At 39.0% G+C, this 141,000-nt stretch overlaps 12 protein-coding genes and 1 pseudogene across 22 annotated transcripts in view; 10 read left to right on the forward strand and 3 right to left on the reverse strand.

The window, feature by feature from the left end:
• The first annotated feature begins 1,921 nt into the window (after positions 1-1,921).
• On the forward strand, positions 1,922-7,268 carry LOC103715125 (protein NUCLEAR FUSION DEFECTIVE 6, mitochondrial). The gene is made up of 3 exons (XM_008802656.4): positions 1,922-2,160; positions 2,931-3,049; positions 6,867-7,268. Exons 1-3 carry the CDS (start codon positions 2,009-2,011, stop codon positions 6,884-6,886), a joined length of 291 nt encoding a protein of 96 aa, XP_008800878.1. The 5' UTR covers positions 1,922-2,008; the 3' UTR covers positions 6,887-7,268.
• A 3,127-nt stretch (positions 7,269-10,395) lies between these two features.
• Positions 10,396-14,559, forward strand: LOC103715126. Of its 3 annotated transcripts, XM_039131703.1 has the most exons (6): positions 10,397-10,814; positions 11,475-11,870; positions 11,970-12,241; positions 13,285-13,449; positions 13,524-13,615; positions 13,715-14,559. In XM_039131703.1, the coding sequence occupies exons 2-6, from the start codon at positions 11,480-11,482 to the stop codon at positions 14,391-14,393; spliced, it is 1,599 nt and encodes a 532-aa protein (XP_038987631.1). In that variant the 5' UTR covers positions 10,397-10,814; positions 11,475-11,479; the 3' UTR covers positions 14,394-14,559. The 3 variants fall into 3 exon arrangements, with proteins under 3 accessions (XP_038987630.1, XP_038987631.1, XP_008800879.2); XM_039131702.1 differs by having other exon boundaries at positions 10,396-10,814; positions 11,475-12,241; positions 13,539-13,615; XM_008802657.4 differs by having other exon boundaries at positions 10,398-10,814; positions 11,475-12,241.
• LOC103715128 (peptidyl-prolyl cis-trans isomerase CYP38, chloroplastic-like) lies at positions 14,482-24,338 on the reverse strand. Of its 4 annotated transcripts, XM_039131704.1 has the most exons (9): positions 24,080-24,324; positions 22,369-22,659; positions 20,867-21,066; positions 19,364-19,599; positions 18,954-19,096; positions 17,172-17,243; positions 16,862-17,085; positions 16,556-16,637; positions 14,482-15,783 (listed from the first exon to the last, which is right to left on the reverse strand). In XM_039131704.1, exons 1-8 carry the CDS (start codon positions 24,248-24,250, stop codon positions 16,586-16,588), a joined length of 1,389 nt encoding a protein of 462 aa, XP_038987632.1. In that variant the 5' UTR covers positions 24,251-24,324; the 3' UTR covers positions 14,482-15,783; positions 16,556-16,585. The 4 variants fall into 4 exon arrangements, with proteins under 4 accessions (XP_038987632.1, XP_008800882.2, XP_026663500.1 ...); XM_008802660.4 differs by lacking the exon at positions 14,482-15,783 and having other exon boundaries at positions 16,386-16,637; positions 24,086-24,338; XM_026807699.2 differs by lacking the exon at positions 14,482-15,783 and having other exon boundaries at positions 16,386-16,637.
• Positions 24,339-26,023: 1,685 nt separating this feature from the next.
• Positions 26,024-28,192, reverse strand: LOC103715171 (bidirectional sugar transporter SWEET5-like). The gene is made up of 6 exons (XM_008802712.2): positions 28,083-28,192; positions 27,531-27,567; positions 27,208-27,424; positions 26,951-27,112; positions 26,377-26,496; positions 26,024-26,288 (listed from the first exon to the last, which is right to left on the reverse strand). Exons 1-6 carry the CDS (start codon positions 28,123-28,125, stop codon positions 26,112-26,114), a joined length of 756 nt encoding a protein of 251 aa, XP_008800934.2. The 5' UTR covers positions 28,126-28,192; the 3' UTR covers positions 26,024-26,111.
• Positions 28,193-33,295: 5,103 nt separating this feature from the next.
• LOC103715129 (5'-deoxynucleotidase HDDC2) lies at positions 33,296-43,299 on the forward strand. Of its 2 annotated transcripts, XM_008802661.4 has the most exons (8): positions 33,298-33,775; positions 35,250-35,374; positions 37,057-37,094; positions 37,311-37,421; positions 37,521-37,600; positions 41,153-41,189; positions 42,649-42,690; positions 42,785-43,299. In XM_008802661.4, the coding sequence occupies exons 1-8, from the start codon at positions 33,485-33,487 to the stop codon at positions 42,898-42,900; spliced, it is 840 nt and encodes a 279-aa protein (XP_008800883.1). In that variant the 5' UTR covers positions 33,298-33,484; the 3' UTR covers positions 42,901-43,299. The 2 variants fall into 2 exon arrangements, with proteins under 2 accessions (XP_026663503.1, XP_008800883.1); XM_026807702.2 differs by lacking the exon at positions 42,785-43,299 and having other exon boundaries at positions 33,296-33,775; positions 42,588-42,672.
• A 3,157-nt stretch (positions 43,300-46,456) lies between these two features.
• On the forward strand, positions 46,457-63,261 carry LOC103715131 (transmembrane protein 33 homolog). Of its 2 annotated transcripts, none has more exons than XM_026807703.2 (9): positions 46,457-46,662; positions 53,464-53,581; positions 53,696-53,787; positions 59,910-60,035; positions 60,149-60,269; positions 60,364-60,448; positions 62,148-62,261; positions 62,351-62,390; positions 62,837-63,261. In XM_026807703.2, the coding sequence occupies exons 2-9, from the start codon at positions 53,488-53,490 to the stop codon at positions 62,987-62,989; spliced, it is 825 nt and encodes a 274-aa protein (XP_026663504.2). In that variant the 5' UTR covers positions 46,457-46,662; positions 53,464-53,487; the 3' UTR covers positions 62,990-63,261. The 2 variants fall into 2 exon arrangements, with proteins under 2 accessions (XP_026663504.2, XP_008800886.2); XM_008802664.4 differs by lacking the exon at positions 46,457-46,662 and adding an exon at positions 50,387-50,792.
• A 305-nt stretch (positions 63,262-63,566) lies between these two features.
• On the reverse strand, positions 63,567-64,809 carry LOC103715132 (probable calcium-binding protein CML14). Its single transcript, XM_008802665.3, has one exon. It carries the CDS (start codon positions 64,286-64,288, stop codon positions 63,803-63,805), a length of 486 nt encoding a protein of 161 aa, XP_008800887.1. The 5' UTR covers positions 64,289-64,809; the 3' UTR covers positions 63,567-63,802.
• A 5,704-nt stretch (positions 64,810-70,513) lies between these two features.
• On the forward strand, positions 70,514-74,800 carry LOC103715133 (60S ribosomal protein L35a-1-like). Its single transcript, XM_008802666.4, has 4 exons — positions 70,514-70,713; positions 70,814-70,849; positions 70,932-71,203; positions 74,560-74,800. The coding sequence occupies exons 1-3, from the start codon at positions 70,682-70,684 to the stop codon at positions 71,200-71,202; spliced, it is 339 nt and encodes a 112-aa protein (XP_008800888.1). The 5' UTR covers positions 70,514-70,681; the 3' UTR covers position 71,203; positions 74,560-74,800.
• Positions 74,801-78,720: 3,920 nt separating this feature from the next.
• Positions 78,721-84,214, forward strand: LOC103715134 (paired amphipathic helix protein Sin3-like 3). Its single transcript, XM_039131707.1, has 4 exons — positions 78,721-78,794; positions 81,836-81,977; positions 83,806-83,883; positions 83,969-84,214. Exons 2-4 carry the CDS (start codon positions 81,837-81,839, stop codon positions 84,167-84,169), a joined length of 420 nt encoding a protein of 139 aa, XP_038987635.1. The 5' UTR covers positions 78,721-78,794; position 81,836; the 3' UTR covers positions 84,170-84,214.
• A 5,258-nt stretch (positions 84,215-89,472) lies between these two features.
• On the forward strand, positions 89,473-93,962 carry LOC103715136 (probable ubiquitin-conjugating enzyme E2 37). 4 transcript variants are annotated; one of them, XM_026807720.2, is made up of 7 exons: positions 89,473-89,557; positions 91,914-92,080; positions 92,223-92,292; positions 92,435-92,540; positions 92,693-92,791; positions 92,875-92,988; positions 93,273-93,962. In XM_026807720.2, exons 2-7 carry the CDS (start codon positions 91,939-91,941, stop codon positions 93,672-93,674), a joined length of 933 nt encoding a protein of 310 aa, XP_026663521.2. In that variant the 5' UTR covers positions 89,473-89,557; positions 91,914-91,938; the 3' UTR covers positions 93,675-93,962. The 4 variants fall into 4 exon arrangements, with proteins under 4 accessions (XP_026663521.2, XP_038987636.1, XP_026663522.2 ...); XM_026807721.2 differs by lacking the exon at positions 89,473-89,557 and adding an exon at positions 90,085-90,289 and having other exon boundaries at positions 91,917-92,080; XM_008802670.4 differs by lacking the exon at positions 89,473-89,557 and adding an exon at positions 90,086-90,289.
• Positions 93,963-102,691: 8,729 nt separating this feature from the next.
• LOC103715135 lies at positions 102,692-104,221 on the forward strand (annotated as a pseudogene).
• Positions 104,222-112,029: 7,808 nt separating this feature from the next.
• Positions 112,030-119,234, forward strand: LOC103715137 (GDSL esterase/lipase CPRD49-like). The gene is made up of 6 exons (XM_008802672.4): positions 112,030-112,188; positions 115,446-115,523; positions 117,788-117,928; positions 118,004-118,080; positions 118,157-118,306; positions 118,697-119,234. Exons 1-6 carry the CDS (start codon positions 112,078-112,080, stop codon positions 118,908-118,910), a joined length of 771 nt encoding a protein of 256 aa, XP_008800894.2. The 5' UTR covers positions 112,030-112,077; the 3' UTR covers positions 118,911-119,234.
• A 10,625-nt stretch (positions 119,235-129,859) lies between these two features.
• Positions 129,860-141,000, forward strand: part of LOC103715138 (pentatricopeptide repeat-containing protein At1g60770-like) — an 11,474-nt gene continuing 333 nt past the window's right edge. The window contains 4 exon segments of the mRNA XM_008802673.4: positions 129,860-129,996; positions 129,999-130,120; positions 130,122-130,178; positions 139,875-141,000. The exon segment at positions 139,875-141,000 is cut by the window's right edge and continues 333 nt beyond it. Of these exon segments, the coding sequence (XP_008800895.2) occupies positions 129,963-129,996; positions 129,999-130,120; positions 130,122-130,178; positions 139,875-141,000 (1,339 nt within the window). The 5' untranslated portion in view covers positions 129,860-129,962.

The following is a 141,000-nucleotide window of genomic DNA, read 5'->3' on the forward strand; positions in this document are numbered from 1 at the left end:
GTCAACTACACCAAAAATCCCACACGAGATTTTTTAATATTTACTAAACAATGATGGAAAAATACACACACAATAACCTCTACAAAGGTTGAATTGATGCTGTTGAAGCTCAAGTTTGATTGCTATGAAAATTGAGATCTCAGTGAGTAGAGTTCAGCTTTTTTTGTTTTTCTTTCTTGCTTGTTCTTGATCTTGTGATGGAATTCAATGATTGGTAGTTGAAGCTCTCTCTATGGATATTTGGAAGCTCACTCTAATGTTTGAGGAGACTTTAAATGATCACTTCTTAGATTGATCCTGAAGTTGAAGCTTAAAAAGTAGTGTTCACTTATATTTCTTTTCTTTTACCTTATCCACTCAATTTTCTTAATCCATCTTCTTCTCCAATTCAATTGGTAAGCATTATAGCTTAAAAAGATCTTTGAGAGCCGTTTTTAGCTGTTGGAGAGAAGAAAATAGCAATTGGAAGCTGTTGTGTATTTTTTATGCTCGCAAAAAACTAGCCATTAAAGCGGTCACGCGTAGAGGAGCTAGCTCCTGAAGTGCTGAGGCCGGTTCATGAAATCCTGGGGTCAGCTCTTGACGTCTTGAGCTTGACTTTTAAAGTGTCTGAAAATGGTTGTCTGATGTTTTTGACTAGTGGCTTTCTGAAGTCGACTCTTGGGGTTTTGGAGTTGACTCGTCCACTACAAAAGCTTTCGAAACACTTCAAATACTTCTCCAAATTTGAGATTTGTTTTTTTAGGCTTTTTCATGCTTCTCTGATATTTCAAACTCACTGAACTGCCTATAAAATAAATTGACTACTTCACAAAATCATTAGTATCATACTCAAATATTTTGTACTCATCAAAATCAATCTATTGGGTCAAAAGTTAATATTGCATGGTACATTAGTATATATTCTCGGTGCACCTCAGAAGAGCCAACTTGCTTCCAATCAACCCGATAGGGAGCTAAGCATACCCGACTTGATCACATATAGACTTGGGCACTGGGTCGGGCCGCCCATGGCCCAGCACGGCCCGGCACGAAGCGGGTCGTGCCTGGCACGGCCCGCTTGCTACAGTACCGGGCCGTGCCAGGCACGGCCCATTCAAGGGGGCCGTGCTGGGTCACGGTTTTCTGGCCCGCGGGCCGAGCCCGGCATGGCCCATTAGGGCCTGGGCTGGCACGGCCCGCTTCTTGGCCCGCGGGCCAAGCACGGCACGGCCCGCGGGCCAGCCCGGCACGGCCCATAAGGGCCTGGGCCGGGCACGGCCCGCGAGCCAGGCCCGGTTCAGGCCCTTATGGGCCTGAACCGGGCCCGGGCCGTGCCTGTCTCCATTAAAATACCCAAAATACCCCTCAATTTAGCCCAAAATACCCCTCAATTTAGCTGTTTTTGGACTGTTGGGAGGGGCATTTTTGGAAAAATCCCAAAATAGCCGTTGGAAACGGCTATTTTCTCCCCCCCTCTCCAGACGGGCCGTGCCAGGCACGGCCCGTTTGCGCCCGAGACGGGCCGTGCCAGGCACGGCCCGTCTCGTGCCGTGCCGGGCCCGGCCCGCCAATCGACGGGCCTGGGGCCGGGCCGGGCTTCGGTTTTCTGCTGAGCGGGCCGGGCCAGGCACGGCCCGTTTAGACCCCTGGCCCGGATCTAATCACATATAACTTAACCGTCAGAACTAACAAATACAAGTTTAAAAATTAAGAAAACTTTAGACATAGCTCTTACATTTACCTAGTGAAAAGTATAGAGAAGCCCAAGTCCAACCGGCCTAGGAGGTTGGAGCCCAGCTACGAAGTTTTGCTCGTGCCCTAGGGCCTGTCTTCAAAAGTCCTGTATACTGCTCTCTAGGATACCTCAAACTAAACTGTTCTTGCGGTATTAATCCCATCATATCATTGCCAAGGAGTCGTCTCCATCGAGCGGGTTATTTTGGATAATTTGCTCCCCCACGGACTAGCGTAACGGGGCTCAAGGGCAAGGGTTCCGAAGGGAGTACTCGAAGGTGAGGGCGAAACAATGGCCGCCATGGGCGGTGCACGAAGAACTCTTCTGACCTTCCGCTCTTCTTCTCCGGGCCTCTTCACCGGTTTCAATAGGTCACCCTCTTCTTCTCCGGCTTCGGCCTTTGCTCGCTTCTCTCGCCGCAGGCTTCCCTTAGCGATTGCCAGGTATTCCCCGCATCTTCCCCGGCTTTTTTTTTTTTTGTCTTTATTCTTTTCCTTCTTCTTCCTATTGGTTTCTTTCCTTTTTGCGGTTTAAAATGTTGTTTTTCCACGAGAAATCTGTAAAAGGTTATTTTTTTATTTGTATCTATGCTTCTTTTGTGGGGTGCCTTCCTTTTTGTTGTTGGATTCATTGGTTTTGTTCTTGAGTGCTGTTCCTTTATTCGATTTTTTTTTTGCAGTTCGTTCCTTTTTCTTTCCGTAATAATTGTTGTTCTTAGATATTCATGAGAAAAATTTCGTTTTTGCTTAAAACTTTATGCTTCCACTAGTTCTTTTTCTTGAATGTTGTTCCTTTATTTGATTTTTTATGTGTTCGTTCCTTGTCCCGTTGATACTTATTTTTCTTCCTGTTTTCCCATTTAATATTTCCATTTTCTCCACGACTATCTACTTCTATTACGTGGTAAACTTGTTATATGTGGTTCGGTTTACGAGCCTTTGGTATCAAACCCGTCGCCCTTCTTCTTATAATCATTCTTACTGTAAAGTAAATAGTAGCTTCTGATTTCAGACTTTTATTATCTCTATCAATTAAAGGGGGATGGCCATTCTTTGTGTATTTCATGGCCTGTTTGTATTCCTAAGAAATGAGGTTCTGCTATCTTTTTATTGAATTTCTTTCTGTTACGCTTCTTTTCATCATATAATATCATCCCGAGACACTTTCAATATCCATTATGGATTTTACTTACTTTCTCTGTTGGTATTTATAGGCTTCCGGTGGAGTTGGGTTGTGCGCAGTCTTTGATGCCACTGCACAGCATTACTGCTTCTGCACTGCTCACTTCAATGCTGTCTTTAAAGCCTGGAAACTGGGCATGGCTCTCAGAAGGTAATTCCTTGTTGTTCCTCGCATCCTGCATTTTGCACTTTGGGTTTCTGTAGAATCATTGTGTGAAATGTAGTGTATAGATTTACTTGATTTTAGCGGTATATATGATATCAAATGCCGGTACAGCTTTCGCTTTCTATGAAGGTTTTACTTGATTTATACTTTTGCTTGGAATGGTCCAATTTAAACAACTCTAATGCAGTAAATTTAGGTGTTTCAACTGTGGCCCTAAGTTAGAGGACTATGGTTGCCTGGAGCTTTAGCTTTACGACAACCGACAACTCTTCCAATATGCATGAGTGGCAGAATTTCTTGCAATCCTGGGCAAACTTCAGCTTAGGCATACAAAATTGTACAAGGATATATGGTGAATGAATTACAATAGTTAAATTCTTTCCTCAACTGCATGAGTTCTTCCTAATATGTTCCATTTTAAAACAATATTGTTTGTATGAGACTTTGTAGCAAACACATTAATATTCTAATATTGAAAAAGGTTGGGGATTTTTTTCTTGATCAAAAGATCCTTCCATACCATGCTTGCACCATTCCTGACATGAATCTGAATATGCTTTGATTGAAAGAATCCGAATGGTGAATATATCTGCCACCAGAGACTTGATAACTTCCAATAGCTGCATCCTACAATTCTTTCCCTTCTTCTTTTACCTGCTTCTGCTACATGTAATTAATCGTTCAACAAACACCATTGGCTTTGATACCATATCTAAACAGTCATTTGCTGAAGTGGGAGTTTCTTTTTCTTTGTGTCTTGCAAATCGCTTCTAATAGCATGTACTTGCATCTTTCTTTTTCTTTGTCATTTTCCCCCACCCTTGCTAACCGTGAATAATCTTTTTGTGAATATTATTGATTTTGATTTCATATCTATGTGCAAAAGTTCTCTTTGAGCCTTACCTGCCTGTCCCACCTTTTGCATAGGATTTCAACTTTTTTTTTCCAGCAAGAACGTGAATCCCTCTTAACCATGATCCTCCGCACCAGATGGATTTGTTCGCATGATCTGTCCCCTTAAGGAATTCAAAAGTAGATAATTTGTTGTTATTGATCATTAAACAAGACAATTTAGAACATGGTGATGTGGTAGGTGCAATTGTTGTATAAGGTCTGGTTACACGAAATAAGATAGCCAGTAGATAAGACAACTTGCGCCTCTAACTGGCAACCTTTCTACTTAGTAGGTATTTTCTTTCTACCCATTATCATTGTCACGTTACATTGATTTCCATCAAAATATTCTAGGCGTGAATGTAATGTTTGTTGCCTAAGGTGTTAAGTCTTGTCCAAAATCGATCGGTTTTGGCTAAGACTGACATGAAATTGACTAGTTTGTGAGTTTTAGCGGTCTTGGCTAGTTTCGACTGGTTTCAATGGTTTTGATCAAAACCAGCCGAAACTACTGGTTCTTTTTCCTTTGTGGTAGGACTTGCAAATATAATGCCTCTCTGTTCTCTAAACATCCTGCTAATCTGATTATGAGTAGGTTTTGAACAAATTATATTCAAAAAAGTTCTTTACTTATATTATACATTGACAATTTCCAATCTATCTTGCTGATCTAACACAGCAGTAATTATGTTATTTCATGTCTACATAGGATTTTACTTCCCCAATTTTTATATATCAGTTCCTAAAACAATAAAAATGTTAATATATTTGATTAAAGGAGGTTGATATAACTTTTATGGTTAGGCACTTGAAGTATCCAATGCTTTGACATTATAATGGAGTCTGGTATTGGACAAACTTGTGTCATAGTTATACCTAAAGGAGATACCACATCACTTTATTTCTTGTGACTCATCAATCATGCTCTAAGGGGCATGGTTCCATCAATACCATGCTCAAGAATGAGTGGAATTCCAAATTTTTATCTGAGAAGCCTCTAAATATTCTCTTCATTGTCTCCCCTTGGAATTATTGGAAAATGGAAAAGGGTCTTGCAAAAGTCTATCTTCTATTCCATTTATATCTAATAATTTTAGGCGCATGTATTTTAATGTGATACTATTGAATAGATGAAGTGTTTAGAAGGATGGCCCTTGATCATTCAAACTATATGAATTCTGATCCTAGATAGCTAAAAATTCAAGAGTAAAATGAAATTAACTTACCTTAATCTTTTTTTAAAATTTTTTTTTTGAATTTTATTCTGACTTTTTTGGCCAAAACTATCCGAAAACCAAAACTCTACCTAGGGAATTAACAAATTTCAAAACATTGATCTTGCCTCAATTACACATGGTAGCGACATTTTTTTTGTGCCGTAGCTTTGAGGCAATTATCTGTTAAGTCAAAATGCGCTAGTGCTTCATGTGATGCTAGTGTTTTCTTATGGATGATTTTGCTAGCTAATAGGTCAAATAAAATTTATGCAACAAAAAGGTATTTTACAAATCAAAATGTAAAATTGCTCCATGTTGCTAGTATTCTCTCATTCATGATTTTGGTCAAACAGCATAGTTGCAGTTTATATACTCTTTGTTTTCTGTCAAAATACATTTTTTTTCTTTAACAAATCCCACTGATGGTAAACAAGAGAAAATTCATATTCACTACAGAAAGGATTGATAACCTTGTTTCTTGATAATATTTGTGTTGGACATCATTTTGTCACATCAGTAAATGAATACACATCTTTAATAGACTAGGTCTAGGTGCTGATATTTCTTTTCCCATTCATGGTTATTACTTCAATAATAATATAGATGCTACTGTTTTTCCTAATTTCAGTGATTGGTGAGCATATAATATTTGAGATAACTATTGTTAATCTAGGAACCATTTTATTTATCATCTTGAGTTAGTGTCTTCGTTCTGGTAGATTCACAATTTTAATTAAGCAAATATTTGTGAAGAAAAGAGGAGAAAGTTAATTTTCACAACAGAAAGGACTTTTTTTGATGTTTTGCCTCAACAATTTTTCTGTTGGAGATTTTTTTTTCAGGATTTTTTGCATGTTAGTCTGTACAATCTTTCATATTTGCATATTAATCTCCGCCATCCTACAATTTTTGGCATACAAGCCCCTTGGGTTTACCTAACCACACCTGGACGAAATATTCCTGATTTATTCCTCCAATGATATTAGTTTGCTAAGGCTTTCCATTTTAGACTATTGTCACCCTTAAAAATGAGGGAGGGAGGGGAAGGGGGAAGGGGGAAAGATGCGAGGTTGTGAGGTGGGCTAAGAAATATGAGAGGAGGGAGGCACAGAGAAAAGAGAGGGGGGAGGCTCAGCGAAAAAAAAAAAAAAAACTGTCCCTGATCTCTAACTTCAGCGCACTCCAAGGAATATTCAGTCTTTTTCCAGCTCTAGTAACCCTTAACTATAATTTGGTTAAGGAACATTAGTGGAAGGACTCTTGACAATTGGTGAGCTTGTCATGCCTTCTCCGACCATTTCTTTGAACAGTTTTTTTGCTTAACTGGAGTTATTATCTTTTTCCTGGTATCTTAACTCGCATCATAACTCATTGGCTACTACAATCACCATCTGCTTCCTTTTTCATCTCGACAATTCCTTAATATTCAAGGGCAAAGCTGTCATCTTTCTGTGTTTAATTTATGCAATTGATGGTGCATACCTTCACTGTTAATTTACTTGCTCAGAATAACACAATGCTTCAATTGGTTGGTTGTCAAATCATGCAGAAGTGTTTTTATGCTCTCCTTTACAATTTTATCATTGTGAACCATCTGCCAACCAAAATATTACTCTGTTGTGGTCTTTAATTCTTAAATACTGGCTGAAATTTCCACTAACCTTATCCTTGATTTTGGTGGCATGCTGTAGGATTTGCAACGCCTCTATAGCAGGACAGATGAACTGGGAAAAAAGCAGGGACATTCTGCTGTTCAGAGCATATTCAGTTACCTTCTTGTTTCAAAAAGTATTTCCTTCAAATATTAGAGAACCCCACTGGCGTTTCAATGGCCAATTTCTGAGTGGTTTTTGGCCAAAACTTTTCATCGTTTCATGCAAGAGCTAAGTCGAGTTCACTTTAATACTTTTCTGATGTTTATGTATCTCTAAACTTGAGAAGATCAGCAATATGGCCGGCCTATAAATTTTGATGATATCTTAGTCAAGTTGATTTTTCGGTTATTTAGTTCTGAATCTTTTTAGGGATTTATGACATTATGCATGCTGGTACTGCTTATGTTTAGTGCATTTGAGGGAGGTTTCTCTATGAATTGTGTTTCAGTGAGGTTTCCCTATGCATTTTGAGCATGCTATTCCATTACTCACATCAGAACTGCAGAATACCTAGGAGAACCTTAGGAAAAACCAAAAAGTTGATGAACTGTTCATATGTTTTTTTTACTTTAAAAGTTATAATAAGATGGCAGGATTTATAAATATTATGTTTGTAGAGATTTTGTAAAATTAAATGTTCCTACCGCAGAAAGAAATGTATTTAAGAAGTATATATTTCATAATTTTCTGAAAGTTAAACCGTTTCAGTACATTCTAAAAAAATATATTTGGAGATTATCAAGAAAAAGGATAAGATAGCATGTTTCAAGACATGGATTTTCTGTTCTTCATTCACTTGGTATCCATAACTTACTGCTTGGTTTCTGAGAAAATAATATACCATCGAAGTATAGGACCTCCAATGTAAGATCTCTTCCCGGGGCCACTGGTGAGAGTATCCATAAACTGCCCAAGGATTGAGGGTGGTTGGTTATTCCAAAGAAAAGCATGGAGACCAAGGTGTGCCTAAGCAAAGCCTTTTGTCTTGCTGAGTTGCAGGGGTGGAGGAAGGCTTGAAGGGGGTCATTAATTCTGGATATAGATTTATCTAGGGAGCATAGCTTTCATTCAAAATATATGTTGGTATGAACTCCATGCAGGAGGAAAGGAGTTGTGACAGTATATTATCATGCGATAATTCGAACATTAGGCAACTTTTCATCAACTTGGTATATGTTAAAGCAGACTACCATGATAGAATGGGAGTCTCTTAGACACAGAGAAATAGGTGCAATTTTTCACAAAATGATTGAGGCTTCTGGAACGATGCATGCAGACTTAGTGATTTCATTTATGTTGGACAAACAAAGCCTCCATCTGTGAGTCTCATTTATGTTGTTTATTTTGTTTATCGTGATTTCCGTAATAAAATACGCAGGGATTAGAATTCAAATGGTTTGGACTGTGCAGAGCAAATTGCATGCAGTGCTACCAAATGTTTCGACCGCACGAAGCAAGTGTGAGGAAGGATTTCGATGATGCTGGTCATAGTGATTGGTATGGATCATTGGTTTTGAATGGTTCCCAATATAGATTCCACAAGAAGGGCATAGCTGCATGATCAAGTTAGAAATGCATGCCAAGGGAGGTAGACATTTCTAAAACCTTAGAAATATACAAGCAGAAATATCAGCGTTTGTATAGAAAGCAGTTGAGGAGGTGCCGGTTCTACTTTGCCGAGCTAAAATTCTTGTATCAATTCTGTCAATGCCGTGATGTGGATTGCTTCCCTCCTGGGCACTGTACATCGAACGCTGTGCATCATAACTTGCTTAAGCCTAAACTCTGTGATTATTTTACTTTAAAAAGTTTCATGGAGAATTGCACCTCTGTATTGTAGGACGTTGGAGAATTTGGGAGGAGGAAAAAAATGCGGACTTCTCTGCGTAAGTTTAAGGGTTCTTCACATCCCTGTCCGGCTTTTTTTTTTCTTCTAATTTTTGCTAAGCGCTTAGCGTTAATTAACGCCTAGTCCTTTCTTTTCCTTAATTTCTTCTCTCTCTTTTCAGCTCTTTTAATAGATCTTGGATCACCGTCCCTCTATATTAAAGAACGAGTACTTCTCCGCGTACCCCACCAGCTCATAACCAAAAATGAGTGGTAAATCAGGTTTTCAGTGTCATGCATATTGATATGTAATCAAAAAATGGGGAAAAAAATGCTACAGAGTTGAAAAGTGTGTCAACTTGTATTTTTTTTTTTTAAAAAAAAAAGGATTGTAAGTATGTTAGACTCGTTATTAGTAACAAGGTAATTTATGGGAGGAACCTTCAAGATTTAGTTTTGTACCCTCCAAGAGGCTCTTGTTGGTCTTTAAACTTTGTTTATAAGCATAAGCAAGGTTTTTATTAGTAAAACAAAGGGAAAAGGAAGATACAATAACAAAAACGAGTGACATAAGCTTGCCTCTTTTTTTTTTCAATAGCTTATCTATAAAGAAGTGGGATGAAACAAACCTCTGACCTCTTATATAATGCATGAAGATGCTATTACTATAGCTTAATCGGCACCAATGAATGCTTGACATGTTGGCCACTTTAGATTTATCTCCTAAATATTTTTCTTGCATTCCACCAATGAGTACTTTAATCTAAATGGAATGGCCAGAAAAAAAAATTGAGGAGACAAATCTAAACGTGGCACTATCTAATCCCTCCTCCAAACATGAACACAAAATGTAAACACGGGCACATATGCATGCATAAAGCATGCGCGTGCAAGAGAGAAAGATATAGAGGATATTTCATATCATTCTTAATGATGGATATCATGGTGATAAAGTGGGAGAAAGAAGACCTAATTCATCATTAACATGAGTCTCTAATGTTACCCTTTTGTCTTTTGGAAACATTACAAATGGGAGAATGAGTGCTTCCTTCCATTTTACACTACATATCCATCATCCTTGTGGCGGGCCACATTAAGATTTTAAGAATGGAGCATACCTTTCAAGATACTTAACCACATCATGCAATTTAAGCCTTCTCCTTAAAAATAAAAAAATTAAAAGAAAAAGGAAAATAGAATGTGTTCGACTCTGGTAAGCATGGATCAATGTTTTTATATCTGAATCAGACAGTGAAGCAAGCTGTTATCGACCGAGGTTGTAATCCAAACGGAGAGATAAACCACACATGAAAGATCAGCTGCAGTTGATAATGTAAATAGTAGCAGGTTGTTATCTTGCCTCAGATGGTGAATAAAAGCATCTCTCTCTCTATGGAGTGTAAATGTGGAAGGCTTCACCATATAAATGCTGAGAGGATATTGTCATGGACTATGTTCTAAATGTTTGAATCTATTATTACAATCCAGATGATCATATATCTTGTTCCATCATAAAATTGAAGTAATGAACCCATCACCCATTGGCTAAGATCTCAGCTATCAAGTAAAATTTGACAACACTCATTATTTGCTTTTCTCAAGTTCATGGCCCTCACGATGAATTGGATAGGGTCGACATTAAAAAAATAATTAAAAAATTAAAAAAAGAAAGAAAATTGGATAGGGTTAGACATTATTTTACTCAACAAATTTGGTTAGAATACGTAAGAATCATCCCCCTCGGACAGGAATGCCTCCCCTCTACCTCTCTACTGAGAACAGGAAGGAGGGTCTTTTGGCCATTTCGCCCTTTCCATTCAAAGAATCCGAGAGGGAGGAGGACTACGACCGTTCCAAGTCCCAACCATCTCAGAATCCCTCCGATGAACGCCACTGGTTATCTCTTTCTTCATTCCCATCCCCACCTCTTGCTAGTGTCAATCTTTTCTGATGCCCAAGATCGAAACTTTGGAACAAATTCAATTATTCTGAGGCCTTTTGTTTATAGTATTCTGGGTCCTTGATTGATGTTCTTATTTTTTTGCCTCCTTGATCGCTACTTAATCTTGGCGTAGGTCAGGGGATTCGTTGGTCGATTTTCCGACTTCGGTTTATCTACTTTTGGATCAGAAATACGAGAATTTTGGTGCTCTTGAGGTAAAGATGGGACTTTTAAGGTTTTCGTTTCCTATAATTTAATTGCTCGGTTACGTAAGCATGTGATCTTCTTTCTTACATGAATGAAAACAGGAGTCCCCATTAATTTTCTGATGATTTTGTCTGTTGTTTTTCTACTGAAATCTATTTTCCCTTGGATCGTGCTAACGCAAAGCTAATTTTAGGTGAATTCTTGATAGGTGGTTAAAAATTACATTTTCTGTGGGTTAAAGCAGTATTATCATCACCTGTTTGATAAATGTTCTTGATGAGTCTTCATCTATGATACTTTTTGCGATATGTTCTTATGTGACTTGACAAAACTGATTCGTATTCTAAAAGATTTGGAGTTGGATTTCTTCATAAGTTTTCTCTGAATTCACTATTCTTGCTTTACACTGCTTGTAATTTTCTGAATTATCTCTCGCGCTTTTAACCAAGAATTTATATAACAATTTGCTTTTCTAGTGATATTTCATGATGACATATGTTTATTGAACAATTTATAGGAGTTTAGTTAAGATTTGCATTATCGCAGCTAAATTGTGAGGATTAGCTATTTTATGTTGATGATTATTACAGATTTCAATATATAATCAGGCCAATTTCTTACACTTTGTACTTTGGCATTTTGCTCTGTTGCTTCCCCTTACTTTAAAGATAAGATGCCAACATTGACTCCGGGGACTCTACTGAAACTCCTTGATGGCATGAAGGTGGGTGCTGCCAAACCGATCGGCGAGCACCGGAGTGCGCTCTTGCAAGTGTCTGACATCTTGCCAATAGATGTCGATGAAAAGGATCTCTGGCCAACGCGTGGGTTTTACATTAAGGTGTCTGATTCTTCCTATTTTATGTATGCTAGCCTACCATTTGAACAAAATGACCTTGTTCTTAGCAACAAGATGCAGCTTGGGCAGTTCATGTATGTAGATAGATTAGAGCCGGGCTTGCCTGTTCCGGTTGTCAAGGGAGCAAGGCCATTGCCTGGAAGACACCCATTGGTGGGCAGGCCGCAACCTATTGTGCCAATGATAGAGAATGGAGAAAGATTAGGTACAATTCTTACTAATTGTGCAGTCGCTTCGCCTCGTAGAAGAAGCTTATGGGGACTGAACATGATCCCAATGAATGGTGTTTCTTCACCTAAGCTAGGGAAGTCAGCCATGTTGGATTTTGGAGAGAGAAAGCCAGTCAAGGAAAGAACACAGACTTGCCTGATTTCTCCACTGATAAATGGGAGATTGCCCAAGGAAGCATCAGAGATGGCTTTTGGATCACCAAGGACTGGGAATATTCTGTCTAAGATAACACATTGGAAGGGAGAAATTGCCACTAAAATAAGGGAAAGCAGCATCACTTCAAAATTTCGCAGGAACAAAAGCTTGGGCAATGAAGGACTTGGAATCCCAAGGACTCCCTCCACTGTATGCACCCTTCTCATCTTTCCTTTCATCTATTGAATTAGTAGTTTTATATTATCCAGCACCTATTATAGTATTGAAAAAAGTTACCAGACAAAGGTCACTTGCAATAGCTAAAAATCATGTGCAAGTCATTCTCTGAGCTTACCAATCTGCTAAAGATAATCCAAATGTCTGACAAGAAGTACAACTCTTGGTTTAAGTAATTGGGCAAACATGAATGCTTTTACCAAAACTAGAATAGACGTTTCAGTTACATAATTTTGTATCCATATATAAATTTTATCCTTGAGCTCCTTTTCACCAAAAGTAAAGAGAACTCTATAAACTGTAATCTAAGCACATATCAATTGGCTTCTGTTTAATTTGGTGTGCTAAGATAGGTCGCAAACCCTTACATGGCTGATTTAATCTAAAGATCAATTCATGGATCAATTATCTCATAAACTGGATTGTCTTCATCAATGGCTATGTGCTCAGATTACATGCATTGCTACTTATATATCCATGAAAAGGAATGTTACAAATGAAATACTAAAACTTTTTATTTTTTTTGAGCAATTCTATGTCTTCGCAGCAGTTAAATTTGAGCAACCACCCTCCCCCAACCAAAAACAAAAAAAGGAAAAGAAAAGAAAAGAAAGCAGCCCATGCTCTTTGCACTAGCACTTACTAAACATCATAGATTTCTACATTTGAAATTCACACACCACCTCTTATAGGGTCTCTTACCATATAATTTGTTAATTATGTCAATGGATATCTGCCTTGCTTTCTGTGTACAATGGTGTCCTGATCAGAAGGTCTGGGGAACTGGCATGGGTAGGTTGTATTTTTTCCTTTTTTATATAAGAAAAAATAATTGGAGGAGTGGGGTTAGATGAAAAGAATAAAAACATCTAGGGTGATTCGAATGAAGATAGAACAAAGAGATATTTTAACCTCATGTTCTGCCAGGCACAATTAAGATACAGAAAAAGGAAGTTCCCTAAATGATGCAGATTGCCATTTGCTTATTTTTTTTAGCTTATTCTTTTTATTTACAGGAGAACTCAACTACTGCCCCTCCCAGTATTCAAAGTGTAAGAAGGGCATTCTCCTCTCATGCATTTGATGAAAAATGTAAATCAAGCAAACCTCACCAATTGCAAGGTACTCCAGAAAACTCCATTTTTCTCACATTACCTGGAAAGCTCAGTGATCTAGGAAAGGTATGATATCTTATTTTCTACTTCTATTTCTTTAATTGGACCTACGAGAAAATATGCTGATAATGAACTGTCAGGAGGCTATACGTCAGAGCGCAGCAGCAAGAAACACAGCTCTTCAAGCACTAAGAGATGCTTCCGCGACAGAAACTTTAGTTCAGGTTCTCAAGTAAGATAATCTATATACTTTGCATATCATAAATTCTAAAAGAATTAAGATCTTGCATAGGTCTCAGGTAAGATAATCTATGTACTTGACTGTTTGCAGGATGTTTTCGGACTTGAGCACATCTGCAAGACTAGATGCTCCAGCTGTTTGTTTCGATCAGTTTCTAACCTTTCACAATGAGATTGCAAACATAGTGAACAATATGGAGGCAATACAAACTTCCACTGCTGTGACAAGTGATAAAGAACACATCATCAACAAACTAAACAACGAGGAATATTTGCGTTTATTGAATGAAATAGTAGATAACTTGACTAGCCGATATGAGCTTGCTAATGTTCAAGCAAGAGCAGAAGCATTTTCCAAATTGGATTCATTCATGCCTGACAAAATGAAAGCAAACCTTGGTAAAAGTTCAAGATTAGATGTAAACAAGAATAGATTCCTGGCTAGAAAACGCCCTGGTTCTGCGGTTACTGATGTAAACAAAGATCAAAATTCTAGCTTGTTCAGATTGATTAAATTGGCTAAGCAGATACAAACCGAGGCTGAAAATTGGTTTATGGATTTCTTGGAGGCAGCATTGGAAGCAGGTCTGAAGAAGACAAAGGAATCATCAGCTGTTGATGATGAGAAGCCAGACTGCTGCCCTCGGTCATTAATTATCAAAGTCATCAACTGGGTAGAGGTGGAGCAGAGTGACAGCAGCAAGAGACCAGTTCATCTTAGAGCAGCAGAGGTGGCAAGAAAGTTGAGGATAGAAGTACAGAACCCTTAAATTGGATTCTGCGACCGCATGCATTGTGTCATCCGATATGTCCATGGTATACAAAAATTTTCTCTTTTCTCCTCAAAATGATCAAGGATAGAAGTAAAGAATCCTTAAATTGGATTGTTTCTTGTGTATATCCTAAAGATGAATACATGGAATTTTTTTTATTTTATGATTGATGAGATAAAAGCTTTTCTAGTAGAACCACAGATTGCAACAGAGTCATGATTTCAAAAAAAAATAAAGCACGAAACTAGAGAAAGCAAGAGACGGGCGGTCGCCTAAGGCTCCGGAGTCCGTAGAGCTACAGTGAAAGCTAGTAAGCCACGCCGCTCCGGCGTACAAGACGTGGGAAAGAAGACGTCCGCAGGGCTACAAGACGTGAAAGCTACTTGCCTGCTTCGCTGTTGCCTGTGGGAAATCGCTTCAGCCTTCATGATGACGAGACGTGGGAAAGAAGTCCCAAATCCCAATACGATCGCTGTAAAGCTGCTAAGCGCAGCACAGTAGCATTATTCTTCCTTCGCACTGAGTTCGCACGCAGCAACCGTTCCCAAAGCCGGTCCCAAACCCCATCTTCCCCATTGCTTCTCTAGTTCTCTTCTCGGCGTTCTCGAATTCTCGTAGTCGCAGACTCGCTCAGCCGGCCGCCGGCGGCAGTCAGGCTTCTCATAGAGTCACGGCCTCATAGGCGAGGCGGCGACAACCTCCTCGGCGAGAAGGTGAGACCAGATGGCCTCTCTCTTCTCTCTAATGTGTACCGAGCCGGGCTGGAAGGGAGGGATGTAGGAATCGTAGTTCTCTCTCATCCTTCCTCTCATGTAGGGGTCGCAGGAGTCTAGTTGGCAAAAAAAACTAGTACAGGAAATTGCAGATTCTTCTTCACTGTTTTAAATCTAATCTCAGATGCTACGCTTTAGATAGATTTTTCAAGACATTTGGTGATCAAAGACTAGCTGATGACTTGATGCATAACTTTCCATAATAAACATGTGCATGCAGTCATGATGAATGATATGATCAGATGTATTACTTCGTCAAATAATCTTAGGTGAGGCACTTGACAAGGCTAAGCAAGCATTTCCATGCTTGCCAAATTGGCGAAGGTCTCTTATATTGGATCTCAATTTCACTTTGGTATTTGCCCGAGCTTCCAACTGTCCTAGTTCTAAAGAAGGAATGATAAGTGTGTGTATGTGTATTTGTGTTCTTCTTCGTTTTTTTTTTAATAAGAAAACACATAAATACAAGGTTTTAATTGGGATGGGGCCGTCCTGGTTTTTTAATGAAAAACCAAACCCTGACGCCGAAAATGGTGAATATCTCATCCGGCCCATTTGCCGACTCCAGGGCAAAGAAAATATTACCTTCTTTCAGTGGAGCACCAACAACTGCCCTGCACTTTGGTCAATGATTTCAGAAATCCGATAATAGGTTGTATATCTATTAACATCATTCCAGGGCAAAGTTAAAAATGATGTAAAGTTAGAGCTAATGCGAAAAGAACCCACTGTTTAGAATTTAGTAAAATGTATAAACATAGAAGGGCCCCTATTCAGGATCAGATCTTTTTTCTTTTACAAAGCAGTCCACTCAATTGAGTACGAAATTAAATATGGATAATTAATTAATTAATGCTGTTAAGAAGATCAAACGAACGTACAGAATAATTCAAATGAATTGACTGCACTTGAGAAGAAAAATATTTACCCTATCCTGTCACTTCCCCCTGCGGAGGAAATCTACCTAGAAGTGAGTTCTGAAGTGTCTAGGGAATAATTTTCCATCTTCCAAATGAAAAAACTCCACAATCTGATATATTTGGAAAGACCTTCGAGCTTGTCTGCTTAAGCTGCAGAACTGTTGCAAATGGACTCTGAACAGAAAAAATTTGCTCCCCGTAATGGTGCACGGGGACTTGGCTAGTTATAAAGTTAAAATCTCAGAGCATACTGCTGCAGGCCTTTATAAAGTCATAAACTAACAAAAAACCACCACTAAAACGAATATTTTATGGTTGTCTCTGTATGGCAGTTTTTGGAAAAACATAAAAAAAAACAAATCTAACATCCATCTTTGGGCCACAATGTAAACCATGTGAATAATAATAATAATACAATAGATTAGGCTAATGTATGACATAAATAATATCTCCTCATACAGCTTACCTCATATGGCTGAAATGCTACAACCTCCTACTACAAATTCTGGTTTAACCTGCTTCCAGTTATCGTAGGTTCAATAGATCTCCTAAACAGACAAAATACAAGCAACCGTTCATTACAGCAGCACTTACATGCAGGGTTCAATAAATTTCTAAGATTTGAATCAACAGCACAGAAGTCATGTTTTTATATATTCAAAGGAATATGAGGGTCTATAGTGCATGTCCAGCATATAAGTGCTCCATAGCATACATGGATGCTGAGAGAACCAAACAGAAAATAGGCCCTCTAGTACATAAAGAAGTTTACCCTACAATCTTGTAACTTGGGTTGACAAGGTTATCAAGACCTGCAACAACTTGGATTGATTCAATGACATCTCCCACCTTGAGATCTGCTAAATAATCCTCATTCTCAGTAACATATCCAAACACACTATACCGCCCATCCAATATATTCGCATTACTAGGTGTCAGTTCACTTTCTTTTAAAAGCCAGAAGACCTGGCTGGAAGCAGAATTGTTGTCATATTCCTGTTTCAAGTTCAGCAATGCAGAAATGAAGTCAGGGCTGATGGTATAAAACTTTTTATCGATAAGGGGATCTTTGTATGACTTACATCTCTAGCCATTGCCAAGGTTCCAAATGCATTAAATGGAAGTCGGGTTTGAGCTTTATATCGTCCAAGTTCCTAAGAAGATAGTGTAGAATCAGGATATGCACCATGGAGTTAAACACACAGCAATTATATGGAAATTCACCACGCAGCAATGATCATGCTGAAAGAGTAATTCTATAAATCCATTATTAGTTTATCACTTACCAGATATAAGATTTTTCAAATGCATATAAGGATTGTTAGAAAACAGATAACATGAATTTTACATTTAACCTCTATGTAGATGTTCAGACTCTTCGAACCTACGTTACAAAACATGCTAGGCACCAATAACCAGCATGTTACAACGTACAGCAGTTTCAAGAATTGGTTGATGTTGTTAATGTGAGTGAAAATGCAGAAAAATCATTTAAACAGTCTAAGCAAGATATGTTTGGCAGGGCATAAGCTCCCAGGGGTGATTATCACATACTAGGATTAAGCGCATACGATGACAACATGAGCAAGTCAAGAGATAGCTGGAGTTAAGATCTTTTTCATCAATTGATGAAATGGTCAGTTATTACTGCTGTACTTGGATTGCTATGACCCATCAACTAACGTTTGGTACTAGCATTCCTGCCACGAGGCTGTACTAAATGGTGGGGGCGCACACATCAGCTAAAGTTTGGTACTAGTTTTCCTGCCACAAAGCTTTTTTTAATCGGGTGTGTGTTAGGTACTAGTTTTCCTGCCATGAAGCTTTCTTCAATTGTGTGCATGTGCACAATCTATGCATGCATGCACGTGAGTGCATGTGTTGTGCTCGGCCTTGGAGCATGTGGTGATTGGCAGGGCTTAACTTGATCTCCATGGTTGCAGCACAGAGATTGTACCATCCTGACACTTGGATGGATTGATTGTTGGCATCCTGCAGATTCACCGAGACACCTTTCTTCTGTTTTTTTGTTTTTCTAATGTTTTCATGGCTGTTTAGAGGGTTTTCAGTGTGGGTTTCTCATAATTTGGGATTAAGGGAGGTTTGTGAGCCCATGATTAGGTTTCTTATGTGGGTATCAATACTGATATCAATTTGGTATTCGGTTTATGGTGCACATGATCCTTCTTCCTCTCTTTCTCACTTTTCTTGTTATGTTGTGGCTTGTATTTGGAGGATGTACTGTCATAGGACCTCTCCTTAAGGGTTGAGTCCAAACACTCAAAAATATCCCTAGTCCTAAATTATGATATAAATAAATATCAAACAAGCCTTTAAAAAACCATCCCGGTAACTGTCCTGGTTCATCCCGGCAAATGCCAACCGGAACAACCAGACTTTCAGGGTTCCCAGAACCATCCCAAGACTCAACATCTCACCATTCTGAATGGCTGGGACAGACTGCTATTTCAATTCTTGCAGGCATCAACCAATGTTTGGGATCATAGTTCCTACCAAGGGGACTCTCTTTAGTTTAATCAGTAACATTCACTCCCAATATTGGCTGACAACCTCCTCTTATTTCTCTCCATAATGCATATAATTGGAGCTCTTAACTGGTGTATTCAATAATGAAGAGAATGTATTTCCTAGCCATAAGCCTTAAGAGATCATGCAAAAATATCCAGCCAATGCTGGCAACCTCACATTATATGCAGTATAGTTATTTTTTTTCATTTATCCAGGCAAATCAAAGATGCCATCACTAAGAAAATGCTAGCATTAAAGGCTTTGAAACGTCAAAGATATAGTCTACCCAGGTTATTTAAGAAGATGAATTAGAATTCCTTCATAAATCAACTTACTTCTAATGTCACACCATAGACCGGCATTTTGTCACTAGTAGCCGTGATTTCTAGAGGTATTGTTCGGATTTTTTCTGTACTTGGATCAATAAAACCTTCTGCAGGTCCCTCAGGATCTCCAGTTTGAACAACAAAGCCATCGGCTGCAGCAGTACCATGTAAACTTTGAGTAGCTACATACTTGAACAAGAAATAAGACAAGCACCCAGCCATCATGAATTAAAAATACAGACTCCCGAGTGAGAAAATGAGACACATGCACGCATAGCTCAAGTTCTTAACATAAAAAGCTGATGATATTTGCAATATTGCAGATAACCCCAGATTTTGCATGGTTGGATAATATCATTGATGAATCAGATGTAAGCATTTGCCTTTAACAATTTTAACAATATGAGACAAGGATCTACCTCTTTGGATTTCCATTCCATCATAGAAGTGCCTTTCCACTAGATCCAAGAAATTCCCAGCTGTCACAGGGGCATTGTATCCATCAAGAACTATGCGAAATACACACTCCTGTATGTTGGGATTGTCCTTAACTTTCACCTTCATATCAACAGTTGCCCTCCCCTTTAAAAGAGGCATACTACGGTATTCCTCTGGCACTTCATATGGGAAACCATCCACCATATCCTCTTCAACACTGCAGAAATCCAATGTCGCAGGAATATCTCAGCTGCAGTCAATGACAAGGGTATAATGAGAACTGTGCCTTTTAAGAAGGCTTATGTAAGTGTTCTTGTGTCAGATATTTCTCACCCAAAAAACCAAGCATAGTTAAACATCAGATTGATGTCTTATAAGCAAGTAGAAAACAGTTCAGTGCTTTTAGTAACTATCAAATAGAAAATGGTAATAAGAATACCGCATGAATTTTCAGTGCAAAAAAAAAAAAAACAAGCGCACCTATTATATCTATAAGGAAACATGTCATGTTGGGAAGAAAACAAAAAGACATTCAACAGATTCAAGAGGAATGGTAAGGCTAAAAAGAAACATCTATATTGCCCAGCTTTCAGAAGCCATAACACCATGTGGAATTGCAAAAATGTGAGCCTTAAGTTCATGCATAAATCCAAAAAATGACATTATCCTTGGTATAAAGCACAACACCTCCACAGTTACTGCTCTAAATAAAAGAGCAGATAATATCAGGTCCTGCAGCTATTGTAGAAACATAAAACCACATACATGACTAACATAGTAGTAGATGGAATTTTCTACCTTAGGTGCCACAGCCACTTCAGAATCTCATTCTCACACCTGCTTCCTGAGTGCCTCCTTTAAATTTGTTTGAAATCTCAGCTTCCCCACTCTAGCATCCAATGATACTCCAGCACCCATTCACAATTCATGTAAATAAGGTAGGAAGTAATTAAGCAAAAGTAAGGCCCTTTATTAATTTCCTTTTTATGCTTTTTAGAAGTGACACCCTGGCTTTAATTTAGTTATCTCATTGCAAATTCTATGGTTGAATTGGGGCCTTTAGGCTCTAATCCACAATTGATACTAATTTGTTGGATGATCTGATACTCCAGGAGAAAAATTATGTGTATGTGTACAGCATTTGCAAATTATGCACAACTGCTGCTAATATATACTTCACTACTACCTTTTGTTTGAAGTCTGTATTTTCCTTTTATGTGACACTAGAACCAAATCTTGCTCTTTTAAATCACCGAACACATGTTCAAAGTTTGGCATCTTGCTCCCTATTTGTCATTGTTGAATAGGTTTTAAAATGCAGTAAACTAGAAATGAAAAAATATAAGAAAACTATGTAACAGATTAGAAAAAAATCAAAATGCAAGATCAGGACATATTTAGGTTAGTGTTGTTGATATTGGAATGCAAATGAAATAATTGCACTATACTAAACACGAGCATTGTACATGATAAAAATATCTTACGCTCCAACATATTGCAGAAGCTCCTTTTGTTTTGCTGCAACTGCATCCCTATCCCGTTCCTCTACAATACGCTGGAGCTCTTCCATTCCAGTGGCCAACTTGTCAACCAACTCTTGTCCATGTTCTTTTTTTGATTCAGCCACACTCGACAGAATCAAAGTTCTCCCCTGATTGAGAGCACGAGATGCATGCCTCACATTCTACAATTCAAAGCAGAAAACTTTGTTATTGATTTAATTTTCTTGATTCTGTAATTGCACAATCTATCAACCAAAACAATCCAGTTTAACAAGGCATCACCTAGCTAAAATAAATATTGCAAAGCTTCTAAATAGCATATGCAACTGTTTCTAAGTTTGGAAGTAATGAATAACGGGTGGCAGATAAGATAGCTAGAATCATTAGATTATTACATTTGGGTTGTGACCACTTGGAGTATGAACCATCCAAGAGATGATCCATTAGAGCAAGAATATCAACATCTGGCCAACAAAGCAGCAGGGCGTTAACCAGCTCATTGGCACTATGAAAGATAGGGTGGAATATCGTTGTCAAACAAACAAGCTGTTCATGATATGCCTGTATTCGGCTTAAACTCAGCTCAGTAAGAGACTGCTTCATCAGATTTAATACTCGAAAACCTTGGCTCAGGAAGTGTTCTACTTTCGTGGGTGTGGAGGTGGTGTTGGGTTTATCTCTTTTTTTGTGGGGGGGGGGGGGGTGGGGGGGGGGGGGGGGGGGGGGGAGATTTAGGCTACAAGATGGTTGAGTTAAGCTGAAGCTCAGCCTGTTTACAATATAAGCCAATGTCGAACATGACTTGACTTGCCTAAGCTCCATTCATTTACACCCATAGGATGGAGGTCAGGATTGAGTTCATTAGACTTAAGTTTGCATTTGCCTAATTCATTTGCAGCTCCATTACCCCTGCTCCTAAGTGAGGGAAACCCATTACATTAATGAAACATAATGTGCTCCACACAAGCGTGGACCAAAAACTGGTTTTTCTAGCATCTTCCAGAAGCATCTTTTACTTTTTAACTTTATGAATTCCAATAACATACTTGCTAATTTTACTTTGAGATTTATTAGTTATAAGTAATTTAAGAACCACATACTCAAAGAAATTATGGAAAAATGACTTACACATGATTTAATATGTAAACAACATAATCAAATTGGATCTTGTGCTCCAAAGGAATGTATAGTCCATCATATGGATCTAAATCTTGTGATCCTAAACTGATCAGACCGAAGAATGGGATCTGAATCATTTAGGGGCATTGAAAAATTCAGATAGTGAATCATAAGATTTTAACAACAATGATGCCAAACATGACCGTTATGTACTTATTTTAAGAACATGGGTTTGGTATGACATTATGTAACATGCATAATACAGTGTAATTATAAAACACAAACCACTTAAATGATTGAAGAAATTGTAAGTAAAGGAACAGCAAATAAGATCTCAGAATGAGATTTTTGCTAGCTATGCTTACTCTCTCAACCAAATCCAATGCTCTGACCCCAGAGACCTTGAGACTGCCGGTTATATCCTCCAGAGGCCTTTGAACCTCCCAAATAGCTTTGCTATTAATAGGCAATGCATACCTCAACAAGGCACCAGGATCTTTAATAGGTGGTCCAGAGATTAAAACTGAGAGATCAGGCAGCACGGGGCCTGAAGGGGATGCATGTGCAGGCCAGTCTAGTGTGGGAACACCAGTGACCAATCCAATTGCCAATGCTATGGAAACTGAACATTCCTTCAGATGAAATGAGTTCTTCTTCTGCCCAGAAATTCAAAATATACACAAACAGCTCTCAGCATTTACCATAATAAACTGTTGTAGTTTTAATAAGAGAACACAAAAGAGTGACTGCAATATAGAATGGTATTGTATTGTACAGAACTAATCCAATTCTTTCCAGCAAGACAAAGAAAGAATTTCAAATTACACTTATCGTTTAACTTTCAAATTTAAATTCATTTTTTCTAGCAACATGATGGCCCTAAATATCACGAAAGAATCCATGTCAACACCAAGAACGCAAGCTGATCTAAAGGAACTAAAATGTAAATGGAAGTAGTTTGAAAATCTGAATACTTCAAGGAACCGTTCTGATAAGAATTTGATTATGAAAAGTTAAGTTCCATAAGAGCAAAATGGCACAAACTAACCAATACTCTCTGGCAAGAGAAGAATGAAAACCAACTGGATTATTCATCTGACCCATGAAGAATTTCTCTCTCAAATATTTTCATCTTCTTAAAACGAAATATGAACATATTGATATACGATTCGTATTATACATAACATGTGAAAAGGAGATCTGATATTATGAATCCAAAAAAAAGAAGAAAAAAAATAAAGGGAAATGCTCTTAAAGTCTCAGCATTCTTACCAAAGGAAACTATCTTAATATATACAGTTAACTTTACAAAGAAGGAAATCGGAATTGTGCGACTAATTCAACCATCCCCGGCAGAAAAGTAGACAATTTTCATCTAGCCCATCAAGAATTTGCCATTCTCTTTAAAAATTTCCAATTTCTTGATCAAAAAGAACTATGCAATGCTGCAGAAACCATATCAAACACAAAGAGGGAAATCTAATCTAGAGGAGATAAGAAAGTCATGATAAGTGGTCTAAGAATCTCAGGCTTCTTTCTAAAAGGAACTATTTGAATAATGATAAAAGAAAAAAGGTGATTTTCATAGATAACATAATAAAATTAACCAAAAGTAAGCCCATTTCCTCCTTTTTTTTGGTACAGAAATATCTTTAATTGTCCATCTAATAGATAGAAAAATCGTCTTTATTTAAACATTACGCTACTTACTTGAAAATAAAGTAGCTCTATATGGCTCGAGAATCTTTACACAGAAGAAATTGTGATGTAATAGAATTAAACAAGAAGTGGACGTATTTGCTCTCACATCGTCAGCATTCTTACCGGAAGGAACACATTTCACAAGAGTTAATTTTGTGTCTTCTACGAAGCACAAAATGCAAGTGTAACTGAACCCACTCAATGCCATGCAAAAAGCAAACTTTAATTGAATCACTCATCAAATACGCAAAAATCACGACAGGTGCCCACTTTCTTGGTGGGAATTAGCTCTACATTGCTTTCCATTTTTAAAACTAGAAACATATAGTGGGAAATGATCTAAAAAAGTCCGCATTGGAGGAGAACTGGACCAACCGCTACCTCTACCCTTAAGGATTCGAGTTTGGGAAACCTCGAAGAAGAAGACGAGGAGCAACGGAACCAGAGGGTTCTCCGGTGCCCATCGAAGCAGCTCCGCTTGGCCGAGACGGAGGATCTCGGGCCAGTGGCGGAGAGGCGGCAGTGGGAGGAGAGGAGGGCAGCCATTGGAGCCAGCGTTTCGAGAGGAAAGAGATCGGGGAAGGTAGGGTTTTGGAGAGGAGCGGAGAAAGCGAAGATAAATTGATGGTGGAGATCCGCACGGTGCGGATAAGGCTGTCGTAAAAGACGATGAGTATTAGGATTTTTTTATTTTTTTTTCGGCTGGTTCCAGGCCAAGTAAAAAGCTCTCCGCCTTCGGATTTTGCCCCTGTTTGATGAGGTTTGGGCGAGACCTCTTTATAGATAATATACTTCTAAATAAAATAAGATATTATTTCATATGGTCTTAAGCTGAAAGAAACTAAGTAGGACTTTGAGGATAGGTTTATGCCGAATATTGATACTTTAGCATTACAAGGTGTGAGGTTCTTCCATTGCAGAAGGCAATATTTCATTAGCATCTCCATATCTATTCTATGTTAAATGAGTATGCTGGGATCTTTGTGTTCATTAAATTTCCTCCAAGATGGAAAATTAAATAACTTATTTATTAAAATTTTATATTATGTAAAATATGTATGAAAAATTTGAAAAAAAAATGTATAGTTTTCTCATTAGATAAAAAATTCATTCAAGTTTAAATATAAGTCCATTTCTCTCGTTAACTACTCTCCAAAGATTGCCCGATCCGGCTGACCCTATTTAGTTCGCATTTAGGTCAAATTTGATGGTTTAGGTAGGGTCTATTAGAGATTGAGTCTTATAAAGTAGACTAGGTTGGGGTTCAAATGGATAGCCTGAAATTACTTTTCAGTGGGTATGGTCAAGAGCTCTTGACCCAAACTCTGAATGGTTGTGATCAAAGTTTTGTATATTATTATCCTTACTTTGACTTCACCTAACTCAAGATAGTGGTACTCCTATTAATTATCCAACATACTATTCTAACTTCACAATAGGTACTAGATATTACACATAAAAGTAAAATAAATTTATTTTAATATATTTTAAGACAAATTTGTATTACATATCTTATCTTTAATAAAAAAATTGATCTATCATTTATATAAATTTATACAATAGAGAATAATAAAAATAAATAATATTAAACTTTTGAAGTATTGATTGGAGAGAGAGGATTAGACACTGAAGGTTGGGATACCACTATGGAGATTGAGGGAAACAAGGTTAGTAGAGTGGGATAAGTTTGTTAGATAGAGAAAAAATAATTAAGTTATAAATAAAAGGAATTGGTAGGCATCAAGATCAGGACGAGATAGAGAGGATCGAAATTAGTCATGTACATTTTTTTTCCCTAGAAACCACTCATGTTAATAGCTATTATACTAAAATTTATTCGTGAAAGTGTACACTAGGGTGGAAAGCATGATTGGTTGCTTTGTGCTCAAAATTCAGGAACCTTTTAAATTTGCACTAGGTTAAAGATATATACCTATTGTTGATTTCCTATTTCCCTTGTTTCTCTCCTGCCAACTTGTTTAGTATGAAGGGCTGGGGGGTGGGGAGAGAGAGAGAGAGAGAGAGAGAGAGAGAGAGAGAGAGAGATAAGCGTGAATTCAGTAAAAAACCCAACCGGAGTCTGGCATTATAAAGTAGCAGCGACATGCTATGACTGCAAGAAATTAAGAAGAAAATTTTGAGATGCTCATCAAGTAGTCCCCGCCCATGCTTCAGTAATCTGTAGTCTCCATCGGCATATATACATAGGCTCTTCAGATACCAGAGAAGTACAGTCGCATTCAAACAAAACATTTGCCCGAACAATTGCGCCATCATTCATCAACACAGGAGTCGAAATCCATTTCAGAGGACAGAAAAGAAAGAAATAGAGTCAAGACTACTCTCCACTCAATCCCTTCTCCTTCTTTTTTCTTTATTGAAAAAGAAAAAAAAACTAAACCTAAGATCATCTCTGCACGCTCACGCCATTCTTTGGCTCCTTGTGACCAGCGCTTGGAGCCATGGAAGCCGACACCGGCAACTGAAGCTCCCCCTTGGTCTCCTCTTGGGGTGTCGAGCGGTAGTAACAGAAGTAGAGCAATAGCTGCATGGCACCTAACAATGCCCCTAGCCCATTCGGAATCTGCATGCGAGAAGCAAGAAAACTAATTGATGCTGCATCTATGGAGTGATCGAAGAGATGCAAAAGAGGAGGATGGAAGGTTGCTTACCACGACAAAGATATCGAACTTGAGGAACGCATACACAGTCCAGCACACGCCATTAAGAAATGCCGTAAGGGAAAGGAAGAAGGGCATGTACTTGACGCTCTTAGTCCGGATAACCAGTCTCTGAAATAATATCACCATGATGGTTATGTTTTAGCGTCCTCAAACAAGCTAGTGATGCCGAAATGTCGAGGAATCCTTGCTAACCATAATCTCGCATTGTGATTTGTAACAAATAACACTTAGAAAGCAATCTTATGAATATTTTACACCTTAATATTTTACAATTTGTGACCATTATATAGCATGAACAAAGGACATAGACCATTGATTCATATAAATCATGAAAGAAGCCAAGAAATCAATTTAGCATAACCAGTGAGAAATGTATTATATCAACTCAGTCAGAGTTTGAATTTGGATCCTCTAGTTCGATGGAACTACCTAGAACTTATGTTTTAGAAAATCCTATTCAATCAGCTATCAATGACTAGTTGAACAGAAAGAAAGAACTAGGAAGAGATTTAGTGTAACTATCCCTGTTATTGGCAAGTGGACGGCGAAAGAGAACGCTTACCATGACCGATAGGGGAGAGGCATACATGCAGGAGCCGAAGATGACGCAAAAAATTCCAACAATGAAAGTTCTCTTCTTATAAGTGTGCTCCCCTGCAATGACGCCTGCGACCACAGATCCCATAAACACCAGCTCCACGGCCAATATCTTCAAAACCTTCAACTGAGTTTTGGGGGAAAAAGTTAGAATTCAAGTAAGATAATGGAACAGAGGAGAAAGCTGAGGAATAATCGAAGCAGACGATTGCGAGACAGTACGCGAGAGCGGTTGGGGGCGTAGATGAAGAAGATGGTGAGGTAGATGGCTTCGAGGACGAAGCCGATGCCATTGATGGTGACGATTAGGATGCTGTTTGGGTGCACCACGGGGAGCCCGTAGAACACCCACAGCATGCAGTTGAGGAACGTTGCCAGGTACGGAATCGGCGAGAAGTCCTCCACTGCCTTCCGCTTCCAAATCTTCACAAATGTCGGCCTGTGCGCGCATTTAATTAATCTCAAGTAAACGAATCGAACTAAAAAAAAAAAGATGATCATCTCAGTATTTTTTTTTCTCATCTTGGGAAAAAGAAAGAGCTTACACTGGAGAGAGAAATAAGGCGAAAGATAGCACATTCCCTGAAACAAAGAAATAAGATAAAGAAATTTCAACAGATTGATATATGGAACGGCAGGGAAAGAGAAGAACGACGTGCTAAAAAAACTTTGTGAAACCCTTCTTTTTCTTTTTAGGAAAAAAAGAAAGAAAATAACACGAGAGATCAGAGACAGATTGGATGCTAAAGATTAAAGGGGGAAAAAAGCAAACTAAATAATATATTTTCGTTGTTATATGAAAAAGGATTAGAGAGAACAAATATGCAAAGATCTGAGGCAAGGTTAGGATTGCGCTTCAGTCCAGAAAGAGAGAAGAGATGCAACATAAAGGAAGAATTAAATCCTTACAAAAGAAAGAGAAAAAAAAGTGACAATCAAAAATAGAAAATCCTCGAAAAAGAAAAAAAAATAACACTGCTATTAGAACTAAACAGTAACAAATCTAAGTAAAAAAAAACAAAAGAAAGAACATGCGGAGAGAAAAAAAGAGAGGGATCGATCAAGTAAAAGATGGAGGTTAGATTTTCTTCAGATACCGATTATTCCAACAATATTGCGAATTGCGTTCGTGCTCAACATCTTCACCTTTAACCACCAAACCTACAAACTAAAAGCTATAAGAGAGAGATGATAAAAAGAGGGAGAGTGGAATAGATGGGGAAGACGAGGGGGAAGGGAAAGCAGGGTTAATGGAGGATTTTATACCGGGTTATTAATGAGCTGTCCAGACTCCAGAGAAAACAAAATAGGAATTGGCTGAAGATTTGGATATCGTTATCCTTAAATATGATTAACTCGAAAATCAAAAAAAGAAAGATTTGATTTCGAGTTTATCCATTCGGGGAAAATCTGGCGAAACGCGAGTGGCCAAATATATCTCTCTCTTCCTTCTTTTACTCCGCCTGCGCGCATGCATGGCAGAAGAACTCCCCCAACGAGTTCCACGTATATATATTCTATGCCGATGAAACATCCGCCGTCCATTCTTCCTCAGATCACATCGTGTGGCTTCTTCAGACCGATGCATATATATTGACCGCATGTCCGTGAAATTGAATTGATCTTGCTTTTAGGGATCCGGCTTACCCAGTAACCGCTCGAATTTGTTGACCGAGTTTAAATTTTAAGGTCTAGATTTAAATTTAAACGAGACCATGATTGATGAATTGCATATTTTGGTGCACCAAGAAGACATAGAAGCAATGATGGGTTTAAATTGCAACGAGCACATTGGATTAGGTTCGCTTGAACAAATTAGTGAATGACCGTATTTTTTTTTAAGTATTTTGTGGGACCGTTGTAAATTAGGAAACAAACTTAGCCTTATCCACATTGCTCTAATTGATTTATTGTTTCTATCCAATAAATCCATTCGAATGATATAATTTTAATAACTTATCCATTCAACCTTTAAATCCAGTATTTAATATGTTGCACCAGAAACAAAAACAATGTTCTATTCATCAAAAAAAAGATAAACATAGACGAGATCTCGAACTAGAAAACCAGCTCCAGCACAACTGAAACATGACAGCCGCCTCATTTTATCTGAGATCTCTCTAGCTAGGGGATATTGAAACAAAATCATGAGGATGGAGTAAAATTCTATCAACCAACACCTCTTCCAGTAAACTTTCCTACAAAAACATAGAACTGGGGAGCAATTTTAGTTTTCCAGATTCATGAAGCATTAACTGGTGGCAAGGTGGGAGACTGATGCCCAGCGGCCAATATGTCATAAACTTCTTTCGCAGTAATTGTAGTTTTGATATTTTTACCCCAATTCTATCATAATTCTGTGACATTGCCGTTGCTGATATTTGGGAAACAAGATCATTAGAGAATAAAGCAGTCAACTTCTGCATATCTCACACATTACCCGTCACGCCTCGAACCTAGCACCTGGTCTAGTATGCGATACGGCCGCATAAGCTAGTGCCCTAAAGATCAACCTTTATCCTAGAAAAATTTCAAACATTTTCAAATAGATAGATTAACAATGTTAGAGCTAGGAGTAGGGGATTTATGTTAAAATATTACATGTCTAAGCCCAACCAAGGAATCATCAATCTTTTAACCCTAAATTTAAAATGTCCAAGATTCTCCCAAGAATTGTCGATAATAGAAGAACCCACTACTGAAAATTACATAATTACCTCCAGATTATCCATAAAATCAACAACATTCTCCTCTACTAGAAAATTAACTCAAATCTTCCATTATAATACCTTTCGAATAAAAGTATTATGATTTCTAACCAGTTTCAAACAATTCAATTCACCACGTCTCCGCTGCGCACTTTGATCTAACTCATCAAATTCTCTAAGGCTGTTAAATGATTTCTGATCAAAGTATCACTCTGCATTGGGATTAAGAAAATCCAAATTTCAAAATTTCAAATAGAACTAAAGCAGAACCTTTAAATCTCTTTGTCATCAATTTATGTAGAGTGTACTTACGATAACTAGCACCTCAAGCCATTAGTCAAGTCTAAGGTCACTACATGATCTCTACAACCATTTTGGAATCCAAAATATCTAAGTTTAATTTAAAAGGAATAACCCCTGAATTCCCTCAGCAATTCGATTAGACAATCTATATTGATCTTTCTTCCAGAAGAATTTACTCCAAATTTAATGGGTTAGAAGTCTTTGAGTCAATATCAGTATGAGTAGAATTAGCTCCATACCTCCAAATCTTTCTTCACCAAGATTATCTATCATGAACACTATATGTGATAATGCATGTAAGCATCTTATGATCGAAGTCCCTAGACAATATGACATTTTACTAGTAACTTCATCAATAATGACAACAGATCCCTACTCAAATCTTAGACCTAGACTTGAGTTTCATTTGATACATCCAATAGTCTCCAACAATTATGAGAAAGATCTAGTAGCCCAATCCAAACATAAAAATTCTCCTAACTAGAATTCCTCCATCAATATGCATACTCTATAGTCTCAAAATAAAATCAAATAAATCAATAGGAAATAGACTTATTTATAGTATCCGAAACTTTCAATTCCAAATGTGATCCACATACGGATTTAAATTCGAAGAACATTCCTTTATAATACTATGAAAAATCTTTCTTAGTTCACTCCAATACTATGATAGATCCATGCACAAACTCCACTCTAATAATTAGCAACAAAACCAAAAGTGCGATTACAACTAAACGCATATCAAGTTTGAACTTCCAAGTTATTTAAACAACATTAGGACTAATAAATACGATACGGTATAACCAACTAATACAATATGCTATAGTTAACCTTCTTACACTTATCTTAGGTCAAACCTCCCTTATCATAATCAAAGACAAGTTATCCAATCCTTCCATACTCATCGAATACCAAACTCAATATATATGTTGTATCATAATGCTTAGTGATCTTCACCTAAATATTGAATTTAATTCTGCTACTTTTATCATGTCTTAAGTGACAATAACCTCAAGATCTGATATATTTCTGGAACAATTCTTAGTGATCTTAAACCTATGCTCTAATTCCATTTTTGTCACAATTTTCAATGATTTTAGACCTCAAACTCTGATGTCACTTATGCCACAGTCCCTAGTGGTCTTAACCCATAAGCTCTGATATTATTCCTGTCACAATTCCAAGTGATCTTAAACCTAAGCTCTATTAGTTCTTTTTCGGTCATGATCCCCAATGATCTTAAACCTAGGCTCCGATAGTTTTTCTATCACAATCTCCAATGATCTTAACATAAGCTTTAATACCACTTTGTCACGCCCCGAACCCAGCACCCTCTACTGATCCGCTAAAGGAGTCCACCATCATGTAGCAATCAAGGACTATCGAGCGTCCCTCACAACCAATGATCTCTCCGGATCAATCTAGAGAGAGAAAGTACTCATAGAAAGAGAGAGAACTAGAGTACAAGATCTTGTTGGGCTTCTTCCTGCTCAAGGGCCGCCCAAGACTGTCGTCCCGGGGGTTGGGCCACCTTGGCTAGCCCCCCTAATCCGAGAAGAGGAAGGGGAGAACGATTCTTTCCTATTTTGAGAAGAACAAGAGTCTTCTCTCCCTTCTCTCTCTTCTCTCTCATTTTTCTTAATTTCTCTCTCCTCTCTCTAGTTTTTCTGCTGGTGCTTGCTCTCTCTTGATTTTCTCTCTCTATACTGAACTTTCTCTCTCTACTTGGATTATTTCTCTCTCTTCGCATAGATCTATGAACCTAGAAGGAGGGTCCTAGTTGTTTTTTATTGTAGACCCAGGTTGAACTCCAGTAGAGGATTCTGACAGTACCGCTGCGGCCACCCATCATGTTAGCTTTACCCTGACCATCGATGAGCACTATTGGACTCTATCATTATGAATCTCTATTGTGTTATATGTACTGTGGTCTGGTTTTTGTTTCACGATTTGATTAGTTGGACTGGCCAGAGTAGACTGACTTAGATCGTCGGATGCTGTTACCTTGTCGACCCTGTCCATTCTGACCGATTCGAATAATTGAGCATTGTCATCTAGCTTGCCTTGTATATCTTTCTATATGAATCTATTTTCACAGTCAAACCTGTTTGTATAGGGCTATAATTATCGGGGCAGAAAAAAATCCAACGAGATCTTGTACTCTAGTTTCTCTCTCTTTCTACTAGTACTTTCTCCATCTAGCTCGATCCGGAGAGATCATTAGTTGTGAGGGCCGATGGATAATTCTGAGTTGCTATGTGATGGTGGACCCTTTAATGGATCAGTAAAGAGTGTGGGGTTCAGGGTGTGACATTACTATTCAAAACTTGAGATTAAAAGAAAAAAGCCCATTCAAACTTAAATCACTTTACCTTTGTAGGTTCGAAGTGCATCTCCACATTAACTGGAGCCAGCCACTTGCAAATAGTAATATTAGATGTCCATGGCCGAGACATGGCATCATTAGCTCGACCCAATCCAATGGCCCATTGAAATCAGCCATCAACGACATAAGCTTCCAGAGATTGATACTAAAAATTATGGGGCATTTCATCCACACTTGTATTCACTGCGTACTAGTGGTGGACTCTTGAACATCCATTGTATTCAAAGGGCTGAGATTTAGATAAGTTCATATTTTGGCTGGACTACAGATAGTGATCTATTTGTTCAATCAATTACCTTTCGAATGGTTGCCCTTCCCTCCTTGATGGCTGTATTAAAAGATCTAGACAGTATATCTTCACGCAAGATAAAAAGAAGATGATACAAAGGATAGCCTTGCCATCAATGCCTTGATCTTTAGGAGCTTTCCAATGTAAGAATCTAACCTCAACAAAATAATAGCTATAATATTTTAATTTTCTCCATTTTTTAATTTTACAATCGGGTTAAAAATCAATGGCCCGTGCATTTCATAATAAGTTGCGATTTTTTTTTATTTTGAATTGCTGTAATTGCGCAAATATGTTCAAAATCTATCCAATTTATAAGTAGAAACTCAAAAAAATTATTTGTAAGCATGCAATTGTTGTAATATGTGCATCAAAACAGCAGGTAAATGAGTCATTATTATATATAATTGCTATAATTTAATATATAATTACTATAATATATGCAATAAAACAGCAGCTAGAGTTGGAATATGCTATTATTGTTGCATGTAATTACTTTGAGCCATGAACGATATTGGGTGGATTTTGGACTAATCTGAGCAATTTAAAATGCCGAGGGGTATAGCAGCATCGAGGGTGTTTATTTTTTAACCCATTATAATTTATTTGATTTCTTTTTAATTTTTCACGTGTTCTCCGGTTCCAGATGTAGGCAGGCGCCGAGGGAGACACGCCTTTCGCCGCCCACCCGCCAACCATATGGAATAACCCTATAAATTCGGAAGTTTCGGAGCTGCCGCGTACTCCGCCACGAAACGTACCGCTGCTCCTCCTTCCCTCCTTCCCCCTTTCCCTTCCTCCCCGGAGACGCCCATGGCGGTAAAATCGCCGCTCTCCTCCGCTTCTTTGCTTCAAATTCACCGCCACTCCGTCCCCCGATCCCTACGCTCCCGATCTCTTCTCTCTCCGAGGTCTTTGAAACTCGGGATCTCGAGCGATGCGCCGAGGCCTCTTGCTGTCCGCGCTTGCGCCGCTAGCTCGAGCTCCGACGGGGCTGCTTCGAACGGCTCGGTGGAGATGGCGGACGGAGCTGCTGCGTTGTCGATCTCGTCTTCTTCTGCTTCCTCCGCCATCGATTTCCTCACGCTGTGTCATCGCCTCAAGGTTGAGAACCGATCGATCAGTTTCTTTGCGGAATGATTTTTTAATTTTGTCGCTTTGTGGATCCAGAAGTTTATTTTTAGATTGCTTATGTTAGTGGTTATTTCTTTTGTGGTTTGCGTTTGGTTGCAAAATTAGACTCATTTGGGGACTATTCCGGTTAAAAATGGATTTGCAAGCTGATCTTATTGGTATTTTGATCGATTGGATTCAAGCAGATTAGACGTGTCAGAGGTTCCTTGCAAGGGCTTAAATTTGACATTCGAAAGGAGGAACCTCTTGGGCGGTTTTGGTATTGATTACTTTCAAATGCTCATGGTTTGAATTAGGAAACATCACAAAAGAAGAGACAATTCGGCAAACTAATGATGTGCATTTTAAAATGATAAGAATAGAGGACAATCTGTTTGCCAATATTCAACATTTAAGGGAAAAAAATGCTTTGTAGAAATAATGATGAACCGTATCCATGATAAACAATAATTAAACCGAGATGGTTCGTATTTGGTCTTTCATTCGTATTAGTACTCATATTTTTTGCCATGTGAAGCATCTTAAAGTATTCTTTTTCTCCACTTGCAATGTAGTAAATTTAGGTCCCCTACTGCTCCTTCATTATAAGGATAGGAAGCACAAGGAAATAAGGATGGTAGTAGCAGGTTAGCTAGAGTAGGAACTAATGCAATCCCAGTTTCATTTGTAGACTCTTAGACCATCTTCCAGTCCTGATATTTTGTTGGTTTCTCTTATTTGTGATAGATGTGCTTGCATACTGGAATCTAACTTCCATGGCTACATGCATAATGTCAGAAATGTGAGCATACACAAACAACTATGCCTATTGATTTGAAAAGTAGATTGATGAAGGAGAAAAAGACCCTAACTAGACCAGATATCTTGCTGGAATGATCCATGTTCCTCCACTTCTCAGGGTGATGTTCCTCCTCTTTCTAATCACCCTCGTGGCATTTCGTGAGGTGGTACTGTCCCTCCTTACAGTGGATCACTTAAAGATAGTAAGGAGTCAGATGGAGAATGTGCATGAGAGGGAATTGCGCTCTTGAACTTTGTTGTAATTCTTCCTGAATCTTCAAGTCTTGAAGACAATATGGCCTTTACTCTGGATCACCCACAAGGGTTGATGGTGACTCAGACATCCCAACCAGGTCCATCCGTGAAGGATAAAATTTTGGCAAACGGTCCTTCTATAGTGCAATTTTGGCACATGATTCACCTTTTCATTTTTTCATATGTGATTGCAGAACAAAGCCCTTCTTTTCTATATGTTCTGCAATGCATCGATCATGCCATGTTTGTTAATTTTGTAAGGTGCATGATACTGTGTTTCAATTTGTCAGTTTCACCTGGTTGGTGCCCATCAAAGGTGTTCTTTATTTTATTATTGATTGAGATGCTCTACTATGTGAGATATCACTTTGGTGTTCGTTAGTATTTCAATGAATACCTTTTTATGCAGGCTACAAAGAGAAAGGGATGGATCAACCATGGTATAAAGGGTCCTGAGTCTATTGCTGATCACATGTACCGCATGGCGTTGATGGCTCTGATTGCTGGTGACCTTCCTGGTGTAAACAGGGAAAGGTAGGGTATAGTTACAATATTTTCATTTTTCCTTTTTCTAGTGAATTATTTTACTTTTGTTAATACATCTTAACTATTCAATTATATTTTTGTTTTTTATTCTTATTTTATTTTTTGATATCTCTAAAAAATTTTCTTAATGACACTGGTAATGCTTCTTAGTCTCATGAGAATAACAGCCATATTGCTTAACTTCCCAAAGTCACTGTTAGAGATCAAGCAATCTATCTTATATCTATTTCATCGATCTCTTTTTTTCCTCATGTTCAAATATGATAGTTCACTCTAATGCTCTTTGCAATTTTTTTTGATTCTCTGTTCAATCTACTTCAGCTTAAGCTAGACCGAGCTATGTACAAGTTACAACCCTTTCCTGATGTAGTTTACTATTTTATTTTGAACATATTGTTTCTATTATCCCCATCATTCCAATGAAAAAGCAGATAAACCAGTAGAAAGCATTCCAGATGTTGTTGGTTTTTGGCAGCTAATACCCATATACCCTCTGCCATTTTGCATTTTTCTAGACTGTATCTTTTGCCCCTTTTTACCCAATTACCTAATTCTATATTACTAGTAGTTTTGTTTTCCATCTTTCATCCTGGGTCACAACTACCTTAGGAGGGATAATGTGCACCAAGGAAATGTAAGGAGGCAACTCATGTAGTGCAAGGGTGAGTAACCATGAAGATCACACATATTGGTCAAAGGGGTGCATCGAGATATTTGTGTGTGCATAAGGCCCATACTTGGCACCAAAATCTGCTGAGAAACTCAACGCATCAGTTAGTTGAAGATTAGGCTTAGATTGTCTAAGCAATCCATGGTCTGTTAGGTGTTGGTTCAATGCTTAATAGCAGGGATCTTTCACTTAGGGTCATGCATCCACTTGGGAATCTCTCCCAAAGCTCATCCTTGCACCTGCTTCTTAAAAATTCCGTGGTTCAAAAATTTAAGAGATGGCTTCTTACCAGCACTTGAATCTGCTCCTGCACCAACACCCGCTTCTTGTAACTAAGGTGCAGAGAGAGGGTCCAAGGATGAGGGTCTGTGAGAGTTTAATGAATTGGAGAATTATGTTCGGCTAACAGAGAGTATAATTGATAACTTAAGTAAGGTATTAAAATGATAGCAATAAGGCCTGCAATGTTGTATGACTTCTGAACTTTCAAGAAACAACGGCCCTAGCAGATGGATATGATGAATGCGAGAACCTGAGATGGTTGTGTGAAGAAGTATGAAGGACAAATTAAGGAATGATATACTAGATGACTAAGAGGAGGTGTACAAATTGCACAATTTAGGGGCAAAGTGATGGAAAGTTGTTCAATTGCCACGGCATGTAAATCTAAAATTTTCTGACAGTAGATAATCTAGAATCTTCGTTTGAGAGTTATGAAAGATGAAGGATGACCTACGCTGACATGCACTCCAGTCGTGAGATAGGATTCGGGTAACTTGCAGTCACCTGAGGTAGCTTATGGCAAGGTTTTGATTATAAGAAAATATAACAGACCACAAAACTTTGGGACACAGCTTGACGGTTTTGGGTATGGTTATCTTATTCACAAAACCAAACTAATTATATCCGTATATATGTTATTCTTGTTCTTGTAGTATTATCAATTTTTTCTTGTCCTAATTGTGATTGGCTGACTGTGGCTCTTTCTTTTTCAAATTAGGTCTATTAAGATTGCAATTGTGCACAATATTGCTGAAGGTAATTGGCCTTTACTTTGTCTCCTTGGATGATTTTTATTTAATGATAATTGTAGTTTTATCTTCAAGATTGGGCATTTGTCTAACATAAGCTTTAGCCTTATTCGCGAGTCAACTAAATTCTCATTTTTATATTATAGTTCTTGCTTGCATCATGATTGTTTAAATTTCATATATCAGCTTATTCAAACTTGAAATGGACATCTGGTTTTGACAGCTATTGTTGGTGATATCACACCGTCTGATGGTGTGCCTAAAGCAGAAAAGAGTAGGCGTGAACAGAAAGCTTTAAATGAAATGTGTGAAATCCTTGGTGGAGGATTGAGGGGTATGTATCAGTATTATGACCTTGAATAACCATAATTACATTAGTAAAGTTGTTAAAGGAATCACTTAGCAAGATTTGTGCTTACTTTGCTATTTGCAGCTGATGAGATAAAGGAACTTTGGGCAGAGTATGAGAACAATGCGTCCATTGAAGCAAGACTTGTGAAGGATTTTGATAAAGTATTTTCTACCTTGCATTTGTCCAAACCTCTGCATTTTGTCTTAACATAGTGGAAACTCAATTTTGAAAGGAATTTATCTTGCCTCTAAAACCGATTGATTTGAATGTTGTCTAACAAAATTATTCCATTTTTTTTAATAATGACTTCTTATTTCGCATCCATCATTGCAAGATCCTGTGATGGAAGAACAATTGTCCCTTTCCTAATTCTTGCATGAAATTATCTTTTGACATTAATATGTTTTCATGATATTTACTAGATCTAAATTGCATATGTTAATTGGCTAAATCTAATGGTTATGACTGTTAAGAGGGATGAACAGTCACAAGAGCAGAAAGGAACTGTAAGCAGAGACAATGAAAAATCTCTGATTGTTGTTCTTGATCCTTATTATGTTCTCCAAATCATGGATTTAAAAAGTACATAAAAATTTGAAGAATATAAATGTTCTTTGAGAAGGATAACTATAATATCAGTTAGATCAATCTATTTGTCTATTAGTTACAATTCTGTAATTTTATCTTTTCTTTTTTGAGCAACTTTGATTTTATCTTTTGTTTGAAGGGGATTGTACATGTAGCTCCTACAAGATTAGCATAACAAAGTAGCACTTGGTTGTTTGATGTTGTCATTAAAAAATGTTTAGAAACTTGTATTTGTGCTTAAGAGTATTTATCTTGAGTTGCATGGTGGTAATGTGCTATAACCACGGTTTGAGCCTTGGACCTCCCCCCTTAGGAGATTGGTGCCAACCATCTGAGTTGACGGCTATTGGCTTATTCAGGAGACATATTTTATGTTTCCCATTGACATATTATAAAAAGGTACATGAAAGACATGCCCTTACATAGCAAAATTATAGACAGCATGTCAAGGATCACTGAGTTACTTGATAGTTTTATGACATGCAACCCAAGAAAGTGGTCCAAATTCAGATCATGAATTGGATTCTTTCAAATTGGAGAGGTTTTAAGAATAAAAAATTTCAGTGCAAATTTCCATTCTTTGCTGCTGTTTTCTGCTTATTACTTCTCTGCCTGAGTAGTACCCTTTTTTCCAATTACAGTTCTGATGAACACCTTTTTATTGCTAGCTTTAAACCTTTTCCTACATATAATTAATCATACGATGTTTTTTAATTGATTACTATCGAATCCTGAAACCCATGTATTGCACAAACTAGATCCTTTTGTTGTGGTGAATTGTAAATTCGTGAACTTATTAGCAACATAGAAAGAGAACTAACTCTATAACAACTTTTTTCTTCCCTATTTCTAACAAAATATTTGACTAGAATAAGAAGAGGAGTTAATACATCAAGATTGAGCAGTATCTGAAATAATTAGTAAAACTTAATTATTTTTTTTGTTCCCTTTTAGTGGCAATATATCTAATGCTGATCGCTATGTGACTATCCTCTATGGTTGAACCCTCCTTTTCACAAAAGATTATTTTGTCAGAGTTATTCTTAGCTATCATTTTTCTTGGGGGAAAAATAGAAAACTTCTCTTGGTTTTCTTGAAGAAGCATTATGTCAGTAAAGTATCCTGCTTCACACCCTCTAATACAAAGTGAACCAGATAGAAATAGTTTGACAACACATAGTTTGTTTCTATCAAGATTCAAATTCTTGGATTTTGTATTGTGTTCTCATAAAAACACCTTTCAAGGTGCTCTCCAGGATGTTCAATAACTTGTTATCCATTTGCAAATCCCAAATTCTATAAGCTTTCCTTCACTTTGTAGAAAAGTTAATACACTGACATACATGTGTCTTTTTTTGATGTGATTTGTGATGTTATACAAGATTCTAAGTTTTGATGCTAATGGGTGTGCCAGCCACCAGCTAGCAGATGTGTCATATCTTGCTGAAATAAAGAAAAGAAGATTTGGTACCCCTTTTTAAAATTATTAGAGTGATAAGTTAACAAGTGCCATGTCAACTAGTACCAGGTGCTGGTGCATCCATGCTGGCATGGAGTGGTACAGGACAGCACTTTAGACCTTGATGTTATTCATACTCTCTTTACATTCAAACAGAGAAGACAAAAGATGGGTTTATAGAATAAAGAGGGAGACTATGGTAGGAAAAAATTGTGTAATACCCTCAAAAGAAGCTTTATTGCTTGCGGAGCTTCTGGAGAAGCAATGAAGGGTAAATGGTTGTTTAGGGCCAGAGTTCAGCAATTAAACAGCCTAAAGACAAATATGCAATTTTGGTCCCATATCTAAGCCAGAGGCAAGTCTGGGCTGAATTTTGGGCCAAAAATCAGATCCTACAGCAAATATTACTTGCTTTCTTTCAGAGCATGCAGCAGATTAGCAATTAGAGAGTCTCAGAGGCATTTTTAGGGAAGTGCTGGAGAGTCCTTACGAGTCAACATCAAGTCATTCTTTGATCTGTGTTCCTTCTCTTTGTTATTTTCTTGCTCGGAAAGGTTTTAGGCCTTTTTTTTCAATTTAAGAGTCCTAGATGGACTTAAAGGGAAATTTTATGGTGGTTAAGTTTACAAAAGGGTCTTGATGATATTGGGAAAAAAAAGAAACTCTTTGTGAGTATGATTGGTGTGTATAAGTTCTGTTTTGGTGTACATTGAATTGGGAAGTCTTCAAGTCATAAAGATTCAAGTTTGAAACTTTTAGGTGTTTCTTTGTAGGGGGTTAAATCTTTCTATGCATGGAATCCTCATTGGAACCAATAAGTAGCAATACCCCAAACATGCGACCATCCAACAGGCTATTATCCCCTCATGTATGGTGTGTCTACTATTCATGTTATAAAACTGTATAAGCAACTATACCATAGAACTATTTCTAACATCATGTTTTTTTTTTAACATAATTTATATTATGCACTAACCATAAGGATCAACTTATGGTACCGCTATTGAGGGGTTGCTTTTCCTTGATTCTTCTTTTTGACCAAAAAAAAAAAATCCCTCAATTACTGTCTTATGTTATGACTTATTAATTGTAGTTTTTATTGCTAACAATCCTTTGTTACATGAGTTAAAAAAGCATATAGAGATCCATTGTCATAGTCTGGCTATCACAACCTTATTGGTTATTTTTTACTGGCCCTTCTTGTCTCAATGATTCTACCAATTTATTCACACAACAAACTTACAATTCTAGCCACCTTAAGCTTGAGGGAATATTATTTGTATATGTACCTTTTCTTTTTCATACATATATTGTCCTTGTACATGTCCCTATGCATTATGTCGCGTTAGGATACGCATATATTAAACACCCTACTTTAATATATGTTTATATAGTTGGTTGTTGTGATGGTTGAATTTAACATTCAATCCTTATAAACTTAGCTCTAAAACACAGGAGTGTTAAACTTAACTGTCAAAAGGTTCATGTACATAGACTGCTGGTTGTGTAGCTACTCATTTTAGTCTGTGCTTCAAGTTCTCTGACAAATGCAGTAGTAATTTTATTGAAGATGAAATGTCATGTAATTGTTTTACTGATTCCTACAATGTTTCTTCTTTCTATCCTTAATTTGTGAAAACTCTTACCGGCGACCATTTAAACTCAGGTGGAAATGATTCTCCAGGCTTTGGAATATGAAATGGGTAAGTGGAGTTCTTTTTTTTTTGTGTGCATAGTCTATATGCACGTAAGCACATATGCATGAATACGTGCACACACATGTATACTTGTATGCATTCATGGATCCTTGTGTTTTTCTTATCTATTGTAACATGAGATGTGTTGCAATAACCACAGTGAACTACCTTTTTTGTTTTTTTGAAGTGAATCATGCATTTTAGTTTGCTCTATGTCAGGTGCATATCTCAGTGTATTGACATGTGTACAGTTAGATCCTCTGTGCACTTAATCTATCTGTTTGTATAGCTTTGCAATTAATGGTGTATATAGTAAGTCAAATATATGATTTAGCCCTGTAAAGTAGTGCATTGTGTAAAAATAACAGAAAATGACTGTTACAAATATTTGAAGTTTTGAGCACTTAAAAAACAAATACCTAAATCCCCTGCAGTATTTGAACTTTGAAATGAACAGTTCTTTCTTGAAAGCTGTTTTCACTTGGTTTTAGCAGATATATGTTTGTTTCAGTGCTTGTTTCATACATTCTTGGGAACAAGCACTATATTCCCTAAGGACTATTTATGTCATGCCTGGACTATTTACACTGCCTGTATGTTTATTTCCTGTTACTAAAGTTGTGTTATTTTACCACAAACTCCAGATAAATCTTGAAAACTGACTGGAAGTTCATAAATGTCTTGCTCGATTATGTTTCTGTCCAGGTTACAGATGAGAGGTGTGCTATCCTGCCACATTCTTAATCAAATTGTAATGTTGGTCATTCCAAAGTGAACTGTGAAAAAACCTTTGTTGCTGCAAACTTCAAGCCTGCTGGAAGCGTCATGTAGCATATCACATTTAGCTGTTCTCTGACCTATATGATATATAATGCCATGTCTTGACTTGTCTGTCTTAACCGAGGTTCACAGCCTTGGTACTAGACCCTATATTGGTACCATGTTTATAGTGTCGGTACACTAGGTATGAGTGTTGGTTCAGCATTTCAGCACTCAATATGCCTTTTGTACTGAGTATCGATTTGGTGCCGGTACATATGCTCTGTATGGGGTGGTATACACTGATACTACGAACCTTAGTCTCAACAATATTTTTCGGAATTGAAGCTATCAACTCTTCCAGTATCTGAACTATATTTTGTCATATTGTTCACTCTGCCTCTTTCACAACAATTACTAGAATAACTTTGCAGAATTGATGACTCTTATGTTAAACAACTAAGCTGTTTAAATCTGCTAACCATGGAAGACAATACTTCTGAAAGATAAAATGCTGCTGGCAGTTTCTTAGTGCATCTGCACATCTATGTGCTACTTTTCTTTTCTTTTTCTTATTACTTTTTTTTGGCTCTTGTAAACACGTTAGTAATCTAGTTTAGTTTTTTTTTTCTTCCCTTCAATCAGATAGCTGTCATTCCTCCATCTGATCTGTTCTCTTGCCTCCCCTATCTTATATTTCTCGCAGAACATGGGAAGGTCTTGGATGAGTTCTTTCTTTCCACGGCAGGTAAGACTAGTGTGGTGATAATGGTTATCCTGATGACAAGATTTTTTTTATTTATTATTATTCTGAGAAACGCTTAACATCCTCCACCTTGCAGGCAAATTTCAAACAGATGTTGGGAAAAGTTGGGCAGCTGAAGTGATACTGAGGAGAAATAAGAGGCTAGGAAAACAGGCTAATTCCTCAAGCACAGATGATTGTCAAGGAAACTAAGCTTCCAAGTCTTGCATTCTGGTAGCTCATCCACCAAAGAAGAATAATACAGTCCATTGGTCGTGCACCAAACTGCAAGCTGTATATGGCCAGCCCAGATGCCACTCATACCAGACTGCTGAAAGGAATGTTGCTATCTTTGGGAAAATCAAAACTTATACCAAGCACAGGGACCAGATATAGGGAGGACATCTTGATATGCCCGTAGCTGATTTATTTTTTTTCATTTCTCAATTGATCATCAGTTTTGTCGTTTTAGGTTCCGGAAGAATAGTATATTCACAAAATGTCTGTCGCTTGTGAGTGGTAGGAAAAAGAAGTCCCAATATAAATTCTTTGCTATACTTTTGTTCCAAGCTATGCATCTCTGACTCAATATTGACCTTGGTATTTATTTTATTATTAGTGTCATTCTTCTAGTATCTGAAAACAAGCAGGTAATCTAGATCATCTTTTTATAAAAAGGTAAATATCACTTGCATGTCTAAAAGCAAAATATCTCGGTAACAACCCAATCTTCCTATATATGAATTGTAATCTATTTAATGTAAATGAAATTTGATCTGGGGATCTGGCCTTTTATTTTGAGGTTCATCATTTCTTTAAATGGGCATTTATCAAGTTTGATTCTACTTTTGTGATCCATAAAGAAATTACAAATATATTTGGGTGTCTAAGAATGTGTTGCGTGAGTTTGCATGATACAGAAAAGACTTTTAGATATATTTTATAAAATATATAATAGTGTGCATTGAGAGACTCCAACAAATTATACACAAAATAAGGCATCTTTGACTACATTCGGTAGGTGGAAGAAATTTAGAAGAGATGGTGAAACTTATCTGCATAAATTTGGACTTATCAGGAGATGGAAGCTTGTGCTTTTGGTTTGAAGGGATAAGTTCATGGGGTATCTCCTGCTATGTTGTTTGGGATTCCTGGGGACATTTTGAAGGGATGGATAGAATATTTGGCTGTTGAGATTAAAATTTGATAGAACACCAATTTTTCTGGTGTCAATACCAATTTTACGATTTGATCTTTGATGGGCTTCTTTGTAAGTGTGCTTGGAGAAGGATATTTGTTGAAAAGTTGTTTCAAGATGTTTAACATTGTGATATAACACGCGAAGAAGAAAACAAGCTAAAGGTGCCATCGATTATGCTTTGAAATTTTTCACGCTGTGAGGATATTTCTTGTCATAGCAGCCTTCCGAAATTACAATCATACATAATTAAGCTGGTTTAAAGTCCTGCTCGTTAGCAGGAGGTTGTGTATTTGGGTTTCGGATACAAATTAAATTGAACCAGCACCAAAGCTAGTACAGTTTTCGATTTAATTTAGTGATTGAAACCCAACTTAATAACCATTGGGCTTATACTTCAGGTCCAAACCCCAACTTTCAGATTGGGTTTGGAAGGCCTGTGGATTATACCTTTAAGATTTGCTCAGGCTTATCATCTAGCAACCATTTTCATAGGCTTCTTCGGGAATCCCAAACGCCTCTCTCTCTCTCTCTCTCTCTCTCTCGGAGGCGATTTCCTCTTCATAGTTTTTGGTTTGGAGTGAGATGGTTTTAGAATCTACAGAAGGCGACTTGGTCTAAACTTTACCTTTGACTATTTTTGGACTTCAGCTGCAGCTCAAAGCCTTTGATTAATTCATGTTGTGAGAATTGTATAAAATATTGTAGAGGTTCCAATATGGAAACAATTTTTTTGATGCTTTCGGACAGTCTTTTGTTTCATTTGATTTTTTTTCAGAATCAGCAGCCAATTACTTGGTTCATTTACATTGGGCATGGGCAATATTTTTGATGCTTTTGTTTGTTGCCACTCAGGCCTCAAAATACATGTCATGATCGAGTACTTTTTGAGGTTTTACGATAGAATTTTTCTTTCGTAATTTCGCAGGCAATTTCTATTAAATGTAATATTTTAATAGAGTTTTGATACTTTTGGCCGGTAGTATCATCTCTTTTTCAGGTCTATCCAGTATGATTTCCACGATTATGCAATTAAAATAATGCTTTGATTCAATCATATGAACTGCTTATCATTGTCTTGGAAGCCTTCGGCTAATGAACTCTAAAACGATTCAAATATAGAAACTGCTTATAAATAATAATAATAATAAAAGAGTAGTTTATATTTATTGTGCATGACCCAATCTATGGATCAAGATGTGATCGGAAATAGGGAGCTGTTTGACCATATTTTTTTTGTGCGTATGTTAACATGTCAGCTTTGTGAACGGTCGTGCACTCGAAACTCATGTTATGTGTATAGATGCTTAGCAGCATTCGGTTCACGAATAAAACAGGCATAGAAGCTTCGGAGATGTCTCATGTTTACCCAATAATTTTCCAGCAATAGATGCAAGCATAAATTAGTTACATCCCTCTTTTGTTTTTACGAGAACCAGATATAACATATGATACATCTATTCATTCCAATGTATTCCACTTTCTATTATGCTTGCACCAAATATAGGTTTGAAGTTAACTTAGTCTAATTAAAATTTTAAGAATATTTGTTTTTGCACGTCTATTAGGCTTGCTAACTTGTTAAATTACAACTTGAAGGAGAGTTCAGAAATTTAGTACAAGGTTTTAAATATGTGGGATAGAAGTATCTTGGTTTTTTATAGAATGGAATGTCCTGTTGTCCTACTTCATCTTGGCGATAGTCTTTGTCATGCACGTTGGTAGATATGCTCCATCTCTCTCCTTTTTTTTTCTTTTTTTTTTTAATTCTACTTTTATTTCTTCCCCTTTTTTTTCTCATCCTTATTGCTTCCTTTTTTTTTTTTTCCCCTTTTTGCATCTTCTTTCTATTTCATTTCTTTTTTCATTCTTTTCTTTCATTTCTTTTCTTTTTTCCTTTATTTCTTTTCTTTCTTTCTCCTCTTCATCTTATCTCTATTTTTTCTTTACATCTTTCCTTTTTTTTTCTTTCTTTCCTCTTTTCCTTTACTCACTTTGTAGATAGATTTTGGAGTCCGATCTTATCCAAATCCCATTTTATCATAGAAATGGAATAGGATGGCGGGGACGCTCCCCATCCTATTAAAACTTAAAATTTTAATCTAATACTTGATCATGCACGATAAGTCTAGAAAACGACACTTTTTAAATGCGAGATTTTAGAATTTAATTTATCCAAGCAATGCGATCGAAGAATATTTCGACGTCGTACGATATAATAGCTAAAAATATTAGAGTTTGTTTGGATGATTAGGTCTTTATTGAATTCGTGAATTAGGCTAGTATTTATGTATATAGGTTTTCAGATACCTATGAATATGAATTTATTTCAGCCTATGATTTTATAATATTACTGGTTATATTGGCCTGACCTACAAATTTAATAGCAATTTCAGCCCAAACAACCAACCAGATTTTTTTAGTGAGCTTTTAAGAATCATTGTGGAGGCGATGTGACATCGTGTGGTTTCGATGTGCCGCACTTGTAAGGTACAGTCACGTGGACCTGGGGATCCGCGTCCAAGCCTATCCGGTCCCGATCCCCATCCCCTTCCTCTTCGAATATTTCTCCGGAGAGCCCTGGTATAAAATGGGCCGAGGGACATCGTTGTTGAAGAATCGATGGCTGCGGTGATCGAATATCCCCATCCCCCACCACAAGGCCTCCCGATCCGACGTCGTCGACCCCTTCGAGCGCAAGTTCTACCAGCGCGTCATCGTAGCTTTTCTTCTAATCCCCGATCCTTTCATCTCCCCTCTTCCGATTCCTTTCTCTGGTATTAAAAAAAAATATTGCCCTTTTTTAATGTTTTTCGATCCACATCTGATGGGTTTCAAGTGTCTTGTTTCTCCGATACGGATTTTGTTACGGTTATGGTTATTATTATTTCTGTTCTGATTCGTGTTTTCTTGATTCCATTAGTTTTTACTGATGGGATTGGTTCGATAATAGAAGAAGAGAAGAGATTAGAGCTCTTTCTCGGTGTTTTCTATTTGTTTATTACTGTCATCATCATCATCATTATTTTTTGCTTTTTTTATACTAATCATTATTTTTTGCTTGAATCGATGTGTTTTAGACGTATCATCACATTTAATCCTCGAAATTAATACGAGTGGTTTATATAGATTATGCCTCAACATTATTTTGGATGTCTTTGGTTTGGGATCCCTAAGACCGGTAAGAATATTGATGAGCTACAAATATAGAAACTGCTCATAGAAGGAAATGAGCTGTTTACATTATTTGTATCTCATCAATATTTTATTGTCTAAGATGATCCTTGAAGCCTAACGTTCGTTATCTATAAGCCTAGTTAGGATATTGTTGAACTTTAAATGCCATGTAAGATATTGTTGAGATTTGATGATACAATTTTCTTGTAATTTAACAAGTAATTTGTATTAAATATATTTTAATAGATTTTTGGTACTTATGATAGTTTCATTCTCAAGTCCTTCTAGTATATTCATGATTATTGATGTATTTAAGATACTTTTTAGGTTCACTCATACAAACTACTTATCAGATAAATGAGTTGTTTATTGATTTGGGATCCCTAAGACCAATTAAAATATTGATGAGGTACAAATATAGAAATTGCTTATAGAAGGAAATGAGCTGTTTATGTTATTTGTAACTCATCAATATTTTATTATCTTGGATGATGCTTAAAGACTAACATTCATCATCTATAAGACTAGTCAGTATATTGTTGGACTTTAAATTCGATGTAAGATATTATTGAGATTCGTCGATGCCATTTTCTTGTAATTCAACAAGCAATTTATATTAAACATAATTTAAGAGATTTTTGATACTTATGGTAGTTTCATTATCAAGCCCATCTCGTATATTCATGATTATAGATGTGTTTAAGATCACTTTTAGGTTCAGTCATACAAACTACTTATAAGATAAATGAGTAGTTTATATTGGTTATGCTTCAAGTTACGCCTCAACATTATCTTGGATGTCTTTGGTTTCCGATCCTCAAGACCGGTTAGAATGTTGATGGGGTACAAATATAGAAACTGCTTATAGAAGGCAATGAGCAGTTTACATTATTTGTACCTCATCAATATTTTATTGTCTTTGGATGATCCTTGATGCCAAATGTTCATCATCTGCAAGCCTAATTAGTATATTGTTGAACTATAAATACCATGCAAGATATTATGGAGATCCGATGATACAATTTTGTTGTAATTTAACAAGCAATTTATATTATTTAACAGATTTTCAATACTTATGAGTAGGTTCATTCTCAAGCAGATCTAGTATATTCATGATTATTGATGTATTTAAGATAATTTCAATCATACGAAATGCTTATAAATTAACGAGCCGTTTATATTGATTATGCCTCAGCAGTGCCTTGGAAGTCTTTGGTTCAGGATCCCAAAGACCAGTTAGAAGGTTGATAAGGTACAAATATAGAAGCTACTTATAGAAAAAGATGAGCAGTTTATGTTATTTGCATCTCATCAATATTTTTTTGTCTTTTGATGATCCTTGAGGCCTGACAATCATTAAGCTTTAGTAGTATATTGAAACACAAAGTCCAGCTTTCAAGAACCAAGAGAGTTTGTTGCCTAATTGCGTTGGAAGAAATGGCTTCAAATCGGAAGAGATTAGAGAAGAGCTCGGATTAGTTATGAGAAGCAGATTGGATTTGGGTCGGATCCCAACGAGATCTAAGCAGGTTCTAGGTTTTTCTTCTCAGGTTTGGATATTGATTTGAGGTTAGGATCACAAACATCTAAGAGTTTATTAGTTTGTAATAAAACCATTTATTAGGACATTTATTAGCTTGTAAACACTTATAACAAGCGCCCGAAACCTAGCATGTTTTTAGGATCATGTATGGAAACCTATCAAACCATCCAAAAATGATTTGTAAGTGGATGGAATGGTCTCCAACCAGGTGAGTTCTTGAACCCTATTCTCTCTCATTCATCTCTGCCCTCTCGTTGCCCTGATCCCCTCCTTCAGTAAATATTTGTTGTTGCCATGGTTACCAATTTCTTATTTTATGCACAATCTATTTTAGATATATATTCACTCTTTCATTTTAATCTTTTGAAAATAGTTAAAATAGAAAGTATGATTACAGATCTTGTTTTAAATAATAAAGATATTAATGAAATTTAAACTATCCCTCAAAATGCTTCTAGTAAATGCTTCTCTCTTTTTTTTTTTAATAAACCGGACGAGTCATATAATCAAACACTTCCATTGGTACACCCACACAACTTATAAGAGAAATCATAGAGTACTCGTATAGATGTTAGTCCAGAAAATATCAACAGAATGCCGAGCCACGAACGAATGAACATCAATTTGTGCCAAGCCGTGCAACAAGAATGTCCATATCTTTTATGAAATCATAGTTGGAAGAGTCTGATATGCATTCACCAAAGTCTAAATGCAAGGATGAAGATCACAAAATCTTTCATAACTCAAAAGTAGCGATACTTTTGGTCGTGTAAATTACATTATTAAACTTATGGTGCTTCGGTGAATGATAAACCTGTCAAATAGCATGAAACGTCAAAGCAAGACTGTGGGTACGTTTTCTCCAAGTACCTCTTGGTACGGCACAAGAGCGTAAATCCTGTTTAGTGAATGCTCCACCAACATTTAACTATTAATTTATCTAACATTGCAACTTTGCCTTGATCTTTAATCTCCTCCTATGTAATAGTTAATTATAATAAATGTAACGTAATGCAATATAATCATTATAATGCAAACTCAACCATCTCATGATTATTTTATGTGATCAGGGCACATATGAAAAGAGGATGCTTCTTTTAAAGATCTATCAAAGTAATAATATTTTTTTTGCACAAATACCATTCTAAAAATTTAAATTTACTTGAATACTTTTTTAAATTTTATATTTATTTCTGTACTTTTATAAAACGCTGTTTTTGCATAAATATCCATAATATAATGGTTATAAAAACCATATTTATTTTAATTAAAAATAAAATAAAATTTTGAAACTATTTTTTTTTTCTCCATCACGATTGTCTTATAAATATTTTGTTTTGTCCATCTATTCTTAAGGATATTTTAGTCATTTTAATTTAAAATCGTTATTTTTTTAATAATGTTAGATGGTGTAGGTACATATGCAAAAATAAAAATAAAAAAATAGCAAAACAAATATTTTACTAGAATATGCATGCAAATATTAATTTGAAAAAAATATTCATGCAAAATTCGATATTTAAAAAAATATTCATGCAAAAAAAAATATAATTTAATATAATAAATATAATGTAATGCAATATAATCATTATAATGCAAACTCTCCGGTGATCATTGGCCGTTCAAACAACCATCTCATGATTATTTATGTGATCACGGCATGTATAGAAAGAGGATGCTTCTTTCAGATCTATCAAAATAAATCAAAAAAAAAAAGTAGTTGCAGTTATTAAGTGACAAGAGAAAGGAGGGAAAAAAAAAAAAGCAAACAGCTTTGCAGCCATCCATACAGCCGTGATCGTTCCGAAAGGTTTGGAGTGCTTCAAGATCCGTGCAGATCTCGATCCGACGGGCGACGTCGCGAAAGAAGATCGATAATTCTTACGCGCGAAAGATACAACCCGAACCCTGGCCGAGGGAGCGGTCGCAGCTGCCGCCCGCTGCTGTTCTCGGGGTTCTGTTTATTTTCCTCCGGCTAAGCCGGTTGACCGCATCGTTCCGAAGAGCGCGATGGGGGAAGGCGATGACGATCCGCAGAGGATAAAGAAGATTGCGGCGGCGGCGTATGACTACGAGAGCGATCCCCGATGGTCGGAGTACTGGTCGAATATCCTCATCCCTCCCCATATGGCCTCTCGATCCGACGTCGTTGACCACTTCAAGCGCAAGTTCTACCAGCGCTTCATCGTAACTTTTCTTCTCCTCCCCATTCTTTTAATTACCCCTCTTCGGATTCCTTTTTCTGGTATTAAAAAAAAATAACGTTTTTTTATTGATGGGTTTCATGTGTCTTGTTTCTGTTTTGATTCTTGTGTTCTCTTGATTCTTTTAGTATTTACTGTTGGTATTGGTTTGATAATAGAAGTAAAAGAGGAGATTAGGGCCCTTTCTTCGTGTTTTCTAGTTGTTTATTACTATTATTATCATTTGCACATCCATTTTTCTCCAGTTGTAAGATAACCAGTGCGTGATGGTTGACTTCTCTATGTGTATGTTAGATCTTGGTGTTCAGAGTCATAACATTCTGATTTGTTGAGGTACAAAAGTGATGTATCTGGGTGGCAATCTACCTTTGAACATGTCAACCGGTGCCTGGGTTCCCGCGATCGCAGGGGAACTCTCTTGTTTGCTCTGGCAATTTCTAGTCCCTTTAAACGAGCTACTGCTTCGGCCACCAGCAGATCGCAAGCTACTGCTTTGGCCTCGAGCAGATCACAAGCGATCACCTGATCTGGTCCCCAGCATGTAACAAAGCTGAAGATGCTCTTCAGTGAATTCTGCTTGTTTAGCGTTCTTATAGATAAATTCCTTTCCTTCGATCAGTGACTGAACAAATAAAGTTTCAGCTGAAGTCCTGTGGTCTGTAAAACAACCTGAGTTTCTATTTTCCCCAAATACTATGCAAGGAAAAAACCAGGACTGCAACTGAATATTCCATTACCAATCCTTGAACATATAATTTCCTTGTAGAGTTCCAGTAACGGGTTTATGATTGATGGACTGCTTTAACCACAATTCTTGCGAAATCAGTGCCCAAATATGGAGAAGATCTGTACAATGGAACAATATATGTGAAATTCTTAAGGACGTGCTGCTGTCTAAGACAAGCCCCTATGCGGAAGAAGAGTGTATATAGAAAGCCTGTCATGCAGAAGCTTCTTGAAAAAAGATCAAACCTTTGGGCTGGTTGGGAGATCCAACATCTTGTTCATATTGTTCGGCAATCTCCTGGAGTTGTTGATAGACATGCAAATTTGAATACCACTAGGGGTATAAGGCCAAGTAATATGATCCCTTTGCATCCCTTTACGTGTTATCTGTTTGGGAGGAAAATCTTGATGTATTGGAGCCTTGTTCAATTGTCCATTCCAATTTGAGTTTGCTACTTTTCTTAACTTTGCAATATATGCCTGATTAAAAGGAAAATCTCTCTTGTTAAATTTTTTTGGGGAGTGGGAAGGATCCTTCAACCAGTTTGAATCAGCTTCTCAAAAGCCTTATACATCCATTGCCTTATGGCTGCATCTTAACCCATAGGTAATCCTTCTGCCGCAGCACATGAGTCCATCTAGCCAGCCTGGAATCGCAAAAACAAGGCCCAAAAGGGTTTTCTTTGATTGGAAGATATACTCTCTCTGTCATTGGTGGATTTTCATAAAAAATTTAGGTTTTCCTGTAGTTCCCTTGCTTTTGTTCGTATTAATTGTAATGGATGGATGGCTAACCTATGGAGGTTCTGGTGTTACCATTCCATGCTCCATAATAATTGTCAAGGTAAGATGCAGCTGTCAAATTTCCCAGCCTTCAAAATAAAAAAATTGGAGAAAAGCTTCATTTCCTCTATTTATTGAATGTGATGAGAGTGCATTCATTTTGATGATTTGGATGGTATTTTAACTTATAACATAGGAAAGGGCTCTTTTGATGTGACAAACAAATTTTCTTCCATCAACTGGCCTTTCTTAGTAGAGTTGTCAGTGCATACCATAGAAAAGGCCTCTTTTGATGTGATAAACAAATCAGCTTTTTGAAGTCGATGCTTACCCATGCTTGCACTTGAACCGAGGATGGTGGACTAATGCCTAGAGTTGTTGGTGAAGGCTGATTTGTTGAAATCTTAGGAAAGACAAATAGACTCCTTCAAAGTTGGAACTAAGGTTCATTGTCATCAAAGAAAAGCTTAAGACTGTATAAGAGAGAAGCATGGAGTTTTGAAGAAGAGATGTGTCAAGAAGTTCAGATAAATAGAAAACTAGAAAAGCTAAAAGCTTCAGGGACCGGATTTTTAGATAGCGCGCATGACTTTGGGATTTGGTTACCTTGGTGATGTGGCTAACATTCAAGGATGATTTTATTGTAGTGTGTCGATCATTATGGCTTAACAAATATAATGTAAAATTTCATGTATGATATATGTCTGTATGTCTGAACATATGAATGTATGTTTGCATGCATGTAACCGTATATGCATGTATGTTAGTTTCTGAGATTGTTATTTGTTGCTTTGAGGGGTTGTTATATCATTACCATGCTGCAAGAAAATAAAATTTTTGGCTTCTAATCAAAAGAAAATAGGTTCTTAACTGAATTTCCAGAATTTTTCTTCTTTAGATTTCTCTAAGGGTTGATTGCCATGTGTTTTAATGCAACATTTTCCTAATGGTTATATTTGTTTCATGATGACTGTAAGCTGTGAATAAAATGTTATCTGCTGTTTTGGGCTTGATTATGTGTCGTGCTGTAGTTTCTCCAATATAATGCTGATGTCGGTTCAGTTATTCCCAGAAAATATAAATTTCCAATTTTGATTGTTATTTAGTTTGCTGTTTTCAGTTCTGACAGTCCTTATCATATATAGGACCCCAATTTTGTGGTTGAGGCAATGTCCTCAACTAGTGCCTCCTCTCAGTCAACTAGACCATCGGTGAGATCTTCATCATCTTCGGCTACAGAAAATGCAAGGCCTCATAGCTCAGGTGGAGAGAAGCTTGCTGAAGCTTTTATTGCTGTCATCTCACCATATATGCCATCAGGAATAAGTTAATCCTTTATTTTCTTAGTGTGTCTTGTGAACTAAATCTGTGGTGCAGGATCTGGTACGACAACATCTGCACCACCAGGGAGGAATGCAAATTCCTTGCAGCTGGATCAACGGACTATACATTTTTCTGTCAATGCTTGGGTACAGAGAAGCAGCTACTTTTTTGATGAATGCTTAATGTCACACAATATTCCGATCATGTTCTGTTTCCTTAATTTAGTAGCATTCCTTCAACTGTTTCAGACTGTCATGCATGAATTACATAGGGATCTTTATAATCATGAACTGATGGAGATATAACAAATATGAGGAGGCAAGCATTTTAAATGCTTGATAAGATTTAAATGAGAGAAAAGTAGAATTGTACTGGTACAGTCGAACATTAATAGATTCGTACACTTATTGTAGTTTAAGATGGAGATGTGCTAGAGCATTAAAGAAATCTTCCTTGAAAAAGACAATATTCGTTCCAAAACCACCAATATGGTATATCTCAGAACTCTTAAGTGGAACCACAAGCAACCTAACTCTGAAAAAAAAAAAATCAGCCTTCACAAATTATAAGAAGTCTTGCAATCTGACCAAGGTTTGCCCAACTGAATAAAGCAAATTTTGATAAAACTAGTGCATGGTTTATGCAAAATTATATTGCACTCGTGCCATTGCTATTAGAGTTGGGCACTGGGCCGGGCCGCCCACGGCCCGGCACGGCCCGGCACGAAGCGGGCCGTGCCTGGCACGGCCCGCCCGCTACAGTGCCGGGCCGTGCCTGGCACGGCCCATTTGAGAGGGCCGTGCTGGGTCACAGGGTACTGGCCCGCGGGCCGAGCCCGGCACGGCCCGGTCTAGGCCCGCGGGCCAAGCACGGCACAGCCCGCGGGCCAGCCCGGCACGGCCCATAAGGGCCTGGGCCGGGCTGGCCCGCGGGCCTGGGCCCGGCCCAGCCCGATAAAAATTAATGCTTCATAAATTTTTTTAATAAATTAATAAATATTGAAAACTAAGAATTTATGAATATAAAGCCACCATTGGTGGGGGTTTGGCATAGACCCCTACCAGTTTATTAATTTAAATCAAAATGGTACATGAAGGGAGGTTTGGACCTTGGTCTGACCTCCAGAATACAATAAGAAAGGGCCGAGGTTTGGACCTTGGTCTGACCTCCAGAATACAATAAAAATGTACAATTATAAAAAATTAAGAAATCTTACTAATCATCAGTGATTCAGTGAATCAGTATTCACTCTTCAGTCTTCAGTCTTCAGTCTTCAGTCTTCAGTAGTGTTTGTATCATCATCATCAGAGGATGTTGTATTATGTCCACCTTTATCTTGAAGTCTTGCCTCAGCATCCAACCAATCTTTGAAGCAGAGAAGCATCTCCACCGTTTCGCCCGTCATCCTACTTCTCTTTTCGTCAAGAACACGCCGACCTACACTAAAAGCGGATTCCGATGCTACCGTGGACATCGGCACAGCTAAAATATCGCGTGCAATTGCAGACATAACAGGATATTGATTTCTAACACTCTTCCACCAAGATAATACATCTAGATTCTCTATTTGATTTTCATCATATGCAGAATGAAGATCATTTCGTAAATAAAATTCTAGTTCACTACTTAAAGATGAAGAAGATGAAGAGGAACTTGAAGCATGTGTGTGTCTTCTCTGTGCAATGAATGAAAAAATAGATGACGAACGAGAACTACTAGAAGAAGAAATAGAGGTTTGTATTTGTGTTCTAGATCCACGAATTTTTTCATCATATATAGCATAAATATCATAAAGAAGTTGTTTTACCTCATCTTTAGCAGATTCAGAATCTTGATTCATATTTTCAGAGTATGCATCAAGTAAAATTAGCACGCCATTTAATTTAACTCTAGGATCAAATACAGCAGCTAAGTTATGCATAGGACATATCTTGTCCCAATACTCATTCCATTTAGATTCCATTAGGTCAATAATAGGCATTAAAACATCATCATATCTATGTTCTGCAAATTTTTGACTAATTATATATGCTTGTTGTAAAAATGAACATGAAGTTGGATAATAAATACCAGAAAGAACATTGGTAGCATTATAAAAACTAAGCAAAAAATCTTCCAAAATTTTTCCTTTATTCCAATCAGTTTCAGACAATGTAAAGCCTAATCCACGATCATTAATATATGCACTTAATAAGTTTTTATATGGGTATGCATCATGTATCATGCTATATGTGGAGTTCCAACGAGTAATTACATCAAGTTTAAATTTTTTAAAACGTTTACCATGATTTATGCATAATTCCTTAAATTCTTGAAGTCTTGATCTTGAAGCATGAATAAAAGAAACTGCATTTCTAATTTTTGAAATCACATCTTGAATCATGCCCATGCCAGCTTGAACAGAAAGATTTAAGATATGACATGCACATCTAATATGCAATAAATTTCCATCTAACATGGGATGCAATGAGTCTTTTAATAATGCAACAGCGGAATTATTATTAGATGCATTATCAAAAGTAATAGACATAATTTTATCATTAATATTATATGAACATGCAGTTTGATAAATGATATTTGAAATTTGTTGCCCAGAATGTGGAAAATCAAAAGCACGAAAAGCAAAAATACGTTTATTTAATTGCCAATCATTATCAATATAATGAGCAGTAATGGCAATAAAACAATTACTACCTACAGATGCTGACCAAATATCAGAAGTTAATGAAATTTTTACATTTAAAGTAGAAAGTGTTTCAATTAAATTTTGTTTCATTGCTAAAAAGTTAGTCATAGCTACTCTTCTAAATGTACGCCTACTAGTTCTTTTGTAAGCAGGTTGTAGGTTTAATTGAACATATTCTTCAAAATTAAAAGATTCACATAAACTAAAAGGTAATTCATCCTTAACTATCTATTTTACAAGTGCTTTTCTTTGATTTTCATGATTATATGCAAAATTACCTACAAGTAATCCCCCTTGTATATTAAGGGTACTTTGAGTTTGAGCATGAGAATCATGCATCCTATGACTCTCTTGATGTCTTTTTAAATGCCCTGTTCCCCCACTACTACTACAACTATAAAGTTTGGCACATTTTTTACATCTAGCTTTCCAGACTCCATCAACCATAACTCTATCAAATTCATTCCATACAGCACTAGTCCTCTTACGAGAAGAGGTTTGATCTTCACTCGGTTCACCAGTTCTAGAGGAACTAGGAACATAGGGTTGGGGATTAGTTTCTTCTCCCTCAGAAACAGGAGGAATGCCAAACTGACTTTCCTCAAAAGATGACATATCTATGATTAATTCAAAAAATAAAAACTAACCGCAAGGAGGAATTGAGTAGAGGGTCGGAGGGCAGAGGCAGAGCCGAGATTCCGAGCTTCCTCTTGTGCTCTCAACAGAAGCGACCTTCTCTTCTCAACAGGAACCTCCTCTTGTGTAGCACTTGAACAAACTAAAAATTAAATTGCTAGAAGAGCACTTTAGAAGAGAGAAATAATAGCAGTAGAGAAGGAGAGAATAGTTGGTTTGGTGTGGTGAGAATGAGGGAGGAATGGGCTATTTATAGAAGCCCAAATTTTTTTCCCAAAATACCCCTCAATTCAGCCGTTATTGGACTGTTGGGAGGGGTAAAAGGGTCTTTTTTTCCGAAAATAGCCGTTGGAAACGGCTATTTTCCTCCCCCCTCTCCAGACGGGCCGTGCCTGGCACGGCCCGTCTGGAGCCGTTGCGGGCCGTGCCTGGCACGGCCCGTTTGCGCCCGTTACGGGCCGTGCCTGGCACGGCCCGCCAATAGACGGGCCTGGGGCCGGGCTGGGCTGGCGTTCCGTGCTGGACGGGCCGTGCCCGGCACGGCCCGCTTCATAAGCGGGCCGGGCCAGGCACGGCCCGTTTATTCCTTGGGCCCGGTGGGCCTGGGCCGGGCCGGCCCGGCACGGCCCGTTGCCCAACACTAATTGCTATTCATGTCCACATGTTCTTATTAATAAGCTCAACTTTCTTGGAATCCCAATGCCACCTTCTTTTTCTTTTTTTTTAAGGGAAGAGGTGCGACCTGATAAATACATTGAAAAAATGCCTAGTGAGAATAAATGCCATTGTAATACTATTGAAGTTTGGAAAAGCTAGGGGATTATTTATATTTCTTTTTCTTTCATAAATTGAGGATCATGTTTTCTGTCATGTTTAGGTTTTCTTTCCTGTTCCCTTTTCATGTGATCGACAACCAACAGTTTTCCCTTTTGTTTCAGTTGAACCGAAAATAATTAAAATTTGAATTTGTTCTCAGTGAACTTTTCTCTTGCTTGGGGACAGCTAACCTCTTCATCATCAAATCAAGAACTCTAATCTCATTAAAGATTCTAGCTTTGCTGTTGTTGACCTTTCAAAAGAACATTTTTCTTTTACTTTCAATTTGACTAATTTGGTTTGGCCTATGACTAACATGAAAACATGCATTTTTTCTTTTGTTTTTTCTTTAAATCTAACCTAATGCACTCATTGACAACTGTAGTTGTCTTTGACATTCATAGTGTTGTTAGTGTTATGGCTCGAAATACTAATGTTAGTATATAACTGACTGTGGAGAATGAGTTTCCTGTTTATGAAAGTTTAAACAATATGAAATTTAAACTTAATTATTTTATCAGAGTCGATTACGTACTTGATTAAAATGCTTCTGTGGATTTCTTGCCAAGTTGTTGTAATATGATAAGTATAATGTTTGCTTTTCTTTGAGTACAAATTACTTGGATGATTAGCTTTATTGATAAATGGTAGAAATATAATTGAAGATAGTCAAGCATGGTAAAGTGGAAGGTGGAGGAGATGAGACTAAAAGTTGAACTGTATAAGTGATTGACTTAATATTTGACTTTTTTCAGCAATTGATTTAGTGTTTGATGGATGAAGGAATCTTATTTTTGTAGTTTTTCTATGATAATCTTGAATTAAGTATAGGCATCTCATTTTCCTTTTCTTTTCATTTCAGAGGCATGGAGGCGTAAAGTGAAACCTTTCAAGGCCTCTTTGGGTAATCCAGTGGGAAATCTGGACAAATCCTGTTGGACTTGTGAATTGGACAGCCCATTTGGGAATGTCTCGCATCAACCTGACTCCACCCCAGCCCATATTTTGTAGGAGGGGGGAAAATGACTTCCATGGGTCCTTTTTTCCCTTGCAATATTTGAGCATCTCCATCTACCTCATCGTTGCCTATTGTCCGCCCCCTCTCCTCCCCCTTCCTATCCCCCCATGCCCCCTCGGTCTCCGACTCCTGCAGGATACCCAAACAGGCCCTTATTGTTTAACATATCATCTATGATACTTACATGTAACACAGAATGTTAGCATCATGATGCTCTGAGGGTTTAAGCATCACATATATGACGACGCTTAGTGCCTTTATATCTCATAATATGTAAAAAGGACTATACATGTCAGGTGGGATTGAAAGTAGTTGTTCATAATATAGGTGCAGAATAAATCTAGGTTGAGGGGGTTCCTCGACAGCCATTTTCTAGATAATACTTTAGACTAATGTTATTAGTCCTAGATCAGACATTCACCCAGCTAAGGGTTTAAGTCACTGGGTCATTGGTTCAACCATTCTTCAACTGGTCTGACCTTTATATACTTAGAATTAACATAATCACATAATAATTACAAAATATATATTATTTTTTAAAATATGGAAAAATATATATTTATATGTAATACAAATTTGTGTCCCGCCTCCTATCAATAAAAACACTCTTCTTTTAATATATCGTTTTATTTTCACTATCCACTCAATGACTAAGAAAGGGAATTAAGAGATGCATAAACGGAATTGGAATGTGTGCTTATCAAATCTGCTCTAAACAGTCTTCATTTATTTCCTCTTGAATTATGTGCCTGGCATGTGCCTTGAACTAGACTGATGAGAGAGAGAGAGAGAGAGAATATTTGAAGTTCTGTGCAGTAACCTGGGAAAGGCACCCTTTACCACATCACTGACATATAAATCTTTAGGCTTCAAAAGCCCAAATTTATTTCTATTTTATCTGTATAGATCACTTTCTTTAATAAATGGTCTACCTTTTTTTTTTTGTAATCATGTTTTATTTATAAAAGTTCCTTAGTATATGTTCTGCCATGTTTCACACAGTCTACACTCTTCAGTTCACAATTTTCTTTCTTTAATGTCCTCTTCCTTTTGTTGAAGATGGTTGCTGCATGAATTATATTAAGATTATGTTTACACTTTGTGCCTGGAAGGTATTATTTGTTGCTGTGCTTGGGATCCTTCCAGTTGTGCCAAGACATCTTTCAAACAAGGCATATCGATTGTCCTTGCTGGGCACCACATGCTCCTCATTTTATTCTTTGTACATTCTCTATGGGGTATAATTCTCACCATTAAACCCTTTTTGTTCATATTTACTCTAGGACTTAGTCACGGGTTTCGACTGTTACCTATGTCTATTTATTTATCAGTTTTTTTCTCTTCTTTTTAGAAACCAAGGGCATGGAATCTACCTGCCATTCAAGCATGGTTTCAAACTGTGATAGCAACCAAAGATTTCATCCGTTTAATATACAGCCTCCTGTTTGTTACATCTCAACTACATTTCAAGTGTAAGTATTATTGACTCTTTACGCTGGATAGTACCTTATAAAGTCAATCTTTTACCAGTTTATTATTATCTATTAATTCCAATTTCTCTGGCAGTTGCTTTGGTACCTGTCCTTTGCTGGGCACTTGAACATGTTGCCAAATTCCTTAGGCGTAATTTTGCACATTCCTCTTTGTACAGGTAGATAAGCTCAAGCTTGATTTAGTGATTCTTTATCAGAAGCAAATATGAATTTGTTGAAGACTAAATCTATCTTCTTGTGAATTTCAATTCGTAGTTTGTGATGATTTAACCAACGTTATCTATAAATACATGAAGTTTGTAAAGGTTAAATATGCAAGTTTGGTATGAGTTTGGTTTCACCATGTGCTTGAATATTTTTAGTATGTATATTGGGAAAGGCATGTAGATCTTAAAGCTCAAGAGTTTCCTTTTCATTTTCAAAGCCTCTTTTTAAGTTCCAACAAATTATTTTGAGTGTTGCTACCTCTGCAATCCATTCCACTGATGGGGGTAGTAACAAACATATGAATAAATGTGGTCTTGCAATTTGCTGCCTAATAGGAATATTTTAATTTGACTTGAGTAAAAAAAGCTTTTGGTGTGGGATGAGGGAATTTAAAATGGGGAATGTTTTACTGGCAGAATGACTGGTTATGAGTACATGTAGAACACTTCGATGTTTGAACTAACACTGGTGCTGGAAATTCAGGGAAAATTTAGATACACTGGAAATAATAGCTTTTGGTGTAGGACACTTCGATGTTTGAACTAACACTGGTGCTCAAACAAGTTTAACACCGGCAGAATGACTGGTTATGAGTACATGTTTTAGATACAACAGACCTTTTTTATTCTTTTTAATTTTTCTTGGGATAAATGTTAGACTTAGATTGATATGGAAATAATAGCGAAGAAGAAGATCTCTTCAGAGAGAGTTGTGAAAAGTGATGCTGAGATTGTAAGATCCAAGCAAGTTAAACTTGTTTACTCAGGGTCTTTAATTCAGGGAAAATTTTGCAAAAGAGTTGGTCAAAGTCAATATTGCTCGTAAAATTGTCAGTTATCATTTCTAAAGCATGTCCTTCAACATGTAACCCTAAAGTAGACCCATAGTTACCTCAGAAATGGTTTATAATAAACCTTCTGAAATGAGACTACTCCACTTCACTGACTTGTTATAGACTTCATAATATTATGCTGTGAAATTTGTGTCATAATCATCTGCCATAGAGTTCCATAACTCACTGTTTCACTCAATTTAAAATTGGATTTTCAGTTAGTCAACTTTGGTTGTCAACTTAACTAGGTTTCTTCTTCCACATTTCTTCCCTTAGTATATAGTAGTGTTTTTTTTTTAAAAAAAAAAAAAGTTGCTCCCAGCATGTTTCTTTATGGTTAACTTTGGATAGGTTTTCACGATGTTCTGAGGTATGCTAGTGGCTGTGGAGACTTACTGGCAAAGTGTATCTAGAATGTTTCTGTGCATTTAGTATTGTCTTACTGTATCCTTTTCTTCATTTTCATCTTGCCATGATTTTCATAACAGAATGGTATAGACACAAAGTTAAAACATCTCTATATTTCTCAAGATAAAATAATAGAAGTTAAAACATCTCTATTGGCTCATTCTGCTAGTTGCAGTATCATATCCCATGATGCTATTATGTTGTAGTGCATTAGTGCTACATCTGTTGCATGTAATTTCTTTTGATAATGAAGTAATCATGTTACTTTTTTTAACATGTATTGACTTGATGAAACATGTATTGAATTGGTGGTGGATATGATCTATCATCTTATTTAGCTTTCCCACTACCTCTACTTTTTCCTAGAATTAAGAATCTAAAGTTGAACTTCTTATCGGATGTGCGAATAGGAAGTACTTGGAGGAACTTTGTTTGTGGGTGGAGAGTAACGCTAATACACTTGGCATTCTGAGTTCACATGCTGAGATTTCACTGGGTTTTCTTTTAATTATGTCGCTGTTCTCGTGAGTCAATCTTACCAAATTCCATTATTTGCTTTCCTTTGCCCTTTACATACCTTAGCACCTTTTAAACTCTGGTTTTGCTGATGCAGGTGGCAGCGCAACATAATTCAGACATTCATGTACTGGCAGGTCTGTTTCATTTTCTTTTGATTTTTTTTATTCTGCAAAATCTCTATACTCTATTTTCTCCAAGTGTGTTATTGGTGAAAATATCTGTATACAAGCAAAAACCATATTGGATTCATTCAGACATCATTTGTTAATACAACCAAGACCAGATGGTTGTCATCGACCCCAATAGTTAGCTGTGGATCATATTGCTGGCAGTGTGCCCATTTAAAACTAGAGCTCTGATTGAGTCTCCTATAAATCATTTGCTGTGTGTTTGCATTTAATCATGTCTTAGAGTAACCAGCCTTGCTATAAAGCAATTTAGATCCTTGTAAGAATTATTTTTAGTTATTTCTTCTTCATTGTAATTTGGCTTTAACCCCTAAAGTCTCTTTCAGCTTCTTGCTCCTTTCTGGTAGGCTGTATTCTAACTATACCTGATATGCGTGTGATTATGCTCGCAGCTGCTGAAACTCATGTACCATGCTCCTACAACTGCCGGCTATCACCAAAGTATGTGGTCCAAGATTGGTCGGTCTGTCAACCCTTACATCGACCGGTACGCCCCATTCTTGAACACCCCCATATCTGCTGTCCGCAGATGGTGGTTCAGGTAGAAGGAAGACTGGATAGCAAAGGAATGAGAAGAAATTTGAAGATTACCATCTTTACTATCTGAAGAAAATCTTGGCATGGGAAAAAGTAGCTCTGTTTCAGAGAAAGCAAAACCTTTCACAAGTTATAACTTGCTTTCCCCTTTCACTGCGCACGATTTTACTCTTTTTGTCTATGCTACAGTCCGTTATGAAAAGTATCTTTTGCAAACCTGAGTTTTTGTATCATTCACATATTGAAATTGTGGCTGCAACACCATGCTAGTTATCAGCAACTCTACTGGATCTAATTTTGGCCGTGCGCTGAATCATCGTCTTCAGTCATTTGTGGGGTAACTGGCTAGATGAACTTGCGTGCTGGATGGGTTTTGGTATCCAAAGCTCTATGATTTGTGATTCCTGGAAAAAATTAAAGCAGTTTCATATGAGGTGCATGGTGGCCTCCTCTATCATGAACTCTCAGGGGTTGGATAGTCCATTCCCTCTTCTCAATTGGGACTCCATTGCTGCTGTGCTGGTGTTGTGTACATTGTCGTTTGGGTTTCTATACGAATGTCTGGAACAAGATGACACCACAAGATTATAAATAATAACATTCCCCAAGGGGCTTTCAGTGAAACAGAGGAAGATCATTAAAAAAAAATGTCCTGCATTTCTACCACATTAGAATTTACAATCATCTTCCAATCTCATCATCCCTTAGATCTGTACATTTTATTACAAAACCTAACAAGAATGATAAACACCCTATCAGAATAAAACCAAGTGGGACACCGGTTGACCAGGGCACCGAGTTGATGAGGTCCTCCGGCGAATCTAGGAGACGGCGAATCCAAGGAAGTCGGCGGCGGACTTGGCCATGACGGCGGCAAACTCCGTGAAGCTAATAACACCATCGCCGTCGGTGTCAGCCTCGTGCATCATCTCGGTGAGCTCGCAGAAGGTCAGCGGCTGTCCCATCCGCGCCATCGCCCGTGCCAGCTCCGCCGCCGATATGTAACCATTGCCGTCGCGGTCGAACGACCGGAAGACGTCGAGGAGCTGTGCTTGGTTGACGAGGGCCTGCTCGCTCATCAAGGGGGCGATGGCGTCGGCGAGCTCGTTGAACTCCACGGAGCCATTTCCATTAGCATCCATCTTCGAAAGCAAGGCATGAAGCTGGTCTCCGGTTGGCTTCAAGCCGAGGGAGCGGAGGAGGGCCGCGAGCTCCAGCTGGGTGAGACTGCCGTCGGAGTCCATGTCGAACCGGGCGAAGATGTCCCTCAGCTGCTTGAGGTGCTCGCCTTGAAGCCGGCGACCCATCGCCAAAGAAATGGAAACAGCCGATCGATACTCCAAAGGGAGAAAAAAAATATGATGATAGAAAGAGAAGGGGGGAAGAGTCCGGGTGGGGTTTTGAAGAAAAGTTGTTCGACGTGTGAGGTGGGAGAAGGTTGGTAGTTTCTAATGGGAAGGTGGGAGGAAGGCGACGGTGCGATGGTTTGTATCTTTCAGCAGTGCGGTGGCCTCGGTGGTCGTCTTGGGGAAGAGATTGAAGGCTGGGAATGGGATCTACGAAGGGGGGAGGTGATATTTTTTGTGCGCTGGTTCTATTTTAGAGAAAGGCGACGCGGAAAGGACCAAGGCAAGCGCGTGGACGATGGATTTGGTCGTCAGTTGGGGCCGAGCAACAGATCGGTCAGAGGGAGTGAACCGGGTCCAGGCGAACATTCAAAAGATCGGGTTCGTTTCTATATATGGTGGGAGTTTGACTTTATGAAGGACAGACAGCTGTGAGTTGTTGTAACCCGGAATCTAACAGCTATGTTCCTCCGTATCGAGCGAACAAAATGGTACCAATTTGCTGCCATTCTTGTTGGATATGATTTTTTTTTCTATGTAGAATCAATCTATAATTAGTCTTGGTGTCTAATAACGAGAAATAAAATGGTATTAAGGGCATGAAAGGGGAAGAGGTGGGTGGAGGTGCGAGTTAACCATGTTGGAAAATTTTTGACTAGAATAATCTACTAGAATATAATCAGAAGGTTGAAAAAAGCTTATCGGGTTCGAGGCGTGTGATGTACACTGCCTAAAAATATGATTTGCTCCTTACGTATGGGTTTGCGACAAAAAAGATAAAAAGTAAGAAGTTAAAGAGTAAAAAAACTCTTTTTGTGGAAGAAACTCTTGGAAGATAGACTACTAGAAATAGAGAGAGATTGGATTGAATAAGAATTAATCCTCCGGAAGACCAATACAGTGTAGCGTTTCCGAAAGCGTCTAAAGAAAAATATAAGAGCTTTATCCTATATTTTAAAACATCTAAAATTTAAGAGATAAAGCTGAAATATTTATTTTTAAAATTAAATTTTGGTTTTTTAAGTTAATACTTGAATAATTTTTTTATAACGTAACAATTCGATTTGAGTTTTAATCCAGTCCAAAACTTTCAATTTAGGAAAAAGCAAATGCAACAAGGGTAATAATTATTTGCCTCAGTGGATCTTGAGAGGTGGTATATATATCCTTGAGATGATTCTAATATGAGTCTAACTTTCTCCTTTCCACACGAGAGAGAGAGGATGGATGTTTCGGAAGAAGGTAACTTCTTTACTCTTGATTCTGCTATTTCTTTTCTCTTTTTTTTTTTTCAAAGAAAAGGCATTTTAATTGTTACCAGATTTGCATGCCCAACTTGATTTGATTATAACTGCAAGTGTTTGTGATGCAGGAGACCTGGTCAGCTACGTACCTCTCCCGTTAGGTGAAATGGAAAAAATGAAGAGATTTTTTTCCTTGCACCATGAAGAATACCTGAATGGCATTCATTTACCAGAACCAGGAACGGAGGATAAAAAAGAGAGAGGAAAAGAAAAGAAGCCTGAAATATATTATGACCATTTTCTATAATTTCAGCATTGTAAGGAGATTTCTGTAAGATGCAAGAATGAAAAGAATCAATCTGGGCAAGAAAGGAGAACATTGAAACTTACATATCTAATATCGAACGAAAAATATCGCGACAAATTTGCCTAGCAACAGAGCTCAGTCTGAATGTCATTCAAAAATGTCATTTTAATTGTCAGGATCTGCAAATAAAAGCAGCAAGCCAATGAGATTATATCCAGATTACAATTGACAGTCAGCTGAGCAAGAGGCTTCTAAGGCTTATGGACTGCATGCTGTACTTTCCTTTGATCTGATCAACTCTGGCATCGAGTTGGGCATCAACCTTACTGACCTCTGGTACATCATGTGGCAGAACTCAGGAGTCAGGATCATCTGGCCACCCTTCAAACTGTATTTGCTGATGTTCCATCTGACTGATAATTTAGCCAGATGAATCCATGAGACAACCAATCTTTGACATGATAATTGGTGACCATGGATGCTCACAATCTACCCTAAATTCAACCCAAAATCTAAGATATTGGTTGAAAAAGATTATCATGTTGATTTCAGATGCAGGACAACTAATTAGAATACATAATGGATAGGATTGAGATCTCAACGATTATGAAATAGATGAATGATTAGCCGAATGTAAATGTACAATGTTATAAAATTAAGACCTGCGAGTCTATGGAAAAAGACCAAACACAGCCGTAGGCACATGTAACTGAAGCTGATTTGGATCCTACTGCCCTTATCTGTTTCAGATTGAATTGAGTATCTTTACAAATGTTTAAATGCTGGTTTTGGGATACAAGAGTTCTGAGTGGATTCAGGTTTAGATTTATATATAAATCTAGCCAGCCGCCACCCCCTCGTTGTTACATATGCAACCTTGAGGAAGACAGGAAAAAAAGGAAAAAATAAAACAACAACAACAATGTCATATCACAAAAAGAGTTGACTAGAAGAACTAGAAAATCATAATTGCGAAGGGTTGACTGCCTTAATTTATAGTGACAGCAATTCTGATGTGGATGCTGAGGCATACCTTCAGACAACACCTTACAGAGACATGCTGATCAAAGACACCAAAGGCAAGCCCTGGAAACGATGTGAAGAAGATATTATACAATGACATGAACCAGTCATTATATGCAGGTTTCCCTGAGAAGGATGTGTATTCCTCGAATTAAAAAACAGTGATACCAAAGGTGATTTTCTTATAAAAGTAGTATATCTGCAAAGCAGCACAAGGAACATGTCGACGACATGTAATGAAGAGTTCTAGCTTGAATTTTCGAAAGCAAAAGTTGCACAATTGATGAGATCCTTCTGAAGAACCAGTGTCCATGCACTTGTAAGCTCTTGAGAATTCGAAACTGTGAAATAATGGTGTCACTTGACACAACAGCCTAGATTTGTACAGTATTTGTCAGAAGAGAAATAAACAAAAGAAGATGCCTAAAACTGCAATTTCAAACAATTATGGAGGAACAAGTCTGCATTGTGAAGTTTAATTACATATTTCCAGCATAAGTTAAATGTGATATTCCAAAAGGCATCATATTTTCAGACAATTCAGCAGTGTTCCTTTTTTAGATAATCATCATGTACATCAAATTAAGAAAGAAAAGCCTGAGAGTGAAGATATGGTCTCAGGGACCTGCATTCCTTCAACACTGCTGATGCTGATCCCTATGTCTGCTTCTCGAAGCATGCCTACATCATTAGCACCATCACCAATTGTTAATGGTAGTTTACCAGTGCCATCTACCATGTGATGGACCTGAGATAATGGGTTTTTTTTTTTTTTGCTCTATCGAGGGAGATTATCTACAATTCTGAAAATTAAAAGGTAGAGAAAACAGAGTGCTAAGTATGGTAAATCTCAGCATTTTCCTTTTAGTCTAGTATAATGGAAAATTTTCAGTATGAAGGGCAGAGTCCTTGGAGTTGAACTTAAAATAATGAGGAAGCTTTTAACTTCGGCCTGAAGTTTAGGGCCCTCATGATCAGGAACGAGTTTTATGAATTGGAATGGAAAAAGGCATATGGAAGCAGGTAAAAAATTGCGAACAGCATCTACAATAAAACAAACAGGACTGTTGGGGGAAAAACCACAAGTCATGCCGCCACGGAGGCGCTCGGCCAAAGAGCGCCGACCGGAAAGGCGCTCGGCCAAAGAGCGCCGACCAGAAAGATGCTCGGCCAAAGAGCGCCGACCAGGAAGGCGCCCGACTAAAGAGCGCCGACCAGAGAGAGCGCCAAGAGGCGCTCGACCAAAGGGCACCAACTAGAAGGGTGCTCGGCTAGAGAGCGCCGACCCGAAAAGGCCCAACCAAAACAAATAGAGGCGCTCGGCTAGAAGGTGCCCGCCCGAAGGGCGCCGACCAGAAGTACTAGAAGTGACCCCGCCACAGGGCGCCCCTCTGGGCGACCAGCTCGGCTCGGCACCCCTGCCGAGCTGATGCCTTAACCAATACTCATCCCCACCTAACCTTTTCGAAAGGTCTGGCGGCTATATACGCGACTCCACTACAACTTGCCGCCTGCCACCATCTTTGGGCCATCAAGGCATAAGATCTCCGCAGGTATTCGGCACGACCTGCCATTAATGCATGAGACCCCCTCAAGTCTCCGATGCACTCAGTCATTTAATGAACACGGCTCAAGGCGATCTCCGGATCACTGAACCATCAAAGCGTATGGCTCTCCCTGACCGCCGGTTCACTCGGTAATAAATGCACTTACCATCCACGGACCCCAGGCCCACCACGGCCGGCGGTTCAACCACTCCAACAGGTCCGATCGACCGTGACAACTCCCTGGTTCCGGTCTGATTCGGCCTTATTCTCCACTACGCCATTAATGGGCCAAATCGTGCCCAATTATTACAAAAGAGGACAAATTCCCCTGTCACCTCCCAGGTAACACAATATCCCTCTATAAAAGGGAACCTGGGGGAAAGAAGTGGGGGGGGCCCGGACTCGGACCGGAGGATGAAAAAGAAACAGCACAGACACAATTGAGCTTAATATTCTCTTCATCTTCTCCACATATCTCTTCCTTGCTCTCTCCACATACTAGCTCCCTCTGACTTAAGCATCGGAGGGCCGGCGCCGGAAAGCCCGGCCACCGGCTTTTTTGCAGGACTCACACCCTCCAGGAGAACGCCACCAGCCGGCGCACCGCCGACCACCGTCCCTGCGGCGGAGCTCCTCCCACGGAGGACAGGACAGGACGCACTCTTCTCCGCTCTCTCATCCCCACGGAGGACGCAGTCTGCCGGCGCACCGCCGTCCGCCCTCCCGGCAACGGAGCTCCTCCTTCCCTGGTTTCGCGGCGGCCCCGGGTCCAATTTCCAGCAACAAGGACAATAACAGAAGGTTGGAGAAATCTGCTAACTTCTGCAAGCCTGCACACACTAGTCCCTTTTCAAGTCTACCCTGTCCGAGAAAGCTAAAAAATGCACTTAGTGGAAACTCCTGATATAATGATGGCCTTCAAGCATGCATATCTGAACTCATACAATGGACACATGAATGGAACATCTCTGGACATAAGAACCAAGTAGTATAGGACTTGCCAATGAAATTTTAATTGCAGTTCCGGTGTTATGCGATATCACTCTGTCCCTCACTGAACCACATTAGCCTTAGAGCAAAGCAACTGATGAAAGCATGTGAGAGGGAAAATCAGCAAAGAACTTTAGCAATCAAGTTGAGAAAATCACTTTGAACTTCTACTTCAAGAACAAGAACCAAGGATTTAGTTACGCATGCAAAAAGATGAAACTTTTGAGGTCAATCAATTTGTCTAGACAATAGAGAAGGATATTTACAAATTTTAGAAGCTTTATTGTTGTCCTTCGCATTCCCTGTCTATATATATCATCAGCAGACTCTAGCAATGTTTGCCTCTATTCGCTAACTACAAGTAACGTTATTATCGTCGTATCATAAGTTACTCTAGCAGTATCATTAAGTTTCCCTCTTTCTCCAAAGCTTTGAGGGCTGCTGTTTCCAAAGTTATAATCGTCTGCTTCAACCCTTGTCTTAGAAGACTAGTGGCAAAACTGCAAAAAATAGAGTCAAAAATCAAAATCATATAAAAGGAGATAAACAAAACATAAAAAATGCAATTGAATTATAACCAATCCAATTTTTAAGAATATAAGTTGTTATTCACCACCACTCAAAGTTGAACTTGGGACATCTCACTTGGAGAGCAAGGTACCAGCCGAGCTAAGCTAACAGCCCTACAAGAAATTGTAAATTCTAAAAGAGTAGCCAATGTTAATGGAAGTCTCCATCTTATCATCAGTCAGAACAAGAGTTTATCATGCGCAGGCTTAGGCATAAAAAATATCAAATCTCAGATAGGCTCGAAGACCTACTAAAAATGTATATATAGTTTAGACTCAAAGCTCAGCTCTAACCAGAACATATATTTTGGTTCTAGTTTGTGCAATCTTAGTTAATTTTTAGGTGCTACAAATACTGGCAATATTGTATTAGCTTTTTTTTTTTGCTTAGGATTATCATCTGTTAATAGACTCAGCTAATCATTAGTACATGGCTTCTATTACTGTGCTGGGCTTAACATGAATTAGCCCTGGATGGAGACAACATGGCACAATAGGCAAACATAATTGTCCAAGGTTTTTGTTAATGCGATCCGGACCGTCCGATCAAAGAACCACTCTTGTGACACACCCCCTTAGTCCTATAAATGCCCGCGCTCTCTACCCGCTAGGGTTTACCTTGTCATCGTCTCAAACCATCTTCGAGTCTCGCTCTGAAAAGCCCTCGCGTGAAAATGGTGAAGGGGCGGCAGGGCGAGCGCGTTAGGTGCGTCTCTTCTCTCATCCGAACCCTAATCCTAACTCTAACCCTTACCCGAACCCTAAAATTCCTCTTTCTCATCGCTTCCTCTTCTTATTTCTCGCAGGCTTTACGTTCGCGGGACGATTCTTGGCTACAAAAGGTTCATTTTTGACGAATTTTGTTCGATTGTGTTTGTTTTTTCACCGATCGGATTGGATTTAGTGGGATGAGATTTTGCTCAGGTCGAAGTCGAATCAGTATGAGAACACGTCGTTGATCCAGATCGAGGGGGTGAACACCAAGGAGGAGGTGGCCTGGTACTGCGGCAAGCGCATGGCGTACATCTACAAGGCCAAGACCAAGTCGGACGGGACCCGCTACCGGTGCATCTGGGGCAAGGTCACCCGACCTCACGGCAACAGCGGCGTCGTCCGCGCCAAGTTCAAGTCCAACCTCCCACCCAAATCCATGGGCGGGAAAGTTAGGGTTTTCATGTACCCGAGCAACATTTGAGGTGAGGCTCTAATTGCCTGTCTTTTGCGGCTTCTTTGGTTTGTTCATTCTAAGATGTATGTTTTATGATGTTTTGAGAGGGTTTGTGGATCATTTGCTTCCTCTATGATGTGAATAGAGACATCTAGGTATTTATTTTTGATTGATTATTATGAATTTTGTTAGGTGGATATGTTTTTGTTTTGCTGTATAGATCTAGAGCTTCAATTGAAAGTTCTTTCTGATAAGTTTTTGATGCATTGAGTGTTTCTTTTTAAGGTTGCAAACAGAGGAGCATTTTTTTTTTCTTGAGATGTATAATTCTACCAACGAAACGTAAAACAGATGTTTTATGATGGTGAGCGCATGGAAGAACATTGTTTTTTCTACCACCTGAAGAACCTGTTCTTTTCTATGTTTCTTCCCTATCCTTTGTGCTACAACAATGAACCTCTTTTCTGTCACCATTTGGAGTTCTACAGGGTCTGTTGTTTCCATTTCATCATTTCATGCGTTCTCACCTTCTTATTTGCCTTTATCTCTCTAGGATGGCACGTTGTGGTACACTGATCACTGCCTGTTTGACCTCATGCTTGGTTGTGATACTGGTCTCGTTGAAGACCATGATTGTCTTGCTTGCCTGCGTTAGCACTTGTTCCAAGGTTGTTGGTTTTTATGCCCATCTTTCTCATTTTCATTCAGTTATCTGTCCTGCACTTTTGAGCTCCTAACTGCATGTCTCCAATCTGGGTGTCTAGGCTTGACCCAACATCTCACGCCTATAACCTGTTTCATTGGCATTTCTGGGGTCTAAACACCACACTTACATGGGGATGCCTATGCCAGCTGTGGTTGCATAGATACAAAAGGAAGTAAAATAATGAAATGCTTGGCTTGGGGAGCTAAATATCACTTGTTAGCTGACAAGCATATCCTGCTCATTAGTATTTCTTGAATTTGTACATTTTGGATTCATTTGTTTGCTTTTGTTGAATATAGTAAGATGTCTGCAAAGGACTTGCTTGCATATACCACATCGTTCTTTGGGTATATTTGATGTGATGAGCGCACCCTACTTTTAGGCTATTTGCTGAAATGCTAGAGAAGATTCTCATTTTGCTTGTAATGGTCGTTCGTCAAAATTCTTGATTTGTTAGTGTAGATGGTGAACCAGGTTTGGGCCCAATCAGTTTACTTTCAAGATTAGCCATTTTGCTGTGTTCCTAGGTCAGAAGAATGAGATTTGCACGCACATCCTTCCTATTCAACTAACTGGTTTTAGTATGAAGTTGGAAAACTTTAGTAGAATGATCAACTTGTATTTTATTTTCTTTGAGCTGCTACTGTATTTATGCTTATGGTCAAATTGTTGGAATTATTTTGGAAGGTGAATGCTTTACCGTCCTAAAATTTAACACATTTATCTGTTGAAGCACTTGGGCATATATTTGCTGCTTAGGGAACTTTGAGATATAGGTGTAATTGTAATTTTTGAAGTCAAAAATATCTGAGGATTCATTCTCCATTTTTCATTTATGATCACTCTTAGCATCTTCTATATAGTTTTGACAGTCCCTGTAGTTTCGCCATTAGCATTCACTCTATGATCCAATCTAGCCCTCCCTGCAGTTTGTTGGTCTTGACAGTGTTGCCTCATGTCAAAACATGAGCTTCTTTTCAGGTTTTTAAGAGCTGAAAGCCTTAACATTTTCTTCTTAAGCTAGTGGGTGTAAATACTTCAAATTACAAGCTGTCTATGTCAGATACATATTTGATATTGATATTTGCTGGATATTTTTAGAACATGTATCCTATTTTTCAAAACCTAAGAAAAGGCTGCGGGTACTTCTCGGATATGCCTAGGTAACTTCAGGGAGGGGAGGAAGAAGGGGCTTTATTTTCTGATATGTCATTTTGATATTCCATAATGCTTTACAGATGCCTTTTTACTCACATATATTTGCGTGCGTGTGGTTGAATGAATGGAGTAAATGGATGTAATGTATGCATCATATGTATCAATCTAAATATTCATGTATCCTTCCATCCATCCTAGCCACAAAAATTCAGCATATCTGTATCCTACATCCATGCTTCAAAGTCCTTAAGCTGCTAGGTAGAATTGGTTATATTTTGTGGAAATGAGACAAACTACCAGGATTAGTCATTTGTTTATCTGTCATATTAATGCAAGTCTATAGAGCACATTTTAAAGACAACATAGATAAGTTTGCAGTCTTGTAAGAAACTTAGGATCAAGCAAGGTTTAAGGTTCCAGTTGAAACCAATCTGTTTCTGCTGGATTGGATTGATTTCAGCTAAGACCAATCAGAAATGGACTGAAAATTTAGATTTTGGTTAGTTCCATCCCAAGGGAAACTTCTTTTTAGCTTTTTGTTATCACATCTAGGATGTTTTCTTCTTTTTAAAATTCATCAGTGTAATCCAATTATACATTTATCTAAGGCTCTAATGATCTAAATCTCTATTTTAATTCCTTATTTTTTTGAAACTTTTGACCAAAACTCTGATATTCAGAGTGAAACCACTAAAAATGTTGACCCCTGAGGATGGTTTTTTTTTTGTTTTTGTTTTTTTTGAGGGTTGGGGGGGTGTGGGTGGGTGCTGAAACGAGGCCTCTATCTGGGAAACTAAAATCGGACCAAAAATTTTAAAATATTGGAAATATACACTTGAGTTTTCTTTAAATTATAACTCAGGGTTGCCTACAAAGAATCTCCTTTCTTTCAATAGATGATTGTTTATTGTTGAACTGTTGAGGTGGATATTGACTTGGATGCAGAGTAGGGTTAAAGATGGATAGGGGAACCATGAGATGTATTTGTCAAAATACAAGGCATCAAATTATGGTCATTTGTATGAATGTTTTTGATCCATACAATGTCATACGGACATACATACACACACATACATATATATGAACAGATTGGATATCAGTTCTTGCTTGTAGTGCTGCCTTATAATATTTACAAAGGTTCTCAAATATTTCATGATAAACTCATTGTGGCTGATATAAAAACTAGTTTCATTGATTCAAGATTAGTTGATTCATTATTATGATTTTTAACATATGAGGCAGGTTAGGAGAGAAGAAGCTAGGATTACGCTGCTGCATTGTTACGGTTGTATTGCACAACTTTTGATAAAATACAATGCATCGAATTATTGTCCTATTCATATATATGTTTCTGATCAACAGTTTCCAAGATTTCTTGCACCTTAATTTCCTTTTCTGCTTTCATATAAAACTACTACTTTTCCTATGCCCATCAGGCTTCAGTGCCTAATGGTTTTCGATCATGTAATAGCACAAAATGCTTGGATTCTGAACCTCTTTTTTTTTCCCCCTTTGTTCAGGTATATCGATGCAATGCAAATGTGACAGAAGGCAGACCTGTAGTTTAGTGGCAATTCAATTTTAATGCTCGATCGTAGTATGTCAAAATTTTTGACACGCTACTGAACTGGTTACTATTTTTGCAGTGTTCTTTGAGGAAGTGGAACTTAATTTACATATTAGAATATTATCGAATTATGTTCTCTTTTATAACGAGCAAGCCTGATAAATTGAGAGGCCAGAACATCTGGTCGTTTGGGAGCTTAGATTGTCTTGGAGGGTCGGGGTTGCAGGGAGCTGCTACCCTTGGTTGATCTAGTGCATTCCAACACATGGACCAAAGTAATACATCTCAAAGCCCTACTTTTAAGCGAGGAGGAAAAGAAAATGATTGGTGAAACTAAGACCGGGTGGAGCCTGCACTACCTCTGACTTTGCCTTAACTTGGGCTTTGCCGTTGCTTCTTCGGTGCCGATGGTGATGAGTGCAGGTCTCCGCTGCTACCCAGTGGTGCATGGGACTTGTATCTGCATTTCTTTTTCTTCCTCTTTCTCATCATAATTTTAGATTTCTTCCTTCCTAGCCTCCAATCGGGTCACCCGTGACAACTAGTCTGCTCATGGCAGATGACATGGGAGTAGGGCCGCTACTGGCTTGGATCTGGTGACAGCAGCAGGCAAAGTGGAAAGCAACCCCTTGGTACGTTAGTGCAGGTGAAAATTTTGGATCAAAGAACTATATCATCAAATATTTAACTGAGATGAAATATTTAGCCGGCAAGGTATCAACTTCTTCACCTGCCGCATGACATGTTTTAAGGTACTTGTTATGATATGATGGTAACGGCGACAAATTGGTTTTACTGAGGGGTTTGGTGCTCTTGATAGTAAAGCACTAATGGTCTCTGATGTTAATAATATGATAAAATCCTTGATAAAAAAAAGAAGCACTAATTATCTCTGAAGGTCATAATGTGATATAAAATCCTGTGTAAAAGCGCTAGTGTTTTCTAATGTTCATAATATGATAAAATCTGAAACTGAAATTTAGGTTTTGAATTGCGAGACGGGGTTGGCTGGGCGCTGTTCCGGCCAGGCCGGATGGACACGTCCATGAGTTGTTGCAGTCCCCTGCATTTAGGATGCTGGCTTCCGACTGCCATGCCATTGATGACCACCCATTGTTCCCTGAGATTGAAGGGTTCATTTGGGAGGTGGATGCGACCCCGATCATGGAAGAGCTGATGAGGAGCGAAAATACCAACATTGCATACTGGGGTAGACGTGTTGGAGAATGGAGCATGTTTTCCAAGGAATAGGGAAAACGGAGTTTTGACAATAAGTGGTAAACGGTGAGGAAAATGGGCCCAATGATGGACCTCATGAGGAGTAAAGACAGCACCAGGCTTGCAGGCAACTACTCTTCGTTGGTTCAACCTGCAACACAAACTGTATGTCGCGATATATATTTTAAATAAATGCAATGACTATTTATGAATTAGCGGTCTTGCAATTTTCCAGCAAAATTTCAAATTACGAGCAATTTATTCTGTAGTTGGGAGGGTGTCTCGCTTCTTGTATGACGAGAAAAATCATTTGATTTAAATGCATTATCTGGCTAGCCGTTCGTAATCATCTCATCACCGTCGACATCATTCTCATCATGATTATTGTTGTGGTTCAAATCTGGCCCAAGGATGACCAAGCTGGAGGAGTCGAAGGAGCTGCCGCAGTGCGGAGGACGACGATGGGAGCCACCTCTTGCGACGGATCGGGGGTCTCTGCACGAAGCCTCACCGGTGTTTTCGGTGAGGGCCCTCCGACGATCAAGTTAGAATGGATTTTAGTAGGTCCAGCCAAAAGTTCCTTCAATATTACCTGTCGAGGGTTTTTATAATTCCGATAGCGGTACTCAAGTAGTGAAGGCATGGCCCATTCCCATCATGAGGGGGAGTGGTGCGCAGTCAAAACTTGCTTGTGGCCGCGGTGGAGTCCGTTCCTAGGAACGGTGAGGCGTTGACAGTCATAGCAAGGTATGGCCGGAGTAGCATAGCGTTGTCCTTGGACTACTGAGGGCCAGCTAGCAAAGCGTGGTATAGTGGCGTCGCGATGTACGGCCACGTAGGAGAGCGTGGGCACGCAAATGGGTGCTAACGTCGGCAAGGCCGAACTCGCTGAGAGGTCGCATCATGCATTTGGCGAGGTCGACTTGACAGGTGTCGAAGTATGCCCGACGAGGTACTCCAAGCTCAGGGGTCGGGGCATGTAATTGGAAAGGGCACCCCGAGCTCGATTGGGGGCGCGTTGGCAAATAAAAAGGGCGCCCCGAACTTGGCCGAGGCGCGTCGGCGAATAAGGAAGGCACTTCGGATTTGGCTGGGGCGCATCGGCGATGAGGAGGGCGCCCCGAATTTGGCCGGGGCGTGTTGGCGAATATCCGAAGTTGGAGGAACTTTTGGCGAAGTCCGAGGTCGAGCTGATTCTGAGCCCGATCGAGAACACGTCTGGTCGGCATTGGTATCTATTGAGCTGAAATTAGGTGGCTTTTTTATTATGGGCTGAACGATCCATCTCGGCCCCCCCCCCCCCCCCCCCCCCCCCCAAAAAAAAAACAATTATTTAGTACATCTAAGCAATAATCCATTAAAAATAAAAAATAAAAAAACTGTGCTCTGGTTTGGTTAAAGCACTTTTTGTCTTCTCTCTCTCTTTTTTTATCTATTATGACGATGACTATTAATTTGTTTCATCTTTGAGGGAAAATGAAGACGAGAATCTCCACCTGGAATGATGGGACATGACATTTGTCTTAACCAGAGGGAAAGTTTTATCCCCCCCATGAATATTTATTCCGCATGAATGTGTCCGTGAGTGTATGGGAGAGAGAGATCCAAAGTTTAACAGGAAGAGTATCTGTTAAACGGTTGTCATACAATGCCGACAATTTTAAGGCGTTTCATTGTTTGCTGGCCGAGATTTTTTTTTTTTTTTAATTAGCAGAACCTTTTGGGTAAGAAAAGATAAAAATGAAGCCTGATCAAACTTATGAACTATTTCATAGAAAGAGGTAGAGATAATCCTAAACACACCCATTAAGTTTTCAAACGAATCCGAAAAGATGTGAATCTGAAAAGATGTCAATCTTCACTTGATTACAAACCATGGACCACGTCAGAGAAAGCAGGAAAGACAGCAATCATGCGTGGAAAATCCTCATCACGATGGTCAATTCAAGACAAATAAATAAAAAGTAGCAATTTGCAATATAAGTATGAATTGGCCGGGATTCGTACGAGAGCAGTGTTTGTCACGCATGCAAAAGAAATGAAGGCCACGGAGCCGGAGAAAGAGAAGAACATGTCAACTCCGAGGATGGTAACTAACTTACGATACAATCCCTCGATCTTATCCGAGAATGATCCATTTTAAAAAGATTTGGGACTGACGAGCTTGGGCTATAAACGAACTAACCTGTTGAGATGTATTTATTAAGTAGATTGGATTCAGATTAGATTTTTGATCTATTTAATTTATTTTAAATTATTTAATAATTGGATCTAACTCATTGAATCGGTTTAACAATTGTTTAATCAATTTAAAATCCGCTTAACTTCTGTCCGACCCGTTTATCTTCACTCACTTAATCTATTTAATTTGTTTGAGTCCATTTAACTCATTAAAAATTTATTTAACTAGTTTAACTCATTTAATCTGACTTGACATATTTAATAAATGAGTTAGATGAGTCGAATTGAATTATATATTTAATAAATAGATTATATTCAAATGTAAAATTTTAATTTGTTTAATAAATAGGTCAAATTCAGTTTGATGAATTTTTGATCCAACTCATATCTGGTCTGACTTGTATCTAATCTGATCCGACCTAATTGCTATTCCTACTAATTTTTTTTAATAATTTCTGTAGGTTGTTGTATCTATCATCTGTTGTATAGAACATTACTTAAAACCTTTTTTTCTTTTTTTAATAAAAAAGGACAGGGTTTTGAGGTTGAGGAGGAGCTTTAATTAGGGCTGCACGAGTGCATAGCACTGAACCTTGCGTAACAAATTCGGAACCAAGCCGGTCCAATCGGAAACCGTTTTACTGAACCATGCCCTTAGTCTGGCTTCGCGGTAACCTTACCACAGAATGATTAGATGCCAGCTATGATGCAAAGCTATAAAACCCCTGGTCGTAGAACTCTCTCTCCCCCACCCCTACCTGGGTATCTTCTGGCTGCATCCCCTAATCCGTAAGCATATTCTTTTCCCATCTCCTCTTTCTTCTTTTTTCTTCCCCTTAATTCTGCTATAATAATTGATGGATTGAAAGAAAGATGCGATCTTTGTGGGTTCTGTGGCAGATTTTTCAGGATTTCAAACGAAATTATTGTTTTTTAAGGCACAATACCCTTCGTAAAATTTGATTCCTTCTTCTGAAGATTTACATTGCTGGATTTTATTTGTTCGTATGAAAAAGGTTTCAGGATTTCTTTTCTCTGTACGACATTACAACTTAAGTTTTTTTTCTTTTTTTTGGTGGTGGTGGTGGTGGTGGTGGTGGTGGGGGGGGGGGGGGGGGGCATGGTTTTTCTTGCTTGGGGGAAGGAAGAAATGTGAGAATATAGGTAGGCATTTATTTCTTTTAACTTGCTATCGTTAATCTGTTGAAGAAGGTTGATTTTTGTTAAATCTTGGAATGAAATTGGAAGAAGTTCTTTACACTGGGGATGGAGACATGGCGAGAAGATTATCCGAGAAAGTTTTTGATCATTGTTTTTGTGAAGTGAGAGATAAGAAGGGAAAACGAGCGATCTGTTACAAACACGAAATTCTTTACAGAAATTCATTTTTTATATCTTATTCTTAAGTTGCCCCTTTGTTCCTTCCCCCTTGCAAATTATGAGAAGTAGGTACCAGTAAATCTGACTTAGGAAAGCCTTGGAATAATTTTTTTTCGCAAACCATGTAATTTCTGCTAAATGTACTATAGTTATCCCATGAAAATTCATGATAAAGGGATGTAATTATAAATGTACGGATTGAATGTTATGAGATCAGATAACAATAAAATAGTTACTCAAGAAAAGAGAGAAATAAGAGATGAAAGGGAAAAATGAAGAATTGATCGGTAAAGATGCTTTCTTCTGTATATTTGTCCAAGATCAGGGAGTTTTTCTCCCTCTTGCAACAAGGACACAGAATTATCTTACCAATTAGCGTTACGAATTTCGGTGACAAGACTGAAACCTCTCAAGCATCTGAAAGATATATTTAACCCAAAATTGTATCAAAATTTACAAACCTTGACAATCTCTTTTAGAAAGCTACAACTATGGGGAACTTAAACTTCTAAACACATACCAACTTGTTGTCCTTTTTTTTCCCCTCCCCACAAATAAGATGCATTAGATTTAAAGAATCCTCTTGACTCATCCTGCAAGCAAAACTGAGCAGTTCCCACATCTTAAGACTGCAAGATTTACATTTGTTTTTCTGGAGCAATCTTAGTTGCCACAAAACAGTCAACTTTCAACTTTTGAATGGTCTTTTAGTGTTTTACCATGTCTCCTCATTGGGACAATGCAAAACTTAATTGAATATTTTCCAACCGAAGTGGCACTCAGCCAATAGAGTCTTCGCTTCCTAGTACACGGAATCTGTCATTTTTCTGCTGCTTTAGGGATTACACTGAGACTCCAGATCGTAATATGTGGTCTCTAGTGAGTTCTTAGTATGGCTATGGACCTTCTCATTTGAAAAGTTGTATATTTTTTTTTGGTTCAAATGTTCTTAGTAAGAGACTCTTTGATAATTGCTGTCTCATTATTAATATTTCTACTATATATCGCACCCCAACGAGAGAAACTGTGTTGAAATTGATATCCCTTCAACCAACTGTAGATTTGCCTCTTTTCACTAAATTATCATTAGGTCTGTGGGATACATATGATCAGTTCAACTTCAAGAAGCTTGTGATGGATGGCTATGAAACAATGAAATATCTGGGATTATGTTTATGGTCGACATTGTGATCCAATAACATCTAGTGCTTGTAACTGGGTGGATGGAAGGAAAATTAGATGGATAGTTATGACCCATCAAACAGTGAAATATTTAGAATTTTATTTTTGCCATTATTTATGTGCATTTTATAACCCATGTGATGCATGTAACCGATACGAGAGGAAGGATTAGTTTGTGATGGCTTTGATTCATTAACCAATGGAAAAGGGACTTTTGTTATTATCTTTTTTACTTTATGTGGTTTGATAAATGTACTCGTATTTTTGACTACTACAACAATGTGAGTACTAGGACCAAACAGTATACTTATAAACATTTCACAGCTAAGGTTCAGCATCAATTTTACCTTTATATGCTAGGCTAACACATTATATATAACAGAAAGAGATTCACTACTCTTGATGTTATGGCTTCATATAATGTTTCCTTTCGCAATAGAAATATACCGTTTTGATCTGATTTGATTGGAATAACCGGATGCTCTAGTTCTTTCTTTATGTTTAATTATCAAAATTGGATCGGAAATTTATTGCTAATTCTGGTTTTAGGAGATATCAATGGATAATGATTGATGTTCTAGTATACGAAGGGCATGTTTTCAGGCGAGCCATATCGGTGGCTCATCGGTACGGTTTAGCCATTGAAAACAGCTTGCTGCCGGAGCCGGAGAAGGAGAAGAGAGAGAGAGCGAGTAGGGGAGGGAGGGTGAAGGCGGCGGACAGCAGCGGAGGCTGCGACTAAAAAATTTGGGATGTTTTAAGTGAAGTCGGCAAATCAATTGCCGACTTCACTTAAAAAATTCCAAATTAAAAAATTTGGAATTTTTAAGTGAAGTCGGCAAACGATTTGCCGACTCACTTAAAAAATTCCAATTTTTTTAGCCGCGGCTCAGCCTCGGCCTCCACCACCCGCCTCGGCCTCCGCCACCCCCTGCAGCCCTCTATTGGCATCCACCGCCGCTTGTTCTCCCTCTCTTCCCCTCTCTCTCTCTCTATTTTTCTCTTCTTCTTCTCCGGCTCTTGCGTTTTCTCTATCGTACGGGCCTGGCATGGCCCGTACCGACTTGTGCCGCTGGAGAATCGGTACAGTTTTCGGTACCAGTTCCTCTGACCTTGGCGAAAGGGCATAGATTCATCAAATGTTTGATGCTTATGAAGCCATGGGACTCTAAACTAGGATTTTAGTTGTATATTTGTCATTAATTTCTAAATTTTACTCTCAAGTGTTCCAAAATCTTTTCCTTACCTCTATGTCATTACATGCGCAGCATGACTATCACCAAGCTTCTGTCAAAGGCAAAGGTGTTATTTGAACAACATTCAAGTCTTATCTTGGACTACAATCCCTTCATTTCTAGATGGAAACCTGTCACATTCGAGGAATCCCTCAAATTTGTAAGAAAAGTAAAGGTGAGAAACATTTGGAATAAAATCTCCTCCTGAGTAATCTATGCTGCTGAGTGTAAAGGAATTTAAACTAATGAAGGATTAAGAATAAAAAAAATTAACAATAGCTCAGGGGGTGATTATATGAAGAGTATATAGTTGCACTTTTTCTAATTTTTGTATTAAAAAAATTGGTAGCTATTTTTCTGCAATGCATTTTTGCCTGGTTAAAGTAGAATGATGAAAGTGTTGCCAGTTAGGCTGGCCTGCATCACTGCATTTGTGTTATTTGTTGGTCACAGTACTTGAACCAACAACCATTAGCACTTCCTAGGGTAATCACCCTAAGCCATGTTGGATGGTGTATTCTTTCAAGATAACATAAGTTCCAGGTTATGCTGATTTTGTTATTTGAACCCCATTATTCACTGATCAATGCATAACCATAGTTCATCGTGAAAATGATATGAGATAGAACACATTACCTTTTTAAATTTTGCTAAATCTAGATTGAGAAGTCGAAGTATAATTGAATTTTGATACAATTTTTTTACTTTTACAATGCATTATAAGGTTTGACTAAACGGATGCAAGTTCCAGTTTGTTAGAGATTTGGCTTCAGTTAAATATGACATCACATGTTGCTTATGACTGTATCTTGATGAAGTACCGAGTACTAAAGATTTATTATTTTCATCAGTGTCTTGCTTCACTCGTATGAAAATATCCACCACCATTATCAGATAGACAAATTTCACAATTTGTTTTCTTGTGTTCAATGTTTAGCCCAACCTCTTCACAATTGGGGCTGCATGGTTATTATTTCCATGTTTGACCTGCACAAGGGATGCATTTTACCTTTTCATGAACTTGATCATGTTAAATGGTATCTTTACTGCAACAAAACCCATGATTTAATTTCTTCTTCATCCTCGCTAGTTTTTTGCTGGAACCTGTGCATTTTTCTTACTGCTTTGAAACCAACAGTGAAATTTTAGTATCCTTATTGTCAATCATATGATCAATATGAGCCTGATCTTTTAAATACAGGTTCATCTTCTCTGCTACTCCATTTTTTTTTCCATAAAGCTCCACTCTGAAATAAGTCACTGAGCCTAAGAAAACTGACAAATCTGCATGCTAAAGGCTCAAATCATTATGTATTTTACCTGTATGGTCGATTTAAAGGATGATATCAGATATCTGGCTATGTTGGTATTAGCATGAATTGACCTTAAATCGTTATTGAGCTTGTGGAAGATAAAATGAAAATGGGTACTCATAAGTATACTATGCTACATTTTGGGGGAAAACATAAATTTAACATGTGTGATGCATGTATCAGATGCCATTGCGTGCAATAAGTGTCTGCTTAGGCCTTTCCTCTAACCTAGAGGACCCTAAAGGACCACTTAGCCGTTTATTATTGACCAAGGACATAAAATCAGCCTCTCAGAGATTCAGAGGGGATTTGTATGGTGAGAAGATTTTGGGGGCACTGCATCTCTTACATTTTAATGGCAATCATGTCTGATCTTTTTCTCTTTCTTTCCTCAATTAGAAGACTGTGAAAGGGACTCCCCAACACTCACACTCTCAAATTAAATGGTCAGATCAACTGCTTGATATCAGCTATACAAAAATTTGGTTTTGTGCTTATCCTTTTGTCTTCATTTATTTTTTGCTTTCCTCCTTTTTTGGTTGCAGTAATTTTTACCAGAAAATAAAACTGGACATACCTTTCATAGAATAGTGGAAGTGTTTGTGGTTGTGATATCATTCTTAACTTAATTGAATGATGGATCTCAAACCATCTAATTTCTTTTCTTCTGACTTGCATTGGTTCTGGCAGGCTCGTGATTATCATTTGTATTCGTCGTTGTTTGAGATTCTAGGTCAGGAAAACACGTCCCCAGAAATCTACCAACAGGTACACCGGATGTGGTTATCTCAATGGCACTATATTTTTGTGTACTTAAAATGTGTTTGCATGCTGTATTTGTTTTCTTTTGCAGCTTGTACTGCTTTTTCAGAACCACGATGATTTGCAAGTGGAGCTCAAACGTTTCAGACCACAAGCCCAAGCACGATTTCTGGTTCCATGGCTTGTGTTTCTTCTTCTGCCTCTATCTGTCTTGAGCTTATATCTCATCTTCTTTGAGAAACCACTGAGATGTCTGTTAGAACACAACATAAACAAAACTCCCTCATTGTAAAATCGATTTTTATTTAATAAATTATTAAATAATCTTCCTGTATAATTGTTCGGTTGACTTGGTTTAAAGCTGCCTGGCCAAAGTATCTAGTATTATCACTGCATTGACTACTCCCCCCACATTTATGTGTTCGATCGGATTCAAGGAAGCACTCATGCCAGTGGAACATTTCATCAGATTGCCACAACACAGTTACCTTTATCTATTGAGGCCCTCGGATATATTTTGCACACTTACAGATCTCAAAGCATCAAGTACAGCAGTCGAAGATGGAAACTTCAAAGGTTGCAGACCAAACAACAGCAGTATTATGGACCTAACCGAGTTTCTGTGAATGACCCATTATATATATATTGTCATAACTATCCCAAAAACTATTTGGCTCAAAGACCATTATCTACCAGAAAAAATGTCATTCTTTAATTTCATCCTCTGGAAATAGATTCCGGGTTGACAGAGCCGGTTTATAATCTGTGTTTCTCAAGCTATGGAACGCTTGGACTAGATCTTTTTGTGGGTATCAAGGTTTGAACTAACGGCTGCTGTGGTGACTTCAGAGCCCGCCATTGTGTTATATAACATAAACTCAGATGATGACTGTTATTTAGCCTTCATGTAATTCTAACGGCGGTTATATGATGGGAATAGCATCTATTATTTGGATACCGCATGTTTCTACTGCTCATGTTCGGCCAGTATGCTCTGGGACCAAAGGTGTATAACCACGGGATTTGTTGCCGAACGGAGGAATCGGTTGATTATGGAGTTTAGTAGTTGTTTTTGGTGTATGCATAATGATTCAAAACGTTTTTCATATTTTTGATCAATTTATACAATTCGTCTCCAGTTTGATCCTGAAACTGTCCAAATCATTGGGTCGGCATGGTTTTTCTAAGCTCCAAGCTTAGAAAGGTCGAACAAGCTACGAGCTTAGAAAGGTCGAATAAGCTACAAGCTATAGAGGTTGGATGGCGAGAGTGGTCAATTGAAGCTCTAGTTAGATGAAGATGCTTGTATGGCACTGGTCGTCCGACCTGAAAATAAATAAAAAGTCCACTTGCTGAAAGTTCTCCGGCGAAGAACCTTCCAATGTCTAAGTCGGGTAGGAATTTTGGAAAACAATGAAAATTTGAGAGAGAGTGGTCGCGAGTAAGTGAAAAAAGCGTAGAGAAAAAGTATACCTGGAGCTCTCCTGAACGCTGCTTGTATAGGGCGAGGGTCAGCACCAATTACTGAGTGAGGTGAACATGCACCTTAATTACTCGATAATTACCCATGTATTACGCACGTCGGCTTATCTACAAGTGATCCTGGGCCAAGCTATAACCATCGCCCGTTGAAAAGAATTTAAGTGGCTATATGGTGCCTTTGATGAGGCCGCATGGTGAACTTTCATTGGTCAGTGATGGTTGGATTCGAGGCATATCAACAGGCATTTATAGGATCCTCTTAGAGATGGTCGAAATAAGCCGCTTGAAGATATATGCTGCAGCATCTCGAACATGGTGACTGGTTCTCGAGTGGAAATTGTAGTCGAATCGCCAAATAAGTCTCTTTTGGGCATCCAAGATTTATCTCCGGGTGAGATTGTTCTCTAGCCACTATATCTGCATCAATATATCATTTATGCTGCCATAACTATAGTGAGGAACAATTGTGCATCCATGCATGCATGGTAAACTTTTTATTAAGTCACATATTTAGTGGTAAATTTTAATATATTGTGGACCTATATAAACATTGAAATCCTTTTTTTTCCCTTAACTCAAATCGTCAAGTTGTTGGATAGTTAAGTTAGTTTCTTCTTTTGTTTCATGTTTTTTGGGTTTCACTGGAGGGGAAAAATAATAATAAAAAGAAGAAGAAGGAAAAAAAAAGAAGAAAACTTTCAGGTATAAAGTTTAATCGAGAAGGTTACCAAAAAAAAATCTTTAATCGAGAAGACAATCTATTGTCAATTCATCATCGTAATTTATTGGCGAGGATTTTCATAGTATACCATGTGGATTGTGGCGTGCTTTTGCAAGTGGGAAGAGGTCCTGCATCTTCATAACGTCCAATTTTAGTGGCTCCACATCGGTCTGCTCTTTTTTATAATTATTATTGGAACAGCTGTTCATTTGTTTTACTTTGCATTACCTATAAAGAGGTTTATACTACATTTCATCGTGGATTAGTTCATGCATACTGAGACAGCATAAACCCTTAAACTACCTCCAGATATGGGCATTTGCTATGTGGTTTGCTCATAAGATAATCTGAAGATATTGTTCTTTGCTATTATATGGGAAAAGTGGAAACTGGATATCTAATCTTTCTATCTGTTACAAAGTGCATCAGAGTGCGAGCATTGAAAAAATATCTAATTGAGTGATTCTGAGAAGAAGTTCTAGAGCCTCATTGGAGACAGAATGCACATATATCACCTTTATGCATATCACACTCATTGAACAACTGAGTACTACTCCTGTTCTTCATGTCATGTTCCTCAATGAATGGTTGAGATTTTTTGATGAGCAGACAAGGTCTGTTCATGACCAATGCATATTAGTTTTCTGCAGGTAAATGTAGCTAATGTACAGCTTTTCTGAACATCATTCCATCTATACGTATTGCACTGATTCAGGATATACTTCTACAGGTAGAGATAATGCTGAAGAGTAAAAAAAATTTTGTTTCCTGCTTGGATGCTATCTGGTTATGTAAGAAAGGCGTTTGCAGAACAGTTTCTAAACTTAATATAAGCATGGCAATATGGGCATTCATTTTACTTTTTATTATTTTTAGCTGAAAATTCAAAAAGTAACTGGCCTCAAAACTAGTTACTTATCACTCTTCTTGATGTGACAAAACTGAGGGAGCCTTTTGTAATTTTAGAAAGACCATGATGACATTGGACACTAACTATGGATTCTTTGTATTTGTTTCTGTAGGTTATTATGCCAAAGAGGTTGCCTCTTGAGCAGTTTCAGCACATCCATACTGGGAATTTGCAAGCAACTGTGTAAGAACCTGAACTGAAACGCAATCATCTCTCAGCACTGTTAGTGACGCTTTAAGTGCTGTGGGTGAAACTTCGCGTAAGCCTGAAAGTAAAAGATCATCAGTTGGTGTTAAGTACCAATTATTTGCCCAAAATTTTGGGCCAGCATGAACAATTGTAGTGCCGAAACCTGAGGATGTTTGATTTGACTATTGCAGATATTTTCTTCTACAATTTCTAATGTAGAAAAAATCTCTTATAAAAATCATTTGTTGCTAATGTAGGTGGATTGCAATCCAGTTTACTTAAATATTTTCATTTTAATTTCTGGATGACAAATTGCAGTGTATGCTTGTGTGTTCATTTCGACCTTTGCTTGGGTGTTTCTGCTTCTGTTTCTCTCAATGTTTTCTGAGCTTATTCCCTGTTCTGAAAAAGTTATGCTTTCACAACTACCATAGTAGCTTATAACCCTATATTCTCCGGGAGTGTCTCAGCTCAGAAGTTCAAATATTTTTGTTCCTCCATCTGTTTTATGTAACATAGTAAAATTACCACCAAACGCTTGGTTGCTTATACAAAGATACACACACGCACACATGTGCGCGCTCTTGCGCGCAACACATACATACATACATATACACACACATACATGTACATGTATGTATATATGTGTGTATACGCGCGCGTATACACACATATACACATATATATATATATATATATAAATACATATATATATACACATATATATACATATACATGCATACATACATACATACCAACATACATATATAGACACACACATATGTATACATACGTACGTACATACGTACGTACGTACATACATACACACACACATGCCAGAGAACTTGGGCAAGGATTGGATTCTTGATTAGAGACCATGAGAGACAGGTGTAGTGTGCTGTTTCTGAGTACTTGCTCTCACTTGCTGGCAGCTGGGGAGGGTTCATGGCGATATAGTTATTTCTGATGGGATCCAATACACTAGTAGTGATATGATCGCAACCAATAATATAGTTATTCTTTTTTTTTTGACACAATGACAATATAGTTATTTCATCCTAATCAAAGTTGCCAATGGCTAGGGACAAGAATTTCTGCTTCCCCTTCAAAGCAACCAAGAACCAGCCCAGCCAACACACATAATAAGTTACCTGTTTATTTGATCATAGCATGGTTATACAATTACTACTATTTATCTAACAGTGGTACTCATCACTGCCTTCATTTCACTAGGCCAAGCCAAACATCCAACATACATCCAAACTGAAACAGTTCAGGACATAAGCATCACCATAGTAGTAAGAAAACCAAAAAAAAAGAGAGAAAGAAAGCATCTAAAAGGAAGAAAGAAAAGTCTTCGATATAACTAGAGTCCATGTGGGATGTCCCAACTACATAGCTGCTTCCCCTAATTTTTAGCTGCTGGTTTGCTACTCTTAGCCTGCTTGAACATAAAACCAAAAAAGATCAGAACTCCAATATAGAAGCGAATCCCTACATCCACCCATAAGCCTCTATTTAATTCTAATATCAGCTATAAATATTACGTCAAATTGATTCCTTTAAAAACTTTGCTGAGAAGGAGGAGAAAAAATTTCAATACTTCATGAGGTTGCCTTCTCTGAATCGGTTTGAACAGTCCTATGAGACCGTTTCAAACCGTAATTTAATTTGGAAGAAGGGAAGCATGCAACAAGGCCGTGTTTACCTTCTTCTTGGGCTCGCGGGGCTTCTGCTCGGCCTTTTTGGGGGCCTGCTTGGAGGCCGGAGCCTTGGGTGCGCTGTCCCCTACCTTGAGCTGCGTCATGGGCCCAGAAGGCTTTGCAGCCTTCAAGGAAGCCATTTCCTCGGACACGAGCGAAGGCTAAGAAGCTTAGAAGTAGGTGGTGCTTGGCTTGGGTACTTCGAAGTTGCCAGGGGGATGGTATTTATAGCAGAGGCTTGGTACTACAAACCATGGAATTAGATGCAAAATCCAAGAACAAAGCTGGCTTTCAAATTGGAGCATGATGGAATGGAATGTCGACTTGCCATTGGATGCTTTTCCATGGAATTAGATGCATTTCAGCACTAGAAGCGTATCTTGATTTGATGTTGTATATGGTTTGGACACGATTTCATGACACAGAGACATTGAAGGATGCTTTCGCATTGAATCCACTCGGGAAGCCAGAGAGGAATACAAAAAAAGTTACTCATGGATGCAGATTCCAAAAGCCATATTATGCGAGGGCATCAATTTGATAATGCTTAATAAAACCATGCTTAATGGTTGCTCTTGGCACTTTGTTCGACCGCCCCAAAAGCTTGGCCCAACAAAGAGAATGATAGAAACTTCGGTTGTCTCTTCTATGTTTCAGCTGTCGAGAGCATTCTTTGTAAATTTTTGTATCTCTGCTTTCTTGGCATGCTTTTGTATTTTAGATTTAGTGATATTCTTGTTCGATTCTAAGTAAGAGTTGCATGAGTAATTCGATCCTAACAATCACTAGTCATCATGTTCCAAAATTTAGGACTCAAATTCTAATCAGTAAGATGATAGGAGAAAGTACTTTCCAAGTGACCAAACTACAAGATTGTTTGCTGATACACTTTTCATAACCATGTACCTGTTAATATTTTAGTTTTTCAATTGACCTTGAAACAGTTATGGAATGTCGATAAACCATATTGTGGATTATTTTTTTTCCCTTTGAGATTAAAAAATGCATCGTACCACCGTAACATTATTTCCCATTATTTTTGGTTCATCAATTATTTTAACATTAAAATTTGAAAACTTGCTTTTTGAGATATACAAGTGTCGTTATGGACCTATGGTCATTATAATGGTTAATAACGGTTTATATATATATATATATTGTCAAGAGGAGAGCGAGCAAGCGAGGGATCACAAAACGGCAATTGGGAGTGGGCTCATTTGTGTATCCACATCGGCCCGGCCCATCTCGAGTCCGCGGCTTTCCCGCTTCCGAACCCCAAAATCCGAAACCTAGCGCAGGCGGGCGAGCGAACGAGCATGGGGTCGAGATAAGAGGAAAAGAGGGAGTGAGTTCTTCCCATAAACTTCTCCAGCTCCTGAGGGGCTCCTCGAAAAAGCGACAGAAGAGGTAGGCCTTCTCTCTTTATTTGCTATTTGCGAAGGCAACCGATTTCCTTCTCGGTGATCTGTTCTTGATGAGCTTCTCTTTTCCTTTTCCCCCTTAAAAAATCTTTTCCTTTCCTATTTTCCTAGCAAGATTTTGGTTTCGAAATCTTGATCCGGTGCTGAGCTGCTCCGTGAATTTTATTTCTAGGGTTTTCCGATCATACAATGATCTGAAAAGGGTTTTGGTTCTGAGTTCTGTGTCTGCATTCCCTCGGATTTTTTTTCTTCTATATTATCGAAAACTCCGGATTTGTAAAGAATGAAAAGAATTTGACAAAAAATAGTGAAAAAAAAGAAGATATAGAAAAAATGATGTGGGATTAATAGCGCATCATTCACCCAAATCGGTATTATCTTCGGATTTGATAGCCATCAGTGCAGTCTAAATGGCTACTACATTGATTTCGCGAAATAATGAAGATAAATATGCTGAAGTTGAATGGAATGGATAATTCATCAAGGCAAAACCACGTATCAATAACATAAATATCTGAAATTGTGTTTTTTTGGAAGTATAAATATATGAAATTGTAGATTGAAAGTAGTGTCACCGATTGAACTACCCTTTATTTTCGCTTTTATTCCTTCTTTCGAAGCAATGTTTTTGGATGAAGCTAATTTTATTTGGTTGAGAACAGGCTTAAGCATGGCTTTAACTAGTATTTGACAAATTCCCACTTTGCGTTAGTTTCATACACAGAAAAATTTAAGTGTTCTGGACAAAAGAATATTACATTTTAGAGGAAATTTCAAGGCATAATTTGGTCAAAAATACATATTGAAAGATTCCAGTACCAAAAGGTTCCAGTTAAGATACCAAATGGTATTTATTCGAATAAAAAAAACAGAGAAAAAGATAGCCAATGGCAAGTAAGTTGTTCCAAAAACGATGGACTGTTTGGATCACATCCTCTTCAATAAAAAAAAATGATCATGTCCGAGTTTGTGGGGATTAAATTTTCGGTATATTCTATTTAAAGTAGTTATGAAACATTCCCTTTAGGTGCAGACTAAGATTAATGGATAATTTCCCATCCACTTGAACTGTGCAATGATGCTTCTATAACTTGAAGAATGTAAGTTTCAGTGACTTCCAAAAAGGAAAATAATTGCAGTATACCACCAAAATTTGTTGCATCAGATTGTTAATGAAAATGTTGTTTTCACTAATTGCATTGCAAGCCAGAGTTAGTGTTCATGTCGTCATCTTAAATTGCCACCAATCTCTAAATTGCAGTTTTATGTCCTTTAAGTCAATGCAGGACTCATTGAAAATGTTATATTCCCCTCTTTACACAACTGAAAATTTCACATAGCTTGTACTTTGTCCCACATTTGTCAAATAATGCAGGATTCCTCTGTGATGATCACTGCTAGTGTCCATAAAACACCTGTAACTTTATGTTTGGCTCGTAATATATCTGACGAAAGTTTTCTGCAAGGATATACCTTTTTGTAGAAAATGCATTACAGTCTAAGGATTGGAATTCTGCAACTTATTCCATATTATGCAGAGAAGATATTTCATATTTTTTAAAAACTTCGTTGTGCGCTTTTGGGCAATGGATTAATAATTGGAGATGCAGTAGTGCTGTACCTGATTCTGGACGAATGGCTCAAGCTGCAAGGCTGAATCTCAGAATGCAGAAGGAGCTCAAGCTCTTAACAACTGACCCACCTCCTGGGGTCTCCCTTCCTCAAATTTCAGCTAATGAGAACCTTTCATCTTCCTCTTTGTCAAGCTTCGAGGCCCGTAAGTTTCTTCTATCTTTCTCCTCCAAATCCATGGTTTTCCCCAGTTCCCTTGAAACATTTTTGAATGAATTTCTTTCTCAAAACGTGTTTGCAAATGCATCCATTGCCACATAGCTGACTTTATCAATTGATGCTTACAGGGATTGAAGGACCTGAAGGAACTGTCTACTCTAAAGGGGTTTTTACTCTCAAGATACAAATTCCTGAAAGGTTTTTAGTCTAATTTGTCTTTATTAAATAATGGATTTTATTTTTTTTATGAAGTTTTCCTTTACCTATCCTCCCTCTATTTTGTTTTTGTTTTAATTTAAGCATACGAATTAGCCACCATTTTTAACATTTCAAAATGCAGATATCCTTTCCAACCACCAAATGTGACTTTTGTTACACCCATTTACCATCCCAATATAGATAATGGAGGCCGGATCTGCCTTGATATCCTCAATTTGCCACCAAAGGTACATTGCGGAATACTCTATATCACTTACATGTTTTGAAGTTGCAAATATCTCTTTATTTTAATGATTTGGCGTATTGACTTCTGTCATGTTACTCGTCCATGCATGACATCCACCATATATGAAACATGTCCATGCATATGTCATTCTAGGGAGCATGGCAACCATCCCTGAACATTTCAACAGTTTTAACAAGTATTGGCTTGTTATTGAGTGAGCCCAACCCAGATGATGGCCTCATGGCTGAAACTGTAAGTATATTTACATGCTAGAGAGGAATGCAACAAAACCAATATAGTGACACTCTACAATTTGCCTTCTTGTTGGTGTGCAGAGCAGGGAGTACAAATACAACAGACAAGCTTTTGACCAAAAAGCCCGATTCTGGGCTGAGAAGTATGCAAATCAAGGAACTAGTGGAAGGATCAATACTTGTGGCATGTCCATGGTAGTAAGAAACCATAATTGGCTTTCATATTGATTTCTGCTCTCGTGTTCCAAGCAAATTATAATTTGGAGTCTGAAAAGCTCCAGCTAAATTGGATATCCCTATGTAGGCTTTTCAAGAGACTACATCAATCTGGGACTTCGAAAGTCCTTATTAGGGGCCAATGTCTTCCAGTCATCCTTGACAGACATCATCTAAAATTATTGAATATTGTTGTGGAAAACAGGAGAGTAAGTTCTGGCTTTATTTTTGCAAGATTGACTCTTTAAAGTTTTCTTTTGCAGCCAAAGATGGAAGTTGAGAGGACAGAGGTCTTTACAGAAGATGTAGCCAATGAGAATGAGGGGGGCCAGAAGAGACTTCGGTTGACTGGTGAAAAGTTCTCACTAAAATCAAGAACATCAGTTAAAGAGAACCAAAATGATAAGGGGAATGTGGCACCTCCTCGACGACTATCAATATCAAGCTCTCAAAATTCTCTTGTGGGCTCATCTAATGCTTCAGTGTCCCCACATGCTACAACAATTCATACTTGTCACAATGCTGAGAAGGCTTTGAATGTAAATCACCAGCAGATGAAGGAAGGCCCAAAGATCGTGGAGACAATTATTGTTGCAGATAGTGAAGAGAGTGATGATGAGGGTGGCAGACATTCAAGATCAAGACTGTCTCTTAAGCGGAAGTAAATAGCAGGAAAATGGAGTGACCGACCAGAGAAATTTCAATTAGGTCCATGATTTTCCACTGGGACTGGTGCTGTCCTCTAAATATCAAGTCACACATGTACAAACTCTGGAATTTTTCATTCTGTTCAGTCTGGTTACTATCTGTTTTTTGCTAAAGATCAATGATCACAATGTGAAAAAATTGAGACTAGCTATAGACTTCAGAGACATGATATGGATCAGAAATTTCTTGTATTCTGGAGTCGTTGACAGGTTGCCTTGTTATACAGTCCTAAATGATTCATGTCATGTCCTTGAGCTTGGAATTTTTCGCCATCTGTCATTTTGCATGAATTTATAAATGTCATGTTCTTAAACATGCTGACAACGGAGGTATCTTGAGATCTTTAAACTACCAAAATCTGTTTTAGCTTTTTCATGGTCCAGCAAGAATTTAATAGCTTCCCAGATCTCCATTCTCTGGTTTTGTAGTCATGAATAGTTCTTATCAACACCCTGTTAGTGAAACTTCTCTTATCCTATCATCCTATGCTCCACCTGTTACAGAAATCGTCAATGTCTGGATTTACCTCAGCCCTCTGTCTATTGAGCTTATCTTTTTTCATTCATCAAGGGAAATTGTGCAATGTCGCAAACTCCAATGCTGAAAGCTGGAATGGATTGAAACCAAGGCTAACTTTGTAGGTTTGGGTGTGAGCCCGCAAATAGTCTCACTGAGATGTGAGTTATTTGTGCTGACTTTTGTCAATTATTTTTCTCTCCATGTCAAACTAAGGGTTTATTTGGATATTCCCACAAAATTGGACTGAAATTATTGCAAAAATTTGGCCTATTGGCTCATCTAGCTAGCATCTTCAAAAAGGCTTACTCAAATCCAAGCCCTTGTGCTGTAGGAAGGAAAAAAAGAACCATGAAGGTTTTCTTTTTCTTTCCACAGGAATTGGGTTGGAAGGTGTTTGGTCGATAAGCTAGCCATGCTTGAATGGGTGGCTCGATCCACGAATCTTGCAGGTTTCAGCTCTATGGTGTATATTGTAGTAGGCCTTAAGATTTTACAAGTTTTTAGAAGAGATGGAAATGTTAACAAGATTAAATTCTAATGAATTTTATGTATATTTCTTTCAAAAAAGAGCTCTTTGTGTGTATGTATATGTATATATGTATAGATAATTTTTTATATAAGTTTTTTTGACTCAAATTTTTACAGACATTTGGATTACTATATTTGACACTTTGAAAATACTTTTTTTGCTTGTTTCCATGCAAAACCACCAAAATTATGCATATGTAACCAATGTAATTTCATTTTATTATTTCTCTCCATGGTTTTTAAATAATTTTTCAAGGGTGTTCAGATCAGAACTCATTTAAACTAGAAAAGAATAAATCAAGATTAGATCCCTGATTTGATGTAAATTAACTTAATTAATCAAATATATTATTTGTGGCTCTGGATAATCGTAAATTTTCTATGTAATTATTTGGTTCATGACATGCAATGCATGTATTTAGATATATTTTATTTTCTTAGTTAATTTAAACATCACATCTTCGAGTATACATTTTGGTGGTAGAGTCTGCTTGTTGGGTCACCGGACAACTCAACGAAACTGCATTAGGTTAAACCAAATCTTCGACCATTGACTTGGTGAAGGTCAGCCTCGGCATTGCCTGTCCAACCTCTCTCAGTTGACGTTTTTAATATTTTCAATTACGGGGCCGGACCCAGAAACCCAATGAAGAAAACCAAAGCCCACCCCCCAATTCAATTAGACACATGCCATGTCTTCACACACGCACACAGCGAAGCGCGCACAGAGAGAGAGAGAGAGAGAGAGAGAGAGGAGAAGTGGCTCTTGTATTTGAGCAACGAGACTTTGGTCCGCCAATGGCACAGATCACTCAGCTTTTAAGCTAGGGAAGGTTCCATGTTTGATCCGGAAATGCTAAGGTCGGCCGGAACAAAGGTGACGGCGAATCAACCAAGAATTGAGGAGCAGTGTTAGGACGCCGATGAATCAACTCCGCAGCTTTGGAAGGTGAGTACAACTTGTAAGAAAGTGTGCTTGCCGAAAAAAATTTGGTGGGGACTCTGATGCTTAAGTCATTCACTCTGATCAAGGCTGAGGTCGGAAAGATCGGAATAATCTGAGGTCAGGATGGCTAATATTTTCTTTATCGATGCTTTGCCTAGCTACCATTATTCAAGAAAAAAGGGAGGGAGGCTGCATGCCTTGGTATAGATTAAAGAATGGACCATACCTAATTGTAGTATCTACACGAATTGGCAAAGTTTCAGTGGCCTCAAAATACCTGGTCTAATTCTCTTCTTGCGTGTGCATTCTGGAGAAGAATAAGAAAAAGAATATTAGCATCTCTTTGTTGGTTTCTTTTCCACCTTCCTCTTTTATCCACTTCTTAGATTGCCAGTTATAGTCACTTATGCAGCCTTCCTTTTCCCTTTATCTCACATACTTGTTTTATTCATTGGATAAAGTACATTAAAAAAAAAATATGAGAGGTTGTTTTAATAAATCTTAGTATACTTTCTAGTTTTAATATTGAGTTACACTCTCTAATAAATAGAAGCAGATGTTGAAGTCAGGAAGAAACAAAAAAAACGTGAAGCATGATCAAAATAAATGAGTCAATTCTAAAATACCAATGTACATTTTTTTTATTGGCAGGATATTAAAATGCCAACTTACAATCCTCACTGAGAAGATCATTTCTTACCAGTTTCAAAATAATCCAATTCACCATGCTTTTGCTGTCCACTCTGATTTAAACCTCTAGTATTTTTCAAATTTACTAAATATCTTTCAATAAAAAAACTCCAAAGAAACAAATAGATAGTGCTTTTTTTTATTTAGAAATTTGTACTATCCAAAATACTTCAAAGTGCTCCACTATAAATGAGGCAATCCAATCTACATCACTATTTGGCAGCAGATATGCCTTATCATAGAGAGAAACACTCTCTCCCTCGAGCACCTTCCGGAATTAGAGCAAATGATTGCACTATCAAGTTTTCGTCCATGAAAGTATCATGATGTTTTACCCTTCAAATGGACTCGTACATTAAGATGACATCCAAAAATTTAACAGCACAGTATCTAAAAACTATGTGATCCCTCCCCCCTGCATAATTTTAACCTGAATAAAAACAAATATATATGAAATGCCGTTTTCTACCCCAAAAAAAGGAAAAAGAAAAGAAAAGAAGTGCTAAAAAGTGCTTTTCATCTTTTTTAAATTCCGACGTATCCCGAGGATGGGTTCAGGTGCCAAAAGTTTCTTGAGTTCTTTGACTGAGTAAACCTGGATAGAGATGAAAAAGAGGGCTTTATTCACGGTTTCTTTGGGAAGCGAAGAGCCCCAAAAGTGGAGGGCAACTTTGGAGAGGGTGAGGAACTGAGCGAAGAGGAATGCTAAAATCGAGAAAACAGATGGACTGCAGCAACATCAGGAATTACGGGAAAACTGATAAACCATAGGTGGGGTGGGGCCATGGCTCAGGTGGGGTCCGCCTAAAGCTCCACCCCTGGTCATACATTGATTTCATGTTGAAATAGGACCGTTTTGGGAAAGCAAAAACGAATCTAACGCATGTGGTTCATGGTAGTTTTCCCTTTTCCAACTCTTCTTATTTACCTATTACTTATAGATTCATTCTAGTGAAGCCATCTTGACATTGTTCTGAACAGATGTGTTAACATTTTCTGCGTTCTTTCAGCAATGTGGTCACCAAGATTTAGTCATTAAAGTATTACTGATAATTTGCAGTATGTTGTCCCAAGTGATCAGCCTGTTTTTTGGTTGCAATCAAGAGTTCATAGAGATATAAATTATTTCGAGAAAATCTAACAATTAATGTAGTCTGATGATCAAAAACTTTAATAGTAAGAACGACAGTTAATATTTTTGTCTGAGCACCTACCTGGAACAAATCAGAGATTCTTTACCAAACAAACATTATCAAGAACAAGTAGCAGGTCGCAATAGAGAGGCAATATAAAGTCCTTGGATTGATTTTTGGTATTTCATAAATTTAATTAGTAGCATGAAATGATGGACTATATTGATGCATACTCATCTTAAATATGCAATTTGTTGGTTTTTGGATTAACAGGTATCAGATGCCTCCCCCTAATGCTCCTGATGCTTTGCTACATGAGCATGGACGCTCCTCATCATCAATTCATGGCCCTCGGCGTGGTAAAGAGATTGATAACTAATAATATATCGGTTAAAAAAATTATTATATCATTGTTCACTCGTTACTTTATTTTTGTTCTGCAGGTGGCTGAATATGTAAGTTTAATTGTGATGATTTCCTCTCTCTTTATTAGCATTGGATGTGACTTGTGAGGCCAGCTGTGATGTAATTTTTGTTTTCTCAGGGCAATTGAGCAGCGTCTCGTACTGTATATAAATTGTTACGTGGATTGTTCCATGTCAGACTTGGGTTCAACATCTTTCTTTCTTTTTACCTGTGTAACTTGGTGCTGAATTCAACTGCATTCCAAGTTGTCATGACTTTTGGATATTGATCAATTTATGATGTGTTTTTGTATTGGTGCATAGATTGAGTATATAAATAATAATTGACCTTGCATTTGAGATTTGCAGGTTAATTTTATTTTGGTTATTCATGATGAAATATAAGTATATAATGCATGCAATTCAAAAGCTAGCACAACCTATGCTAGCCGTCAACATTATCGGTAATAGAATGTTAAAGGTAATACTTATTTCAACTCCTCTATAAAATAGATATTTATACTCGTAGTTAAAATCATTGCACCCGGCACTCACTGAGAACCTCTTTAGTTCTCTAAGTATCGTCTTAACTTAGGCATCGGAAGATACGTTTCAGTAAAAAAACTTCTTCATCTTTGCTGGTTAAGATCAGATCTCGGTTGTGCACCAAGATCCCGAACATAACCATCCATTTCAAACTGCAGCTTTGTACGATCCAAACAGCTCATCGCCGAGCCCTCCAGTACCTCTCTCACTCGACATCTAGGTCAAGCTAGTACTCAATGACAGCAGCACCAAAGTTCAACGAGTCACGATTGCTGGCTGCACTGTATAGTATTAATATTATTTAACAGTATTTTATTTAAATATAGCAGCAGTTGTACTGTAAAATGTCAGTAAACCTCGCGATAATAGTCTAGAATTGGCTTGAAATGTTATCCATATCAATGGTTGCCTAAACCACAGCAAAACAAAACTGCCAGAGAAAGTTTTGCAACCAAGCGGTCGTATCCTCCGCTATATTAATTCAATTCTTATTATTTTTTAGTATTTAAATTTAATTCCGGCTCCAATTTTGATAATGAACTGAATATAGCGGAGGATAAGACCATTTGAATTTTCATTCCAATGTTATTTTGATTTTGATTTCGATTTCAGTGGCGAACCGAACACGACCAAAAATATATCTTCACCTGTAAGCTGATGAATATGTATAATTTTCTCAGCAATTTGTTCTGACTACGGCTGAGATATGTACAGTCAGTATCTCGTCCATTTAGTACCACTGTCTTACTATGTCTCTCGCATTATCAAATTTCTCTGTTTTGATAAGAACTTTAAGGACAACATGCTGAGGATATGTTTGGAGGGCTCAGACAAGTTATGATCTCTCCTGCTTTTGGCTGCAGTCCAGTTTCAGCAACCTGTCATTTGCTTCCAAATTCTTATTTTCTCTACTGTTTAACTTTTATATGTATGTTTCTTGCATCATGCTCCGGTCATTGTTCACGCCTGGTTGAACAACTTCTGAACCTTGCTGCATCGAACTGCTTTATGCACTGTTTCTTGATCATAGAGAGCTGGAAACACTGCTTTATCTTCTTTTGGCATATTTTTTTTAAAAAAAACCTTTAAGTACGGCAGCACTGCAAGATCACTAAAAGGCCATGTCTTTTGATTTCAATCTCTGAGACTTCGACTTATGTATTGTTTACGATGTATGACAGGGTCTCTCAACATTAGAAATGAAGAGTCTAACTCAAATTGCTAGCATAATTTTAAAAATCACACAATAACCTGTATAAGTCGATGATAGTTTTTTTATTAGCACGATCTTTATCGGTCAGTATTTTTTTTTTATTAGCATGATCTTATATAAGTCTATATTATTTTTCTATATGAAATCTGTACGTGAGTAAATATAACCTCTGAGATGTACCGAATGTGATGGAATAAAGAAATAAAATAATTTTTTCCTTTCTCGTTTTCTCTTCTTCTGCAAATATTTTAACATTGTATCAAAGCCACCGATCACCTGATCTGTTGCCACCATGTCTTATGCCTTTGTTGTAGCCGTACTTGCCATGTCTAGAAGCTTTGATGACCCTTATTATCAATCTATCGATCTCTATTCCTAGGTGAATTAACACACGAAGATTTTCTATTTTTCGATAGATCTACAGATCCTTTGTTTTTCCACTGATCCTTTATTTTCTTGTGAATCAACATTCAAAAATTTAATATTCCTTAGTAGATCGGTGGATTAATACTCGAAGATTCTTTGTTTTCTAATGGATTCGTAGCTCCTCTCTACTGTTTTTCTTTCCTGCTTCAGATTTTTCATTTTCTCTCCTCACCGTCGCTCAGTTTCTTTCTCTCTATCTTCGATTTTATTTGTTACCTCTAGCTCCTTCACTATCTAGCTCAAGGTCCTCTTGCTCCTCTTTTATGGTGCCTCCATCTACAAGGGTAGTCGACCTTTAGTTGCCTTCTCTCAAAGCTTTGTCCTTACTGCAACTGTTATCTTCTATATGCCTTCTTGCTGCCACATTATCAGACAAGTCAATCAGCCAATTGCTCCTCTTTCATGATAACTCCGTCTACGAGGATCGTCGACCTTCAATTGTCTTCTTTTTAAGCTTTGTTCTCACTACAACTATCATCTTCTATGTGTCTTCTTGCTACTACATCATCAAACAAGTCAATCAGCCAAATCGGCAAAACACGTGCACGTCAGTCTGTCGCATTAGTCGGACACATTGATAAACACGCTGATTTGCTTTGTTAGTCAGTCATATCAATAGATACATTAGTCTACCTCATCGGTTAGCTACGTCAGTATTACCAAATATATCAGTTTGCTGCATTAGCTTTCTGATATGTCGTATCAGTTTATAAGCTGCTATGTCAGCTTCTGTTCTACCATATCAAATTCTGCATTATCACATCACCTTGACACATGAGTTTTTCATATCAGCTTCTGAGTTATTATGTCGACTCCTAATCTGCTATATCAACTTTTGAGCTGCTATAACAGCTCGTGTTCTGCTACATCGGGCTCTGTAATACCATGTCAGCTTTTAATCTACGACCATGTCAGCCTCTGAGCTGCTACATTAGCTCCTACTCTATAACGTTAGCTTATGAGCTGCTACTTTATAAGCTTCTGATCCAGTACATTAGTTTCTGAGTACATTCTTGATCTAGTTTTCAAACAATTGACACCTATAGTACCATCTTTCATTTGAAGAAGGATGTTAGCATAATTTAGGTATCACGTAACAACATGTATCAGCTCATAATTATTTTTTTATTAACATAATCCTATATCGGCTTATATTATTTTATTTGGTATAATATATAACTCCTGAGATATACCGAATATGATGGAACAAAAAAATAAAATTATTTTTCTCTCTCTTTTTCTCGTGTTTTTCTTCTTCTACAAATATTTTAACACAAATCAAAATAGAACTCTTATTTCTTACATAATCTCAATGTGTATTTATTTATTTTTAAATCTTTGATGTCATGTGCAGGGCTAAGCTTAAGATGAGGCTGGATATGCCAACTAGTAGGCCAAAATAAATGAACATGGTGTGCTGGAACGACCAGCGAAGAGGACAAACGAGTTTTCATGAACCAATGTACCTTTGCCTGCTTGAACCATTCCAATCCTAAATTACAACAACCATCAAAATCCCTGAGGTGGTGCTGCCAAGATTGCCGGTGGTTCACGGCTTCAGCAATACAGATGGCTTCCTAGCTAATTACAAGCAGATTCCACAAAAAAATCCAAGTTTGGTGAGGCCAGACTTCATTAAAAGGAGGAATCCTTGTCTCTTGAAATTTCAAATGGTTTCCCTCACAGAGCCCCTTTCATACTTTTTTAGCCTGGCTCTCCATGTAGCACCCTGATATCACAGACTGATATATAGCAAGCATTAGACGCAAAGGATTCCTGTCCCATGTAACACAGGAGTCCAGGTAAAATCACAGAAAGTATACGGTCGAGGATGTAAAAAAACACATAAAATAGCCTCGCAGGTACCAGGATGCATGTAGAACCCCTTTGCGTACCCTGCTGATTTCTCTACATGCCACCAGTTGGAATTTTATCTGCTTTCACTCATGTCTGCTAATTTCAATCTTAGCGCAAGTTTTCGTTGATCAATTAACAGAACAACATTTAGCTGTACCTGTGTTCGTCATGAAACGATCGATCCTATATTTTTCTTTTCCAGTTGTTGCAGATCGCCTTACTGCTCATTTGTTTTAGGCCGAGGTCATTGTCAACTGGAGAATCTAGTTAGGTCACCTAAATCTCCTTACGTTACAGTCCACTACGAGAAACTAATCATGTCTTGCATGACATTTAGCATGCACAGAGATACTTAAACCTCAGAAGCGTTCCCAAATTCAAAACCAAACCTTGAACCAGAGGCCCCTGAAGAATTTAGAGCTTCGTAGGTGAGGTAGGATTCAATGCGTGGATACGACTGACATATTATAGGCGTGTGTTGGGCTTAAGAAAAACTCCATTGGAACCCCGGGACCATCAGCCGACCCCTATCAAATCAGATAGCAGTTCGGAAGGAAGACAGTAGCTGCGGTGTTTGTCTCCCATAGGTTGGTACGATTGTTGTGCCCATACCTGCAACTTAACTGTTGCCCATGCACCCCACCAGTCAAAGGTGGCCCTTTTACTTTCTCCCCATCCCAAGGTTCGCACACCAACGATCTCATCTCACGTTCGATCACCACTCTCTCTCTCTGTGTCGGGCAATCAGTGCTGCGTGTGCTTGTTTTTATTTTCTTTTACTGGTTGTAGGGAGTTTGGTGGGTCTGGTCACCGCCCTCTCGCTGTTGGTGTCCTCCAGCCATCCCCCGGTGCCTGAAGGACCGCCCCAGCGGCTGACAAAAAGGGACTAGAAGCTTGGAATAAATGAGCCCCAAGCGCAAAAGGAGACACAACAAGGGAATCTATCTCTAAATCTAATTCTCCCCATTGTCTTTACTCTTTGATCACGCAGCGCTAGCTCTCCGCGACGTTTCTTCTGTTTGTTTGTTTTTTTAAAACAAAATCTTCCTTTTGTTTCTTTTACTCTCCCTCCAGACTCCAGATGAGGACCATCATGGCAAGAAGCGCCCACGAGGCATCCTTCTCCTTCTCTAAGAGGCAGTTCCAATGGATTATTGGAAAGGGAAGCGCTTGTGAGGAGAAGAAGCACGCGGATGGGGAAGGAGAGGAAGAGTTTCTAGCTTTCTCCAACTCCTCGTCAGGTGTTTGTGATGTTAAGGCCGTGGCGGCGGCCGCTCCGCCGGCTGCAAGGAAGAGGGGAGCTTTCTCCGCTGCCGTGGCCGTCTCGAGGCTCCGGTCGGTGCTGACAGCGGCGATTGCCGGGAGGCGTCGGCCGGCAGGGCTCGGCCCTCGCGTCACGGGCACCCTCTTCGGGCACCGCAGGGGGCATGTCCACTTCGCATTCCAGGTGGACCCCCGGTCGTGCCCGGCGCTGCTCATCGAGCTCGCAACGCCGACGAGCGCGCTGGTGAGGGAGATGGCATCGGGGCTGGTGAGAATTGCCCTCGAGTGCGAGCGGAGGGGGTCCGGCGGCGGCCGGAGGGCGGGGGGAAGCTGGTGGAGGAGCCTCTGTGGCGTGCTTACTGCAACGGAAAGAAGTGCGGGTATGCGGTGCGGCGCCAGTGCGGGCCGGCGGACTGGAGGGTGCTGCGGGCGGTCGAGCCGGTGTCGATGGGCGCCGGGGTGCTGCCGGGGGACGGCGGCCCCAACGGGGAGATGATGTACATGAGGGCGAGGTTCGAGCGGGTGGTGGGATCTAAAGACTCTGAGGCTTTCTACATGATGAACCCTGATAGCAATGGTGGCCCTGAGCTCAGTATCTACTTGCTCAGAGTTTGATTCCAAGGATTCCGATCCTATCATTCCCGGCCATGGAAAAGGATTTAGGTTTGTTCCGGTAAGCATCGTATTTCCATTCTGCTGGTAATAATAAACTTGTTTTGATTTGGAGCTTGTTTTGTTAGATTTAGTGGAGAGGATGTTTTGTAGCAGTATAGCGGCGTACTACTGGTAACGCTTAAAATTTGCGGTTGGCTTCGAGGTTTGGTGACAGCATTGCGTACGTTCGGAGTATGTATGTATATTATAGTTGGCTACGTATGCATGTATAGCTTTCTTTTAAGAATAGGAGGATCCCACGTAATGAATCCTCCTGCATGTAGTTTGATGGATACGTATTCCTAAATGGATGCCTCAGTCGTAATTTCTTTGTGTTATTTGGATGGATAACTTTTCCTAAATGATATTTTTTTCAGATTAAACGACTTTAATCAGGCTACGATTTTTTTAAAAAAAAAAATCGGACGCGGACCTTTTTGTAGTCAACTTTAGTCTTAATTTTTGCTGTATATTAGATTACCCGTCCTCCTTCGTCCAACGTTCCAGATTTAAAATAGAGGTGGACAGATAAAAGCCTAGACATAAACAAGCCGCGACATTGGAGATGAATTGTCATTTCCAGTGGTCAAGGTCCCTGCAGTGAGTGAGATGACACAGGAGGCGGAGGTACTGAATATTTAATTCGATGGTATATGGATGGAACTTGGAAGTGATGTGTATATTATTATATTTATACAGGACGAGGCATGGAAAAGATGGGTTTTGGTGCATCTGCTTTATTTTAGTATGGTCCAGACCAAAAAGAAGACATGTTTGGCTTACGAACAATAGGCAGCCAAAAAAAAAAAAAAAAACAATAGGCAGCCAGGCCAACTATGATGGGTCGGTGCTGGATAATGGCCGTAGGGATGAAAGTGAGTTTGTCATTAAAAATTCGAACTTTAGGATCGTGGCGGTGAAAGGCTATCGGTTATTTAACCGCATAATTTTTGGAGCAGAATTGGAAGCTGTCTGGGTAGATCTTCAATATGTGCTTTTATTTTAATTATTTTGAAAGATAATTCGGCTACGGTCATCAGCTGGATCCAGGAGATCTGAAGGTTGGTGCTGCTGATCATCCTTGATTCGTAATATTTAGATGATGATGAGGGATGAAGGTATGGTCCAGACGAAACATATATTTAGAGAGGCCAACGGGGTTGCGGATTGGGTGCCACGTATGTGGCTAACTATGCTAGTAGTATTCTATGAGCAGAGGATGGGGAGCTGCCTCGGAAGCTCCGTGATATTTTGTTTTCTGATTTTTTTTGGATGCATTTATACACATATTGTATAGATCACTCGGTCTAGCCAAAAAAAAAAAAAAAAAAAAAAACATCAGGCAACTAGGCCAAAGGGTAGCTCAATAATGTATAACCTGTACAGAGACTTAAACTGGTGTTATAAGAACAACTCGTGCATCATTTTTTTTCATTTTGAGGACGCATGCCCCAGCGTTTGTGCCTTCTGCCTTGGACAACGTCCTAGTTTGTTGGCCACCATATAAGGATATTGTTTTAAGTCTTGTATAGCTTTTAAACTTCTCCATAAGAAAGAGAGCCAGAGAGAGAGAGAGAGATGCAACTAGGTTCTCTTCAACCTGGCTATCTTGTTTGATTAATAATATAGACAGTTTGTATGATATAAAGGCAATTGCCAAATACGTAGAACCAATATACTAATATTTATATATCTTGGTTCTCATGCAAGCTCGGTAACAGAGTTTCTTCATCATTCAAAGAGGACGAAATGTAGAAGTAGATTTACCTTTATGTTGGGGCTTAGCATGGAACTTTTTTTAGGTAATTTAGCCTTGGGAATTATATCTGAAGACCCTGGCCTACTTCTGCACGAGGACTTGGGTAGTGCGCCCTACCCAGTGCTAAGTAATTAATTAGCCTTCATGGTAGCTGACACCTGACGTAGGTGTGTGGTATGGATCTTTATGCAACATGCTACCCTCCTTGTTTTAATAAAAGCTTCGCACTATTGCAAATCCCTCATGTACTTGTTACTAGTTTAGCGAACGAGAGCAGTTTTTCCTCCATTCTGCTAAATTATATTAACCTGTCAGGATTAATTTAGATCAAACCATCTAGGAATCGGCTAACCGGCATTTCTATCTGTTGATGCATTAAGTAATTGCAATTTTCACAAAACCACAACTATTAAGTTTCCCTTCATTTTGAGCCCCACCATATACCAATCAATTGTAAACGGGACAATGCAAACCCTTCCTTTAGTGGAATTTCCTGTCACTTGTGGAACAGTGCTGGGTTTGCTAAGCCCAGCATTTGTGGGGACACTCGTCATTTTGACAGGAACAGGCTCATTGTAGCGAGGGAAAGATGCGTTGAAATCTGGTCTTTTTGAAATTTGGACTGTTGTTCAGATTTGCCATCCCAAGGCATACAAAATTACAAAGCAGACAGATATATATATATATATATATATATATAGAGAGAGAGAGAGAGAGAGAGAGAGAGAGAGAGAGAGAGATTTCAGTGACTGCAGTTTACAGCTCGGACATGAAAATCTACATATATACGGAGAGAGAGAGATTTCAGTGACTGTAGTTTACAGCTCGGACAGGAAAATCTAAACGAATTGCGACATCATTTAAGTAGCCTCCGGAATTATCTGGCGCAGGGTTTACTGCAAGGGGCTCAAAGCTAAAGCTCGCCGGAACTGTTGCCGCTAAAATCCGATCTAGTAGTCAGGAATTTTTTAATTTGCCGACACTTCGGTCGAATAGTGGTGCACCGAAGAAAGAGAGGCATGTTCAATCGGCCATGATTGAACCCTCTGATACTTAAGTCGGAAAGGACCTTGAGGAACAGCATAGAGATAAAACTTATTCTAGCGTGAGATATCATATGGTCTCATATTTGAATCCAAGTAGCCAATGTGAGTACCACACGGTTTCACAGATGTAAAGTGATGCAGGGCGAATTTTTCTCGTGAATTGAAAATTATTGAATGCACTATATGCACGGCGATGCTGGTGCACACCACCAATTACGATGTATTACTGTAGCCCAGTCACTGAGATGGTGAATGTAATCTATGTTGATGCATCTCTCTGATTGATGGGGAGCACCATGCATGCAATGATTTCTCCTTATAAGTTCAGTACCTGCACTTTCTAACCAAACGTGCAGGACAGTGCTTTCGGAAGCTCACTTGGATTGGCCTCCCAACTTACGGCTACAAATGAGTAGGGTTGGTGAAAAGGAAAAAGGCTTAGATGTCATCATGGGTGAATGCTGATGCAAATTGGAATGAAATCAGATTTACAAGCCCCGTGAATTGCTTCAGAGTCAGCGAGTTTCACAGGAATCCTTGGATCTCTGAGCAACGAAGTGCAATTCATGGGAATTGTTGCATCTCTTACAGTGTCCGTCAGCATCATGAGACGATTCTCATGTGAGGCGAACTAAAAGTTCCAGTTTAATAGAGGCAATTCCTTAATTGAACTTAAAATATGTATTAAAGGATCTAACTAATGTTTGGCTGTAAAATGAATCGCTCTGGACTGGTTCACGCCAGGTCAAGCTTCGTTGTATGCAACATGCTGTGGAATCCACAAGTTATTTATAGCTGTGAGATGGAAAATCAAGCCAAGGTTTCAAGATACCTCAGATCATTTTAACTGTTGCCTAAAGCAGGGGTGGCAATAGTTTGAGTCGGGTTGGGTCAAGTTAGGTTTTCAGGATAGGTTATTCTTGATCGTCAGAAGATTCAAGAGAAATAATTTAACAAACGATTGCAGTTTCATGCACGAAATTATTTTCTTTTCTTTTTTTGAAAATGAGCTTAATTTTTTAAGGTTCAATGTTTTCTCATAAGATCAAATCAAGGGTGAGAGATACACTAGTTTTTGCTAGAAACACGAGTTATAATAGAATACATGCTCAAGATATTGTAATTAATTATGGTAAATTGCAATGCTAGATTCCATCTTTTGCGGAATTCAGGTTTCTCTTTTAATCAGCATTTGAATACTAATTTTACAATTAAATTTGGTAAGAAGGGCATGCCATCCTGATTTCATTAAGTAGTGAAACTGTGAAAGGTAAAGTAATTTACAGAAATAATAATTTACAATAGTAATAAGGAACGTGCGTAGGATACTTGGGAAGCTTGCTGCCCTAATAGATGGGTAAGTTGTGTGGGGTCTTTCTTAAGTTATTAAAGATACTCTCGTTACATTCTTTCTAGAGTACCCATAATATGGTAGTAGCAAGCACCCTCCATCCATACCGCTGTTGTGAAGGAACTTCATATTGGATATCCATGAAGACTCAATGTCAGCAAGTAGCAATGGAATCCTACAATTTTTGGCGTGATTCGATAAAGCTAAAAATAAGAATTCATTATATCCTATGTTATATTCTAAAAAAGAAGCATTTTTTATATTTTCTATATCTAATAATATACACATCCAGCTATATATTTTGTATATACATCTCCCTCTGTAGTCGTTTCAGAAAGGCGGATAACAAATCCATTTCAAAAGGGCAATTTAAGAATATATAAGTATATTACATGCGTGAGACACAAGTAGGAGATGCAGGCCATTGCCGCTTGATTAGGTTATCAAATATTAAATAATCCGTCTTAAATAGCTAGCCACATAAAAACGATTAATTTAGTTGACTAGGCGTTGGAAATTGCCAAGCATGTTTTGCGAAGTCATAGCATCTACCGCTACTATTGAGAAAACTGTAGCAGGATTTGATGCGAATAGTTTACCTGAAGTCCTGTGTAGTTTGTAGGTACTTGGTTGTAGAATGAGTTTACCTTTGGATCGTAGAAAATCCCAAGTTAGGCTCTAAAATGAGAATAAAAATAAGTGACTTTAATTCCAACTATTTAGTTGAAAGAAATTTCATTCCTATCCATTCCAGATCTACGAAAGAATAGAAATGTCTAAATCATCCAAAACTCAATCCTATCTTTTTCTCGTTACGGACCAAATACGTTGAAAAATATAATCATTCTTATTCATGTTCCAATCTATCCTGATTCTGATTCTAATTCTAATTCTAATTTTGATTTCGTACCGTTGTAGTGTGGCTTCATATAAGTCTGCAAAGGTGCAGTGGAGTGGCCAGTTTCTGTCCAATGGCGTAGGGACACTGGGGACCGATTTCCAAAGGAGGACACCTTCCGCTGTAACTCCTCCAAGATAAGTTGTTGATAGGGGTGACTGGAGATCCTCTCCGCTTTCTAATATAAGAGATGGAAGTCGCCCGGTACATTTTGTAATCCTTTTCAGAAGGAGCATCGAATGCTATCGAGTCTCTTACCTTTAGGGCTCGTTTGGTTCGCAGAAAAACGAGGGGGGAAAGTGTGGTCAACGGGAAAGTAATGAAATGCCTCTTGTTTGGTTGGAGTTTTCAAAGGAGAGAGATGGGAAAGTGGTATTCCTATGGAAATATGATTCCCACATTTCATGGGAAAGTCTTTCCCATGAGAAACATGAGAAAGTTACTTTTCCATGAGGTGGGAATCACTCCTTTTTTATTTTTTCCCAAAAAGACCCTTCAGCATTAAAGAAGCATTAAAGAGGCATTAAAGACCTAATTTTTATTAAGGGCATAATAGGAATTATACATAACTTTCCTAGGAAAGTGGATGGTCAACCAAACATAAGCACTTTGGAAATTAGTCACTTTCCCATGGTTAACCAAACATGTCAAAAGTACTTTCCTAGGTATCCTCTTCCTAGGAATCTGATTCCCAGGAATCATATTCCTAGGAGGGAAAATACTTTCCGCGAACCAAACGAGCCCAAGTGCAAAGGGTGACAAGTAGCACGATCCTTTGGAGCAAAGTGAGGCACCTTTACGTAATGGGCCCTAGACGGTTCGCAAAAGAGTTCCCCTTGCGAAAAGGGCTGTACTTTTTTTTTTTTTCCAAATTATGTAAAAGTAAGAAATACAAAGAAGAAAAACATTTAAAGCAAATGTTTAGAAAAAATTCTCGGAGTGCCGGGCGATAAAGGAGGCGACCCAGTCTGCTGCTATGTTCGCCTCCCTAAACACATATGCTGCCTAAAAGTTGTCCATCATCTGAGCCATCCTACAAGTCTTCCAGATAAGGGGATGACCATCACCATACCTATTTGCCCCTCGGATCCAATCGATCACCATAGATGAGTCTCCCTCGAGGTACACCCACTCGGCACCAAATACCAGCCTCGCATAGGATTACCCTTATAGGCTGCCCGCAGCTCAGCTCCGACTATTGTAAGCTTTGGCGTGCGCCGTCATCCTGCTGCTATCATCCTACCAAGATGGTCCCTGATCACAAAACCAATCCCTCCAGTCATATCATCCACTAACTTGTTTACTTTGAGACAGCCAAGGAGTGGAGGTACTCAAAAAAATAAGAACAAACTAGGGTTGTACCTTCCACGTGAAAGGAGAATTCTCCAATTTTTGGCACGAATCGACCGTAGAATCACCCAACGCTCTGAAGCTATGGAGATTTCAAAAGGAAAAGAAAAAGCTATTCGTAATCCTCATCTTTGGCTGCTAAGTACCTCTCCAATGGCTAAAATGGATTGACCAACCCAACCCCTTAAATATCCTAGGAGGCTGTATTAGCGAGATCCAACGGTTCCCGCCATCTCAGCGTAAGCTACCTCACGGCTAATTCGGGTTCCTATGCAAAAAGAAGATGCCCAGCAAAATCGAGATAGGTTCCTATAGGATTGGATTTCCCTCTTTAAAATCGGACGTGAAGGTTTCCTCTCATCCGGCTCAAGTAGTTACAGCAAAAAAAAGGACCAAATCTCTATCGCGATTGATTCCGTCCTATTGTGGGCAGCTTCCTAACACCCCCTACTCCTAAGCAGTAAACAGTATTTTTCCTCTTTCGTTCTTTAGTGGAAGCATGGAAAAATGGTTTATTTGAAAGCCCTCTTTTAGCCACTTAACACGAGAATTTCTGCGAAGATTGATTCTTGAAGAAAAGCTTTATCTAGGTAACTCCATCATTATCCATATTTACATATCTCAAAGCAAATAGTGAATGATCCAATGGTCGACTTGTGCAATGAAAAATAAATTCTTCTTTTTCGTATGAAAGATACAACCATTGTCCAAGTGCTGTCTACCACTTAGGATCACCGATGCAGATTCTTAGGAGTTGATGTTGAGCCCATGGATGAGTTCAAAAATGTATAGAAAGAATTTGATCATTGTCAGTTGCTGGGTCGATACTTTGCAAAAAATTAGAGTATTATTAAGACTGTACTAGGGCCAAGGCCCTTGATAGCCCTCGTAGTTCGTCCTAGCTAAAAGATTATGGTGAGAACATCAGCAATGACAGAGAGTCCTTTTCGTCAATATTTATTTGTGATAGAACCAAGGTCTGTGGTATTATTGAGTAGTACTGTAGATCTGCAACTAGAAAAGATTATTAAACGATAGAGGACAATAAAACTTACATAAAAATGAAGCCATTGACAACTTGATCTATTAAATCAGCCTAACTACAATCATAAGAAGAAGATCCAGATGCACTCTTCACCGCCTAAAAGTAGCACTGATGAGGAGGACCTCATAAGCAAGTTGAGTCAGTTATGGAGATTAAGAGAGACGTTATCTCCACGGTTATATAGAATTTAAGTTCATTGCAACCATTACAATATATATACTATCATTGTATTAAAAGCTTATCTTGAATCATAGTATAAATTAAATCAAAATAAGTAAAACAAATTTCGAGCATGGGCCCCATCCAGATGAGTTCAATCGGAGATAACATAGAGCTGTAAACATTAGCAATATCTAAGTCCCGTTATTATAGGTGAGAGAAGGAAGTTTTATTTTAACTTTATCAATGACCTTGTCAAAATCTAATTTGAGAGGAAGCCTACCAATATCCTTTGTTTTGAAGTTGATAACAATTTTCGGTGTAGAGACATAGTTACCAAGGATGTAACAGTTATGGAGAAAGATTGATTGTATGGAGTTGATGATTGTCTAGATTCCATTTTTTGGGTGAGTGACAATGAACTTGGATATTATTTTGATAATATCTTATATTATTTTTATTATCCTTCAAAATAAAAATAATAAAAAAATAGTTGATCTTGCTTATCAAAAGGTAATTTTTCAGTGCATCCCAAAAAGTGGCGACTCCCCATCTGGAAGAGAAAGGGGAGGGATGGTGGGGCCGGAGCGGCCGTCGTTCGTTCTCTTCGGTTCCTCGATCGTCCAGTACAGCTTCAGCAACGAGGGATGGGGAGGTATCCTCGCCGACATCTACGCCCGCAAGGTACCTGATTCGCAACCTCCAAACCCCTCTTCTTCCCCTTATTTGTCATCCACTTCATATAATTCTAATTCGAATTATGGATCCGCATCCGGGATAAACTGATGCTGGATCAAAATTCGTTAGTTTACGTGTCGGCTCCGACAAATTTCTACATCGGAAGAGATATGGTGATGATTTATGTTCAAAAAGGCATCTTAATGGCATGAAACCTGCAACAAATCAGACCATGGAAAAAGGATAGTAGTTTTTTAAGAACAGAAACATTCTCCTGATATGATGTCATGGGGTTTATTTTTCTTCTATTTCTTTGCCATAAAATCTGAGGTCGTGATGTCAACTCGAGATGATCTTTGGAACAAAATGCCTAAATCTCCAGTTCCACTCTACTGAATAAGAAGAAAATACTCATTATATTAAAGAACCTTAATTACAAGCCTTACCAGCGGACATATGGCTCTGTAATGGTGGCTCAAGATATGACATGTTACCTGACTTAATTATATGCTAACGCTAAAGCATTTACTTTAAGCTACATGCCATGAATCAAAAGATCGTTCAAGAAGATGTAACTCAGAAAGAATTTCTGAGCGAGATATTTGAAATTTCTATAATTTGGAAAAGAGAAGGATGTTCTTGTTGAAACGACGAGAAGATACTTGAAATTTCTATAAGTTGGAGAACGAAAGGGTGACCCATCCAGACTTTATTAAGAGTAATCGAGAGTACACTTTACATTGGAATTACAAGTGATTGTAGTTACAAGCAGTAGAATTGATTAGCAGAGGAGATTTGCCAGACGAGGCTAAATCGAGTTAAAGCTAGCTGCAGTCTTGGAAATAGGGATACTGGACGAAATGTTAAGAGTTCTAAGGATCTATTCATTGCTGCACTCCAGATGCATTAACATGTAATATATATAATATCAGTATCAGCAAATATGTGAGGTTGATGTATAATTAGACCTTGTCACCATGGTATAGCTAACTATCTTACTTCATCAAGCACAGCATTAGCATATGCTTGGCGCATATTTGTACCAGATATCATAACAAACTTGGCTATAAAATGAGGTCTTAGATAGTGCCTTAATTATAACTGGTGACCGGAAGATAGTTCTGCTGAGAGTGCTTTTAACCAAAAAAATGCATTTAGCTATTAGAACATTGAGAGAAGATGGTCAAAAGCTTAAAGTTCAGACTATATTTTCTATGATGATGTAAATCAACTCAAAGGAATTTCTTAAGAAAATGCTCTGACAGAATGGGCATGTTCCTTTGGGTTATTAAGAGCCCCTGCCAATATATCACGTCGATTGAAAAATGTAGTGTTAGATACCAAGGGTTGCCTCTTAGATGAGCGTGGGTTTAGCATGTGTTGTTAACTCTACCATTTACAAAACCACAAGAGGTTGTCAACCTGGATTCTAAGAAGTCCTATTAAGAGTGTTAAAAAGATCGTAATCTAGCTAATACAGTATGAGTCATTTCTTTTGCAGTAATCTTGTCAACAAAGTTTTGTTTCTTCACTGTCTGGTTCTCTTTATCAGACACTCATGGTCACTTCACAATCTCTGACAACTACACAATCATGGTAGGAGCAGCCAATCTGAAACTTGCCTCCATAACCTATCTCTTCATCCCTCTCCATTCATCACATATAACACTAATCCATCAAACACCATCACCAATCAACCTCTTCCCACTGCAGACCAACATAAACAGTGCAACTGTCTGTCATCTTTTAAGGAGAAGTAGACAAAACTCTACTCCTTTCTGTGACATTTTTTTCTGATTCTTAGGACCCTTCTTCTCTACACAAGCAAGAACTAGATGCATATTTATCTTTGGCTTTTCAGAGAGCGTTTGCTGAAAGCTTCCATGGGCTTAGTAGCTTCAATTAATTTAGGAGACTAACAAAAATGTAAAAAAGTCTTGATCAAAACTTGACAAAAAAAATTAAAGGCTTCATCTGATGCATTTAAATTGCAAGGTTCAACCCAATATTTGATTCAGATGCTATTGTATCCACCAATTGCCTTCTCTCACCACCAACCTTCACAACTCCATTCCCTTGTCCTCAAAAAAAATTCTGCAACAATAATTTAGCAGTGCCACCAAAATAAATGAATCAAGGGGCAACAATATATAAATGCTCTAACAAAAACCTCCAGTGCATTTATTGATAAAGGAACAAAAGAATACGAAAAGATGAATTCGTTATGCTAGTATCTAGAAGAGAGTCAGTGGTTGACAATCAGACTTTGCGTAGTTTAAGTTCAAGCATCAAAAAGAAAGAAAAACTCAAGCTTGACTTGATTCTGTCAGTTTGAATTATAAAAGAAAGATTCAAACTACATTAGTAATTCTCTAGCTTAGCAACACTTATCATCTAGGCACTTGCAGATGGTGTCCTCTTGAATTTAGGATTCTTGAGATGTCTTCTCCTCTTTTGAGATGTGAATAAAATCAACCAGCATAATTGAGGTATATAAACTCCTCATCCAACTCCATTTCAGTTTAATAAGATAACCAAATGCAACAAACCTCTTTCCTTTCAAGGTTTTCTTAACAGATTTTGTTTTTCCATTGGTTTTTATATAACCTCTGTATACAAATAAATATATTGATATAAAAAGAACAGTTTTTATATAAATAGTAACAAATCAACTGATGGTCAAATCTTATGTTCATATTGTGACAGTTTGTTTAACTTTTCTATCCTTGCCTCATGTTTCTTCTTGAAATGGAGCGCTTGTGGTCTTTTAGCTTCAACCTCTCACTTGCATTTGAGATTCCTAGGAGAATGTCACCACTCTCTGCTGCATCACAAGTTTCCTGACTTGTGGTGTTTAGTCCAATACTCCAATTAGCTGAATGCTTGGTTGAGACTCTAAAGGGTGAAAATATCCAAAGGCATGGACTATTTCTTCCTCAAGCAATATAAGAATATTTCACTTGTCCAACAGAGGGGTTGCTGTTAGAATCTTGGAACCTTGGAAGACTAAGGGAACATGTCATTTAAACCACATTGTTGAAGCAAAACTAAAAGATGCTTCATATAGTTAGACTGAACAGCAACACTAGAAAGTCAATAATGTCTCAAAAGTTTTCCTAGCACAACCATAAGTCCACGTATCTAGCACTGGAAACCTATAGTCGATACAGTATTTAGTTTAACATATTTATTTGGCATTTGAATTTCAGTACAACTTCTATAATCAGTTGGCTACTTCTATATTTCTCTATGATTTGGAATAGGCTGATATTTTGCTGCGAGGATATGCTGGTTGGAACTCTAGACGTGCTCTCCAAGTGATTGACAAAATCTTTCCCAAGGTATAAACTTTGCCTTTTCAAACATCAAATTGTTGAATAACTTTGCTAGGCGATTTATCTAATTTGCCTGAAAGGATTGCTCTTTTAGGTTATTGTGCAATTGGTTGAAAGAATTCTAGGTGAATTTGGAATGCCTATATGCATGTCCAGTTGGCGAGTTATTTGTGTGGAAAATTTGTTATAAATGCACGAGTCCTTCTGTCAGAGAATTGGTTCAGTTCAGAGTTGTGCACTTTGGTCAACCATCAGCTATCTCTAGTGGTGCAATAGAAAAAAGTATGGTAATATAAAAAAGTACAGTAACATGATTGGATAACTCATATGCATACAAATAAAAAAATGCCGAGGCCACATTCTGGTCTTGATAACTCGAAGCTCAACTGCAATTTAACCAGTGCTAAAGACTGCTGCCTCTCTATATAGGAAAGCATTCTAACCATATTTTCAGTTTATAAGGCAAACCTTTGAGATGTGTACTTCCTTTTGGCCACCTGTCCTATGCATTATATTAAAAGATAAATCCTGCGTGTTGTATAGAGAAAGAAAAGGTTTTGTGGCATCATGCACTCTTATATTAGAATATTTCTTCAATTGTTTGAATTCTCTCATCCGAGTGCTCCACGCCCATCCTTCCATTCAAGAGTCCTAGGCCATGCTAACTCCTTCGAAGACATATAAACAAAAGGGAGTATATCTACTAAATTTATTGTGAAAATTCTTGATTGATGGACAGCCATCCAGTGCCCCTTCAAGAAACCACGTCCATTTGCATGTACTGAGATCTAGTGTAGATTGAGTCCTATTTACTTCTTGTTGACATATGGTTATGCAGTCATGCTTTTGTTGATTTTTACTTTTGTTGACATATGGCCAGGTCATGGTCAACTTTTCAACTGCTGTTAGACAATAGACAATATGATTGCACATTATATCATAAATAAAAATAAAATAAATATCCAAAATAGTATAAAAATTGAAAAAAATTATGAAAAAAAGAAATTGTATAAAAAATACTATTTGTACAGTAAAATGATGACTTTCCACATTAAGATACATATTATAGAAGTGATTCTTATATTATTGTTTCATGGATTTCCTCTTAAATTCTCTTAGAATCATGTTTTTTAAAAAAACATGGAGTAAGAAGTTTGAAATATGAATTGGACGATCTAATTCATTTGACAAACCGTCTATGCACTAAATGGATCTTGTAGTATGGCAACTAGTATTTAATGGAAAATATGATCACAGTCTAAAAAACCAATAAAATAAAGTTGAAAATTCTTTACTCGAATATTTACCACTAGTTTCATAACAAGAAGAACTTAATTCATATCCCACCACTGGGCCGATAGCCTTCCCATGTATGAGTGGAGTATATCTCCCAGGAGACTGATGGATCCCTTGGCCTTTCCATATATCAAAGAGTATATTTCATGACAGAGTATATGGGAAATCAAGAATGACTTCTGACTTAGAATGAAGTCCCGCTTAATAAAAATTAAACTATGATACAGGAGACATTTGTTATAAAGAGCATAGCTAGAGTATGAAATCCAGAAATCCCTGTTATGAATTAAGAGCATAAACTTTGTGCACTGTTCAGTCAACTACTTAGAGAATAGAACATGTAATAATCTCAATTTTCTGGTCTGCATGATTTAGATTTAAACCTTCACAAAATGGGGAAAGTAACATACACGTTCAAAATAGAGATCGCCCCCTATCAATGATGAAATACTGGTGGACAGAACACGGTGACCAATGACCTCCTTGATGCCGGCAGCCAGCTCAAATAAGAGGATGGAGGAGAAGGACAAATGATGCATACCAACTCAAACTATCTTAAAGATTTAAGGAGAGGAGTGCCAAATACCACCCTTTCCCTTTCTACCCAGCATTGGCAAAAAATTGTTTAATCCTTAGGGAGACGAAAACTCTAGCTGTTACATTTTGGCAAGAAAGGCTTCAAGCCAACCCAACCACCTGCCAAAGGTTCCAGGTGACAGGCTGGGTCAGTCAGCCTGGTCAGCATGCGTCTTAAAGCACTGGTCTTTAGTGCTATTGCAAGTTATTCCGAATCTTTCTTGCATTCACTTCGTTGCTTAGATCAAGACAACTCTCTTACTCATCCTACACCAGTTTGCTTATTTTAAGAGTTTGATGGATTTCTTATGATTATAGTATGTTACTTGTTTCAAGTGTTACCCTTCATACATCAGGTTGACTAAAGTTACTTTGCATCCGTTTATTTTGTCTTTAAGGATGCAGCCGTGCACCCTTCATTGGTAATAGTTTACTTTGGCGGCAATGACTCAATGGGACCTCATCCATCTGGCCTAGGTCCTCATGTACCACTTCCAGAATATATCGAAAACATGAGTAGGATTGCGAAACACCTCAAGGTAACTCTGAGACTACAATTATTGAAACGGGCTTTTTAGAGAATTTGCTGACATGACATATCACTTTATATTCAGAGTCTATCTGAAAAAACACGCATTATTTTCCTCAGTTGCCCTCCTATGAGTGAGGAAATGCTTCGCCAGTCAACAAGGTGCTAAAATGCCAAAATATTTGTTGTTTGTTGTTCTTGTTTTAACATTTTAACTCAAGTCTGTTTTCGAATCCAGTCCCATTCTAAGAGAACTAGCGCGGAAAAATGAGACCTGCCGAGAATATTCTGAAGCTTGTATACAAGTGTGTAAAGATATGGACCTGAAGGTTATTGATCTTTGGACTGCCATGCAGAAGCGGGATGACTGGGCTACTGTCTGCTTTACGTGAGTCTGCATCCTCATGCCTTGTTATCAGACTTTGCTCAATTTATTGAAAGTCTAGACCCCTTAAGTTATTCTTTTTATGCATTTATTTGTTGTCCACAAGAAATGGCTTTTTTATCTGTTTTCCTGTCTCATTCACTACAATTTTTTTTCTTTTAAATATTGATAATATTCATTTCTGGCATTTCTTCATCAGAAGAGACCAATATTGCTTTGCTTATCTGATAATCCATATGTGTATGCAATGATTGTTTAGAATCGTCAAATCCAAATACTTTGGCTGTTTTCTCTCATTTCTAAATTCTTCCATCCGGCTTATATTAATGATTAATTACTTGTAAAATGGATGAAGTATTTCAAGATTTGGTACTGACAGAAACTCCGTTCCAGTGATGGCATTCACTTTTCCCCTGAAGGAAGCAAGATAGTAGCCGCAGAGATACTGAAGGTCCTCAAAGAAGCTGAGTGGGAGCCTTCACTACACTGGACATCCTTGCCAACTGAGTTTGGGGAGGATTCACCTTACAATCCTGTAACTGCTGATGGAACATCCACCATCAACCCTTCTGAGTGGACATTTTACCGGAAAATACAATGGGACTAAGGTATTCTGTTGGTACTCAACCAATTTGGCGTTGATGTGTGGTTATTATGTAAGATCTCATTGAGTGGTAGAAAGCACACCAGGCAATTGTTATTCCCTTGGAGCTCTTCTAGCCTAATATGGTATTTGTTGTAGTGCTTGAGCCAGGGATATTTGACGGACATGAATAATATTTCTCCAGGCTGAACTTAACATTCTTGCAATGTCACTAATTGCTATCTATTACTTCCTGCATCTCAATTGTGTAATGATTGTCACTTGCATTCTGTTCTTGCAAGATCAAGATACTGAGAAAAATGTACTCTCATTCTGTTCTTTCGCCAATGTTTTGAGTGTCAGTTCATGTTTGCTGCCCCACTAGGAACTAAAAAAATATATGAAGTTCTATAGTTGACGATGTGTTGCAGGTCAAGTCGCATTGTAATTGTGTTGTAGTTGTTGATGTACAATGAAACTCATTCATTTAGTGTTTGGTAAAGAGTTTGCATGAAAAAGGAGCGTCTTTTTCAAATGTGTTCTGTTAAACACTTCAGAAGTAAATGCCAAGTTGGAGCATTTGATGTACGTAGAGGTAAGAGTGTTATGGACAAAGAGGTTGGCATCGAAGCCTGACACTCTGAGGTATTTTGTTTTTTGATTTTATTAGGTGCATCCATACTCATATGATCCATTCATCTTAGCCCAAAAAAAAAAAGAGGAGGGTGGAGAAGGTAAAGAAGAGGATGGGGATGGTAATGGTGAGCGATTAGCAATATGTGACGGTATAGGGATGGAAGGGGTAGCCAGTGGCGTGGGATGCAGCAAAGTGGAGGAGAGAAAAACATGAGAGAAAATACTCTCTTTTTTAATTACTTTACATGCTATAAGCAGGTTCATGCTAAAGTCATCACTTGAGGCTCCCACATGCTTGAAATTATAATAGGAGTAGAATATTTGTAATGTCCGGGCCCACAACCTACTAGGCCCAATAAGGAATAGGCCCAGTTAAGGTTTGGGCCCAAATTTTACTGTGGCAGTATAATTACGTGATTAGGAAAAAAAAAAAAAAGAAAAAAAAAACGAGGGGATAAGACCGACAGGGAAGGGTGACCCGCACCCCCTGCTGGCAGCCGATGCCGGCGCGCCGGAGACAAGGGGGGGCGGCGGCCAGTCCCGAGGTATGGAGGAAAGGAGAGGATGGGACCTCTCAGAGGGGGGTTTCATCCTCTAAATAATCATTTAAGCCTCTGCCGGCAACCCCAAGTGAGAGACCCCCTAGAGCACTGAACAAGAGAGAGAGGGTTTGCCAAACCTACTTCCGTCGCCGGAGAAGATGCTCGTGGCTTCTTCCAAAAGCTAGGTAAGCCCTCTACCTTCTCTCCTCCTGATTTATTTAGGATAACAAAGAAAGAATGAAAGCAAAGAAGATGAAGGGGGAGGGGTTACCGTGCGCGGCCAGGGACGTCGCCAACAGCGTGAACGCTGCCGGCCTCGGCTCGGCCGCAGGTACAGGCCGCGGACCGGCTGCGAGCACGGACGAGCCCATTGGCCGCTGGAATCAGCCGCGGGCGCCGCCGGCCGTGGCGTGACCCCAAGCTCGACCTCTCCCGAGCCCCCTCATCTTCTTCCTTGTGATGGGAAGGGGAGGAGATTAGAGTAGAAAAAGGGTTCGGGAGAGCCTTCGGGAGGGAGAAGAAGGGGAGGAGACAGTGGGTTCCGGTGGGGGGCCGAAGGGCCGGAGACTTGGGTTCGGCGAAAACAGAGAAGAAAAGAAAACGGGAAGAAAGGAAAGAAGGAAAGAAGGAAAGAAAGAAGAAAAGAGGGAGAGGGGACTCATCAGCTCGGCGTCGTGTGCGGTGGCCGCCGGCTTCGGCTGCGAGCACCGTCGACACAAGCGTCGACCGCAGGCGCGGCCGAGAGCGTCGTAGGCTCGGCCGGGGACGCCGCGGGGCCTGGCCGCGGACGCCTCCGCTCGCCGTCCTGCCTTCGTCGGAGAAGAGAGGAGGAGAAAGGGTGAAGAGTGGAGGGAGTGAAGAGTCGGGAAGGCTCTGGAAAAGAGAAGAAAAAAAAAAAAGAAAAGAAAAAGAGGGAGAAAGAAAAAAAAAAAGAAAAGAAAAGAAAAGGAAATAACATATTGTTATTATGACATGATTTTAGGTGATTAAGGATCTATCACCTGGACTTGAGCAATTTGGAAAGCGAATTGAGGTAAGTAATCTGCCTTAATCTTATCGTAGATCCTGTATTACATTTTATAAGATGAACCAGTGTTTTTTATACAATTTGAATTGTATGCATGATTAGTGAAGAATGTAAGTAACCTGCCCTAATCTTTATGGATCATACATGAAATTTAACATGTTATGCATGTACTGTAGGCTAAGAACGATATGTGTATCTGACATGCTCTAGTTACACAAGATATGATGATATATGTTTTATATTCCGTTATGCCTACAAAATACTGGGATTACGTTACATGCTAAGATATGAGTTATGAAATATGAACATGAGTGGTACATGTCAGTCACATGATTCATAGTTGTGCACATATTATGTTTTCATAGCTCTTGTGATACATGCAAAATGAATGGAGTTCCATGTTATGATTTTTCTTAGCATGAGTGTAAAGAGTAATAATGATTTGCTCTAGCTGCATATTGCTTGTAAGGGGGTACCTAAGAACTACTAATGCTACGGGCCGAATGCAACTGAGCCGGCCTTGCCAGTGGCCGATAATGACTGAGCTAGCCCGCCAGTGGCCGACTAATAACTGAGCAGGCCCCGCCAGTGACCATTAAAGAATTCGCCGTAGCATCTATGAGGTACTACCTATACGGAGCATTATTTATGAACTCTTAAGAGCTACTGACCCAATGTAACTGAGCCGGCCTTGCCAGTGGCCGAGAATGACTGAGCCAGCCCCGCCAGTGGCCGCCTAATAACTGAGCCGGTCCCGCCAGTGGCCAAGAATGACTTCGCAGTAGCATTTAAGAGCATGACCACGGTATGCCGGGGGCACGGTTTCATGTGCATGTTTTATGAAAATTTTGTGATTTGCAATACTGCTTTGTTTAAATTGCATACTTTATGAAAATGACATTTGAAGCATGATCATGAGGCTCGTTTCAGAGATTGGGTATATGAGGCGGGTGCTTCCAAATCCTGCAGATGTGTTTTTGGGGAGAAGCAAAATCGGTGAGGGGTGAAGGACGCTTGCGTGAAGCCCCGGAACCGGCCAACATCTGGCAGGGGAGCCCCGTGTTTCCCCCTCATGTAGGCCCGATAGTCACGTGCCCTGCGAAGGCGGACTGTGACATTTATGAACGTGCCTCGCCAAAGCATACATTGTATGAAAATTCTGTTTGACTGAAAATACTGCTTTGTTTTCCAAGCATACATATTTTGCCATGATAAATTGTGAGATAATACGCTTGTCAGCTTCTCAAACCCTGCATAAACATGGTTACCGTTATGTTCGATCCGGTAAGATTATGTATGATTACTTACTGAGCCGTGTAGCTCATATCCGTTCATTTACTTTTTCTTTCAGATCCTCACCACTGATAGCTGCCAGAGACACGTTAATTTGGTATCAGGGCTTCTGGGGTAAAGCAAGTATACTTTTGTGTACATAAACTATGTAGAAGCTCTGTACTTGGGTACTGACCAGCATGTTGTACTAAGAATGCTTTCATATGAAAAGATTCGGTTGGTTTGACTACCCTATTACCCAGGTATGAGGCTGCGTGCTATTGCGGGTAGTAGTCGGCAATAGCACGGCCGTGTCACGGATCCGGATCCGGGGCGTGACATTCTTGTGGTATCAGAGCAATAGGTTAACCATGAGTAAAAATTTTAAGCTTTAATAAGGAAATGGGTAGTTAAGTCTCATTTAGTGAGATTCCGCATAACCGGAAAGGAAAGAAAAGATTTTATTGGTCGTATCATCGGTCAGTCACGAAAATTGCTTGACACAAATATTTTGATAGGTGATAATGAGCAACAAAAAGAAAGAAGCTAGGGCTAATACAAAGCCATTCTAGGGGCATGATTGTGACAGGTATGGTATTAGAGCTTAAGATTTAAGACTACTAAGGATTTTGGTGTTTTGAATCAGAATGCTAACGAGCCATGCCAAAATAAGAAAAAGCTATTTTGGAGATTTCTCGACGGAGTAATTTGTATTTTGGATTATGATTAAATTAGATTTTGACTGATGTTAAGTGGAGTACTAGCTATGGAATATTAAAGTACAGTGCGTATCAATATATATGTGATTTTGAAAGTTTAACTTGATACTGAGTATTATGGATAATACTTCTAGTTTGAAGTTAATTATTTTGATGACAAGATAGGATTTATTCATAAGTTGTTTAAGGCTTGGACAAGGAAAGATATTTCTTAATATTCTTCGAGGATAAAATCTGTATGACAATTATGCAGGCAACTATTATATAGAAAGAAAGTATATTTGAGAAATGAGATTTAAGAATTTCTCCTTTGTTTACTTGGAATGTGAAATATTAGATCTTTGCAAATTATAATGCAAGATTAATATTTCGATTGGAAGTCATTTAGTAAATTCTGAGAATAATTTTCAATGTTGAAGAATATTTTAGGCTCAAATGTTCTACTATGGATAAAGTGCAGTAGTTTGTGATCCTGTGATAAATCAATTTAAACGAATATTAGTTGATGTTTTGACACAAAAAAAAAAAAAAGAGAGAGAATGATGATGACATGGGGTCATTAGGAAATGCGAGTGGAATCAGCAACAGAGTTGATATGGGAACATGCCCAATAGCACATGATGTTTCAGGAGATTGTATTTAGCAATCCCTGCTTCTAAGATTTGGAATAAAGTGTTTCATCTCTAATAGATGAGCAATTACTAAATGCCTTCGTTTATCACTAAGAAGCAAGTTTAAATTGTTTCATGAGGAAGCTGAAAGTTATGGATGATAATTCCACATTATCATCGTCTAGTGGAAAGAGTACAATAGAAGAAGATTTTTTAAATAGAGATCTTACAACAAAAGTATACATCCTTTTCTTTTAACGGGGATGTGAGATCCAGAATCACCTTCTAGCAATGCTAAAGTAGGGCAGATTATTGCTCATGCAATTTAAAGATACCTAATATAAGATTGGGATATTGAGAAATAATTTTCAGAAGTTTACACAATTCGAGCTTAAAATGTCCTAAGATGACTTGAGAGCTTATCTCGTATTAGGAAAGAAGGCTTATTGTCAATGAATGAAGTTGTTGAAAATGTAAAATTCATTTTAAAGCGTTGTCACTTATTTAAGAGGATCTTATGTTGGGATACCCTTTCTTTGCTCGCTCATGGAAAAGTAAAAAGAAGTTTTGGCTAAGTAACATTCGATCAAGATGGAGGAAAGATTTGAAATGCAAATACAGATGAGGAATTAAATAGTTCTGTTGTAGGCAAATAGTATGTTGATCAAAAGTTATTTGTGGATTCAAAGGAATTTGATCAGAATGCGCAGGCGAAAACATAGTGGGCTGAATTAGTTCTCTAAGTTGGTCTGTAGTATTATTCCATTGATTCGGAAAGTTTTAATAACAAAAAAATTTGATCTGTTTTCTTCTGTAGTAGGATTTTCCTTGATAAATGAAAAGAAATGATCGGATTTTTTTGGGATATCGCTGTGGCTAACCTTAGATTCTCCAGTTTTATGTCATGCTAAGAAATTCTTAGCATCTCGAGACTAGAATTAACGGATCATCAATTTTGATCTCAGACCTGGAATATGCTGATATAAACCTCCGTCCTCCTAAACTTGAAGCTTGAGCTTCTTTAATTAATATCAACCCTCCCATCTGGTTGAAAGAAATTGAGGTTGTCAGTAACTACGAGGAATTTCTATCCAGAGTGGATTAGAGTTGTTTATGATCTAAATCTTGTGATAGATCGGTTAATCAAGAGAAGTTGATATTTTGACAAAGAAACTTGATCTTCTTATTCAGAATTAAGATGTTGATTCTATGAATAATCTGGAGAGAGAGAGCTGTATAATTTTCACCAGTGAGTTTTTCTATTATTGGCAACTCCCGGGAGAATCTTGGCATCTTAAATTTAGTATTAACGGATTTGACTAAACCTTGGTTGGGCTTAGACCTGAAATGTTCCCTACTCCTAGCTATGACATCTTCGATCTACCTATCAAAAAGGGGTTTGAAGTTTCGCTAGGATAAAAGTTGATCATAAAATTGTAGGCAAGGTTAAGAGAAGAAAGAAGATTATAGATTATGAAAAGTATTTGATGCTAATGCTCTCACCTATTTTTGTTAAGCCGATTACGATCTTTGTGTGGACTTAATCAAAAGCAATTAATTTCTCGGGCCAAGGATTATAGCATCTAAGGTGGGAAGATTAGTCTTCTTTTGGAAGAGATCAAAAGAACTCCTATATCATAAATAGAAGGGATCAAGTTTTGAGGTGCCATGATTTTGTCAAAATCTTATCAGTAGGTACTCCGAGAGAGAGACTAACTGAGATCTCGAGGATGACTCAATGGTTGAATACTTTTAAAGCCTGAACCTTAAGGTATGACTAATTTCGAGGACGAAATTATTTTAAGGGGGGTAGGATGTAATGTCCGGGCCCACAACCTACTAGGCCCAATAAGGAATAGGGCCCAGTTAAGGTTTGGGCCCAAATTTTACTGTGGGCAGTATAATTACGTGATTAGGAAAAAAAAAAAAAAAGAAAAAAAAAAACGAGGGGATAAGACCGACAGGGAAGGGTGACCCGCACCCCCTGCTGGCAGCCGATGCCGGCGCGCCGGAGACAAGGGGGGGGCGGCGGCCAGTCCCGAGGTATGGAGGAAAGGAGAGGATGGGACCTCTCAGAGGGGGGGTTTCATCCTCTAAATAATCATTTAAGCCTCTGCCGGCAACCCCAAGTGAGAGACCCCCTAGAGCACTGAACGAGAGAGAGAGGGTTTGCCAAACCTACTTCCGTCGCGCGGAGAAGATGCTCGTGGCTTCTTCCAAAAGCTAGGTAAGCCCTCTACCTTCTCTCCTCCTGATTTATTTAGGATAACAAAGAAAGAATGAAAGCAAAGAAGATGAAGGGGGAGGGGGTTACCGTGCGCGGCCAGGGACGTCGCCAACAGCGTGAACGCTGCCGGCCTCGGCTCGGCCGCAGGTACAGGCCGCGGACCGGCTGCGAGCACGGACGAGCCCATTGGCCGCTGGAATCAGCCGCGGGCGCCGCCGGCCGTTGGCGTGACCCCAAGCTCGGCCTCTCCCGAGCCCCCTCATCTTCTTCCTTGTGGATGGGAAGGGGAGGAGATTAGAGTAGAAAAAGGGGTTCGGGAGAGCCTTCGGGAGGGAGAAGAAGGGGAGGAGACAGTGGGTTCCGGTGGGGGGCCGAAGGCCGGAGACTTGGGTTCGGCGAAAACAGAGAAGAAAAGAAAACGGGAAGAAAGGAAAGAAGGAAAGAAGGAAAGAAAGAAGAAAAGAGGGAGAGGGGACTCATCAGCTCGGCGTCGTGTGCGGTGGCCGCCGGCTTCGGCTGCGAGCACCGTCGACACGAGCGTCGACCGCAGGCGCGGCCGAGAGCGTCGTAGGCTCGGCCGGGGACGCCGCGGGGCCTGGCCGCGGACGCCTCCGCTCGCCGTCCTCCCCTCCGCTCGCCGTCCTGCCTTCGTCGGGAGAAGAGAGGAGGAGAAAGGGTGAAGAGTGGAGGGAGTGAAGAGTCGGGAAGGCTCTGGAAAAGAGAAGAAAAAAAAAAGAAAAGAAAAGAAAAAGAGGGAGAAAGAAAAAGAAAAAGAAAAAAAAAAGAAAAGAAAAGAAAAGGAAATAACATATTGTTATTATGACATGATTTTAGGTGATTAAGGATCTATCACCTGGACTTGAGCAATTTGGAAAGCAAATTGAGGTAAGTAATCTGCCTTAATCTTATCGTAGGATCCTGTATTACATTTTATAAGATGAACCAGTGTTTTTATACAATTTGAATTGTATGCATGATTAGTGAAGAATGTAAGTAACCTGCCCTAATCTTTATGGATCATACATGAAATTTAACATGTTATGCATGTACTGTAGCTAAGAACGATATGTGTATCTGACATGCTCTAGTTACACAAGATATGATGATATATGTTTTATATTCCGTTATGCCTACAAAATACTGGGATTACGTTACATGCTAAGATATGAGTTATGAAATATGAACATGAGTGGTACATGTCAGTCACATGATTCATAGTTGTGCACATATTATGTTTTCATAGCTCTTGTGATACATGCAAAATGAATGGAGTTCCATGTTATGATTTTTCTTAGCATGAGTGTAAAGAGTAATAATGATTTGCTCTAGCTGCATATTGCTTGTAAGGGGTACCTAAGAACTACTAATGCTACGGGCCGAATGCAACTGAGCCGGCCTTGCCAGTGGCCGATAATGACTGAGCCAGCCCCGCCAGTGCCGACTAATAACTGAGCAGGCCCCGCCAGTGACCATTAAAGAATTCGCCGTAGCATCTTATGAGGTACTACCTATACGGAGCATTATTTATGAACTCTTAAGAGCTACTGACCCAATGTAACTGAGCCGGCCTTGCCAGTGGCCGAGAATGACTGAGCCAGCCCCGCCAGTGGCCGCCTAATAACTGAGCCGGTCCCGCCAGTGGCCAAGAAGACTTCGCAGTAGCATTTAAGAGCATGACCACGGTATGCCGGGGGCACGGTTTCATGTGCATGTTTATTGAAAATTTGTGATTTGCAATACTGCTTTGTTTAAATTGCATACTTTATGAAAATGATATTTGAAGCATGATCATGAGGCTCGTTTCAAGAGATTGGGTATATGAGGCGGGTGCTCCAAATCCTGCAGATGTTTTTTGGGGAGAAGCAAAATCGGTGAGGGGTGAAGGACGCTTGCGTGAAGCCCCGGAACCGGCCAACATCTGGCAGGGGAGCCCCGTGTTTTCCCCCTCATGTAGGCCCGATAGTCACGTGCCCTGCGAAGGCGGACTGTGACATTTATGAACGTGCCTCGCCAAAGCATACATTGTATGAAAATTCTGTTTGACTGAAAATACTGCTTTGTTTTCCAAGCATACATATTTTGCCATGATAAATTGTGAGATAATACGCTTGTCAGCTTCTCAAACCCTGCATAAACATGGTTACCGTTATGTTCGATCCGGTAAGATTATGTATGATTACTTACTGAGCCGTGTAGCTCATATCCGTTCATTTACTTTTTCTTTTCAGATCCTCACCACTGATAGCTGCCAGAGGACACGTTAATTTGGTATCAGGGCTTCTGGGGTAAAGCCAAGTATACTTTTGTGTACATAAACTATGTAGAAGCTCTGTACTGGGTACTGACCAGCATGTTGTACTAAGAATGCTTTCATATGAAAAGATTCGGGTTGGTTTGACTACCCTATTACCCAGGTATGAGGCTGCGTGCTATTGCGGGTAGTAGTCGGCAATAGCACGGCCGTGTCACGGATCCGGATCCGGGGCGTGACAATATATTATAACTATAGAAGAAAAAAAAAACTAGTAGATTCATTAATTATTAGTTTTAAAATGAGAGAAAGCTAAGCAGGTGAAATGGACTGCAAATAAGATAAGTATTTCTTAAGAAAGCTCAAATTATAAAGATAAAACAAAATAACAAAAAAATAAATATTTTAAATTTTAAATTAGCAAGAGTGAGTTCACATGTAAATAAATTTATTGCACAATAGATAGCTATCTTATACATGTCATAAATAGAGTATTGGATTTGCTTAACTAGTTGTGGAGAATTGCATATTTACCATATTTGCCGCTTAAGAAATCATAACTGTCACGCCCCCGCCTTTCCGCGGAGCACGTGAGGGCACCTAGTGCCACGGGAGGCCACATGAGAGGAGAAACACGAGGCTCCCCTGCGCAGATATTGTCCGGTTTCGGGGCTTCACGCAAGCGTCCTTCACTTCTTCCCGGTTTTGTTTCCACCCAAAATGTGTCTGCAGGGATTTGGAGACACCCGCCTCATATGCCCAGGCTCTGGAACGAGTCTTCCGATGTGGGATTAGGGGGCCTCACAGCCCTTCCAACCATCGGACAAGAGCTCGTCCTCGGCTCTGATACAATGTTACGCCCCCGCCTCTGCGAGGCACGTGAGGCACCTATGCCCACGTGGGAGTCACATGAGGAGGGGACCACGGGGCTCCCCTGCCAGATATTGTCCGGTCTGGGCTTCACGCAAGCATCCTTCACCCCTCCCCGGTTTTATTTTCCACCCAAAACGCGTCTGCAGGATTAGGAGACACCCGCCTCATATGCCAGGCTCTGGAACGAGTCTTTCCGATGTGGACTATTGGCCTCACACCCTTCCCACCATCGGACAAGAGCCGTCCTCAGCTCTGATACCAAATGTCACGCACCGCTTCCGCGGAGCACGTGAGGCACCTAGTGCCCACGTGGGGAGCCACATGAGAGGGGAAACACGAGGCTCCCCTGCCAGATATTGTCCGGTTTCGGGGCTTCATGAAGCGTCCTTCACCCCTGCCAGATATATGATCCGGTTTCCTGGGCTTTCACGCAAGCGTCCTTCACCCCTTCCCGATTTTGTTTTCCACCCAAAACGCGTCTGCGGGATTTGGAGACCCCGCCTCATATACCCAGGCTCTGGAACGAGTCTTTCCGATGTGGGACTATTGGGCCTCACAATAAACCGGCGGTAAGATTTTGTAAGAACAATAGCATAAGTCTAGTAAAATATTTTATACGTTACTAAATTTATTTTGTGAGAAAGCATTAGTAAACTTGAGTTGCTAAAATCTATTTTCTGCGGAGTCGATCTATTTTTTGAAGAAGGATGCCTGAGCGAGGCGTATCCGAGCCAGTAGTTAGGGCCGGGAAAACCAAGCATTCACGGAGCTAGGTTTATTTTATCGGTTCGGTTTTGAACTATGAGAGTCCAAAACAAGCCGGACCGGACCGGTGCCGGTCCAGCAGAACCCTTTCGCTCCCAAAACCCTGGTGCCGAGGGGAGAGAGAATGGCGGAAAGCGAAAGGAGGCGCTTCCGATGGCGACGCGGACGAAGTTGGTGGCGAAGCGGTCGAGCAGTACCTGGAGGAGGCGCTGTTACAAGAGGCTCTTGCCGGGAGGGGAAGCTCTACGGCGAGCGTCCGGCGGGAGCTCGACGACTTCCTCAAGAGCCGCAAACGCGTCTTCAAATGGGAAGGTAGGCGTCACCATCCGCAAGCTCCGCGACCGCAAGCGCTTCCGTCCCGCTCTCAAGGTCTCCTCCTTTCCTCCTCTCTCGCTCTTTTCGTTCTTTTTTTTCCCCTCTTTCTGCCCCATTTGCTTCTGAGATCAAATTTATGCGCCCTGTTCTTTTAAATGACCAAGTTTTCATAGTAGGGACTTTGTGTTGAGTTTAATATCTAATCCGTTGGAACCCTCACTTTTTTTGTATGCTAAGTGTTTGTGGAAATGACTGGATCTTCGTCATGTTACTGCTTGGCTAGAGATTAAATTCAATGTAATGAAGATGCTTTGTGCTGTAATACTAATCCTGTTAGTAATAAATTGAGCGCATGGACCACGTGTTTAGTATTATACTGAGCTACTAGTGAGGTGCTGCTCAATGATTAGATGATGATGGGTCATTTGTCGCATTCTTGAGGCGGTGGATAAAGTTATGAATGGGTGACATTTACCATGGATTGCTTTCCTTGATTTGGCACTATAAGTGTACAACATTGGCCTTGTTTAAGGAGTGATGAGTGTGTGTGTCACGCCCCCGCCTCTGCGAGGCACGTGAGGGCACCTAGTGCCCACGTGGGGGCCACATGAGGGGGGACCACGGGGCTCCCCTGCCAGATATTGTCCGGGTTCTGGGGCTTCACGCAAGCGTCCTTCACCCCTCCCCGGTTTTGTTTTCCACCCAAAACGCGTCTGCAGGATAGGAGACACCCGCCTCATATGCCCAGGCTCTTGGAACGAGTCTTTCCGATGTGGGACTATTGGGCCTCACACCCTTCCCACCATCGGACAAGAGTCGGTCCTCGGCTCTGATACCAAATGTCACGCCCCCGCCTCTGCGAGGCACGTGAGGCACCTAGTGCCCACGTGGGGGCCACATGAGGGGGAACACGGGGCTCCCCTGCCAGATATTGTCCGGTCTGGGGCTTCACGCAAGCGTCCTTCAACCCCTCCCGGTTTTGTTTTCCACCCAAACGCAGTCTGCAGGATTAGGAGACAACCCGCCTCATATGCCCAGGCTCGGAACGAGTCTTTCCGATGTGGGGACTATTGGGCCTCACACCTATGTGATACCCAGGAAAAAAAAAAAAAAAAAAAAAGAGAGAGGTGGACGGGCCGGCCCGAAAAGACCGGGCCCATCCACCATATACGATCGTGCCTAGGGCACGATCGTGGGAGAAGAAACCACACACAAAAAAAAAAAAAAAAAGGGAAGGGGGGAGCGGCGGCGGCGGCGTCCGGGGAGAGGTTGGTCGCCGGAGGGGTTGATCGTCGGAGAGGAGACCGAGATCCGGCCGGCCACGGAGGAAGTTTTCTTCGGTGAAGACCTCCCGCAAACGGGAGAAAAAGCTTTGGACCCGTGTGTGTGCTCATGGATTTCTTCCTCCGATTCCTCACCGGAAAGGCCGCCGGAGCACTCATCGGACTGAGGTAAGCGTGATCTTTCCCTTGCGTATCATTTGCTTGTTTTTTTTGGGTCGTGTGGATGGGATTTTGGCCGGCGGATCGTCGGAAAAAGGGTCCGAAAACAGGGTACCCCTGTTTCGGCCTCTTCTTTCCGATTTTTGGCCGCCGCCGGCCGCCGAGATGGTCGGGAATTCATGGCGGTTGGAGTTGGTTGGATCTGTGAGGGGGGTCAGAGAGGGTTTTCTAGGTTATGTATGTGATGAGGGAGGGTGGATCCGAGGTCTTCTTCCTCGGGATTCCATCCTCTCCTCCTCTTCCCCTCGTCGGTTGGCCACCGGCGGCGGGTGACGGCGGCTGGGTGTCGTCGGTTGGGGGCCGAGCCACCATCACGGTGGACCATTCCGTGGAAGAAATGGAGGAAGGGGGAGGGGTCTGTGTCGGTTGGAAAAGAAGAAGAAGGAGAAGAAGAAGAAGAAGAAGAAAAAGGAGGAGGGAAATAAGAATATAATAATAATAATAATAATAAGAGGAGAAGGAAAAGAAGAAGAAGAGGAAGAGACTTCTTCTTCTCTCTTTCTCTTGGCCGGCCACCATCGCCGGTGACTGCAGCAGGGGCGGCCGGCGATGGTTCGGGCCAATGGTGGCCGAGGGTGGGGAAGGTGAGGGCACAGCCACCCCGGCTGTTGCCCTTGGCCAAAGAGGTGGAGGAAGAACCCTTCTCTATCATCCACCCTTCTTTTGGTCTTTTCATCGGGACGGCCATCGTCGCCGGCGTGGCAGCGGGCCACGGCTGGCGACGACATGGGTCGGTGGTACAAGGGTGGGAGTCGGGCCACCCCGACTGCCCTAGGACTTGGAGAGATTGAGATGTTTGGGGATCTGGTTATGTGACCCCCATAGTAAATATCAATTATGGTTTGGAATAATTAAATATATAATAATTAGTTGTGATTTATAATTGATGTTGTAGAGGAAGAGTCGGCCGGTGCCAGGAGATTTTGATCAGGGGACTCAGCACCCAGCTCGTAGTTGTGATCCGGATCTGTAATTGTGACAGTCTACCAATCATCTGTAGATCCCTACATCTGAGCACTTCTATGCATATATTGATTATTCGTTGGATTTATTTTACGGTTGTGTTGTTATTGCTTGTGAGCTGATATGACACATATGAGATGAATGTTTATCAACATATTTTCATTATTATGTTGTTATTGTTTAATGTGTTGATGCGGCACCTATGAGGCGTGCATGTTGTTTTAATGAATATATTGAGATAAATTCATTTGGGAGAAATAACATATTTTTTGAAAATTTTATGAAAATATGTGATGTGATGGGAATGTGATTGAACATGTAAAACTAGACATGTAATATGGGTTGGACTAACCTTGTCATGAGATAGGCGCCACGAGCTGATGCCGTGGGATAGCCTCTACGGGGCTTTACGGATAGCGGCCACGAGCTGATGCGTGGGATAGCCTTTTACGGGCTTACGCGTGGGATAGGCCTCCACGGGCTTACGGAATAGCGGCCGACGAGCTGATGCGTGGGATAGCCTCCACGGGCTTACGGATAGCGGCCACGAGCTGATGCGTGGATAGCCTCCACGGGCTTACGCGTGGGATAGCCTCTACGAGCTTATGCGTAGGATAGCGGCCACGAGCTGATGCGTGGGATAGCCTCCACGGGCTTACGCGTGGGATAGCTGCCACGAGCTTATGCGTGGGGATTGTGTGCAGTCTTGGACTGGGACATGATCTTGGTTAGTCCAACGCCAGAAATGAAAAGTTTGAAAACTTGGAATCTGAGTAATACGGGAATGGATCACATAATGTGAAAAAGGATTGGTGTATATGTACTGATTACATATATTTGTTGTTTGGTTGAGCTTTTGAAATGATGAAATGATATGTATATTTTGAATACTTGATTATTTTATGATTTGTTGTGTGTGGCTGTTGGGATTCTTAACTGGGCTGGAAAAGCTCATACTACACTTCCATTTTTTTTCAGAGGCACTGGATTCGGTAGAATCTGTCGGATGGGACAAGAAGTGAGCTCGATCTGAGTCAGACTGCTAGATAGTTAGAAGTCAATTTATCTCTTATTTATGGACATTTGAATTTATGTAATCATTCAGTACATTTTGGTTGGATCTGATTGAATTCCATTAATATTGATTTTGGCATTTATTGGAATTATTGGAATTATTGGAATGTTGTTTATCTTAGGCCTTGCATGATCTTTAGGGCATTGCTCTAGGAGATCATGCGGCCGGTCGCGTGCCGGACCCGGGTGATGGGTTCGGGGGCGTGACAGAGTGGTATCAGAGCTTAAGGTTAAGGATCTAGGGTTTATGTTCAGGTGAGTATCATTGGAGAATTATGATAGAAAAATTATCAGAGATTTGGTTATAATCACTTGAGATTGTAACAAGAATGATATTATAATCTAAGGTTTAAGGACCACTAGGGACTGTGGCCTTAGTGGCATTAAAGTTTGAGGTTTAAGATTATTGGAAAATGTGACCAGTTGGAATCTGAGCATATGTTTAAGATCACTAGGGATCGTGACAGAAATATATCATAGCTTAAGGTTATGATCACTTTGGACATGATAATTAAATTCAGTGCTTAAGCTGTAAGATCACTGGGCATTGTGATAAAATGTATGCATCGGTTTGGTTTTCGATGCATACGGAAGGAAAGTATAAATTGTCTTTGATCATGATAAGAGAGGTTTGACCTAAGATAAGTGTAGGTCAACAATGGTATATCGAGTATACATGTTCAGATATTATTTAAATGATTTGAAAGTTCAAATTTGATGTGGGTTTTGATGTGATCATACTTTTGGTTTTGCTGCTAATTATTAGAGTGAGATTAGTACGCAGGTCTTCCATAGCATTGGAGTGAGCTAAGGAGATTTCATAATATTGAAAGGAACGTTTTTCGAAGTTGAAAATGTATGTGGATTATATCTGGTGTTGGCATGTGGGATATTGCAAATAGGGTCTAGTTCCTATGGATGTATTTGATTATTTTGAGGCATAGAGTATGCATATTGATGGGAGAATTCTAATTATTTGAATTCTCATGTTTGGATTGAGCTACTGGATTTTACTTATAATTGTAGAAGACTATTTGATGTGTTAATTTTAAAACTCAAGCTTAGGTTTAAGATTTGAGCAGGGATCTTTTGTCATTGTTGATGAAGCCACTAATAAATGTCATATTGAGTTGAGACTTCGGTTATGAGATGCTTACATGAATTATCATATATAGCATCGTTGATGGATGTTAAGAATCTTGGTGAAGGAAGATCTGGAGATCGATCGAGTTAAATTCTAGTGTATTGGCTCAATGACTTCTAAACTATTGAATTTGAAGTAAATCTTTTGGAAAGAAGATCAACGTAGATTGTTTAATTAAATGCTGAGGAAATCCACGGTTAACTTATTTTAAATTAAATCTAGATATTTTTGGATTCTAAGAAGGTTGTGGAGATCACATTAGTGACCTTAAACTTGACTAAAGGATCGGGGGTTAGTTATGGTATGTACACTCTATATAAATTGAGGACAAAAAGATCTAGAGGTTTTGCTCTAGTTCTACTTGGAAATTTGAAATTTGGAGTTTCTTAGTCTCAATGCAAAGTGATACTTTAGTCAGAAATCATTTTGTGACTTTAAAGAATTAAATGAATTAAATCAGAGTGTGCAGCGGAAGTGTGGTGGTTTGACTTATTTTGAAACTGGTTAAGATCATTAATATTTGATCTAAAAGGCATTATGATGAAATACTTAAGTTAGTTTCAGGAGAATGTTGTTGATTCTATGGATCTCTTATTTGTTGGAATGATGTGGGAGAAAGAAAAGAAAAATGATTATAGAATATTAAGAGCATTTGATACTAAAGATTCTCCTATTTCTGTCAAGTCAATTATGATCTCTGTGTAGAATCAAGAGAAATTAATTTCTTGGGATATAATTATGGCATTTTAATCCAAGGTTGGGAGTTTGGAATTCTTTTGAAGGATACCAAAATAACTTACTACGTGTGGTAAATAGAAAGGATCAAGTTTTGAGATGCTATGATTTTTGTATGTCAAAATCTTGTGAGTAGGTACTCCGAGAGGGAGACTACTTGAGGTCTCGGGGATGATATAACGGATGCATATTTTTAAAGTTTGAGGCTTCAAGTAAGTTAATTTCGAGGACGAAATTTTTTTTAAGGGGGAGAGTATGTGATACCCAGAAAAAAAAAAAAAAAAAAAAAAAAGAGAGAGGTGGACGGGCCGGCCCGAAAAGACCGGGCCCATCCACCATATACGATCGTGCCTAGGGCACGATCGTGGGAGAAGAAACACACACAAAAAAAAAAAAAAGGGAAGGGGGGAGAGCGGCGGCGGCGACGTCCGGGAGAGGTTGGTCGCCGGAGGGGTTGATCGTCGGAGAGGAGACCGAGATCCGGCCGGCCACGGAGGAAGTTTTCTTCGGTGAAGACCTCCCGCAAACGGGAGAAAAAGCTTTGGACCCGTGTGTGTGCTCATGGATTTCTTCCTCCGATTCCTCACCGGAAAGGCCGCCGGAGCACTCATCGGACTGAGGTAAGCGTGGATCTTTCCTTGCGTATCATTTGCTTGTTTTTTTGGGTCGTGTGGATGGGATTTTGGCCGGCGGATCGTCGGAAAAAGGGTCCGAAACAGGGTACCCCTGTTTCGGCCTCTTCTTTCCGGTTTTTGGCCGCCGCCGGCCGCCGAGATGGCCGGGATTCATGGCGGTTGGAGTTGGTTGGATCTGTGAGGGGGGTCAGAGAGGGTTTTCTAGGTTATGTATGTGATGAGGGAGGGTGGATCCGAGGTCTTCTTCCTCGGGATTCCATCCTCTCCTCCTCTTCCCCTCGTCGGTTGGCCACCGCGGCGGTGACGGCGGCTGGGTGTCGTCGGTTGGGGGCCGAGCCACCATCACGGTGACCATTCCGTGGAAGAAATGGAGGAAGGGGGAGGGGTCTGTGTCGGTTGGAAAGAAGAAGAAGGAGAAGAAGAAGAAGAAGAAGAAAAAGGAGGAGGGAAAATAAGAATATAATAATAATAATAATAATAAGAGGAGAAGGAAAAGAAGAAGAAGAGGAAGAGACTTCTTCTTCTCTCTTTCTCTTGGCGGCCACCATCGCCGGTGACTGCAGCAGGGGCGGCCGGCGATGGTTCGGCCAATGGTGGCCGAGGGTGGGGAAGGTGAGGGCACAGCCACCCCGGCTGTTGCCCTTGGACCAAAGAGGTGGAGGAAGAACCCTTCTCTATCATCCACCCTTCTTTTGGTCTTTTCATCGGGACCGGCCATCGTCGCCGGCGTGGCAGCGGCCACGGCTGGCGACGACATGGGTCGGTGGTACAAGGGTGGGAGTCGGGCCACCCCGACTGCCCTAGACTTGGAGAGATTGAGATGTTTGGGGATCTGGTTATGGACCCCATAGTAAATATCAATTATGGTTTGGAATAATTAAATATTAAATAATTTAGTTGTGATTTATAATTGATGTTGTAGAGGAAGAGTCGGCGGTGCCAGGAGATTTTGATCAGGGGACTCAGCACCCCCAGCTCGTAGTTGTGATCCGGATCTGTAATTGTGACAGTCTACAATCTCTGTAAGAATTCCTACATCTGAGCACTTCTATGCATATATTGATTTATCGTTGGATTTATTTTACGGTTGTGTTGTTATTGCTTGTGAGCTGATATGACACATATGAGATGAATGTTTATCAACATATTTTCATTATTATGTTGTTATTGTTTATGTGTTGATGCGGCACCTATGAGGCGTGCATGTTGTTTTAATGAATATATTGAGATAAATTCATTTGGGAAGAAATAACATATTTTTTGAAAATTTATGAAAATATGTGATGTGATGGGAATGTGATTGAACATGTAAAACTAGACATGTAATATGGGTTGGACTAACCTTGTCATGAGATAGCGGCCACGAGCTGATGCGTGGGATAGCCTCTACGGGCTTACGGATAGCGGCCACGAGCTGATGCGTGGGATAGCCTTTACGGGCTTACGCGTGGGATAGCCTCCACGGGCTTACGGATAGCGGCCACGAGCTGATGCGTGGGATAGCCTCCACGGGCTTACGGATAGCGGCCACGAGCTGATGCGTGGGATAGCCTCCACGGGCTTACGCGTGGGATAGCCTCTACGAGCTTATGCGTAGGATAGCGGCCACGAGCTGATGCGTGGGATAGCCTCCACGGGCTTACGCGTGGGATAGCTGCCACGAGCTTATGCGTGGGATTTGTGCAGTCTTGGACTGGGACATGATCTTGGTTAGTCCAACGCCAGAAATGAAAAGTTTGAAAACTTGGAATCTGAGTAATACGGGAATGGATCACATAATGTGAAAAAGGATTGGTGTATATGTACTGATTACATATATTTGTTGTTTGTTGAGCTTTTGAAATGATGAAATGATATGTATATTTTGATACTTGATTATTTTATGATTTTGTTGTGTGTGGCTGTTGGGATTCTTACTGGGCTGGAAAAGCTCATACTACACTTCCATTTTTTTTCAGAGGCACTGGATTCGTAGAATCTGTCGGATGGGACAAGAAGTGAGCTCGATCTGAGTCAGACTGCTAGATAGTTAGAAGTCAATTTATCTCTTATTTATGGACATTTGAATTTATGTAATCATTCAGTACATTTTGGTTGGATCTGATTGAATTCCATTAATTATTGATTTTGGCATTTATTGGAATTATTGGAATTATTGGAATTGTTGTTTATCTTAGGCCTTGCATGATCTTTAGGGCATTGCTCTAGGGATCATGCGGCCGGTCGCGTGCCGGACCCGGGTGATGGGTTCGGGGGCGTGACAGTGTGACTATGAATGAACTAGTAGAAAAGGTTAAACTCTTACACGTATGCTGATTCAACTTACCAATGCTTTTAAGTTACAAAATCAATGACATCTGTTGCAAATGTTGTATGTGTACGCTTGGTGTCCTCTGGGATAGTGACACAGGAAGACAGGACTTGGATGATACTAGCAGGGATCAAGAATCTTATTCTTGTTGTTTGTATGTAAACTTGAAGAGTTATTTTGAGGCTTATAAGTTCAATACTCTTACTGAGATTAAACAGGTTATCTAAAGTCCATAATTGAGCTTCTAAGGTCCTTTGGGAGAAGTAACTATTCGATCCTTTTCAAAATGTTGAGAGTGATTTGAAAAGGAAAGATAGACTGTATCCTCTAATTTAAGAAGTCATTCTTTTTGAGGGAATCACATTTTGAGAAACACAGGGTACATTTTTTATTAAAATATTATAAAACTAGAATGATTTCAACCAGGAGTAGTCTTGATTCATTACTAATATACATCAAAGCATCATGAAGTGAGATCAGGAATGCAATGATATGTGATGCCCTAGTTGGAAATGTATGGCAGTAATCATAAAACATGGTTAAGCCAGATAAAATAAACAACACATAAATAATTAACAAATAATGCACCAGATATTCAAGTAATTTTACATCTGCCATCATTTTTTGTTTTCTATCTTTTCTTTGTTAAGGTACACATTCATAGATTGCACCCTGGTTGATAAAAGGGCATGACCTCTTGGTTTGATAGTGCTACATTCCAATGATGAGGATGTCATTTCAGTCTTTCAAGAATAAAAAGATATTTAGAGAATAGGGTCAAATATATGAAACTAGTGTTATTTGTGAAGTGTCTGCATTGGGGAGGATGTTGAGAATAGGATTGCTATTCTGCCTTGTCATGCATTATTAGTTTATTCTTGTTACTATATTCTTCCTTGCAATTTGATTGGCTCATTATCTGAACATGGATTCTGAAGCTCCTATAACATGCCCTTATATAGTATAGAACTCCGTGTTTGAAGAAGAAATATTTTGATTTTATTAGGTGTATTCGTATACGTATTATATGAAGAACCTGCCAAAGCAAAAAAAAAAAAAAAAGAAGTTTCGTATAATACCATCAATCTATGTTAGCAGATTTTCAGCTCTACCAACCACTCTATGGTGTTGACAAATATTCACTTAGTTTTGTTCTCATAAGGCATCCTACGAATGATAATGTGATTTATATCTGAGATATATTCATGCTACATGAATTTTTTAGTTCTAATTTGCTTGCTTGCATGTAACTTGGCTGCAACTTCTGCCCTTATAGCGCACCGAACATAGTATAGAGATAAATATGAAAAGAAAATTATAGCCAAAGGAGAAGTTGCTGCGATGTCCCATTTGTTCACAAAATTTTTATGATCTTTCTTGATGCAGCTTTCAGAAACCATGGCCAGAAGAGGGATGAACTTAACTGTCAGCGATCAAGCTATACGTCTGGATCTTGTAGCCAAAGCCAGAGGCATTGCTTCTGCTGAAGATTACTTCATCAATCTCCCAGAGACTGCTAAAAATCACCTTACATATGGTGCGCTCCTCAACTGCTACTGCAAGGAGTTAATGACTGACAAGGCTGAGGCCCTTATGGAAAAAATGAAGGAGCTGAAGTTTACCTCGAGTCCTATGGCCTATAACAGCTTGATGACGCTCTACAGTAAAATCAACCAACCAGAAAAGGTTCCTACTATTATACAAGAGATGAAGACTAATGATGTTTTGCTGGATTGTTATACTTACAATGTCTGGATGAGGGCTCTAGCTGCCATCAATGACATCTTTGGTGTTGAAAGAGTGATAGAAGAGATGAAAAGGAATGGGCGAGTTACTGCTGATTGGACGACTTATAGTAATCTGGCATCCATTTATGTAGATGCTGGCATGTTTCAGAAGGCAGAAGGAGCTCTCAAAGAACTAGAGAAAAGAAAGACGGATGATGATCTTGGAGCCTATCAGTTCTTGATCACATTGTATGGCCGAACTGGAAATCTAGTTGAAGTGCACCGCATCTGGCGCTCTCTGAAGTTGGCACATCCTAAGATCGCAAATGTAAGCTATCTGAATATGATTCAGGTGCTGGTGAATTTGAAGGACTTGCCAGGTGCTGAAGAATGTTTTAAGGATTGGAAATCCAAGTGCGCAACATATGATATCCGGGTAGCAAATGCGATGATTAGGGCTTATGCTAAAGAGGGCATGTTAGATAAGGCTGAAGCTGTTAAGAAGCATGCCAAGATGCGAGGGGCGAGACTTAATGCCAAAACATGGGAGATCTTCATGGAATATTATCTGAATAAAGGTGATATGAAAATGGTGCACTGGTGTGCTGACCGTGCAATTAAGAAGGGAAGAAGCCATGGTAGGATTTGGGTCCCACCGCTTGTAGTGATCCGGGCTATAATGGCGTACTTTGAGGAGAAGAAGGATGTTGCAGGTGCTGAAAAATTCATTGAGCTTCTCCAGAAAGTGGACTATGATCTGGGAGCAGAGGTATTTGAAGCCCTCA

The sequence above is a fragment of the Phoenix dactylifera genome, chromosome 11 (assembly GCF_009389715.1).
Source record: "Phoenix dactylifera cultivar Barhee BC4 chromosome 11, palm_55x_up_171113_PBpolish2nd_filt_p, whole genome shotgun sequence".
Classification (NCBI taxonomy): Eukaryota; Viridiplantae; Streptophyta; class Magnoliopsida; order Arecales; family Arecaceae; genus Phoenix; species Phoenix dactylifera.

Excerpts from the sequence above, each read along its gene's own strand:
- LOC103715129 (XM_008802661.4), top strand. The coding sequence starts at position 33,485 with ATGGCGGTAAAATCGCCGCTCTCCTCCGCTTCTTTGCTTCAAATTCAC. Across the intron at positions 33,776-35,249 it reads CGCTGTGTCATCGCCTCAAG|GCTACAAAGAGAAAGGGATG; the intron begins GTTGAGAACCGA and ends CTTTTTATGCAG. Across the intron at positions 37,601-41,152 it reads TTGTGAAGGATTTTGATAAA|GTGGAAATGATTCTCCAGGC; the intron begins GTATTTTCTACC and ends ATTTAAACTCAG.
- LOC103715171 (XM_008802712.2), bottom strand. The coding sequence starts at position 28,125 with ATGTTGAGCACGAACGCAATTCGCAATATTGTTGGAATAATCG. Across the intron at positions 27,568-28,082 it reads CAATATTGTTGGAATAATCG|GGAATGTGCTATCTTTCGCC; the intron begins GTATCTGAAGAA and ends TCTTTGTTTCAG. Across the intron at positions 27,113-27,207 it reads ACGCCCCCAACCGCTCTCGC|TTGAAGGTTTTGAAGATATT; the intron begins GTACTGTCTCGC and ends CCCAAAACTCAG.
- LOC103715132 (XM_008802665.3), bottom strand. The coding sequence starts at position 64,288 with ATGGGTCGCCGGCTTCAAGGCGAGCACCTCAAGCAGCTGAGGGACATC.
- LOC103715126 (XM_008802657.4), top strand. The coding sequence starts at position 11,480 with ATGCCAACATTGACTCCGGGGACTCTACTGAAACTCCTTGATGGCATG. Across the intron at positions 13,450-13,523 it reads AGCTCAGTGATCTAGGAAAG|GAGGCTATACGTCAGAGCGC; the intron begins GTATGATATCTT and ends ATGAACTGTCAG. Across the intron at positions 13,616-13,714 it reads ACTTTAGTTCAGGTTCTCAA|GATGTTTTCGGACTTGAGCA; the intron begins GTAAGATAATCT and ends GACTGTTTGCAG.
- LOC103715133 (XM_008802666.4), top strand. The coding sequence starts at position 70,682 with ATGGTGAAGGGGCGGCAGGGCGAGCGCGTTAG. Across the intron at positions 70,714-70,813 it reads CGGCAGGGCGAGCGCGTTAG|GCTTTACGTTCGCGGGACGA; the intron begins GTGCGTCTCTTC and ends TATTTCTCGCAG. Across the intron at positions 70,850-70,931 it reads ACGATTCTTGGCTACAAAAG|GTCGAAGTCGAATCAGTATG; the intron begins GTTCATTTTTGA and ends GATTTTGCTCAG.
- LOC103715131 (XM_008802664.4), top strand. The coding sequence starts at position 50,616 with ATGGGGGAAGGCGATGACGATCCGCAGAGGATAAAGAAGATTGCGGCG. Across the intron at positions 50,793-53,463 it reads AGTTCTACCAGCGCTTCATC|GACCCCAATTTTGTGGTTGA; the intron begins GTAACTTTTCTT and ends TATCATATATAG. Across the intron at positions 60,270-60,363 it reads ATCTCAACTACATTTCAAGT|TTGCTTTGGTACCTGTCCTT; the intron begins GTAAGTATTATT and ends TTTCTCTGGCAG.
- LOC103715136 (XM_026807720.2), top strand. The coding sequence starts at position 91,939 with ATGGCTCAAGCTGCAAGGCTGAATCTCAGAATGCAGAAGGAGCTCAAG. Across the intron at positions 92,081-92,222 it reads TTTGTCAAGCTTCGAGGCCC|GGATTGAAGGACCTGAAGGA; the intron begins GTAAGTTTCTTC and ends TGATGCTTACAG. Across the intron at positions 92,792-92,874 it reads ATGGCCTCATGGCTGAAACT|AGCAGGGAGTACAAATACAA; the intron begins GTAAGTATATTT and ends GTTGGTGTGCAG.
- LOC103715128 (XM_039131704.1), bottom strand. The coding sequence starts at position 24,250 with ATGGCTGCCCTCCTCTCCTCCCACTGCCGCCTCTCCGCCACTGGCCCG. Across the intron at positions 21,067-22,368 it reads CATTGGATTTGGTTGAGAGA|AATGTGAGGCATGCATCTCG; the intron begins GTAAGCATAGCT and ends TTTGAATTGTAG. Across the intron at positions 17,244-18,953 it reads TCTATGGTGTGACATTAGAA|GAACTTGGACGATATAAAGC; the intron begins GTAAGTTGATTT and ends CTATCTTCTTAG.
- LOC103715134 (XM_039131707.1), top strand. The coding sequence starts at position 81,837 with ATGACTATCACCAAGCTTCTGTCAAAGGCAAAGGTGTTATTTGAACAA. Across the intron at positions 81,978-83,805 it reads AATTTGTAAGAAAAGTAAAG|GCTCGTGATTATCATTTGTA; the intron begins GTGAGAAACATT and ends TGGTTCTGGCAG. Across the intron at positions 83,884-83,968 it reads CCCCAGAAATCTACCAACAG|CTTGTACTGCTTTTTCAGAA; the intron begins GTACACCGGATG and ends TTTCTTTTGCAG.
- LOC103715137 (XM_008802672.4), top strand. The coding sequence starts at position 112,078 with ATGGTGGGGCCGGAGCGGCCGTCGTTCGTTCTCTTCGGTTCCTCGATC. Across the intron at positions 115,524-117,787 it reads TTGACAAAATCTTTCCCAAG|GATGCAGCCGTGCACCCTTC; the intron begins GTATAAACTTTG and ends TTTGTCTTTAAG. Across the intron at positions 118,307-118,696 it reads TGGGCTACTGTCTGCTTTAC|TGATGGCATTCACTTTTCCC; the intron begins GTGAGTCTGCAT and ends ACTCCGTTCCAG.
- LOC103715125 (XM_008802656.4), top strand. The coding sequence starts at position 2,009 with ATGGCCGCCATGGGCGGTGCACGAAGAACTCTTCTGACCTTCCGCTCT. Across the intron at positions 2,161-2,930 it reads CTTCCCTTAGCGATTGCCAG|GCTTCCGGTGGAGTTGGGTT; the intron begins GTATTCCCCGCA and ends TGGTATTTATAG. Across the intron at positions 3,050-6,866 it reads CTGGGCATGGCTCTCAGAAG|GATTTGCAACGCCTCTATAG; the intron begins GTAATTCCTTGT and ends GGCATGCTGTAG.